The following is a 144,179-nucleotide window of genomic DNA, read 5'->3' on the forward strand; positions in this document are numbered from 1 at the left end:
CCTGGGATGCAAGCATGCCAGGCACTGTTTACTCACTTTGCATGTCAGAGTGCAAAATTGTGGGGCAAAAGATGGGTCCCCAACATCAAAATACATTCAGGAGCAAAATGAGCTCTACTGTAATTTCTTTTTAAAAATTCTTTATTTTTGGTCTGCACAGTTATAACTTATAAACAAACATTTCTGCACTCCTGCTGGGGGCTGTCATATACTCAACATTTTAACACCCCTCCCTTCAAACAAGCTAAATACCCCCTCCCCTCTCCACATCCACTCCCTTCAAATGAGCTCAATCCCCCCTCTGCTTCCCCTCCCATCCCCGGTGGGTGGAACGCCAGCAATAAAAATGACACACCTACATTCTCAGTTGTCTCTGGGAAATCAACATCACCAGAGGGGTTACAACATCACCATGTTAAGGTCCACTGGGCCCATGTGCCTCTTCTCCCAATCGCCTGGTGCTTCACTGGTTTTGGGTCCACCCATTCCGACCATACCATCTTATGCAAAGGCTGGTTATAGCTGTGAACCGCACTTCCTCAGGAACAGAACCCATTCCATTTCCCCTGATGACTGCAACTTGTGGATAGCCCCCTTAATGTTCTCCATCTCAAATAACTCCAGTGCCTTCAGGGCCCAGATTACTTCACTCTGCAACTCTGAGCCTTTCCACTTCATTACCATACACACCCTGGCCGCCAAGAGTAGAAAGTGCGGCATGTGCAGTAGAAGCGCCCATCCTTCCTCTCCCTCTTCTACACCAAACAGCATCAGCAAGGGGTTACCCACTCTATCAATTCCATCTAGGTCCCTAACCCATCCTAATACCTCCTTCCAATACCTCTGTATTCTCGGGCATGTCCTCCACATGTGCCAGTAGTCCTCTCCCTGACCGGAGCCCGTCCAGCACAATGGGTCTACCCCTTCAAACTTCTTTGATAGGCAGTCTGGGGCATATTTCCATCTGTACAAGAGTTTGTGGCAATGCTACTTATACTGACGGGCTATGGTAATTCCGTGTGCATTCCTGCATAGACTCTCCCACTGCTGATCATCTATTTCCCTCTCCAAGTCCCTCTTCCATTTCCTCCTAAAGCCTTCCCCACCTCCTCTCTTTGCCTTCTGCAGAACCTTATACATGCTTGTGATTAGTCCTCTAGATGAAGCGCCACTGCTGAGGATAGCTTCCATCTTTGTCAGGTCTCTCTGCACTCCCCCTTTCTATTTCTTTGATAGTAAAACTCCCTTTAACTTCAGGTAGCGCAAGAACGAAAGCGTCTCCAGATGCAGGTCCATAAGCGTTATGAAGGCCTCTCCCTTAACTGCCTGCCCAACCCTCTGCAACCCAGCCTTGAACCACTTTTGGAATCGTAGTGGCTTCTGAATGTCATATATGTTGGGGGAGGGGTTGCCAAATGTGTCTTGAGGGGGTCGGCCATGTGGTTTTTCCTTTCATCTCAGACTTGGTCCCAATAATCTGTGCTGCAATACCTTACTGGTTATGGCCAATTTGTGAGCCCACAACCATTCGCAAATCAACACCAGCCTTGTCAGATGGTTCTCTATTCTCACCCACTGTTTTTCTTTGTCCTCACTTAGATGCAGCACCAAGACCCTAAAGTGTGCTGCCCTGCAATAGTCATACACATCTGGGAGCCCGACTCTCCCTCTCTCCTTGGGCAATATTAGGGTTACATAAGCTTTTCTTGGGTATTGTTTCTGACACACAAAGCAGACTATCCATCTTTTAAGTTCCGCAAAGTGCTCCCTTGGCATCTCTATTGGGAGCATTTGGTAAAGATAGAGCACCTTAGGGAGTAACGTCACATTAACCGCATTGATGCGGCCCAACCATGACACTGTCAGTCCTGACCAACGGTCCAAGTCTTTGGACATTTGTTTCAGTTTCTTGAGAGTCTTTAGGTGTGGAGTATGCCAGTTGTTAAGGTAAGCACGATGTTTAGATTTACATAGTTTAAGGGCCGCTATTGTATTGATAGCCTTGAGGATTGTGTCATTTTACAAATCTACTAGCGCTGTTGGGTCCAAGTGCATTATGGTAGGGTGAATGATAGGTTGTAGTAATGGTAAGAGTTTCTCGAAGGTTAGATTCATTTATTTCTGGTCATCATGGCAGGTGCTTGGATTTGAGGAGTAGGTAGCGCGGATTCTTTCATAGTGAACGTGGTGGTCGGTCCAGGCAGAAGGTGTATTAGCGAGTATATCAATATTGCAGTTTAAGTCTGCTAACCAATCTAGCGTTCTTCCTTTAATATGAGTGGGTTTGGTTATCCGGTGTGTGTACCCCAGTTCATTAATGGTATCCTTGAGGGCCAAGGCTTTAGGGTCATTAGGATCTTGAAAACCTAGATAGAAGCCTCCCAGGATAATGACATGAGAGTGTGGACCCAGCAGTAATGGCAGAATATGTGGGAAGGCTGGCCATGGAAAATCTCAGGGCAGATGAGATGTTCTTGGTAGAAGCACAAATTACTGATTAGTAGGTGCAAGCTCCTATTAATAGGTCACCCAGCGGCAAGGCTCCAGGAGAAGATGGCTACATGGTCGGCTTCTATAGAAGATTTGCCAGAATGTTTGTCCCTCATTTGGCCCAGGTATATAACCACATATTGAAGACTGGGGTAGCGCTACCCTGTGACCTGCATGTGTTGCATGTGCAGAGACCTGTAAAAGACAATGTCCACCCCTCCCTTCTTAACGGTACTCCACCCCCAGAACACCTGCCCGATCCTCCCCGTGCCGGGCCGCTCCACCAGAGAATGCTTAGTGGGCGAGTTAAGGCCCTTAACATTTAGTGTCCCTATCTTCAGCCTAGACTTCTCCCACATTATCTTCATCTCCTCCACCATCGAGAATCTCTCCGTGCTCCTGTTATTCCCCTCCACCCATCATGCTCCCACACTGTACCCTCTCCTGTTGACCAACACACCTGAAATATGCTGCCTCATCGCCCCAACACCCCACTTCCCTCAAAACAACAAACAACAATAACCTGTTAAGTATGCAAAAGGTTATGAACAGTACCCCCATGGAGACACCGTCCTTGTTCAAGAAGGAAACCTCGGTGTTGGTTGGACCTGATGGGATCTTCAGTCAGGACGCTGCAGTCCGCTGGGTGTGTATGCAGCACAGATGGCTGTACCACAAGTGTTGCTTCAATGTCCGTCACAGACATTTTGTGGATCAGGGGCCATTTAACTTTTTTAACTTCCTTCCCACCGTACCCCTTTGTCACCTTTGGAGTGCTACCGCGGGGCCTAGGTACCAGGGATCTCTGTTGTTGTGTCTGCCATACATGGTTCCCTTACGCAAGCTCTACTCCAAATATCGCACTCATTATGCTCTATTCTTCACTCCCCATTTTGAAAAGCAGAGAAAAGGGGTAGGCCCACCTGTACCGGACCCTCTTGCCCGTCAACCATTGGGTCAGGGGCTGACAGTTTCTTCTGCGCACCAGAGCAGCGTCATCCCTGACAAATATTGACAGAGCTGCAATTTAGAGCCCAAATACTCAACCTCACAAGTCTGTTTTGCCCTAGCCAATACCTCTGTCTTATCCCTGTACTGCAGAAACTTCACAATGGTGGAGTGGGGTCCTGCCTGAATGCCCTTCCGCCTCTGTGAGCTCTCTCAATTTACTTCAGGCTGAAACGGAAGGTGCACAATATCCTGCACTTTTAGTTCCACTTAAGCACAGGTGTCTCTGACTTTCTCCACCAGGCCGAGAATATTAATATTGTTCCTCGGATCTCAATTCTCCAAATCCTACATCTTCAGGGTCACCTCCTCCTCCCACAACTGAATATCTGTCATCCTGACTTCCATCTTCATTTCCATCAAGTCTGTGTTTATTTGGTTATTTTCCAGGCACTCAACCCTCCCCTCTATCTTTTCCACTTTGCCCGGCAGTTCTGAGATGCAGGTCTGGATATCTCCCCTGAGGGCCTTTATCCCAGCCATTTTTATGGTAATGTCCTCCTTGATGGTCGCACCCCCCACCTCAGTGGATTGAGCCATGACCCTCGTCTCCCCCCTGGTCTCAGTTCTCCTGAATTTTTGAAGTGATGTAGCTGCCACTGTATCCTCTTCCCCATGACGTGGAGGCCCTCCTTGCATTCCCCCTTAACTTATATAGATTCCAGTTTGGAACCCAGGTCTGTGCCCCTCATTGCAGGTAGTTCCCTCTCAGCACCTTGTTCGATTCTTGGACCGTCCGGCACCCTACGCTCTCCGGTCACCCTGGCAGTCAGCGCTTCACAAACTGCTCCCCTCACTTTAGCTTCCTCTTGCAAGTATTTGCCCCCACAACCCTGTCCTTTGCGCAACGCTTGGGGGCAGGCTCCTCGGTTCCCTTTCTCACTCCACTCCTTCTATCTTATGTGCGCTCTCTGCCACTGTGCTCCAGGATTCTGCACCATTGCCACTCAGCACTCCTAGTTCTCGTCAGGCAATTCCTCCGCTGAGCCCTGTGCCTCCCACAACTCCTGTTCAGTTGCTCACCTCCTTCCACTACAGCAGCCTACCTTCACTCTCAGTGGGCACCCACTACGAATGAAGCCAGGCCTGTTCGGCCCCACTCAAGTTCTTCCGGGGTCATGCAGTTCTCAGATGGCGGCCTTCCATTTACTGTCTTCAGGCATCCAGCTCCCAAGTATGTGCACAGCCCATTAATGGCACCTCAGCGAATTACCTGCACTTGCCGACTGTCTGTGATGCGGCACTGCTGGCTGGGGCTTGTTGATAATGCTCACACTCTCACAAGTGTGCTTGGTCCTGTTCCACAGCACTCCCCTTGCAGTACTCATCCGCAGCCTTCCTTACCACCTTTGCTGTTGTCTCCGCTCTCCGAAGGGGTATGCGAAGCCCGGTACTAATGCTCACACAGCCCACTTGTGGCGCTCCTCTTGCCATCTGTGACATCTCTCTGCACTTCGCCCAATGTCCTCACTGGCGCTGGCTCCAGCTGGCACTCCTCAGTGTTCCCTCTGAAGCGGCTGATGTGCCGGGTCGGTCACTCCTCTGAGAATGCTCCCCGTTCTGCTGCGGCCGACCTCCTGCTCCTCTCATCGATAGGAGGCTGCTCCCTTTTGTCCTCTGGGACGTGCTGACGTACCACCGCTCGCCCCCCGGCACTCCACCTCACAGATTCCGAGCACAGGAGGCCGCCACTAATCGTCGAGGCCCACATTGGGGTGCCTTGCCGACTTCCGGCTCCAACTTTGCACACAGCCTGCACGGATACTTTCTCTTCGTGTTGGTTTATTCCCTGCTGTCACCATACAGTCCACTCAATATTCTCTCCGTACTTCCAGTGGGGCCGGTATCGACATTCAAGTGACCATTGCAGTAAATCTATCCTGGTGGTCCCTCCACTGTATTTTAAATAAATAAATACAAATATTTTTATTATTATTATTATAGATGTTCTACCTGTGGTAAACTACTTGTCTTCCACATTTGTAGGATTGGCCAACATATTACGCACCCTTTGCTGCGATTCGAGATCCTACGCCTCAGCAATTAGACTACGACATAATTTTTCTTATCATCAAACTAGCCGAAGAAAAACAATGGGCCCCATTACGACCCTGGCGGTGCGGGGTAAACGGCGCTGTAAAAGGTGCCAGCGCCGTTTACCCCGTACCGCCTCATTATGAGGTCCCCTCGCGGGACCCAGGAAGCAACGCCTGGTCAAACCTGGCGTGCTTACCGGGTCCCGCGAGGGGAAGAGGGAGCAAACAACGGGCCAACTCGTAATGGCCCGTTGTTTGCTCCCTCTCCCATTCCCATTCAGCCCTATGGGGACTGAAATGGGAATGGGGAAGGACCGGGTCCGAGTCCTTGGAGGGAGGAATTACCGGGCTTTCCGAACTCGGAATGGCCCAGTAATTCCTCATTCTGAGGACCCGGACGCGATTTCGGCGGCAGCCATGCCGCCAATAGCGGCATGGCTAACGCTGAGGTCATAATGAGGCCCAATCTGTCTCTCTCCACTCTCGCCATTGTGTGATGCTAGTTTGAAATGCACTGCCCATGCATAAGGTTTGGGACATACCCAGAACGTGGGTTTATCCTCTGACCTGGGGAGATCAGACAGATTGCATGGTGATCCATGTTTATATGGTGGGGGTAATTACAAGCCTGCTGGTCCGGATGCAACTGTACCGGCAAGCTTGCTGGTCTTGGTAAGGTCTGACCTGGCACATTGAAAGGCACCCACAAGCACAGCAAACCTGTAGTACCGGCACGGTAATGAACCGTGCCGATGCTTCAGGCATCTCCATTCTCATTGAGCCCTATGGGGCTCGAATGGGAATGGAGTTAGAATTTTTTCTGGTGCTCTGGAATGGGCAATTACCGGGTCCGCTGGGGTTGTAATACCCCGGTAATTGCCCATTCCAGGGTGCTGCAAAAAAATGTATACCAGCGGCAGCCGTGCCTGTATTACAGGCATGTCTACCGCCAGCCTCGTAATGAGGCCCAATGTGTTGTGCTCAAACTTAAATATGCTTGTAAGGGCTTCAATTATATTTCTTTGGCAGTGTTGAGTTTGAAGCACTCGACCCTGAAAAGGTACAACCTTGAAATCTGGATTTGAATCTCGCGCTCCATGCCTTTTTTCAATGGTGTAAAATAGCCAATAATTGCCTACAGTTAAAAGAAGATACTAATAATAACCTGATCAGTTGTATAAAGTATGATTTTCAATTTCTATCATTTGATTTGTTTAGTGCTATATGTTGAACATGGGATGGGTGAAGGATTTACATTCTTTGCACAACATAATAATGTGCCGCCATGCTGTGCTGAATCTTATGTACAATATGCTTGCATGGACTTAGTGATCACATCTTTTGTCGTAGAACTGTTTGAATGCTCAACATAGGGTGGGACCAAGCCTGATTTGCATATGGTCTTTCCCCTTCTGTAATGGCTTGGCAGGCGAAGAACAATGGTCTGGAGGGTTGCCCAGAGCAATGCCAGATGTTATTAATTCTTAACCTTTCAGCCATCCCCCATTTTCTATAGTCACCCGGAGTTGGACGGGTATTCCCAGACGAGGGTCCCGGGCCTGCTGGGCCTAGAGACTCAAGCTACTACTCACTGATGAGGCCGAAACATGTCTGGGGATGCGTGTGGCCTCGTGTAGAAGGGATGTAAACAAGCAGTTTTTTGCTGGACTGCCCCTTTTGGGGTGGGCCCAATCCTGATTTGCATATGGTCTTTCCCCTTTTGTAATGGCGTGGCAGGCAAAGAACGAAAAAATGGGAGGGTTGCCCAGAGCAATGCCAGAGGTTAAAGTTAATTCTAAACCTTCCAGCCATCACCCCTTTTGTTCTCCGATCTGGAAAAGCGAGCAGCTGGCTGAGCTGTGTTTGGGGGAATCCCCTTTTTTTGCTTTATAGACATTTCATTTTGGGCTCAATGTTAATGAAATACTAATTAGGGTGCCCTCTGATAATGAACTCATGCATTAACTTCCAACAAAGTGCCTGGTTTTGCCTCTCACCACTTGTGTTTGCAACTTTTCAGATTTGCAATTTCTGTCTAGCCTTGATGCAAAAGCCAATCAGCCCTACTTATTAGGAAACTAGTATTAGATAGTTGTAGTCAATCTAGTACTTTATTAAATTTTAAAATTGCAAACATTGGAGAACCTTATGCCCCCCTACCCTATTAAAGGGACATTTCCAAAGACTGTATTCATGTTTCATGTTTTGAAACTTGTTAGCTCCTTCGCCTTTCTGTACTCGCCTCTGTTGTGATACTGCAACATATTATCCCTCAGACGACCACCAAGCTGAGGAAGACTTCCAGTACTTGGTGTACCATTAAAGAAATGCAGCATTGACTCATACCACTTGGAATTTCACTCATGTGGATTACTATCTGCTACATTAAGAAAGTGCACTCACGGAAGAGGTTAATCAAGCCTCAGGACAAGTAAGCGCTGTGAGATGTTGTGCAGCTTACTTTAGTGGATGGAGGTGTTGTACTGCACTGCACTCCATATGTGCATGGAAAGAGTAGTGTCTTGCGTGATTGTGTCTTGTTCTCTGTGCTACAATGACATTCCCTGGCTGTACTTTGTGATGCCTGTGTGAGATCCATGGCTCCCTGTAAAGGAGGATGGCAACAAAACTGTCTCTCAACTTCAATCTGTGCTGGCAAGTTAATAAGCAAGTAATTGAGCGTGCTTTGCTAGCAGCGGGTTTGCAACGCTAGACTGCATTGTGAGCCAGACTTTACATATGTCCTGTTGGACTGAGGTGGGGAGGAATATTACTTTGGTTCTGTGTTATACAGTTTGGGGGTGTTTTTTGGGAAGTTGGCAAATCGATTATGCCAGAGCGGGCTGGCCTGAAATAGGTCTATACCCTGAGGAAGTACAACAAATCAATGTTACTTTTTAAGTGTTTATATGTACAGTAACACAGTGTTGTTAGCTTCTAGCGTGTCACCTGTACGGTGGTCAGTCATAATGTAGAATGCAATAATGTCGAAAGTCAAAATGTCGACTTTTTTTTTAGAAAACAATAATGTCGAAAACCAATAATGTCGAATTTTTTCTACATTTTTTCGAATTTTTCGAAAAAAATAAATAAATATATATATAATTAAAATGTGTTGAGTATGAGGGGTGAGAGGGTGGTGGGGGAGTAGGGGGGTGGCCGGGGGAGAGTTGGGTGAGGGGGGTTAGGGGGATCCCCCCAGTAAATGATACTCTTCTTGTTTATGTATTTATTGATAGTGCTAATTGACATTTTTTTCCAACATTTTATTTTCTAAAAATTGACTCTTTTCATTATATTCATAGGTTTTCGACATTATTGTTTTCTACATTTTTTTTTCGACATTTTTGTAAGTCGACATTTTCTTTTCTACATTATGACTATAAACCCACCTGTACTCCACGGAATCAATAAGGGAAAGTGGGTGCTGCACAAAAAGCAGTGGATTAAGACATATAAGGACTTCACTGGCATGTTCTTCATGGATGAAACATCTGCTGCACTTGAAATATTCAAATATGGTATTCCAGAACAGAGTGCAACTTTCTAACCAGACCTGAAACATTCCCTGAAAGTCTATGTTCGGGGAGTCATCTCCAAACATGACCAAGGATTTATAGTCAACTCAAAGGGGAAAATTGACATACCGTTCTTCAAGATTCATATTTTCTGCATCGCACTGAGCCCACATGTGGAAGGCATTATGTCCAGGACACACAGAAATAAATATAGAATAATAATGGACTACAATCTAAAACAACTCTCCGCTCTGTGATTCACACAGAGACAGGACCTTCATTGGGCCAAGACTTCTGCTGAGCTCCTAACCAAAATCTGATTGAAATGGGTAGCTCTATGGCACCACAAACCTTTGGCCAGAGGTACCTTTTAAAAGCAAATGCATCAGGGCAATTGACATGTTAAAAGGTTCGACAAGTGGTAGTTGAATGGGATGTGATAGCAACAAATCTGTGACCCTTTACCAGAAAATATCATTCTTAAGCCATATATTTCCAAAACAATATAGTATTACGTTTTGTTGAGTCCATTGTTAAGTTTATCGAACACTAGGGAAAGCTGTTGCGGGCAATCCTATCAAGAAGCGTGTACCAGGGGGTTCTACAGTTCATTCATTTAGGCAGGATGCCAAAGGGAAGAAAGAGGCACAGGGGAGAGCTCAAGTAAATGATGCGGTATAAAAGCCATATCCCATTCCCAAAGAATATTGATTATATATTGTGGGCAAGAGGCACATCCAAAGGATAAGGGCACTGGTACTCTCGAGGGGTATGATTTTGATATTTGGAATGAAGACCCATGTTTATAAATAAAGTCGCCGAAGTTAAGTGCACCATAAAATAACTCTGTGTGGAAAAACATGTCTGTCATTACATGGGCCTTACACAGTACAATAGATCAGTGACACCGAATGGATCCAGTAAAACCTCCAACCACATGGTTCAGACATAGCAGAGGGAGAGTTGGACAGTGGGGAAACTGGCAGGTCACATGCAGAGGAGCACGTCTTTTCACGGAATGTGTGTTGGTGCTGTGTTGCATGTTGATAAAACATACACCTGTGTTCACTTCTGTCTACTCTATCACGCTCAGCTCACTATGGGCATTCAAACAGACATTTCTCTGGAGGTGTGTGATGGTACAAAGGGGCGTGCTACAGCTGTACTGCATCTTTCCTTGTGCAGTCTTTTGGGCACTGTGAATGGGGAAAATGGGGCTCTAACGGGATATGTGTGCTCTTCTCAGACGATATTTAATATTTTAATAGTGACCTTATTTGATTACTCACATTTCTCACTCTGGACCACACTCTGGGTCGCGAACATACACACAACTTAACTATTTTTTTTTATTTGCACATATTCGCTCAACATGTATCTTGTGATAAATAAATATGTACTTCAATAAAGAAAATCAGTACCCTGATCAAGGGCTGTCCTTGTATGAAAGTTAAATGTTTGGAGGTAGAGACATGGGGACTCATTCCAAGTAGGGCGGTAAGGGATACCGGGCACCAGTAAGGACACCGGTGCCGGTAATCCCTTACTGCATTACTACAAGTTCCTTTAGCGGGTCCCTCCTTTAACGCCTGGTCTGACCAGGCGTTATGGACGGGACCCGTTAAGGGACACCGGTAAGGATGCCAGTGCCGTTAACCCCCTACAGCCTCATTCCGAGGTTCCTTAGCGGGTCCCACTAGGGCTGGCTGGTTTTACCAGGCACCCTTAGCGGTACCCGCTAAGGGACCAGGGATCTAATGATGGGCCCGCTATTTGCAGGCCCGTTATTAGCTCCTTCCCCATTCCCATTGAGCCTTATGGGGGCTCGAATAGGAATGGGGAATGGTTTTAAGAATGGGGACTTACCGGGTCCTCCAAGGTTGGAATGACCCGGTAAGTCCCCATTCCGGCTACCCGGACCCAGACACGGGTTTGGAGGCAGCCATGGTGCTACTAGCACCATGGCTGCCTCCAAACTCGTAATGAGGCCTTTGTGGAGGGCCTCCGCTCATATTTGAAGGTGGTAGGTTGAAGGCATCAAAGGCAGGGGTAGAAATCATGGGTTATTCCTTTTCCGGTTCTTACACATCCAGTGTCCCCTGCATTTAATCTTTCAACTTGACCTGTGCAGATAGAGCCCCTTGATATTGTTCGACAGCGTGGCCTCATAACAAGTTTGCCAGTCTGGAAAAAACGGTGCTGGTAAACCTACCGCCACCGTTGTTTCCGGACCGGCAAACTACGAGTCTGTGGGCGGGTGACATTCCACCCGTCAGGGACAGCCCTAGCCAGCAGAACGACACCCGCTCGCAGAGTTTCATGGAAGCACCGGTACTGTTATTAACAGTGCCGTTGCTTTCCTGGTCCCCATTCCCAACATTTACCAATGCCTGACTTCCCGGAACTCCAGGGTCGAAATCCCCGTTGTTTCTGGCAAGTCAGGCACCGGTAAATAGTACAAGCATGGCGACAACCTGCCGTTAGCACCGGCAGGGTTATCGCCGGACTTGTAATGAGGCCGTTGTGTTTTAGGATGCACAAATACTGCTTCTGCCTGAACAGTTAATGGAAAATCCTGCTGAAATGTTGGACCGGGGATCAGCTCTATAGGTGCTGGGGTCTCTTTTGTTTTGGAGCAAAAAGTCCTTGCAGCTGATGTGTTGGTGCTAAAGGAAACACATATCATGATAATGTCATGGACCCTCACATATGAGAAAAACCCAACACAAATGTGATAGGATGCCGTCTGCAAGGGTATGAAAGCCCTAGCTTTTTATTTTTATTAATTTTAAAAAATGATGCAGGTAATTCCATTTCTGAAACGGAGGGTTGTTATTCAGAACCCCCTTTCATGCCAGTTGCATAGTGCATCCATGTAACTTGGCCCCACCAGTATCCTGACATTTCCAGCTCCTGCTCTCCAGTGGCATATGGCAGGTTCAAAGGTGCAATCCTGTTTAGATGGATTTCTAGTTCTAGTGAACAGGAGAACTCTGAGAGGTTAGCCAAGCCCAATCAAGGCAAGCGTGGAGAGTTGTCAAAGCTGAGTCTCAGGAATGAGTGAATGTGGCAAGGGGTCCACAATGAGTCAACACATTTAAGCACATAATAATTCTGCTTAGACAGGTAATACAAAAACACTATATTTATTATAAGCCCAAAAGACACTGGAAACATGAAACAAGCAGGCAATACTATCACACAACACTCAGTCATCAAACATATATACAATCACATTAGGTTTGTAGAAATGCATACAATTCATGTAAACACCTACAAGGAAGATAAGTAATGATGTAGTAAGGAAAACCAGTTCACAAGAATAATACCCCAACTTTATGAGTCCAATCCCTATGTTGAATGGGACCTTGTGCCCAAAAGTCACAGAAGGTTACAGGGGCCAAAGGTAGGAAAGGTTCTTGGGGTGGTGAAAAATGTTCCTGAAGACTTCTCAAAAATATTACAGGTAAGTAAGATGCCTTTTTTATCTTTTAGGACAGCTTTTAGAACAAACGTTTTAAAAGCAAAGCAATTGAATAAACCAAAGTTTATTCTAAGGTTTATTATGGGGGAGACAGGGCCAGCAGGAATTTTTGCTAACACTCACTCCCCTGCCTCCAATTTTCCCAAGTGACTAGGTGGGTCGACTGGGAGTCGCTGGAGGTAGGGTTTCCCACTGTTGGATCCAGTAGAGCAAGCCCAGGAGCTGCGGTTGCACGGCAGATTCTGGTCGGTTCCAGGAGCTGAGTGCAACCCTTTTCTGATGAAGAAATGCAGCTGGAACCAATGCAGGCTTCTTCGGGACACTCTACCAGACAGAGGAAAGCTGGTTCTGGTGATAGTCACCACTCATATGAGACAGCATGCTTCTCTCCATTTGCGGTCAAAGAAGATCTTCCAGCACAGGATCCCTTGATGCTGGGAAGCTGAAACGTAGCAAGAAGGCAACTTATAGCACAAGCTGGCAACCACTGAAGTTGCAGACAAAATTGTTGAATGGCGATGCTTCCAGCATGGAAGCCCAATTGAGAGCTGGGCAGTCCACCGGGTGGTCCATGGGCAATTCCGGGGCAAAGGACTGCAGGAGCGTGAGAAGACCTTGAGACTGGTTGATCCCAGCATTCCAATGGTTGAAGCACTGCAGAGGGTCTTCTCAGATCAGGTAGTCCAGCAAGGCTTCAGTGGGGCAATTGCATAAAAGGTTCCAAGCCTCTTCTGGGGTCATTGACAGGTCTTCAGTTTGCTGCATGGCTACATAGCATACTTGGTGCCAAAACAGATCTGCTAGAATGGCTGCAGGTGTCCCCCTCTTATCCCAAATCCAGGTTCCTGGCAAAAACCAGCCCAACAATGGTCAGGAGCTGTATCACTCACTCAGCCAGTAGTGGTCCAATCAAAAAATGTCATTCACTAGCCCATGAAAGCAGCAGTTTTCACGGGCAAATGCATGACCATAGTAGGGATTTCCTGAGCTGAGAAGGCAGGAAGAAGGCCATGAAACAATGTGGCCAAAGAACAAGCAAAAAACCTTATGGCATGGGCATTTTAGGGTACTAGCCAAGTTTGGTAGCCAGACGGGCTAAATACAAATGTGCACACTAAAAGTACTACAAAAATGATAACAATGTAACTGCTGCCACAAGCTTGTCTTTAGGCATACATATAAGTAACCAAAACATCCCAGTGCAAAAGGCTAGTTTGATACAAAAGTGCACTTGTAAGACACTTGAAAGTTGCCCTAAAAGAGAAATCTTTCCTACACTCGCCCCCCCCTCCCATTGTTCCCCCAGACTAGGGACTGGGGGATCTAGTCCACCCCTGAATGTGTTTCCTGTTCTAGTCGGTTATACATTCTGGACAGACCATCATCATTGCTATTTTGTGCACGTGGCCTATGCTTAATGGTGACATCAAAGCCTTGAAGATGTATGGACCACCTGTCCAACTTAGTATTCTCTCCCTTCATACTCATCAGCCATTTGAAGGGCTTATGGTCAGTTTGCACAGTGAAGTGGGTCCAACAGATGCAGGGTCCCAGCTTCCAAAGGCTAGCATTTAATAAAACGCATTGGATTTTCCCTGCTTTTGTCAGCTAACTGAGACAGAACAGTACCTATGCCAGTGTCCAAGGCATCTGTTTGTACAATGTAAGGTCTCTGATAATCAGGTTCCCGGACAAAGGGAATGCTTGAAGCCTTGGAAGGCCTCCTCACACTCCTCAGTCCACAAACCTTTTTTAGGTTTCTTTGAAGTAGTGAGGACAAATGCTATGGTGTCATAGGGCCTCATTACATGGTAGGCGGTGAGCCATGGCACTATTAGCGCCATGGCTCATGCCGGTAAAATACCAGCACCGCCTTGGCGGAAAGGGGATTTACCGCCCCATTCCAAGGTTGGAGGGGCGGTAAATCCCCCTTCCACCATTGCCCTTCCCCATTCCCATTTCTGCCGCATAGGGCCCTATGGGAATGGGGAAGGCGCTAATTACGGCACCGCAATTTTGCGGTGCCGTAATTAGCTCCGAGGTCCCTTAGCGGGTTGGATTTTAACGCCTGCAAAAAGCAGGCGTTAAATCCCCCAACCCGCAAAGGGACCTCGTAGTAAGGCGGTAAGGATTTACCGGTACCGGTATTTTACTGGTACCGGTAAATCCTTACCGCCATCTGTGTAATGAGGCCCATAGTCTGCCATAAAGTTTCTGTAATAACCAGTGAGGCCTAGAAAAGCTCTCACTTGGATTCCTTTGGAAAAAAGGAGTAATAGGGAGCAATATTGGCTGCTCCCCCTGCCCGCACCTTTCATACCTAATCAGTTGCTGCTGGCTGACAGCTGCACTGCATGCTCCACAGCCAAAAACAGTCTGGAGCTGCTGCTGTAGGAGCTGTATTTTCCCTAGGGGCCTTTAACTGAGGGGGCTGCAAGGGCCGGCAGGGGAAGAACAGGGAAGCAGAAGCAGGAAGAAAGACGCAGCCTGCGCTGGGTCCAAGCCAGAAGAGCAAGGTGAATCAAAGCTCTGCAGGGACCGCACACATGGGGGAAGAGTTCTAGAACTCCCCCCATGGCAGCTGGATGGAAAAGAGCCCATGGACATCCGTGTGGAGGGCGAGACCCTCATTGTTTCTAAAGTACAGTCAGAGGACCAATCCGAGTCAGTGGGAGGGCTGGGAGGGGAAAAACAGGGAAGCAGGAGCAGGAAGAAAGATGCAGTCTGTGCCAGGCCCAAGCCAGCAGAGCAAGGTGAATCAAAGCTCTGCAGGGACTGCCCACACGGGGGAAGAGGTCCAGAACTCACCCCATGGCAGTCGGATGTCAAAGAGCGGATGGACGGCCGTGTGGAGCGCTAGACCCTTGTTGTTTCTAAAGCATGGTCAAAGGACCAATCGGGGGTTGGTGGGAGTGCTGGGAGGCGGGTGGAAGGGCTGTCAGGGGATGAACAGGGAAGCAGGAGCAGGAAGAAGGGTGCTGCCTGCGTTGGATCCAAGCCGCAGAGCAAGGTGAGTCAAAGCTCTGCAGGGACTGCCCACACGGGGGAAGAGGTCCAGAACTCACCCCATGGCAGTCGGATGTCAAAGAGCGGATGGACGGCCGTGTGGAGCGCTAGACCCTTGTTGTTTCTAAAGCATGGTCAAAGGACCAATCAGGGTCATGGAAGGGCTGGGAGGCGGGTGGAAGGGCAGGGAAGCAGGAGCAGGAAGAAAGATAAAGTCGGTGCCAGGTCCAAGCCAGCAGAGCAAGGTGAATCAATGCTCTGCAGGGTTCTACAGGGTCTGTGCACATCGGGGAAGAGGTCCAAAAATCACCCCATGGCAGCCGGATGGAAATGCTTGGATTGCTGATTCTTCTTCTCTGTTGTGTCCTGTTTATTTTGTGTCCTCGGGTTTTTGGAGAGCTCTAATGCCTACGGGCTTTGGTGCTATACAAACAGATACATAAATAAAATACAGATGAGTCTTAGTCAAGTGACGATGAGAATAGTAGTAAAAGTGTTTTGGAAAGTATGAAGGAAGAACCGCAAATACCAAGGAAGGTCAACCTGGTTATCTCAATGGCATATCTAAGCATCTGGAGACCATGGAAAATGAATGGCTTAGTAAATCGACAGTTAATCAGCAGGCCGAAATCGTTCAGGTGCAGTGTCGGATGGTGAATATTTTAAGTGCATAGGTATCAATATTTCTCTCATATATTCCATAGCGACCAAGTGTAGAGATGGAGCGCAAACTAATCAAGGGAGGTTCGGGGGTTCTTCCCCCACAAACATTTTTAAAATAATGGGTTAAAATAATGCATTTTAGAGCAAGCTTGAGAAAAAAATGGGGTTTAAGGCAGTGTAAGAGGATTCAATTCAACACTACAGCTAAGTCAACGCCTAGTCTATAATACTGAATGAAAACCCTTATTGATATCACTTTATGTCCAGTTCATGCGTTCTGGATGACTACCCCTATATAACACCCCTCTCTTGGAATCCCCCTGACCCCACTGAGCCAAGAAGTAGTTCTGTTTTGCAAGTTTAAAAGGTTTATTTGATAATTTAAACAATAGATATATATATGACACTTTATAATAAATTAATAATTGAATAGCACACTTAATCTGATATGATAAAGATCAACAACGGAGAATCTGGCACTAGCACACTTCTTATAATCACTAATGAGTTGACATGAAATGGATAAGGTAGCACACTGGTAAATAGGAACAAAAGAAGAAGGTGGTACAAAATGCTTTATAGAGTTCAAATGGATGCAAGGTTGAATGAATGAAATGCAGTATAGAAATACTCAATATGATTTCAACAAAACAATGTAATCACTTTTCTCTGGCAATTCCCCCCCCCCCCCTTGATGCAAGGCAAGGAAATGGAAGGAAACACACAGTTCTCAGAAATGCAATCAAATGTGATTCAGTTCAATCCCAGCAAGCTTAGACTACAGAAGTTTGAAAACACAGATAGGAGTTTTGAAAACACAGGCCCAAATGCTTTGATATGTGCTGGCAATGGATGAGAAATATGCTGGAAATGCTTTTTAATTCCCTTTCAGAGGTTCAGGGTGAGTGGTATCTAGTTAATATTAGTCCAGACTCACACTAGCAATGATGCAGGGATAGTTAGCAGGTCAAACGAATTTCTGGCAAATGGAAGGCAAGCAGCAGCAGTTTTTACATGTGAAGAAATTTGCAAATCGCGGCAAAATTCGCGGATGCGCCGAGCGCTATTACAGAGGAACCATCGTTTTGGGGTCCTAGGAAAGCCTAGGATCTCAGCTTCCAAATAAAAGTTACTGCAAGTCTCTAGCACAAACGGTTGCGGAGATATGAGCGATTGAATAGAGGTCGTTTTTCAGATTTGAAATTTTAAAGTTCCAAAAAGACAAGTGCAGCTTGCGACTAGAAAATGACAAGTGACAGTTAGGAGGCAGTTCTACTTAGGTTAAATAGATTGAATTATATTATTTTAACTAAGAGATTGGTTCTGCACAGTTTTCTAGGTACTCACACTATATTCTTGAGTGAAATGGGCCTCATCACGGATCTGGTCAGGGTTTTAGACTGGGCTCTGGTCACTCTCTCTGCTGGTCTGGGTCTCTCTGGTCTGGTCTGTTAGTTCTGGATAGATTGATGAATTTGAAGTCTGGATCTCTGGATGTTGTATGGAGGTAAGTATGGATTTTTCCGGCAGAGCGTCCCGCTGCAGATGGATTTGGAAGAGTCTGTCCTTATGTGTCTGCTTTTATGTGTTTAGAATGTGGGTGTGTTCTAGCATCACTGACCCTACCTCTCTCTCAGCTTCTAATTGGTCAAACCTCCATTTATCATTTGATTGGGGAATGAACTGTGAGTCAGAGTGATGTCATTTTACAGCCTGCAGAAAGTCCACTCCTCCTGTCAACTTACACACAAATCTAGATTTGAAACAAATACATATTTGCAGAGGTACATATTGTTTTAAAATCATATGCACCCATCATGCATTACAGGAGGTATCCCCTGTTCAAACTCTGCTCTTCCTGGGAGCTTGCATTCAGAAATGGCACATATTTCACTTTTTAACTGATTTTGCAATTTCTGACATTGACCCAACTTTACATACATGTGTGCAGGGAGTACGGACATTAACTGATGAAGTTTCAGATTTTTAACATGCATACATTTAGAGTTATATCCACTTTTCCGCTGACACCCCCCTGAACACGCCACCGGGTCGAAAAACCTCTTAAAATGTGGGCAGAAAAATCACAAGAATTATGGTATCATTTATAAAATTTTCACATGTCCGCTCTATGAGTTATTCATCTTTTTAAAGTTATGTTCTGGCTCCAAAGGGGTGTGGTTTCCCAGGTCACATGGTATAGAAACCAGTCTTTCCAGTTTCTGCCAAGCCAGCTTGCTCTCACAGGCAGTGCTCCTCCCAGCTCCTGCCAAGAGGAAGCTACAATTTACGACTGCGGTAATAAAAACCTTTGCCTGAGTGAAGAGGGCTTTGTTCACTCTCTTGCAGAGCACAGATAATTCAATTATCAGATAGATGGCATATCCTTAGTGTGGGCAGCAAAAGGAAGGTTGGCCTGGGAACACAGTGGTGACTCAAATTTCACTCCTGATGGGGGTAGTGGCCAGGCAGAATTAAGTTCCTTAAGCCAGACTTTCAGCTACTGTCATGTTATTTGTTGCTTTTTAAATTAACTTGCAATTTTACACATGCAGCTAGAATGCTGATTCTAAGTGCAAAACTATGACATTTAAACAATTGCAACCTATGTGACATTCAAAAGTAGGTCACTCAGTCAATTTAAACATTTAGATTTTTTTTTAGTGTCTTTCAATCCAGTGCAACTTAAACTGCTGAAATGCACAGCGCAGCCAGTCTTGTTATAAACCTTGTCTTATGATCTTCATTTCCCAGATTTTGTAGGCACACAAAACTCCATTCTGCCAAATGTCTGCTGGTGTTCAGTAAATATTTTGCACATATTGCAATGTTTGAAAATAGGCATTTTGACTTGCCTTCAGGGAAACAGAGTGGTTTTAAAACGCCGGCTTTTGGATAGTGGTGAGTACTGGTACTGCACCCATTTTTGGGATTTAAGAAATGAATTCCCCACAATTCTAGGTTGCATTTGGCAATCAGCATTGCCATTCCCAATGGTTTCAGACTACTGTGCGGGTAGTCCAATGGTGGTTTTAGGCAGCGTCCTTCTGTGCCCATAACATCGGCAGAAATGGGTGGCAGCCTATTCTTCCTGCATTTCCCTGTGCATTTTCTGGGAAGCTCTGGCCATCATGATGTTTTCATGTCAGTACTGCACAGTTTTGAGGTAGGGCTAGGATGCATGGGTAAATACATCCCACAAGCCCCCCTCTTGCGATGGCCATTCGGTTTCACTGATGGGACTCGCAAGATCTGGGATGTTTCCTCATCTTCTTCCAATAGATGGCACAGTTCAGCATCTTTTCCTCCATCCGGTCGGATCGATCGGTTCTCCTCGCCGGTCCTGATGGGAGTGTTGGGCGGTCCACTGGGCCCATTGGATCTTCGTTCCCGGTCTCCGGATCGTCCTTCTTGGTCATTCTTCATGGTTTCATCTCTCCTAGGATGATAAAGGAAGAGCGGCAATATCTACTCATAGACGTTTTTCCACCACTGTTGAGATAGTGGGGCAGCATATGCATTTTATCATCACGAAACATTACATTCTTATTTTGAAAAACAGTATGACTAAGAGACAGTTTCATACAAATCACAGTATGTTAGAGATTAGATGTGGTACGTTTTATGATTGGAACTGAATTAGTCTGATACAGTACCCGCTAGGATTCCAGAGGATTCCTCCAGTTGTTGCAGAGCGTGCCTGGGATGGCAACATTTCAACTGGTTTATGTGGACCCACTTGTCTTCCCCCGCTGCCAAAGGACCTTTGGGGATGTGGATTTTGTAGGCCACAGGGGAGATCTTATCGACGATCTCAAAGGGTCCCTTCCATGTAGGCAAAAATTTGCGCTGCTTGGCCTGGTTCCTTTGGAAGTTGTATAGATAGACCCGGTCTCCCACCTGATATTCCTTCCTGGAAGTTTTCAGGTCATAATGGGTCTTCATGCTATCAGCCGATCTTTCTAGATTCCGCTGAGCATAAGCAAAAGCATGTTGGAGGTGTTTCCTTAAATTCTCTACATACTCATGAGTAGTGGAGGCATTTATCAGTGTCTGCTCTTGGGTCCTGTAGAGCAAATGCTGAGGAAGCACCATCTTGCGCCCAGTCATCAACTCAAATGGTGACATTTTGGTTGCAGATGAAGGGGTAGATCTGATGGCCATTAGGACCAGAGGTAATCGGATATCCCAACTTGGCCCAGAATCTGCCACAAACTTCTTTAATATGCTCACAATTGTCCGGTTATATCTCTCTACTGCCCCAGAAGAAGCTGGTCTATAAGCAATATGCAGCTTTCTCTTGACCCCCAGTATCTCCCACATCTTTGTCATTACTTCACTGGTGAAGTGGCTACCTCTGTCTGACTCAATCCTTTGAGGTAGACCAAAACGGGAAAAGATGTGGTTAATCATCAAGGCAGCTGCAGTTTCCGCCTTGCAATTTGGGGCTGGGAGACATTCCACCCACTTGGTAAATAAGCATGTCACAGTCAACATGTACTTATTCCCCCTAGCCGAGCGAATCACAGGGCCTACAAAGTCGATTTGTAAATCTGACCATGGCAGTGTCATTCCCCTCTTTTGTAAAGGCGCCCGGTGTGTGAGGGATGTCGGCTGAAATTGTGCACACACAAGACAACCCTTCAAATATTGGTTGAGGTCCTGGCCCATGTGTGGCCAGTATGCAACCTCTCTTAAGATTTCCAATGTTGTGTGAAACCCCCTGTGACCGGCAGTGGCCGCATCATGGGCGTGACTTAACATCAGGCTTCGGAATGAGGTAGGAACCACCCACTGATCGTGGCCAGCTTTGGATTTCCTTACCAGCAAACCGTCTTGGATCCGGAACATTTTTGGACATTTCATCAACACTCTTAGGTCCTCTTTCCCAATGTAATCGGTATCCGTCAGGGGAAAGTTCTCAGGGTCCTCAAGGTGCTGGTAAAATTTACCAATAATTGGATCCCCCTTCTGAGCAGTAATCAAATCAGCATCAGGGGTCTCCTTACTCCATTGTGCAATTGAAAGGTCGTTGTGAGCATTTGTCTGGGACCTAGTGATGGCAGTGACCTGGATTTCCCCCAACAGGGACTCAATCTCAATTAGATCCCCTTGGATGGCTCCGGTTTTGGCCAGCTGATCAGCTAAGTCATTTCCAGTTTTGTCTGGTCCCTCTACTTTGGAATGACCCTTGATCTTTTTCCAATAGATGGTCATCTCATTCGAGGTGACCAGATCATCAATGTTTTGGATCAACTTCCCATGTTTCAAGGGTTTGTTGTTAGCACATAACATGCCTCTGGTTTTCCAATTAACCAGGTGCTCCACGAACCCGTTCCGTACATAATCCGAATCTGTGATTATGACCAGTTTGTGGAGTTGATGCTGGACAGCAGTGAGGATGGCCTGATGCACAGCCATCAATTCTGCCACCTGACTACTTCGGGGACCAATTTTGTATCCAGCGGAGGGTTCTGGGGACTCATTCACCCATGCATTCCCTACGCCGGCCACCAGTTCTTTCTCCCCGTTGTTGTCAACATGGTAAGAGCATCCATCCACATAGACAGTGGGCATTCCCTCACACTTGTCCTCTTCAAAGACTTTGTGTGGGGAATTAAGGTATGCCTCCGTGTTGTCCTTTATTTTTAGACTTTCGTCCTCGAGACAGTTTTCTCTGGCACAATCATGCAAGTCAGCCAGACCTTGCGCGAGGGGACTCTTCTTGTTTTGGCCATATCTGACCTCCACAGGAAAGCCTTGCATTGACAGAATCCAGGAAGTAATTCGGGAATTACTCACATTTCCGGCCCGGATTCTGTCACTTTGGAGATATTGCAGAGGCTGGTGTGGAGTCTCCACTATGATGTGTTCCCCCTGGATAAACGGGCGGTAATTCTTCAATGCCCACACCGTTGCCAGGAGTGCCTTCTCACAATCGTTGAATTTTTCCTCCACAGAGGATAAAGTTTTGCTCGCATAGGAGATTACTTTATTGACCTTGTCATGCTTTTGGTATAATACTGCCGTCAAGCACGTATCAGAGAACCCTGTCTCCAGGAAGAACTCCTTGTTTCTGACAGGGTAAGCTAGGCAAGGCGCTTGTGAGAGGCTTCTTTTGAGTTGTTTTACTGCCTCGGCTTGTTCTGGACCCCATTCCCACTTGACCCCCCCCTTCAGGAGATGAATCAGGGGTCTGGTGATCTCTGCGTAGCCCTCAATGAACTTTCTGCTGTAATTAGTCAGTCCAAGGAGGCTCCTTAGTTCCCGCAGAGTTGTGGGGTCTTTCAGTTTCTGAAGTGCTTCCACTTTCTTTTCCTGGGGACAGAGACCCTGAGGAGTAATCTCATGCCCCAAGAAATTAACACGGGTTCTACACCACTGTGCTTTCTGAAAGGAAAGTTTTGCTCCGGCGGCCCTCAACTGGGTCAGAACATAACGGATCTCCGCTATGTGTTCCTCCACAGATGAACTTTTGATGAGGACATCATCTACATAAGCCAGGTTACCCCTTGCACCCAAGTCGGGCATGGCCTTGTGTAGAAAAATGTTGAATTCATTGCCGGAGTTGAGGTATCCGAAGGGAGTCCGGGTCCATGTGTACTGCTGGCCCCCAAAGGTAAAAGCCAGCTTGTATTGGTCCTCCCTACTGACAGGCACGGTCCAGTATCCATTGGTCAGGTCTATTGCAGTGAATACCTGTGACCCCTGGATCTGGGCCAGCCCTTGGTCAATGTAGGGCAGAGGCCATCGGGAAGTATGGACCCGTTTGTTGAGCTCCCTGAGGTCGGCGCAGAGTCTCCACTGGCCGTTCGGCTTCAATATTACCAGCACCGGATTATTGAAGGTGCTGTGGACTGGACGGATTATTCCCCGGGACTCAAGGTTCTTAATTATTTCAGTCAGGGACTCCATTGATGCGAGAGGCAATCGATATTGCTTCACAAACACAGGAGTCATGCCAGGGTCCGTGGGGATTGTTGTTGTATGGATGTCAGTGCGACCACAGTCATATGAGTCTACCGCAAAGAGATCTTGGAAATCTAAGAAAACTTGTTTCAACTTTTGCTTTTGTTCCAGAGTCACACAGGCATCAGCTAGGTTGACTCTCTCTTCCACCATCTGCCTGAAGCCTGGAAAGACTTCTGGTTTGGCTATTTCAGCGGCCTCCTCCAGCTGGGTGGAGAAGTCCCTGGTTAGAGTGCTGATTTGGACCGGAGGCTTCAGGTGGGAAAGGCAGCCCTCATGGACCTGGAAAATCACCTCATCCCTCCTGAAGTCACAAGTCACATCTTCCTTACCATAGGGGCAGGAAGTGTACACCAGGAAGTTCCCCCCATGCCGGGTGAAAATCCTGTCTGGTGTTGTATTGTCCTCACTGTCACTGTCAACACAGTCCTTGGGGATTGGTCCTAACAGTTCATTTCTAAGATCAATGGAGAAATGTCGGTCATCAACCGCCATTCCAATAATGGTGCCTGCGGCTAGAGTAATAGTCTTTAAGTCGCTGTTATCCACCTCTATTGGAATGGTGTCATGTTCTATGTTGACTAATGGTGTTGGGTTTACCCCCAACCCTTGCTGTTGGAGAGAAGCATTTAGATGTATGTAAGCATCAGGGTTTTTCAACTCTTGTCCCCTTTTAACTTTCACTTCCAGGGAGAATTGTCGGGTCCTTTCTGGGATGGTGACTTCCTCTTTTACCTGAATTTCAACTGCATAAGGTAGCAATTGAGCTGACCTAAATGCTTTTTCTGGATCATCAAAGCCCATGGGATTATCCGCTAATCGGGACCAAGCTTTGAAGTTTATTAGGTCCAAACTAATGGCAAAGCGATTGAGAATGTCACTGCCTAAGTAAAAGGCGGCAGGGACGTCTCGCACGACCCAACAATTGTGGACTCTGCTCTTGTTGCCAATGGAGATTTTGAGCATACACCTGCTTGGCAGGAGATGTTTGGAGTTAGGTGCTTCCAGGTCCATTTCCCATTTGTCTATCAGTTTGAAGGTGGGAATGGCTGGATCTTTTGGGAGTTGGCGAAACATGGCTTCGCTGATGAAGCTCTTACCGTTGTTCACACACACTCGAGCGAGAACAGAGTCCTTCCCTTCATTTAACTGAACAGGGATGAACAACTGCTCTCCAATTTGCTGAATATCAGCCAGGCTCTGAGCTGATTTCACATCTTTCTGGACTATAGGAGTGGGAGTTTCAGATTGTGGATTAGTATAGAATTTCAGAGTGTTTCCTTCCAGCGTGGAATACCACTTTAGACTGGAAGGAAGGTTGATTTTCAGAAATAGAGAGGACCCCCCATCACCAGTCTGTTGTCCTACTGCTATTACTGTCACGTCTGGAATCTGGTTGTTCTGGAAGTGAAATTCTACTTGGTCAGATTTTTGTTCAACCATGTGGCAGGTGCCGTTTAAACTAACATGGTTGACACTCTGTTTTAATTTTATTGGTCGGCTAGTCTGGGTCCAGAGGACCTTGTTTACGCAATCTATTAAGGGTGACAACCTCCTCAGGAGGTCATTCCCTAGTAAACAAGGGGTGCCCTCTGGGGTCACAACTATGACCGGGTGTTTCAACTTGTGTCGCCCGATCTTAATGTCCAAGTCTGCAGTCCCCTCAATGGGAATTTCCTTCCCGTCAAAGTTCTGCAGTTGTCCAGGAAGAGAGGTGAGAGGAATTTGGTAATCCTCTCCCCTTCCTGCATTCAGTTCATCAAAGGCCCTTCTGGACAGAAGGGTAGCTTGAGATCCAGTGTCCACCAGTGCCGAGATTGTACCCTGCCCCTGTACTTGTACCGGGGCATAATATCTTCCCTCCTTCTCCTCAAGGGGGCACAGATAGTGTACATTTTTGGACAACTGGTGGGCTAATTTTCTGGTTTTGGACATCGCTAGCGAAGAGATTTGGGCAGAATTCTGTGGAGAGTCTTGGGAATCTGAAAGAAAAATTTGGCAACTGGAGATCGGAGCCATTGTGGGTTCCCCTGGTTCCAGTTCTGGGCCGCCCCCCCCCCTTTTTGGAGGCAGTCCCCAGTATGGGTTTGAACCCGGGGATTTTCTTGCTGTTGGTTCTGGGATGAGATGGTGGGCGGCGGTAGCTCAGTCTCCACATCTCCCCAGTCTGGATTTGCATTCCTAGGGACCCATTTTTCTTTGGGAGGAGTTCCCCCCTCTCTGAAGGAGAAGATCCTTTTCTCAGGATCCTCTGAGGATCCCTCTCCCTCAAATTGGAAGATCTGTACCTCCTCCTCAAACTGAGTCTGTTTGGGTCTTTTGTTTCTCCTACCCCCCCTCTGCTCCTTAGGAGGCAGACTTTCAGGGGCAAGAGATTTTGTTTCCGGTTCCTGGGTTTCCAGGGGCTGTTTACAAGTGAGGAAGGAAGCTTCCTCCAAGGCTTTACACCCCCCTTCCCTTTGTGCCTCCTCCCTGGGAACCGGTGAGTTATCGGGGTGCTGCCCCCGTCATTGTTCTGGAGCGCCAGGTCCAGAGTTGGGTGCGTTCTGCGCCGGCACGCCCATCTGAGGGTTCTGCTGAGCCCTCAGTATGTGACCCAGATCCCGCGCCATGTTTTGAACCTGGCGCTCTAACTGGGAAACCCGCTCAGGCTGATACGGGGCCCTGTTTTCTCCCCTGGGCTGATCCCGGGAAGGGTAGCTGTCCCTTCTTTGGTAGTACCCCTGGTTGGGAAGATTTGGGTACCCCTCCACCCTTGGCCTCCCCTCTCCCGGATTCAGTGGTCTGGGCTCAGGGAATTGGGGAAAGAAGGATGGATGATTTTGGGGTTGGAAGTCGGGTGGATATCTGGGGGAAAAGTTCTGCCCAGGGTTTGGTAAATTTCTGCCCTCCTGTGGGAAGTTTGGAGGGAAGTTCCCTGGGTTAGGTGCTTGGCTGGATCCCCCCCCTGGGCTGGAGGAGTCCACACATAACCCAGGATGGGTCGATTTCCCTTGTAGCGAGGACTTACATAGTCAGGAGAGCGAGGGACCCCATTTGTGGGGCTGCCTCCCTGGCTCCCTGTCTGTGACTGGCCCGAGGACCTTCTGGGCCTAGCATTATTAGGTGCAGGTAGGTTTTTAGGCCCCCCCATCTCCAAATCCAAAACGGGGGTGACCTTTACCTCTGCCACCTTGGCAGCAGCAGGGGTGCTGTTGGCTTTGGGGTTTTTCTGGGCATTGCTTTTATTTTCTATGGGCTTCTGCACCTCATAGATCCGGGTAGCCTGTTCAATGACCCAGTCTAAGGATCTTTTCTCGTGAAAATCCCTCACGAGCTGGGTCATGATATATTTGGGCAAGGCATGGAAAAACGTATTAATAAACTCTCTACTATCTGTGCGCACCCTTCTTGTGGTCTGTGCAAAAGCACGCTTTAACTCCTGCACAAATTCTTGTGGGGCCTGATCCTCCCCACATTGCAAATTGTAGGCTGCCTTGCGAGCCTCTTGAGGATTTCTGTGAACAGAAAAATGTTTCAGGATGGCCGCCTTATAGGTGGACCATCTTAAATGATTTTGGTCCTCCAGCCCCGCAAAGAAACTGGAGTATTCCGGGGAGAAGGTCCACTTTACATATTGAATGCAGCTTTGGCTGTCCTTCAAATGGAAAGTCTCCATCATTTGTTCAAACAACTCTAAGTGCTCCCAAACAGAATACTTAGCGTTCTTATGGTAAGGCGTGATGACACTCCTGATCGCCTTAATCTGCTTTAAGGGGTCCTTAAGCAAGGCCCGTTTTGCCTTATTGGCCTTTTTGGTTCGGGTAACCCTTGTCCATTCTTCCTCGGACTCAGAGGCACTGCTCCCAGAGGTTCCCGTCTGTTCTTCCAGGTTTTCCCGGATTCTGCGAGCCTGGGAATGGCTGGCAGAATGTGGGGACCTGGTCTCCTGTGTCCTGCGCAGTTCAGAGGAGTCTTCAGATTCCTCCTTGCTGCCAGGATTTGATGGGTACCCCCTCCACTGACCTAACTGGGCAGAGGTTTTCAGGATGCCCTTAATGGGCCTACTCTCCCGGGGTTCCCCATTGAACTGTACTGTACTTGGGTGCCCATACCCGGATGCCCACCCCTCCATTCCTGAGTGGTACTGGCCTATGAGCCCCATACTCTTAGCTGGATAGTAATCTGCCATCCCTGTGGCCCTGTGCTCATGTGCGCCAGGGGACATGGGGGTGGCAGAGTCCAGGGACTGAGAGGTATGAGGGCCTCTGGTACTAGGGCTCCTGAGGTTATGCTCCGGAGTTTCCATTTCCCAGCGAACCTCATCTCTATCCGCCCCTGCTCCCTGTTGCAATGCAAGAGCCTGCATTTGTGCCTTCAGTTCCTCAGTTAAGGCCTTACTAGACTCTATCAGTCTCTCCTGCATCGCTACCTGTTGTTGGAGCCTATCATTGTGTTGACAGAGGGCCTCATTTTCCCTCTGTGCTTCCTGGTTGGTCCTGGAGAACTGGGCCAGTCTTTGCTGCAGGAGGTTTACCTCCTGGGCAATGTCCCTATTGGCCTGCTCCTTTCTTGCTAGAGCATCTTCCACCCTTCTGGTGTGCTCTACCAAGTTCTGGTTTTCTTTTTGGAGATCACCCAGCCCCTGGAGGGCCAGGTGATTTTCTTCAATTTCCTTTTTTAAGTGGCAGACTTCCTGGCCTATGGCGTCTCTTTCCTGACTAAGAGCCTGCATTTGTGCCGCCAGGTCGTCCCTTTGCCGTTGAAGGGCACCAGCTTTTTGGCGCTCCTCATCAAACTCTGCCTGGGTATCCAGGTCTTTCAGAATCAGTTTATTGCTCTCCTCTTTCTCTCTGTCTAGTTGGATTTGCAGGGTGGCTACCTGCTCTGTGCATGCCCTGTTGAAATTGATCTGTTGCTCCAGCTTTTTCTGGTTCTGCAGTAAGGAGTCCAAACTGTCTTGGTGCTCCTTCTGCAGGGCCAGAAATCGGGTATCCTGGTCTGTCTTTTCCTGTTGTAGGATGCCCATATCCTCTTTTATTTTAATGATATATTGCCTACTATCATTTTCTGCCTCCTGGCTCCTCTGCAGCCTCTGCTCAGAAGAGTCCAGATCAGATTGGGCCTTCTGTAATGCCATCTGTTGCCTATTTGCCAGATTTTGGCTTTCAGCACATCTATCCTGCATGTCTCCCATATATAGGTACAGGTATGCCGCTATCCTAACAATCTTGTCGTGTTCATCTTTGGCCTTAGGGGCCATGTATAGTTCACTCAGGGCCACATGTAATGGACCCTGATCTCTATATATATCTGACCCTGTTTCAGTGACCTGTTGCGTGATGGCCTGCAACCAGACTGTTTGGTCCTGGTGAGTCCACTCACCTCTCACAAATAACTTATGTAAGAAGTGCTCTCTGGCTATTTTCATGTCTACTAAGGTCGTCATTCTAGAGATTGGTCTCTGTCCTGACTTACAGAAGTTTGTATTTTATTTTTGCAGAACAGAACTTTTCTTGGAGTGTCCCTTTTGAGGAATGCTTCACAGCGTAATGCAGCGTGGTGATCCGACCGGATGTATGTATCCCGTCAGTTAGCACCCTGTATTAAGCTGCACAAGTGGTAAATCTAACCCAACGTCTCGGCTCGAGCCCCCAATTTGTAAGAGGATTCAATTCAACACTACAGCTAAGTCAACGCCTAGTCTATAATACTGAATGAAAACCCTTATTGATATCACTTTATGTCCAGTTCATGCGTTCTGGATGACTACCCCTATATAACACCCCTCTCTTGGAATCCCCCTGACCCCACTGAGCCAAGAAGTAGTTCTGTTTTGCAAGTTTAAAAGGTTTATTTGATAATTTAAACAATAGATATATATATGACACTTTATAATAAATTAATAATTGAATAGCACACTTAATCTGATATGATAAAGATCAACAACGGAGAATCTGGCACTAGCACACTTCTTATAATCACTAATGAGTTGACATGAAATGGATAAGGTAGCACACTGGTAAATAGGAACAAAAGAAGAAGGTGGTACAAAATGCTTTATAGAGTTCAAATGGATGCAAGGTTGAATGAATGAAATGCAGTATAGAAATACTCAATATGATTTCAACAAAACAATGTAATCACTTTTCTCTGGCAATTCCCCCCCCCCCCTTGATGCAAGGCAAGGAAATGGAAGGAAACACACAGTTCTCAGAAATGCAATCAAATGTGATTCAGTTCAATCCCAGCAAGCTTAGACTACAGAAGTTTGAAAACACAGATAGGAGTTTTGAAAACACAGGCCCAAATGCTTTGATATGTGCTGGCAATGGATGAGAAATATGCTGGAAATGCTTTTTAATTCCCTTTCAGAGGTTCAGGGTGAGTGGTATCTAGTTAATATTAGTCCAGACTCACACTAGCAATGATGCAGGGATAGTTAGCAGGTCAAACGAATTTCTGGCAAATGGAAGGCAAGCAGCAGCAGTTTTTACATGTGAAGAAATTTGCAAATCGCGGCAAAATTCGCGGATGCGCCGAGCGCTATTACAGAGGAACCATCGTTTTGGGGTCCTAGGAAAGCCTAGGATCTCAGCTTCCAAATAAAAGTTACTGCAAGTCTCTAGCACAAACGGTTGCGGAGATATGAGCGATTGAATAGAGGTCGTTTTTCAGATTTGAAATTTTAAAGTTCCAAAAAGACAAGTGCAGCTTGCGACTAGAAAATGACAAGTGACAGTTAGGAGGCAGTTCTACTTAGGTTAAATAGATTGAATTATATTATTTTAACTAAGAGATTGGTTCTGCACAGTTTTCTAGGTACTCACACTATATTCTTGAGTGAAATGGGCCTCATCACGGATCTGGTCAGGGTTTTAGACTGGGCTCTGGTCACTCTCTCTGCTGGTCTGGGTCTCTCTGGTCTGGTCTGTTAGTTCTGGATAGATTGATGAATTTGAAGTCTGGATCTCTGGATGTTGTATGGAGGTAAGTATGGATTTTTCCGGCAGAGCGTCCCGCTGCAGATGGATTTGGAAGAGTCCCTATCTGTCCTTATGTGTCTGCTTTTATGTGTTTAGAATGTGGGTGTGTTCTAGCATCACTGACCCTACCTCTCTCTCAGCTTCTAATTGGTCAAACTTCCATTTATCATTTGATTGGGGAATGAACTGTGAGTCAGAGTGATGTCATTTTACAGCCTGCAGAAAGTCCACTCCTCCTGTCAACTTACACACAAATCTAGATTTGAAACAAATACATATTTGCAGAGGTACATATTGTTTTAAAATCATATGCACCCATCATGCATTACAGGAGGTATCCCCTGTTCAAACTCTGCTCTTCCTGGGAGCTTGCATTCAGAAATGGCACATATTTCACTTTTTAACTGATTTTGCAATTTCTGACATTGACCCAACTTTACATACATGTGTGCAGGGAGTACGGACATTAACTGATGAAGTTTCAGATTTTTAACATGCATACATTTAGAGTTATATCCACTTTTCCGCTGACACCCCCCTGAACACGCCACCGGGTCGAAAAACCTCTTAAAATGTGGGCAGAAAAATCACAAGAATTATGGTATCATTTATAAAATTTTCACATGTCCGCTCTATGAGTTATTCATCTTTTTAAAGTTATGTTCTGGCTCCAAAGGGGTGTGGTTTCCCAGGTCACATGGTATAGAAACCAGTCTTTCCAGTTTCTGCCAAGCCAGCTTGCTCTCACAGGCAGTGCTCCTCCCAGCTCCTGCCAAGAGGAAGCTACAATTTACGACTGCGGTAATAAAAACCTTTGCCTGAGTGAAGAGGGCTTTGTTCACTCTCTTGCAGAGCACAGATAATTCAATTATCAGATAGATGGCATATCCTTAGTGTGGGCAGCAAAAGGAAGGTTGGCCTGGGAACACAGTGGTGACTCAAATTTCACTCCTGATGGGGGTAGTGGCCAGGCAGAATTAAGTTCCTTAAGCCAGACTTTCAGCTACTGTCATGTTATTTGTTGCTTTTTAAATTAACTTGCAATTTTACACATGCAGCTAGAATGCTGATTCTAAGTGCAAAACTATGACATTTAAACAATTGCAACCTATGTGACATTCAAAAGTAGGTCACTCAGTCAATTTAAACATTTAGATTTTTTTTTAGTGTCTTTCAATCCAGTGCAACTTAAACTGCTGAAATCCACAGCGCAGCCAGTCTTGTTATAAACCTTGTCTTATGATCTTCATTTCCCAGATTTTGTAGACACACAAAACTCCATTCTGCCAAATGTCTGCTGGTGTTCAGTAAATATTTTGCACATATTGCAATGTTTGAAAATAGGCATTTTGACTTGCCTTCAGGGAAACAGAGTGGTTTTAAAACGCCGGCTTTTGGATAGTGGTGAGTACTGGTACTGCACCCATTTTTGGGATTTAAGAAATGAATTCCCCACAATTCTAGGTTGCATTTGGCAATCAGCATTGCCATTCCCAATGGTTTCAGACTACTGTGCGGGTAGTCCAATGGTGGTTTTAGGCAGCGTCCTTCTGTGCCCATAACATCGGCAGAAATGGGTGGCAGCCTATTCTTCCTGCATTTCCCTGTGCATTTTCTGGGAAGCTCTGGCCATCATGATGTTTTCATGTCAGTACTGCACAGTTTTGAGGTAGGGCTAGGATGCATGGGTAAATACATCCCACAAGCCCCCCTCTTGCGATGGCCATTCGGTTTCACTGATGGGACTCGCAAGATCTGGGATGTTTCCTCATCTTCTTCCAATAGATGGCACAGTTCAGAATCTTTTCCTCCATCCGGTCGGATCGATCGGTTCTCCTCGCCGGTCCTGATGGGAGTGTTGGGCGGTCCACTGGGCCCATTGGATCTTCGTTCCCGGTCTCCGGATCGTCCTTCTTGGTCATTCTTCATGGTTTCATCTCTCCTAGGATGATAAAGGAAGAGCGGCAATATCTACTCATAGACGTTTTTCCACCACTGTTGAGATAGTGGGGCAGCATATGCATTTTATCATCACGAAACATTACATTCTTATTTTGAAAAACAGTATGACTAAGAGACAGTTTCATACAAATCACAATATGTTAGAGATTAGATGTGGTACGTTTTATGATTGGAACTGAATTAGTCTGATACAGTACCCGCTAGGATTCCAGAGGATTCCTCCAGTTGTTGCAGAGCGTGCCTGGGATGGCAACATTTCAACTGGTTTATGTGGACCCACTTGTCTTCCCCCGCTGCCAAAGGACCTTTGGGGATGTGGATTTTGTAGGCCACAGGGGAGATCTTATCGACGATCTCAAAGGGTCCCTTCCATGTAGGCAAAAATTTGCGCTGCTTGGCCTGGTTCCTTTGGAAGTTGTATAGATAGACCCGGTCTCCCACCTGATATTCCTTCCTGGAAGTTTTCAGGTCATAATGGGTCTTCATGCTATCAGCCGATCTTTCTAGATTCCGCTGAGCATAAGCAAAAGCATGTTGGAGGTGTTTCCTTAAATTCTCTACATACTCATGAGTAGTGGAGGCATTTATCAGTGTCTGCTCTTGGGTCCTGTAGAGCAAATGCTGAGGAAGCACCATCTTGCGCCCAGTCATCAACTCAAATGGTGACATTTTGGTTGCAGATGAAGGGGTAGATCTGATGGCCATTAGGACCAGAGGTAATCGGATATCCCAACTTGGCCCAGAATCTGCCACAAACTTCTTTAATATGCTCACAATTGTCCGGTTATATCTCTCTACTGCCCCAGAAGAAGCTGGTCTATAAGCAATATGCAGCTTTCTCTTGACCCCCAGTATCTCCCACATCTTTGTCATTACTTCACTGGTGAAGTGGCTACCTCTGTCTGAGTCAATCCTTTGAGGTAGACCAAAACGGGAAAAGATGTGGTTAATCATCAAGGCAGCTGCAGTTTCCGCCTTGCAATTTGGGGCTGGGAGACATTCCACCCACTTGGTAAATAAGCATGTCACAGTCAACATGTACTTATTCCCCCTAGCCGAGCGAATCACAGGGCCTACAAAGTCGATTTGTAAATCTGACCATGGCAGTGTCATTCCCCTCTTTTGTAAAGGCGCCCGGTGTGTGAGGGATGTCGGCTGAAATTGTGCACACACAAGACAACCCTTCAAATATTGGTTGAGGTCCTGGCCCATGTGTGGCCAGTATGCAACCTCTCTTAAGATTTCCAATGTTGTGTGAAACCCCCTGTGACCGGCAGTGGCCGCATCATGGGCGTGACTTAACATCAGGCTTCGGAATGAGGTAGGAACCACCCACTGATCGTGGCCAGCTTTGGATTTCCTTACCAGCAAACCGTCTTGGATCCGGAACATTTTTGGACATTTCATCAACACTCTTAGGTCCTCTTTCCCAATGTAATCGGTATCCGTCAGGGGAAAGTTCTCAGGGTCCTCAAGGTGCTGGTAAAATTTACCAATAATTGGATCCCCCTTCTGAGCAGTAATCAAATCAGCATCAGGGGTCTCCTTACTCCATTGTGCAATTGAAAGGTCGTTGTGAGCATTTGTCTGGGACCTAGTGATGGCAGTGACCTGGATTTCCCCCAACAGGGACTCAATCTCAATTAGATCCCCTTGGATGGCTCCGGTTTTGGCCAGCTGATCAGCTAAGTCATTTCCAGTTTTGTCTGGTCCCTCTACTTTGGAATGACCCTTGATCTTTTTCCAATAGATGGTCATCTCATTCGAGGTGACCAGATCATCAATGTTTTGGATCAACTTCCCATGTTTCAAGGGTTTGTTGTTAGCACATAACATGCCTCTGGTTTTCCAATTAACCAGGTGCTCCACGAACCCGTTCCGTACATAATCCGAATCTGTGATTATGACCAGTTTGTGGAGTTGATGCTGGACAGCAGTGAGGATGGCCTGATGCACAGCCATCAATTCTGCCACCTGACTACTTCGGGGACCAATTTTGTATCCAGCGGAGGGTTCTGGGGACTCATTCACCCATGCATTCCCTACGCCGGCCACCAGTTCTTTCTCCCCGTTGTTGTCAACATGGTAAGAGCATCCATCCACATAGACAGTGGGCATTCCCTCACACTTGTCCTCTTCAAAGACTTTGTGTGGGGAATTAAGGTATGCCTCCGTGTTGTCCTTTATTTTTAGACTTTCGTCCTCGAGACAGTTTTCTCTGGCACAATCATGCAAGTCAGCCAGACCTTGCGCGAGGGGACTCTTCTTGTTTTGGCCATATCTGACCTCCACAGGAAAGCCTTGCATTGACAGAATCCAGGAAGTAATTCGGGAATTACTCACATTTCCGGCCCGGATTCTGTCACTTTGGAGATATTGCAGAGGCTGGTGTGGAGTCTCCACTATGATGTGTTCCCCCTGGATAAACGGGCGGTAATTCTTCAATGCCCACACCGTTGCCAGGAGTGCCTTCTCACAATCGTTGAATTTTTCCTCCACAGAGGATAAAGTTTTGCTCGCATAGGAGATTACTTTATTGACCTTGTCATGCTTTTGGTATAATACTGCCGTCAAGCACGTATCAGAGAACCCTGTCTCCAGGAAGAACTCCTTGTTTCTGACAGGGTAAGCTAGGCAAGGCGCTTGTGAGAGGCTTCTTTTGAGTTGTTTTACTGCCTCGGCTTGTTCTGGACCCCATTCCCACTTGACCCCCCCCTTCAGGAGATGAATCAGGGGTCTGGTGATCTCTGCGTAGCCCTCAATGAACTTTCTGCTGTAATTAGTCAGTCCAAGGAGGCTCCTTAGTTCCCGCAGAGTTGTGGGGTCTTTCAGTTTCTGAAGTGCTTCCACTTTCTTTTCCTGGGGACAGAGACCCTGAGGAGTAATCTCATGCCCCAAGAAATTAACACGGGTTCTACACCACTGTGCTTTCTGAAAGGAAAGTTTTGCTCCGGCGGCCCTCAACTGGGTCAGAACATAACGGATCTCCGCTATGTGTTCCTCCACAGATGAACTTTTGATGAGGACATCATCTACATAAGCCAGGTTACCCCTTGCACCCAAGTCGGGCATGGCCTTGTGTAGAAAAATGTTGAATTCATTGCCGGAGTTGAGGTATCCGAAGGGAGTCCGGGTCCATGTGTACTGCTGGCCCCCAAAGGTAAAAGCCAGCTTGTATTGGTCCTCCCTACTGACAGGCACGGTCCAGTATCCATTGGTCAGGTCTATTGCAGTGAATACCTGTGACCCCTGGATCTGGGCCAGCCCTTGGTCAATGTAGGGCAGAGGCCATCGGGAAGTATGGACCCGTTTGTTGAGCTCCCTGAGGTCGGCGCAGAGTCTCCACTGGCCGTTCGGCTTCAATATTCCCAGCACCGGATTATTGAAGGTGCTGTGGACTGGACGGATTATTCCCCGGGACTCAAGGTTCTTAATTATTTCAGTCAGGGACTCCATTGATGCGAGAGGCAATCGATATTGCTTCACAAACACAGGAGTCATGCCAGGGTCCGTGGGGATTGTTGTTGTATGGATGTCAGTGCGACCACAGTCATATGAGTCTACCGCAAAGAGATCTTGGAAATCCAAGAAAACTTGTTTCAACTTTTGCTTTTGTTCCAGAGTCACACAGGCATCAGCTAGGTTGACTCTCTCTTCCACCATCTGCCTGAAGCCTGGAAAGACTTCTGGTTTGGCTATTTCAGCGGCCTCCTCCAGCTGGGTGGAGAAGTCCCTGGTTAGAGTGCTGATTTGGACCGGAGGCTTCAGGTGGGAAAGGCAGCCCTCATGGACCTGGAAAATCACCTCATCCCTCCTGAAGTCACAAGTCACATCTTCCTTACCATAGGGGCAGGAAGTGTACACCAGGAAGTTCCCCCCATGCCGGGTGAAAATCCTGTCTGGTGTTGTATTGTCCTCACTGTCACTGTCAACACAGTCCTTGGGGATTGGTCCTAACAGTTCATTTCTAAGATCAATGGAGAAATGTCGGTCATCAACCGCCATTCCAATAATGGTGCCTGCGGCTAGAGTAATAGTCTTTAAGTCGCTGTTATCCACCTCTATTGGAATGGTGTCATGTTCTATGTTGACTAATGGTGTTGGGTTTACCCCCAACCCTTGCTGTTGGAGAGAAGCATTTAGATGTATGTAAGCATCAGGGTTTTTCAACTCTTGTCCCCTTTTAACTTTCACTTCCAGGGAGAATTGTCGGGTCCTTTCTGGGATGGTGACTTCCTCTTTTACCTGAATTTCAACTGCATAAGGTAGCAATTGAGCTGACCTAAATGCTTTTTCTGGATCATCAAAGCCCATGGGATTATCCGCTAATCGGGACCAAGCTTTGAAGTTTATTAGGTCCAAACTAATGGCAAAGCGATTGAGAATGTCACTGCCTAAGTAAAAGGCGGCAGGGACGTCTCGCACGACCCAACAATTGTGGACTATGCTCTTGTTGCCAATGGAGATTTTGAGCATACACCTGCTTGGCAGGAGATGTTTGGAGTTAGGTGCTTCCAGGTCCATTTCCCATTTGTCTATCAGTTTGAAGGTGGGAATGGCTGGATCTTTTGGGAGTTGGCGAAACATGGCTTCGCTGATGAAGCTCTTACCGTTGTTCACACACACTCGAGCGAGAACAGAGTCCTTCCCATCATTTAACTGAACAGGGATGAACAACTGCTCTCAAATTTGCTGAATATCAGCCAGGCTCTGAGCTGATTTCACATCTTTCTGGACTATAGGAGTGGGAGTTTCAGATTGTGGATTAGTATAGAATTTCAGAGTGTTTCCTTCCAGCGTGGAATACCACTTTAGACTGGAAGGAAGGTTGATTTTCAGAAATAGAGAGGACCCCCCATCACCAGTCTGTTGTCCTACTGCTATTACTGTCACGTCTGGAATCTGGTTGTTCTGGAAGTGAAATTCTACTTGGTCAGATTTTTGTTCAACCATGTGGCAGGTGCCGTTTAAACTAACATGGTTGACACTCTGTTTTAATTTTATTGGTCGGCTAGTCTGGGTCCAGAGGACCTTGTTTACGCAATCTATTAAGGGTGACAACCTCCTCAGGAGGTCATTCCCTAGTAAACAAGGGGTGCCCTCTGGGGTCACAACTATGACCGGGTGTTTCAACTTGTGTCGCCCGATCTTAATGTCCAAGTCTGCAGTCCCCTCAATGGGAATTTCCTTCCCGTCAAAGTTCTGCAGTTGTCCAGGAAGAGAGGTGAGAGGAATTTGGTAATCCTCTCCCCTTCCTGCATTCAGTTCATCAAAGGCCCTTCTGGACAGAAGGGTAGCTTGAGATCCAGTGTCCACCAGTGCCGAGATTGTACCCTGCCCCTGTACTTGTACCGGGGCATAATATCTTCCCTCCTTCTCCTCAAGGGGGCACAGATAGTGTACATTTTTGGACAACTGGTGGGCTAATTTTCTGGTTTTGGACATCGCTAGCGAAGAGATTTGGGCAGAATTCTGTGGAGAGTCTTGGGAATCTGAAAGAAAAATTTGGCAACTGGAGATCGGAGCCATTGTGGGTTCCCCTGGTTCCAGTTCTGGGCCGCCCCCCCCCCTTTTTGGAGGCAGTCCCCAGTATGGGTTTGAACCCGGGGATTTTCTTGCTGTTGGTTCTGGGATGAGATGGTGGGCGGCGGTAGCTCAGTCTCCACATCTCCCCAGTCTGGATTTGCATTCCTAGGGACCCATTTTTCTTTGGGAGGAGTTCCCCCCTCTCTGAAGGAGAAGATCCTTTTCTCAGGATCCTCTGAGGATCCCTCTCCCTCAAATTGGAAGATCTGTACCTCCTCCTCAAACTGAGTCTGTTTGGGTCTTTTGTTTCTCCTACCCCCCCTCTGCTCCTTAGGAGGCAGACTTTCAGGGGCAAGAGATTTTGTTTCCGGTTCCTGGGTTTCCAGGGGCTGTTTACAAGTGAGGAAGGAAGCTTCCTCCAAGGCTTTACACCCCCCTTCCCTTTGTGCCTCCTCCCTGGGAACCGGTGAGTTATCGGGGTGCTGCCCCCATCATTGTTCTGGAGCGCCAGGTCCAGAGTTGGGTGCGTTCTGCGCCGGCACGCCCATCTGAGGGTTCTGCTGAGCCCTCAGTATGTGACCCAGATCCCGCGCCATGTTTTGAACCTGGCGCTCTAACTGGGAAACCCGCTCAGGCTGATACGGGGCCCTGTTTTCTCCCCTGGGCTGATCCCGGGAAGGGTAGCTGTCCCTTCTTTGGTAGTACCCCTGGTTGGGAAGATTTGGGTACCCCTCCACCCTTGGCCTCCCCTCTCCCGGATTCAGTGGTCTGGGCTCAGGGAATTGGGGAAAGAAGGATGGATGATTTTGGGGTTGGAAGTCGGGTGGATATCTGGGGAAAAAGTTCTGCCCAGGGTTTGGTAAATTTCTGCCCTCCTGTGGGAAGTTTGGAGGGAAGTTCCCTGGGTTAGGTGCTTGGCTGGATCCCCCCCCCTGGGCTGGAGGAGTCCACACATAACCCAGGATGGGTCGATTTCCCTTGTAGCGAGGACTTACATAGTCAGGAGAGCGAGGGACCCCATTTGTGGGGCTGCCTCCCTGGCTCCCTGTCTGTGACTGGCCCGAGGACCTTCTGGGCCTAGCATTATTAGGTGCAGGTAGGTTTTTAGGCCCCCCCATCTCCAAATCCAAAACGGGGGTGACCTTTACCTCTGCCACCTTGGCAGCAGCAGGGGTGCTGTTGGCTTTGGGGTTTTTCTGGGCATTGCTTTTATTTTCTATGGGCTTCTGCACCTCATAGATCCGGGTAGCCTGTTCAATGACCCAGTCTAAGGATCTTTTCTCGTGAAAATCCCTCACGAGCTGGGTCATGATATATTTGGGCAAGGCATGGAAAAACGTATTAATAAACTCTCTACTATCTGTGCGCACCCTTCTTGTGGTCTGTGCAAAAGCACGCTTTAACTCCTGCACAAATTCTTGTGGGGCCTGATCCTCCCCACATTGCAAATTGTAGGCTGCCTTGCGAGCCTCTTGAGGATTTCTGTGAACAGAAAAATGTTTCAGGATGGCCGCCTTATAGGTGGACCATCTTAAATGATTTTGGTCCTCCAGCCCCGCAAAGAAACTGGAGTATTCCGGGGAGAAGGTCCACTTTACATATTGAATGCAGCTTTGGCTGTCCTTCAAATGGAAAGTCTCCATCATTTGTTCAAACAACTCTAAGTGCTCCCAAACAGAATACTTAGCGTTCTTATGGTAAGGCGTGATGACGCTCCTGATCGCCTTAATCTGCCTTAAGGGGTCCTTAAGCAAGGACCTTTTTGCCTTATTGGCCTTTTTGGTTCGGGTAACCCTTGTCCATTCTTCCTCGGACTCAGAGGCACTGCTCCCAGAGGTTCCCGTCTGTTCTTCCAGGTTTTCCCGGATTCTGCGAGCCTGGGAATGGCTGGCAGAATGTGGGGACCTGGTCTCCTGTGTCCTGCGCAGTTCAGAGGAGTCTTCAGATTCCTCCTTGCTGCCAGGATTTGATGGGTACCCCCTCCACTGACCTAACTGGGCAGAGGTTTTCAGGATGCCCTTAATGGGCCTACTCTCCCGGGGTTCCCCATTGAACTGTACTGTACTTGGGTGCCCATACCCGGATGCCCACCCCTCCATTCCTGAGTGGTACTGGCCTATGAGCCCCATACTCTTAGCTGGATAGTAATCTGCCATCCCTGTGGCCCTGTGCTCATGTGCGCCAGGGGACATGGGGGTGGCAGAGTCCAGGGACTGAGAGGTATGAGGGCCTCTGGTACTAGGGCTCCTGAGGTTATGCTCCGGAGTTTCCATTTCCCAGCGAACCTCATCTCTATCCGCCCCTGCTCCCTGTTGCAATGCAAGAGCCTGCATTTGTGCCTTCAGTTCCTCAGTTAAGGCCTTACTAGACTCTATCAGTCTCTCCTGCATCGCTACCTGTTGTTGGAGCCTATCATTGTGTTGACAGAGGGCCTCATTTTCCCTCTGTGCTTCCTGGTTGGTCCTGGAGAACTGGGCCAGTCTTTGCTGCAGGAGGTTTACCTCCTGGGCAATGTCCCTATTGGCCTGCTCCTTTCTTGCTAGAGCATCTTCCACCCTTCTGGTGTGCTCTACCAAGTTCTGGTTTTCTTTTTGGAGATCACCCAGCCCCTGGAGGGCCAGGTGATTTTCTTCAATTTCCTTTTTTAAGTGGCAGACTTCCTGGCCTATGGCGTCTCTTTCCTGACTAAGAGCCTGCATTTGTGCCGCCAGGTCGTCCCTTTGCCGTTGAAGGGCACCAGCTTTTTGGCGCTCCTCATCAAACTCTGCCTGGGTATCCAGGTCTTTCAGAATCAGTTTATTGCTCTCCTCTTTCTCTCTGTCTAGTTGGATTTGCAGGGTGGCTACCTGCTCTGTGCATGCCCTGTTGAAATTGATCTGTTGCTCCAGCTTTTTCTGGTTCTGCAGTAAGGAGTCCAAACTGTCTTGGTGCTCCTTCTGCAGGGCCAGAAATCGGGTATCCTGGTCTGTCTTTTCCTGTTGTAGGATGCCCATATCCTCTTTTATTTTAATGATATATTGCCTACTATCATTTTCTGCCTCCTGGCTCCTCTGCAGCCTCTGCTCAGAAGAGTCCAGATCAGATTGGGCCTTCTGTAATGCCATCTGTTGCCTATTTGCCAGATTTTGGCTTTCAGCACATCTATCCTGCATGTCTCCCATATATAGGTACAGGTATGCCGCTATCCTAACAATCTTGTCGTGTTCATCTTTGGCCTTAGGGGCCATGTATAGTTCACTCAGGGCCACATGTAATGGACCCTGATCTCTATATATATCTGACCCTGTTTCAGTGACCTGTTGCGTGATGGCCTGCAACCAGACTGTTTGGTCCTGGTGAGTCCACTCACCTCTCACAAATAACTTATGTAAGAAGTGCTCTCTGGCTATTTTCATGTCTACTAAGGTCGTCATTCTAGAGATTGGTCTCTGTCCTGACTTACAGAAGTTTGTATTTTATTTTTGCAGAACAGAACTTTTCTTGGAGTGTCCCTTTTGAGGAATGCTTCACAGCGTAATGCAGCGTGGTGATCCGACCGGATGTATGTATCCCGTCAGTTAGCACCCTGTATTAAGCTGCACAAGTGGTAAATCTAACCCAACGTCTCGGCTCGAGCCCCCAATTTGTAAGAGGATTCAATTCAACACTACAGCTAAGTCAACGCCTAGTCTATAATACTGAATGAAAACCCTTATTGATATCACTTTATGTCCAGTTCATGCGTTCTGGATGACTACCCCTATATAACACCCCTCTCTTGGAATCCCCCTGACCCCACTGAGCCAAGAAGTAGTTCTGTTTTGCAAGTTTAAAAGGTTTATTTGATAATTTAAACAATAGATATATATATGACACTTTATAATAAATTAATAATTGAATAGCACACTTAATCTGATATGATAAAGATCAACAACGGAGAATCTGGCACTAGCACACTTCTTATAATCACTAATGAGTTGACATGAAATGGATAAGGTAGCACACTGGTAAATAGGAACAAAAGAAGAAGGTGGTACAAAATGCTTTATAGAGTTCAAATGGATGCAAGGTTGAATGAATGAAATGCAGTATAGAAATACTCAATATGATTTCAACAAAACAATGTAATCACTTTTCTCTGGCAATTCCCTCCCCCCCCCTTGATGCAAGGCAAGGAAATGGAAGGAAACACACAGTTCTCAGAAATGCAATCAAATGTGATTCAGTTCAATCCCAGCAAGCTTAGACTACAGAAGTTTGAAAACACAGATAGGAGTTTTGAAAACACAGGCCCAAATGCTTTGATATGTGCTGGCAATGGATGAGAAATATGCTGGAAATGCTTTTTAATTCCCTTTCAGAGGTTCAGGGTGAGTGGTATCTAGTTAATATTAGTCCAGGCTCACACTAGCAATGATGCAGGGATAGTTAGCAGGTCAAACGAATTTCTGGCAAATGGAAGGCAAGCAGCAGCAGTTTTTACATGTGAAGAAATTTGCAAATCGCGGCAAAATTCGCGGATGCGCCGAGCGCTATTACAGAGGAACCATCGTTTTGGGGTCCTAGGAAAGCCTAGGATCTCAGCTTCCAAATAAAAGTTACTGCAAGTCTCTAGCACAAACGGTTGCGGAGATATGAGCGATTGAATAGAGGTCGTTTTTCAGATTTGAAATTTTAAAGTTCCAAAAAGACAAGTGCAGCTTGCGACTAGAAAATGACAAGTGACAGTTAGGAGGCAGTTCTACTTAGGTTAAATAGATTGAATTATATTATTTTAACTAAGAGATTGGTTCTGCACAGTTTTCTAGGTACTCACACTATATTCTTGAGTGAAATGGGCCTCATCACGGATCTGGTCAGGGTTTTAGACTGGGCTCTGGTCACTCTCTCTGCTGGTCTGGGTCTCTCTGGTCTGGTCTGTTAGTTCTGGATAGATTGATGAATTTGAAGTCTGGATCTCTGGATGTTGTATGGAGGTAAGTATGGATTTTTCCGGCAGAGCGTCCCGCTGCAGATGGATTTGGAAGAGTCCCTATCTGTCCTTATGTGTCTGCTTTTATGTGTTTAGAATGTGGGTGTGTTCTAGCATCACTGACCCTACCTCTCTCTCAGCTTCTAATTGGTCAAACTTCCATTTATCATTTGATTGGGGAATGAACTGTGAGTCAGAGTGATGTCATTTTACAGCCTGCAGAAAGTCCACTCCTCCTGTCAACTTACACACAAATCTAGATTTGAAACAAATACATATTTGCAGAGGTACATATTGTTTTAAAATCATATGCACCCATCATGCATTACAGGAGGTATCCCCTGTTCAAACTCTGCTCTTCCTGGGAGCTTGCATTCAGAAATGGCACATATTTCACTTTTTAACTGATTTTGCAATTTCTGACATTGACCCAACTTTACATACATGTGTGCAGGGAGTACGGACATTAACTGATGAAGTTTCAGATTTTTAACATGCATACATTTAGAGTTATATCCACTTTTCCGCTGACACCCCCCTGAACACGCCACCGGGTCGAAAAACCTCTTAAAATGTGGGCAGAAAAATCACAAGAATTATGGTATCATTTATAAAATTTTCACATGTCCGCTCTATGAGTTATTCATCTTTTTAAAGTTATGTTCTGGCTCCAAAGGGGTGTGGTTTCCCAGGTCACATGGTATAGAAACCAGTCTTTCCAGTTTCTGCCAAGCCAGCTTGCTCTCACAGGCAGTGCTCCTCCCAGCTCCTGCCAAGAGGAAGCTACAATTTACGACTGCGGTAATAAAAACCTTTGCCTGAGTGAAGAGGGCTTTGTTCACTCTCTTGCAGAGCACAGATAATTCAATTATCAGATAGATGGCATATCCTTAGTGTGGGCAGCAAAAGGAAGGTTGGCCTGGGAACACAGTGGTGACTCAAATTTCACTCCTGATGGGGGTAGTGGCCAGGCAGAATTAAGTTCCTTAAGCCAGACTTTCAGCTACTGTCATGTTATTTGTTGCTTTTTAAATTAACTTGCAATTTTACACATGCAGCTAGAATGCTGATTCTAAGTGCAAAACTATGACATTTAAACAATTGCAACCTATGTGACACTCAAAAGTAGGTCACTCAGTCAATTTAAACATTTAGATTTTTTTTTAGTGTCTTTCAATCCAGTGCAACTTAAACTGCTGAAATCCACAGCGCAGCCAGTCTTGTTATAAACCTTGTCTTATGATCTTCATTTCCCAGATTTTGTAGGCACACAAAACTCCATTCTGCCAAATGTCTGCTGGTGTTCAGTAAATATTTTGCACATATTGCAATGTTTGAAAATAGGCATTTTGACTTGCCTTCAGGGAAACAGAGTGGTTTTAAAACGCCGGCTTTTGGATAGTGGTGAGTACTGGTACTGCACCCATTTTTGGGATTTAAGAAATGAATTCCCCACAATTCTAGGTTGCATTTGGCAATCAGCATTGCCATTCCCAATGGTTTCAGACTACTGTGCGGGTAGTCCAATGGTGGTTTTAGGCAGCGTCCTTCTGTGCCCATAACATCGGCAGAAATGGGTGGCAGCCTATTCTTCCTGCATTTCCCTGTGCATTTTCTGGGAAGCTCTGGCCATCATGATGTTTTCATGTCAGTACTGCACAGTTTTGAGGTAGGGCTAGGATGCATGGGTAAATACATCCCACAGCAGTTTAAAAAAAAAAATCCAATAGATGCACGTCACCAAAAGTGCGCAGGAGCATTTCTCCAACAAATTTTGATGATGCCTTTGCCCACAGTATATGCCAGTATAAAACATTTTCACACTGGCTGTGCCCATACATTTACATGCTGACTGCACCAGTATACCCTAATATTACCATAAAAGAACATACTCATGTTTGCTTTGGGCATAATGCCAGTAAGGATAATATAAGAAAACATGTCCATGTTTGTTCAGACAACATATGGCAGTAAGCCGACTCCATCTGGATTTACCATTAAAAATGCATGCCACAGTATGAAAACATATCCAAACTGGCTGCACCAAAATGCCAGTCCAGTTACATAATAATACTTAACATGCTTGCTTTATCAAAAGTGCCCAATAAAAAATGTCATACTACAAAAAGAAATGGCTAGAATAGCTGCATGAAAATGCCAATGTAGCTACATAATAACACCTATCGTGCTTGTTTTATCGAAAATGTCCATACAAAATGTCATGCCACATTAAGAATAATACCACTGATGAGGCTTGCTTCACCAAAGATGCCCAATACAAACTGCCATGCCATAATAAGAAATGGCTAGACCGGTTGCATACAAATGACAATCTTGCTTCATAATAACAGTAATCATGCTTGCTTTATCATCCACATTGTGATTGTGTCTAAGTGTGAGGCGCTGGAGGGTTTAAGGGGCAGATGTGTGTAGATACACAATAAAAACTGCTATGTCCGCCCCCATGGAACCCGATCACCTCGCAGGCACACAATCAATTGTGTGTGTGTGTGAGGTGCTGGGGCTGGGGGATCCAGGCATGGCATTTTTTACTGGGCATCTATCATAGATGCCCATAGATGCCCATTAATAAATGGCATGCTTGCCGCCTGCACTCTCCAGCACCTCACATGCATGATCAATTATGTTTACATGCAAGGTGCTGGAGGGCTTTTGGGTCAGGCATAACATTGCATGTGAGGCATTAGGAATCTCAGCAGACTGGTCTGGTATTCTTTACTGGGCATAGCCAGTAAAAAAAGCAATGTCTACCCCCTGGACCCCAGTGCTTCACACACACATGATGAATGTGATTGTGGGTATGTGAGGTGCTGGGGGCAAAGGGGACAGGCATGGTATCTCTTACTGGACATCTATCATATATTCCCAGTAAAAAAAGAATGCCATGCCTGCTCCCTGGGTCCCCAGATCCTCACACAGGCACACAATCAATGTGGTTATGTGTGTAAGCCAAGGGTTGGAGTCCAGGGGCCAGGCAAGGAAGTTTTTACTGGACTTCTATAGTAGATGTCCAGTAAAAAAATACCAATCCTGTCCCCTGGGCCCCACTTTGCTTAACCCATGCACACATTCAATGCAATTATGTGTGTATGTAAGGCTTGGGCGGCAGGGGGCAAGCATGGTACTTTTTACTAGACATATATCATAGATGTCCACTACAAAATACCATACCTGTCCCCTGGGCTCCACAGTGCCTCACAGATATACACAATCAACGTGATTATGTGTATATGGGAGGAGCTGGGGGGCCCAGGGCAAAAGCAAGGTATTTTGTACTGGACATCTATGAAAGAGGTCCAGTAAAAAAATGCCACCCCTGCCCCTGGGCTGAACAGCACCTCAGAAGGAGAGCTGATTTTGTGTCGTGGGGAGGCGTATGGTGCAACAAGGACATTTTTAAAATGCCTTGTTGTACAACCCTCACTCGCCAAAATCAGCTCCATGGGCAAGCACAAACACAGACACATTCACATACCATTCGCACAGCAAGCACTCATTCACACAAGCACTTATAATACATTCACTCATAATACAAGCATACAAGCATCCATACACATATTTAAATAAAAAATAAATGAACATACAAACACACGCACACACGTCATGCACCTGCTCATTCACATGAGCACCCATCATCATACACTAACTCATAACAGCACAAGCATCATTATTATTATAAGTGCTCTTTTATAACATGCTTAATACCAGCAAGTGGTTTCTAAGCGCAGGATTGGGATTCAAAACTTTGTTGTGCTGCTTTGTCTTGCTTCCAAGACAAACGCGTTGCCCCTGAGCTATCCTTCCTCCCATGCATGCATACACGCATCCATACACATATTTGAATAATAAATGAACATACAAACACACACACACACATTCATACAAAATTCACACAGCAAGAAGCACATGCTCATTCACACAAGCACCCTCACCAAACACTCACTTACAGCAACACAAGCATACACGCAACCATACACATATTTAAATAATAAATAAACAAACATAATCTTACCTTCTGACCCAGTCCTGAAGTTTCCTCCCAAGGGCTCCAGCTACTGCAGCATGAACAGCCATCTGGAAGCAATAGCTTTTTGGTTCCTGCACATGCGTGCAGGGGCCTGAGGTTGAGTGATGAAACACCCCTCTCCAGCCTGCACTGTATGTGCGGGGTGGCGAAGGAGCTGAAATCAACTGGCAGTTGGATTTCACAGTTGGCGATGTTGAAAGGATAATCAAGCACGGCAGTAGTTCAAGGATGTTTGGCCCAAACCAGCTGTCGAATAACATTTTTAAAGAGCCCCCTGAAATGTGGGCGAGTATTCTATATATACTTTTCTATGATATCCTTACAAAACAAACAACCCTGAGGAAGAATTTTGTAATACCCATCATTAAAAAGGACAATCAAAGTATGCCAATACGTTATTACCCGATAACTTTGCTCGATGCAGATAGTAAGATCTTTGCCGCTATTGTTGTAGAAAAACTGGAGGTCTGGGCAAAAGAGCAGGATATTCTAAGTAACTTTCAAACTGGTTTTAGAAGGAACATGGGGGTAGATTGTAATGGGTTTTTATTTTACTGTATTCAGAAATTGGCTTGAGGTTACAATATGATACCGACATATGCTCTTTCCCTACATCTTACTACAGGAATTGACCAAGTAGATCAAAACCAGCTATGGTCAAATTAAACAAGTGGATATTGACTCATGGGCTCCTTGACATTCTGATTTTTATTTTGTATAAGAGGACTTCTATACAAGTCAGACTGAATAATGAAGGTTTGTTGTCTAGGAAAATTGAGACCAGCTCGGGTCTACAGCAGGAGTGCATTTTCGCTCACTGCCTTTTTAATTTATATGTGGCAAATATTGCTGAGACTTTGGAAAGTGTAGCCTTTGTCTCCCCAAGTGTGGAGGCGTTAAAGGTGTCATGGCTCGCCTATCCCGATGATTTTATTGTTTTTGACAAACACCAATTGTTTTGCAGTGCCCCGTAAGGACATTTGAAAAGTAAATGAGTACTAACAGGTTGAAAGTTAACCCCCTAAAGACCAAAGTACTTCAGCCTCCTGATGGCACTCTTGTTCAGAGGAGAATTGCCTAGCATTTGGATCCTGGATTGCCCTTGTGGGTGGGACCAGGCTGATATGCAAATGGTTATCTCGCCTCTGTGAAGGGTGCTATTAGCTAAAACGTGATTGTAGACCCTCTTGAGTGAAATAATTCCATATAACAGGACAGTTGACCCATGTTTATTCTCAAAGGAGGGGCTCCCACACTCCTTTTTAATTGTGTAAAACTTGTGGTTTCACCCCAAGCAACCATGGGGAATCGAGACGTGGACCCCTTGTTCGCTTTGCCTTAGAGAGGCTTAACCTCACAATCCTCAAAGGAAGCGCTTAAAGGGTGAAACCCGTGCCTAGGGTTGCTGATGGTACTCTTGTCCAGAGGAGAATTGCCTAGCATTTCAGTGATGCACTGCCCTTGTTGGTGATGTCAGACTGATATGCAAATGGTTATTTCTCCTCTGCGAAGGGTGCAGTGAGAAAAAACGTGGTTGTAGGCCCTCCTGGGTGGAATAAATTCCATAGAACAGGGTATTTGACCCAATTCTGTTCTCCAGACGCTGATCCCTTACTCTCTGTGCCTTAGAGAGGCTCATCTTCTCCTCAATGAGGAGGCCTAACAAGGCCAACACACGTGTTTGATGTTGCTGATGGCATGCTTGTTCAGAGGAGAATTGCCTAGAATTTCAGTGCTGGACTGCCCTTTTGGGTGGGACCAGACTGATATGCAAATGGTTATTTCTCTGTAAAGGATGCAGGAAGCTAAAACATGTTTGCAGACACTCCTGCTTGGAATACATTCCATAGACTAGGATACTTGGCCCATGTTTGTTCGCAGTAGAGGGGCTCCCACACTCCTTTGTATTAACATAAGTATATGTTTACACAGTGGCATACCTATGGTGTTAGCTTTCTGTAGCCAATGTAATAATTTGGAAGCAATTGAAAATCGGAAACACCTATTATTATTTTGTCCTGTTGTACAGTTACAACGAATACAATTCTTTTGGAAATATGCCCATAATCTGGCATGGATTGATGTGGAGTCCCTTTGGCTAAATAGGTTTGCAGGGGGATCTGATGCCCTGAAACCTGTAGTCATTAGATTTTTAAAATGTTGCAAACTATGTTAGGATTGGGGATTGTCGTCAATGTTAACCCTTTTGTAACATTTTAGATCTGTATTGTATTTTAGGACTATCCCTTTCTTGCCATTGTTACCTATTGCCTTTTTTTTCTTTTGAGGTTGTCGAGTGTTACATTGTAAAGGTTTGTTTTAAAACCATATGCAATAAAGATGCATACATAAACCTATGTTGCCTGAAGTCAGATGTCGTTTGCCTTTGAAACAGTTAGATTCCCTTTGGAGTTTGTAGTAAAAGCATCCAGGTCCATTCGTTTCATTTGGTACTTTTAGGTTACAATTCGCAGAGCTTCTTTGTGACTGGAAATGTAGTTGCAGCCTAAAAAACGCACAAATAGTGTCTGGTGAATAGCAGAGCAATGAAAAAGACGACTTTTAACCAGTCACTATGTGAGCACATGCACCTGTCCCCCATTAACTTCTAACTTGTCATGTGCAAAATCGGTGAGTCTGCAGGAGTGCCCTGTAAAGTATTCAGATTGACAAAAAAATAAAGTCACATGATCATTTGCAATTGCAGGGAGGACAAAAGTGTAAGGAATTGCAATTTTTTTTCGGTCCCCCTAATTGCAACTGAAAGTGTTTAGAAAAAAACTGCTGTATGTATTTGCAATTTATGAGTAGTCGCTGCTGCACTTTGCACAGTTGCATTTTGCGTATTCAAATGGATGCCTTTAAATATCCAGTGAAGAGCCAAACGAATATCCTGATTGATATTTTATTGTGTGAAGCCTTGTAAATTCTTCTTCATAGTTTGATTGACTCTCTCATTACCCTGGTTTTATTTGGGTTTCATTTTAAATCTAATCATGCCGCTGATTCTGAGTTCTCCTCTTCTCCTAGCGATCAGTTCTCTACCCGGAGCTTCGCTTCAAATAGAGCTTGGGCCGCTACTACACGCCTCTCCAGGTAAGAGCTGTATTGTGCAGCCTCTTCCCGCCCGCCCGCCTGCTGTACACGGGATATCTGTTAGCCACCTCTCCCTGACCACTGATTAGCTGCTCCACAACTCTATGCTACCCCTGCGTCACTTCAAACAGCACATCCGCTGCTCCTGCAATACTCTGGCCACTCCCGCACAAGCCTTGTTGTATGCTCCTGACACATGCTGACATTCCCACCTACCACTCCCATCTTTCATCTTACCCCCTAGCAGCTTCAAGGACTCTCTCATCTTGCTCCATCCATTGAATACCCTCCTTGTCTTGACCTCCACGCAAAATACCACTTTTAAAGTCTCACTTGGACACCCAACCCCAACCCCACCCGGATTCTCCCTATCATCTGCCACCCGCCCCAGTCCTCCATACTTCTCCACTGATTACACTACATTTTATTGTCTCCCAGGCTTGTGTAGGTGTAGAATCCCTCCAAAGACTACACAACAGATATCAGTCCACACTCACGGCTCTGCAAGGACTCACTTATCCCTTGGCATCAGCCAGAAATGCTAGGGTCCCCATCAACACTCGTCCCCCACCTATACCCGCCTCCGCCAGTGCCCTCACCGCCCACGTCACCCCCACCATCTAACCCCTCTCTCAATGATTCCTTTCTTAAATGTTTAAATGTGCACTGATTAATGCATACTCTCTTAGTGCCCACGCTATTGACATCAATGACCTCATTACTGAGCAAGATCTGTACATACTAGCTGTCACTGAATCATGGCTTTATCCCTCCTTTGGGCCCTTACTATCTACTGCCATCCCGTTCAACTACTCTATATTCAGGACTGACTGCAGGTGGGGCAGCACTCATCACCAAATCCCCCCTCCTCTTCATAAGCATTGATTCCTCTCAGGTGCCTGGATATGAATCACTCCACTTGAAACTGTTCATTTATCCACAGATGACCTACAATCTCCTCCTCCTGTACCAACAACCTAACACTACAACTCGACCAAAAGCTCATATCCCTCTTATGATTACACTGCTAGTCAAACCTTCCACCAAATTCATCATCCTAGGTGACAGCAATCAGAGTTATAATAGCTCAAATTACATTAAACCTTCCTTGCTCACCAAAGCCTTGCAAGGAATGAAACTTCACACAAAAAGTCCACTCACCCACTCAGTGTAAGGGACGAACACTAGACTGGATCCTCACCAACAACATCACACTTTAAATCTCCATTTCCCCGGTAGCCTGGTCAAACCATTTCCTTATTAACTTTGTCATGATGCACGCCATCCCTACAGCTACCACCACACCCTCTTTGATCCTGGTCTTTAGCACTCGTAAACTAATACATGAACTGCTTATTCCCACTTTCTCCTCCCTTCTCCTGTCAACACCTCCTGCCAACAATATCACCAACCACTATCACCAGAGCTTCTACCTCATGATGTATCTACAGACTCCCCTCAAATCCAAAACTCCCAAACCACACAAACGCGCCAACCTCTGGTTCTCTGATGAACTTGTCTTGCTCCACAGAAAGAAACAAAAGAGCCCTCTAGCACATTACCATAAAAAACCCTCCCATGCGAAAGATTATAACCTCTCAATAGCTGCTAAAGACTAAATGTTTGCTGTCTTCAGCCATAAGGCGAATTCTTACAACACCAGAATCTCCAATGCCTCCTCTAATTCCAAATAACTGTTTTCCATCCTTTGCAAGATGGAAATCACTATCAGCCCAGACACTCACACCAGGGTCGACAAAGAATGGTGCACCATTATTCAGGATGCCCTTGCCAACAATATCCATTTACAACAAAACAAAATCTCTATAAAAAAACATCTAGCCCCAATGCACCCACCCTTACACCCCACCATACTGCCTCACACTCTACTGTCACTGGGAAAACCCTCTTTTCTTTCTCTCCAACCTCTGTAGAGCATGTCCACTCCACCACACATTCTCAAGCTCTGTGCACCCACACTAACTCTTACCATCACTGACTTTGTGAACACCTCTTTCAGCACATGCACTGTTCCCAACAACATCAAATCTGCCTGGGTCACTCCCCTCCTCAAAAAACTATCTCTTGATCTTTCTCTACCCACCAACTACTATCCTATCACCACTGTCCCCTTTACACTTAGGATTCTTGACCGCATTGCCTACTCTTAAGTCCAACATTTCCTAGAATCACAGCAACTCCTAGGTGCTAGACAATCAGGTTTCACACCGAAGCACAGTACTGAAACAGCTCTCCTGGACCTAAAAATGCAGCTAGACAGAATCTGGGACTCAGGTAACCTGGCTATCCTTCTCCTCCTTGACCTTTGGCTTGGTCGACCATGACACGATTTGCCAACACCTCAGCTCTCACTTACCCTTCTCATCAGAGGCTATTCCCCGGGTCAAATCCTCACTGGGGGATCACACTTCAAGAATCTGCACTGGGAATTCTGCAGTTGACCCTATCCCATCACCTCTGGGTATTCTTCAAGGCTCCTGTCTGTCCCCCACCTTTTACAACACTTATACTAAGACTCTCTTTGACATCCTTGACTCTCTTGATATCAAATACAGTAACTTTGCTGATGATACACAGATCCTTATCCCCATCACTGGTGCCCACTCCAAGGAATCAATCATCATCTACAAGATCTACTCCACCATCCAAAACTGGATGGCCACACACAATCTGTGCTTAAATGATGATAAAACTAAACTACTGATGGTGGGTTTCCATTTTGGCATCAGTTAGATGGCCCCTGCCTACTCCACCTCCATCCCTGCCCTTAACCAAGTCAAAAGTCCTGGAGTTTATTTGTATGCTGAATTGAACATGACTAAGCACATCAACGCCCTTGCATCCCCCACAGTGTACACATGATTGATCACCCTAAGCAGGCAATTCTTGTCTCCTACCAACTGCCTGATGCTTGCTAGAATGATTATCATCAGTAAGCTTTACTATTGCCACTTTCTCTTCATGGCTACCTCGGCCGCCAACTCAGCCAAGCTTCAACTCCCCCAAAACAAAGCTCTTTGTGCAGCCTTGGACCTATGCCAGTCCAACCACATCTCTGTTCCAGGTGTGAAGTCCACTTGCTAAATATACTTGCTTGCATAGTGCTCAACACTCTGACACTGGCTCATTGATGCATCCACAAGCTCGCCCCAGGGTACCTAACCAACAGCATCTCTCAAGAACACCACTTGCATGCTTCCCGCTCAGCCAACAGCACCTCTCTTGCCATTGTGCGATTCAAAAAGGTTAGAGCAGGAGGAGTAAGCTTCACTATCACTGCCCTATTCCACAGTCTCGTTCCGCTTACTTCAGAGATGAACCCTCCTGCCCTACCTTCAAGAAACTAGTCAAAACCTGGCTCTTCAATAAATATGATTAATTACATTCTCTTCCTTTATCTGCAATCCCCTGTCGCACCTGCCTGGTTTGCTTGTTCTAAACCTAGCTTTTTGAACAAACTGTGTGATACCCCTGGGTTTAGGCATTACATAAATGTTATAAATAAATAAAATAAATAAATACACATTTTTTCACCTGAATGTCTGCATATAAACAGTTCATTGATGTTCTTATTTTGCTCTATCGGTTTTTGAACTTTACTAAAAGAGTGTTTTTGTGATGTGGCTGACATGCAAATTGGACTCTGAACATAAAATGATTATTTTGATTTGTCATATGCATTACTGTCTATTTTTTCAGATCCTATTTATCTTTTAAATTCTTTTAGGATGTCTCAGGAGTTCAACGTCATCATACAAATGAATAAGGTTGTGCTTATGTGACAGTCTTTTTTTTTTTTTTTTTTAAAAAAGTTTATTGATTTTTCAACACAAACAACAATACAAACCAAACCGTAGTGCAATTAACAATATTACAATAAAGCATTTAATCATTAGTGCGCACTACCTCCCTGATCCCTCCCCCCTCGCGAGCCAGTTTCCATGTCACATTCCGTATCTGCCGCACATGAGCGGGCCTCGTTGTCATCCGACCCTCCCGAAGCCATCCCTGTCCCAAATATGCAAGATATCAAAGTCCTCCATGCCATCAAAGAGGCCAGTTCCTCCTCCCAAGACATACAACTCGCCTCCTGCCACACTGCTGTCTCGGCCTCCGCCCATTTCTGTAGGTCATTCCACCACACCTCAACCCGTGGCTTGCTACATTTTTTCCAGCCCATGGCTATTCTCCGTTTGGCCAGCACATACGCCAAGTCTTTCAGTTTACACACATGTTTCTGCTTCCTAGGTCTGGAAAACCCACCCAGCAGGCATGCCCAGGCGGTGTCTATGGCAAGCGTGACCCCTTTCTCTCCTAGCTTGCGCGCCACCTCCCTCCAGAACCCCTCGATCACTGGGCATGCCCAGAACATATGCGTCATGTCCGCATTTTCTTCGTCGCATTTAGGGCACGCCTGTCTGCCCGCATTCCGGAATTTGGATATCCGCAGTGGGGTCATATACGCTCTGTGCGTGACATATAGCTGTACCTGCTGCAGTCTGGCATTTCGAGATACTTTCCTGTGGTATCTTAGAGCCCGTTCCCACATCCCATCTCCCATCTGGGTCCCCACCTCGCACTCCCATTCCGATCGTAGGCCTGTCAATTCCTTCCCAACCTTCAACATCACCATCTCATACAACCTAGAGATCTCATGTCCCCCTTCCGTCGTGTCGTATATCCCTTCCAGCGTAACCTCCGATTCGTCTGCCAAGGTAAATTCAGGCCATAGTTCCCGAATTTTCCTCCCCAATCTGTGGTATGTTACATATTGGCCTCCATGTAATCCAACCTCCCCGCTAAGTTCCTCAAACGCTCTGATGGCACCCTCCTGCCACACATCACCCAATGTCACCAACCCCACAGATTCCCAATAGGTCCTAATAATCCCCCTCAGCTGTCCGTCTACCCCCGCCAGGGCAACTAGTGGAATCTGCGGAGAACACGGGAGTGGGTCTCCCATCAGTTTGCATGCTCGTCTCCACATCTTCCATCCCAGCCTCACCATCGCCGGGTACTTTCTCGTAACAGTTTCTGGCAACCAAATGACCTCCTTCAGGAAAAATGGGGCACAATCATGCCCGAATAATCTAAGTTCTGGGGTCTCTTCGTCGGAAAGCCATTTGGATACAAACTGTAGTTGGCTCGCTATGTAATAAGCCTCAAAGTTTGGGAGTCTAACTCCCCCTTTTTCATGAGAGTTCTGCAACTTCCAGAGTGCTACCCTGTTTCGAGTGCCATGCCACAGGAACTCTCTGCAAACCCCATTTATTTTAGCAAAAAAACCCTTAGGGATCATATATGGGATGTTACTAAAGTAGTGTAGCAGCCTAGGCAGAACCACCATTTTAATCATTGCTCCACGCCCCATCATCGCCAGGGGCAACTTCTGCCAGAAACTCATGCATGCGCGTATCTTCTCAACAGCCATCTCAGTGTTACACTTATGTTCTTTCTCTACCGTGTGGTAGACATCTATTCCCAGGTAACGAAACGTGTTAACTGCCCAGGGCACCTGTAGCACCGGCAGCCTCTCTATGGGGACACCCGTATAGCAGCCCAATGGGAAAATGTTCGACTTCTGGGGGTTGACCGCTATGCCTGACAACCTCGCATATCTCCCCATCACGTCCAGGATATACTGTAAATTCTCCTCCGGATGACTCAGGTACAATAACAAGTCGTCCGCATACAGGGATATCAGATGCTTTTCCCTCCCAATCTCAATACCCACAATGTCGTACTGCTGCCGCAGGTACAGTGCCAGGGGTTCCAGGGCCAGGATATACAGCATCGGGGACCAAGGACACCCCTGTCTAGTGCCTCTGCTGAGTTGCCATCTCTCGGATATGATTGCCCCCGTCCGGACCCTGGCCAGTGGAGCACTATACAGCAGCTCCGCCCATCTAACGTATCTTGGACCCAGTCCGTATTCTCTCAAGGCCGTCAGCAGCCACCCCCAATTAACCGAATCGAAGGCCTTTACAGCATCCAACGACACTATCGCCATTTCCCCGTCGCTAATGGATCCCATCTCTATCACCCGGTGGAGGCGTCTGTGGTTTTGGGTAATATTCCTCCCCGGGACATACCCTGTTTGGTCCGGGTGTACCAGTTTGCCTATCACCCTCCGCAGTCTGTTTGCCAGGACAGCCGTTAGTATCTTGCTGTCCTGATTCAGCATAGATACTGGCCTGTACGACCCACAACTATGCCTGGGTTTATTGGGCTTAGGGAGCGGTACAATGACCGCCTCTCTGAGCGATTCCGGCAACCTCCCCGTCTCGAACGCCTCATTGAGCATATCAAGCATCGGGGGGAGCACTTCCGCTCCAAAGGTTTTGTAAAATTCGCTGGGCAGGCCGTCCGTCCCTGGGGTCTTACTAGTGGGTAGTTGCCGGACAACCGCCTCCAACTCCTCCAATGTTATCGGGGCATCTAATTCCTCTCTTTCTTCCGTGCTTATCCTGGGCAGCCCAATATCTTGCAGGGTCTCCAGCATATCCTCCCGGTCACCGCCACCCGGATCCCCGTACAATTCCCTATAGTAATTCACAAATTGTTCGTTTATGCCCTCTTGGGTATCTATCTGCTTCCCATCCTCTCTAGTAATCGTCCTAATCGGGGGTCTCGGGGTTTCTTTCTTATATAGCCATGCCAGGAGACGGCCCGTTTTGTCTCCTCCCGCGTGTTGTCTCTCAATATATTTTTTATAGTTTAGGTTACAGAGCCTCCCCCAATGTTCCGTACACTGCTGTTGCAGTTTAAGCACCAGCTCGTTGTCTATGGGCTCGCTCTTCAACGCCCGTTCCAACTGGCTTTCTGCCCTCTGTAAATCAACCAGGACCCCATTCTGCAAGCCTTTCGATTTGGCAATCGCCACCCCTCGCATCACAACCTTAAAAGCCTCCCACAGAGTTCCCGCCGAATCAACGCTGCCAGTATTGGTATCGAAATAACTAGCTATTTCCTCCCGCATATCTTCCCTGAAAACCTGGTCTTTAAGCGCCTCTGCGCGCAGACGCCACGTCGGGATCCGCGCTCTGGGGCGGCCATATTGCCAACCCACCACCAATGGCGAGTGGTCCGATAGGACCCTCGCTTTATATTCCGCCCTGGACACCTCTGTCAAGACATCCGATGTGGCAAAGATATAATCAAGCCTGGTGTGCAACTGCTGCGGGGCCGAGTAGTGTGAGTACTGTCTCACATTGGGGTGCTTAGTCCTCCACACATCCTCGAGCTCGAAGTCTCGCAGCAGCGTCCGCAGCGCCCGGGCTGCCGGGGCGGGCCTAGTCACTTTATCGTCGGATCTATCCATCCCCGGCTCCAACACACAGTTAAAATCCCCTCCCCAGAACACCGCACTCCCAACACACCAGCTCAGGCTGGCACTCATAGTCCGATAGTACTCTGCCGTGCCCTGGTTCGGGGCATACGTGTTCACTACACACATCTCTTTATTCTCGATTGCCCCTCTTACCATAGCCAGGCGCCCCTCAGTATCCAAGATTTCCTGCCTCAGTTGAAACGGGACATGTGGCGCCACCCAGATCAGTACACCTCTGGCATAAGCCGAGTACGTGGATCCCACCACCGTTCCACCCCACTTTTTCTTTACCAGCTCCAGTTTATCTCGGGTCAAATGCGTTTCTTGCAACAATGCGATGTCTATCTTTTGCCTTCTCAAGTATAGCATGACTTTATTCCGTTTTAGATAGCTATTGAGACCCCTGACGTTCCATGTTAGCAATTTTAGCTCCCCCATAATTCACTGGTATCCTGCCCACTCCCCCCCAACCCACCCCGCTCATCCGTGCCGTCCAGATATCTCATCCAAAATGTACTCCCAGGGCTCGCGGTCAAACTTAAACTCCCCAACGCTATGTACACCCCAACTTTCCCCGCACCCCCCATTCCCCCCACCCGTCCCCCCAACACCCTCCCCAACTGTTGCCCAGCTCCACCTCGGGAACTCAGGCCCCCCCACATCTAGTTCTGGCTGTTACACACAGAGCCCAGTAGGGTAAAGTCGCCCTAACGGCCACTTAACTAAAAAACACTAAATGGGGGTGAATGGACTAGCCCCGAAAGGCTCCTTCGTATAACCACAGGTACGGTGCAAACAGTGCATTGATCATTCAGTTCCAGGCCCGACCTCCCCCGGCCATAACAGTAACTATATTCAAGTCCCATAGTCTTCTGGCTGCACTCTTTATCGTCGTAGCGCACTTAACTCTTATTGCCACCTTCATCAGCCTGGACCTCCGGCTCCTGGGGGCTGCCCTGCATGTCCAACCAACCCATGGCTTCCTCAGGCGACTCGAAAAACAAGGATCTGTTGTTGTGGATCACCTTCAATTTGGCCGGGTAGAGGAGCATATACTTCTTCCCCGCCTCTCTAAGTCTCCTTTTGACCGCTGCAAAGTTCATCCGACTCCTCTGCACCATCATGGTGTAGTCTGGGTAGGCCGTTATGGTGGCCTCCCCCCTCTTGATGGTTCCTCCTTTGCGAAAATGCTCCAAAATCCTCTCTCTGTCTCGGTAGTTAAGGATTTTGGCTATCATTGGCCTGGGCGGACCGCCCGGCGGAGGCCTCCTGGCCAATGCTCTATGCGCTCGCTCCACCGCAAAACCCTGCGACAGCACTCCCCCAGTGATCTCTTGGAGCAACATATTCTCAATGAAGTCCGTGGGGTTGTGACCCTCCAATCCTTCCGGGATGCCCACTACACGGATATTATTCCTCCGGGCGCGCCCTTCTGCTTCTTCGGCCCTGTTCTCCAGGTTGCGCACTTTCTGTTCCAAGACATGCAGGTCGGCCTTGTGTGAGGCGCAATCTGCCGTGTTGGCGCTCCCCTCCTTTTCCAGGCTCTCCGTGCGCTCCGACAGAGTCCTCACATCTTGTCGAAGTAGGTTCACCTCCTCCCGAACTTCTCCCACTTTGAGGTCAAGCACTGTTTTCAGGTCCGCCACCACCATTTCGAGCTTGGCTTCCCAAGCGGTTTTCAAATCCGCTTTCAATTCTGCGAGCGCAACTAACACGTCCTGATTTGGGCTAGCGGCGGCCATGCCGCCTGCAGATGGCTTCTCCTTGCTCCGAGCACTTTCTGGGCCTGGTGGTGTCTTGGTAAACTCATCCAATGTGGGTTGTTTCACTTTCTGTCTGACGGATTTATTCGCCATTCCACCACCACTGTATGTCGCGGGCCCGTACACTCCCGCCTCACCCCCACCCCGGGAGAGAGGAGCCCACCTTCCGCTCGCAATGGAGCGAGTCGCTTCTCCCGCACCAAGTGTACCTCCGCAGTCACTCCTTCCGCCACTCGACTGGGTCCCTACCAGCGAGTTCCTACACAATGTGGGCCCTCCGTCCCAAGGCTGCCGCTTGACCAGCACGCGATGCTCCGGCACCCAAGGCGGGTGGTCAGCTCGGGTGGGTCCTAGTGCCGACCACTGACCGTCACTGTCCAAAGCCCGTGATAAGTAATCGGTGCCCACCGAGACTCGCCGGTTCTCTCCCAGAGGCCATTCTCACACTTCACAGCTTACTTTGCCACCGATCACTACGAGAATGCCTCTTCATCGCCCCGCATGTATCTCCTCCGTTGTCCGGCATGGCCGCCATCTTCCCTCCGTCCGGGCCGTGACTCCCGGATCTTCGATCGCAATTTTTCTGTTGTTGCCGGGCTTACGAAGGATTCAGCTCCTCAATATTTATGCAGCATACATTCATGGACGGGTTCCTTCGTTCCTGACTCGCGAAAGTTAGTCTCAATGCACTTTTACACAGGATAAATGCAGGATCTTCAGGAGCTCTTCCAAGAGCGCGTCCTCTCACATGGCTTCCAAGCCACGCCCCCCATGTGACAGTCTTATCCCCAGGTGGCTTTCAATAGCACTGTTGTACACTGCCTGTGTTCATTTAGTTTTGTTATCTGGAATTTAATTGATACGTATTGCCTTGGTATAGACATTTTTCTTTTTTGTTCAATTTTTGTGATCAATAAATAGGATTTTATCACACTTAGACTACTTATAATTTAGGTGGTAATGGAAAAAACAGATACCTTCTATTTTGTAGTACACCTTATCATTGGCCAACACATATTGACCTCAGATGGTATTTCATGGCTATATAATGGGGCCACTATTACATGATTATAGCATGACATAACTGCAGAGATGAAAATATTTTACCCCCATCCGAAAGGTATTTGCCCTTTAATTAAAGGCATCACTAATGCATCCCTTCAAGTTAAGGGTCAAACCTCAATCGAGGCACAGTCAATGGGTGTGATAATGTGATCCTAGCATCCAACATTTTAAAACCACTGGCACTAATTGCGATATTAATCAACAGGGCAGGCTGACAGTGCAGTGTGGCTCTTGTTAAGGGCTCTTGCTTTATTCAGGCAAGCGGTCTGTTATCAGAAGGGTCGAGTGTTATTAACCATGTATTGTGCTTTGCCTGGCTTGGCACGAATAGGCGATTCCAGTTGCAGGCCAGGAATCTTAATCGTTCCTTTTACAACTACATTGGATTCAGTCATGCGCCATCGGTATCAGCGCGTCTGGTATAGCTGGTGCTTTAGACGTCATTGAGGTTCCCACCACGCATTTTCCTACATTGCGGGCAGCAGTTTAGTTTCTTTCCAATATGGCCACCGCCAGGACAATATCTTCTTTCCATCCCCGGTCGGCGGCGTGTTGCAACCTCACTGCTTCCTGCGTCTTTGGGTTGGTACGCTTTTCATTTTCCCTGCTACTGGTGCATACCGCACTGCTTTCTGTCTCTCTCCCTCCTGCCGCCCTTGGTTGGCTTTCGCTCAGTGTTTCTTTGCTTCTCAGCCTCCTCCTACTCTCTCTTGTGGTGGCAGCCCGCTTCCCTTCTTCCCCCGCCTCATCCGGGGTTTCCCTTTTTCTCTTTCTGTCTCTTTGCCTGCTGTTTGTTTTGTCACGGTCAGTCCTGTCTTGTACCTCTCTATGGCTGGCTTCCCAGCCAGAATCTCTGACCTCATATTACCCTGCCATCAGTCCATTACCTCATCATTTGGACTTGCCCTTACTAGTACCTCCGGTCTCCTCATTCATACTTACACTCCAGGAGTCTTCATCGATTCACTCTACTGCACCGCTGCCTCCTGACAACCTGAGACTTATCGGCTTCCTGAACTTTGTACCATCTAAGGGGTTTTTTGTGCCTTTTGTCTTTTTCCCGTTCCTAGGCTTGTCCCGGGAACAGAGCCATCGGATACACACTTCTAAACGTATCACGATGGCTTCCTCTTGAGACCGGCCATATCTTCACAAAAAAAAGGAGAGACAGCCTTTGGGCCAAGAAGAAGAAGGACAAGAAGGAAGACGAAGCTGAACCGTGTGATAGATTCAGATGGATGGGTCAGTCTCATATGGCATATAGTAATTAATGCCTTCAAGAAAACTGTTTTGTATATCCAAATATATATTCTAAAGAGTTGAGGTTTGTAAAATCCATACACTAAGGGGCGCATAGGCATAAGGTAATAATCATATTGTGTATAACGGGATAAGCGCTTAATGTAATTCTCCTATCAGTATAATTCTGAAAAATTACTTTATAGTTCTCATTTTTATTTCCCGGATATTGAGTTTCCTGTCATTAGCGGATATGATAGCTGTTGTTAGCCTGACGTGGACTTGGAGAAAGACATGCACGCACTGGGACACACTCTCATTTTTCATCCTTTGTCCCCTCTCTCCATGTGTCTACCTACACCACATCATTGTTCTTCCTATCTGGCCTCGCTTTAGTATTAATATTGCATTAGTTATGAACTGGGGGTCTTCTTCCCATCCCATCAAGCATCTGGCATCTATGAATACTTCTTTGAGAGAGACAAAAGAAAATCAGATGCCTGGGAGTTTTGCAGCAGTCTTTAATGGCTCTGGTTACAAGACACGTTCTGGACACACTCAAAGACATTTTGCCTTCAACCTGCTTATACAGGCTATTTGGATGATGATTCATCCTTATGCAAATGACTACCTTGGTCAGATTAAGCTTCTGAAATGTCCTCTTCCTTCAATATCATTATTACCCACATTAGCACAGCTGGCATCCACATTTTTCTCTGACGCACAAAACGGTTAAGCTTATTTTAGATTTGGTTAGACATGACTATGACAGTTCTTAACTTCTGCCAAGAACACCTTCATCACATCAGTGTCTACACTTTAGCTGATTTTTAAGGTCCTGCCAAGTTAGTGCCTTTTACTGTGGAGAAATAGATATGCTCTAGTATATGGTTCCAAAATAATATAGCTGGTCTCTCAGAACGGTCTGCATGGCACACATTGTGCCCTTCTTCATTAGGAACATAGATACATGTATCCAAGTTTCCCTTGCTTTATCTGGTTTCATCATCATCTTGTCTGCTTTTCCTGCCAAATTAAATTTTTAACCTAACAAACCCAATTACCTCACTGCGAGATGCTGCCAAAGACTATCTCCAATGTTTCAGCCTCTGTTGCTTGTCTGAAAACTCTTGGCATAAGTCATAATTTTTCAACACTTGGCTTAGGACTGGACATCATTTTGTACTTCAGTTATCCATTTTGAAATACCTTTTTGTCTGACACTGTATTAATTCTTCAGAGGGCTATTATGTATTTATTTAAGCATCTATCACTTTGTATCCCTTAGTCATAATATATCTTTATACACTTATGGTATTTATATGATATTTAAAGCACCCTTCCTTTCCTGGGTCATTCTTAACCAAATATGCCCAGTGCCTTGTGCACCTTTTACCTTAAAGGCACTATAATCCATATTTCTGGAATAATAGAACCATTTGATCTGCCTATTATGTTATCTATACTCAGTTGAGGGGGGAGGGGTTGGCACCCCCTATACAGTTGTCAATGCACTTTCTTAATACTTGAGAAATTAGTATTGACTGTTATGAAAGTTCTGTTTGTAATTTTCTTTAACAAAAATCATTAAACAAACAATGGGCCTCATTATGGCATCGGCTGTAACCATGCCTGTAATACAGGCATGGCTGCCGCCGGTGTCATTTTTGATCCGGCACCTGCAAATGGCCAGTTACTGGGTCATTACGGCCCTGCCGGACCCGGTAATTTTCCATTTGCGGGTGCCAGAAGAAAGATGCTCCCCATTCCCATTCGGCCTCCAGAGGGCTGAATGGGAATTGGGAGGTCGGATGCACCGGTCCCATTTATAACAGTTCCTGTGCATCTGACATGCTGTGATGCGGGTGCCACTCTGCCCGCCAGGTCCGACTTGGCAGGCAGAAAGGCACCTGCGAGCACAACTCGTAGTTTGCCTGTCCGGGAACTACGGTACCGGCAATCGCTTACCGGTACCGTAGTTATGATGAGGCCCAATGATTAGAAATTTAGACTTGAACATGTTGTCTGCTCTTTTCGTTCAATTATCTCTTCATATTCAACTTGAAGGCGACACAGATTGCACTCTCCACTAGCCACTGGCTAGTGATGAGGAACTCTTGGTGAGTGAGAAAGTCTGTGCTGCATATATGTGGAGATCTGAAGGGGCAAGTGACTTTGTATGTCTGGCTAATATCAAATCAATCAATTATTGCATTTGAAATGGAAAATTCCTACCCCTGTCTCTGTCCAAAGCCCCCACTACCTCAACGCTCTGCTCTTGACATCTGGCATGTTCACTTTGAGCCTAGCATTGTTATTTAACACTATCCCAGTCTTTCCCACCTTCACAAATACCCCCTTATCCACACCTCTACCTCCATCGTAAGCTTCCTTGCCCACAGATCGGCCTCGTACCTGCCCCACACCACACTATGCAAATCTCACCCCAAGTCCCAATGACCAAATTGTGTACTCCTTAGCAAATAACCTTACCTCACACACCCTTGTTTAATGTATACTTCATGCTGAAATTGGGAGAACCTGAAAGTGCTTCAGATGGGACTACATAAATTACTAATAATACCTCAGTCACGATTGGTTCAATAGACTATAGTGTTGCTCTATAATTAGCATACAATATGAATACAGTGCGAGTGAGTGGTTGTGTCTATGTTCACATTCTTATGCACAACTGAGGAACCTGGTACTCAGCCTTGACTTCTCAGGATACCCATACTGGTGATGTTATAGTTAAGCCCTATAAACATAAGATAATTAGATGCCATCTTTAAGATTTGGGGTAGATCTAATTCTGAAGTAGTGTGTGACTTGTATTTCATTGAAATTTGTATTGCACAATTGTGGCATTTTTATGACTGATACAAAATCTAGTCCGTTTGGATGTCAATAATGAGCATTCCTAGGTACTGGTTTTAAAATGTTTTTAAATGACGAAATGTTTGTATATCAACAAAATGTAAATTGAGATTCAATAATAAAATGTGATTGTGTATGCACTCAGTTGATTCAATCAAGTTATGGTTAGAATTTATTTATTGTTAAATAATTTTGACAAAAGACCTCTGAGCCCCTCTACCAAGAATGAGCATGTCCAATTAACCTGTTCCATGGGAAGGTACCCACTCGTGAGGATCTATAACCATGTTTTATCTCACTGTACCTTTCACAAAGGAAAAATATCCATTTACATATAAGTCTGGTCCCACCCACTTAGGTAGTCCATCACCAAAATACTAGGTAGTTCTAATCTGAACAAGAGTACCAACAGCAACCCCAGACATGTGTTTTGGCATTTAGGGCCTCGCCAATGAGGTGAAGCTGTGCCTCTGTGAGCACAGTGAACATGGGTCTCGATCAATTTTCGAGATGCCTCCCCAGACATTTGTCTTCAAATGGTGCTTTGCACAAGGTTTTCTGGAGTAATTGTCTTTTCTCCTGAGTGCCATTTGGTTAAATCCTCCAAGTGCAAGGCCAGTCTTCTCTGCAAAAAAGGACTTCCTCAAAGCCTTCCCGGGGCTCCAGCTCATCTGGCACATCCTGTGGATGAAGAACAAGCAGTGGCATGTTTGATGAATTCAGTCCCACCTGAAGATGAGTGGTGGTCCATTTCAACATAATGGTTGGGGCCAGGGCTCGACTGGCCCATCGGGACACCGGGACTTTCCCCGGTAGGCCTCGGGGCATTGGACCTCTTTGGGTGTTAGCAGAACGAACTGCGGAAGGATACATATTATGTGAGAAGAATGAAGAGCCAGTCAGCCTGGGTAGTTGGCATGAAATTGGCTGTGCATTTCTTTTCTTCCCGGCCGTAGCCGACGATGGGCCGGGCTCGCGGCTGCGCATTTTGAGGCCGGGTCACTGCCTCCCGTGCCACGCTGCAGCCCTGGTGAGTGTGCTCGCTCGCATCATGTCACATCACATGATGCATTGCACACATTGCGCAGGTGCAGGGCTGTGTACAGTAGCGGGCGGCACAGTGCATTGCTCTGAGTGGTCTACTGAGGGCCTCATTACACGGATGGCGGTGAACCATGGCGCTATTTGCGCCATGGTTCATGCTGGTAAAATACTGGCACCGCCTTGGTGGAAAGGGGAATTACCGCCCTATTCCAAGGTTGGCGGGGCGGTAATTCCCCCTTCCACCATTGCCCATCCCCATTCCCATTTTTGCCCCATAGGGCTCTATGGGAATGGGGAAGGCGCTAATTACGGTACTGCAAATTGCAGTACCGTAATTAGCTCCCTGGTCTCTTTGCGGGTTGGTTTTTACCGCCTGCAAAAAGCAGGCATTAAATTCCCCAACCCGCAAAGGGACCTCGTAGTAAGGCGGTAAGGATTTACCAGTACCGGTAAAATACCGGTACCGGTAAACCGTTACCGCCATCCGTGTAATGAGGCCCTGAATCTGACGATGATGAGTGGCGACGGACGAGGCGAGCAGAGCAGGGCTGCATTTTCACTCAGGTGTGAGATTGAAATAGAAGATTGCTTGGTGGTGCGGTGGGCAGTGGTGTTGGCTGAAGGAGCTTGTAGCCGGCTAGGTAATCGAAACGAGGGGCACCTCTGTTTGGGGATGAATGCTTGGAAATATTTTCCACAGAGCTAAAGGCACTGATTGTTTTCGTAGTTATACTGTGATGTGCTGCGTACATGAGCCGAGCAGGCCCATACACACAAGTTAACAAGTGTGATCACTATTCACAAAACATGTTTTGAATGGAAAGCATCTCTCGCAGTGCTGATGGCCAATAAGGGAGCGCTACTTTGGCTCTGCGATTCCCTTCAGTCAGTCGGCTAAATGCCACCTGTTGTTTGGTCTAAAAGAAACTACGGCGAACCGAGCACCCAGACTGGGAAATCGTATGGGGACTGGAGAGTAATGTAACAGGCAGGTAACGCTGGTCTCCTGCTGCCAATGCAGAGCAGAAAAAGCTATGCCCCATGCAACTGGGAAACAGGCGAGCCAGGAAAACGGATGTGCCTTGTCCTGGCTGGACGTGGACTGTAGGAGCTCAGAGAGGCATCCTCTCCGAGCTCGAGGCACTGCCATGCATTTTTAAGAGGAGTTTCAGCTTCAATTTTTTCTTTTTAAAAAGCTAACTTGCTACTAACCTAGCTATTGTGCTAATAGTTTAATTCTGGCTTGGCATTGTTCAGGTCCACATTGGGACGGGGCGGCAGGCAGTAGGCGGTCACCAGGTGGCGGTGCCCTGCCTTCCAACAGTGCATAATTGTAACATCATGTGCAGGTCATGGGGGCAAAAAACCATATTGCCGTTGCCCTTGAGGCAGCTACAGTTACTTCAAACCAGAGCTCTACACATACTATGGGCTGCAGGCCCATCAAGCATTGAGGCTAGTGGAGTTGCCCCACCAACAACATCTAGCCAGCTACCTGGCCTAAGGTGTAGCCAGAGCCTGTATTAGGAGTTAATGCATAACGCCCCAACCATACATCGATTAATAAGTGATGGGGTGCAAACGAACTTGAAATGGATAGTGGAATAAGAGAAAACCAAGAAGCGGGAGGGTGAGGTGGATAGAAAAATGCCATTGCGACAACATGGGCAAAAATATTTTATACTGCTGCATGTACAGTTACATTTACATGACAATTTACATAGGAAAATGAGAAATCGTTTTCTCTGCCACTTTTTACCTGATACATACAAAAGATTCACATTTGGCAAGCAATCGAGCTGCCCACGTCTGCACAAGCATAGCAAATGTGGTGCCGTATTATGAATGGTTTAATGCTCAAACAATGATTTTAAAAAAATATTGTTTGCAATGGTTTGCCATAGACCAGCAGACACTAGGACACATCTATTCCTTGCCCTGATCTGCTTCTCTATGCAACGATTTTGGAAACTTAAAAATTCATCGGTATTGCATACGTCAGGAGTCACCCCAATCCATGCGTTCCAGATAAGGAAAGTCCACACAAGCACACACCATCACTACAATAACCTGCACGAAACAAATATATTCACCCACCATGCAGCCCAACACTTTCAACCACACTAGGCGGGAAGAACAAATGCTTAATGAAGGCTTAGGCATACAATCTTCACACAATAACAGAGAGTACAATAGCCACAGACAACAAGCATGAACCCTACGCGCTGCATGGTTTTGTGCTAATTTCCAAAGAAACAGACAGTAAGCATACATGTCTGCACGCACCCCACAGGTAGGCAACACTGACAACATGCCATTGTCACATAGATTACTCTTAGAATGAACGAAAGCACAGAATAGGCAATATGCAACTAGCATCCATGCACACACAAAACACAATGCATGCAGACATTACGCTCAAAATGAATAAACAAAAATGAAGGACATCAGTCTTTTAAATGGATTATTGATCTATATTATTTAATATTCCTTTAAAGCACAAACCAGGTACAAATACATAAGAGCGCTTTGCAGATTCTAAGCGTTTATAACAAATTCATAAACACACAGAATCCACAATAAAAACTTTACAAATGTGATGAAATGTGCAATTAAGAAAGATTACTCAATAGAACCATTTAAACAACAGATTTCCATTGGCAGGCTTACAAAGTTTTTCTAAACCTCAACTAACCAAGGCTTAAACGAAGGTCAGTGGGCAAAGAATTCCAAGCTGAGTCTGCTGCCCCTTAAAAGGACCATTTCAAAGAGGAGGACAGCTTGACTCGACAGACTTCGAGGCGAAGAAACGCCCGGCTTACAAGGCCTCTCAAACCCCCAAAATCTTGAGTTTCTCAACCAAATAAGAGGCGGTTTGCCAATGGGCAGCCTTTTAGGTGATGCATAATAACTTAAAAGTAATCCTGAGGTCCTGGGCAAGCCAGTGCAGTGAAACTAGGATCGGTGATGTGTGCTCAAATGTCTGCGCTCCATAATCATGGGGCAAAAATTCAACCTGCAAGCGGCTAGCAACCATGAAAATGTCACTTGCCACCTCAATACTATACATACACACAGCACACCGTTTCTTACTCGCCAAGAGTTCAAATATCACTAGCCAGTGGCGAGTGCACACTTTGCACAGTGAAGTAATAGTTAATGTTAGTTCATGTGAAAAGCTGGCATCTAGAAATGTTGGGGATGCCAACATGAATGTACAAAGCCTCAGTCCAAATGAAATATTTTCCCGATACCACAAAGTACATCAGACTACACATGAAACTGCACATCACACTTCAGCACTACTTCAGAGCTTCTTGATGTCAGGGGGTAGGAAGTTCAGGTGGAGAGGGTCGAGGAGGGAACATGAGTGCAAGAGGGTGTGCAGTGTGTGCATGGCATGGAAATGGTGTGGGGGATTTGGATTAGAAGATAGTTGGAGGAGAGTGGAGGGAGATCAGAGGAGACAAGAGGTGTGGGGTAGATCCCTCAATACATTTAAGTACTGGTAGCATACATGGGCATTGGCTGTGCTTAGAAAGCCAACGTTCAGAAGGGTGGGAATCAGATGTTTGTGATATTTTATAAAGTAGAAGAAAATTACAAAAGCTAACATTTTAGACATTATAGAAGTGGCTGCTGAAGATCATGAAGGGATGCTACTGATGACTCAAAGCATTAAAGGGCCATTCAGACAGTTCAAGATTGCATAATTAATGCAAATATTTGAAATAAATGCTTCACTTCCTCCAGATGGCTTGAGAAAAAGTGTATTCAGAGGTGGACTGACCTATAGTGAACTCTGGAGATTTCCCAGTACACCTCTGCACCCCGGGAATCTTTTGTGTGGTATTTCCACATCTTCCCATTGGAAAAAGGTTGGGCTTGCTGAAAATGTGTAATAAGGGGCCACTTTGACATGTCTTTTCCAGGGCCCCTTTTGGTTTCCAGTCCGCCCCTGGTTGGGGCCCCCTGCTTAGAGTGATAACAGTCTGAGGCACCCATGGGATGCATACATTACAATGGCAACAAAGAGAAGGTTAATAGTCGCTGATTATCATGAGACAGCCAGCATGGTGTTTGAACCCTAAATGCCCACTGAAGAGCTCTAAACCCTTCTTTGTCAGCAAAAGGCTGATGTGGAGGAGCCAGTGTTGTAAGGCATGGGGTGATAAGACATCTGTATGTCCTGTGGGAACAGTAAACAGAGCTTGTAATGCCAGTGCTGCAAAGTACACATTTTAAGCCCAGAACAAACATAGAGAAATGAATATATTGCCATGTTACAGGACTGCTGACTGGCAACATAGGAGCAGTTGCTGGGGGTCCCCTTGAGGCTCGAGGCCCCTTTCATTTGAGAAGAAAGAAAGCCCTGACTCCGTTCCTGGATGAATTTAACAGGAACCTTCAACTTGAACAACAATCTGTAAGCCTATATTTGGCAGAGCCTACATGTCCTGATATGTACTGCATTAATAGCACAAAACTCAGTGTGACCAAAGCCTTCTGCCCTGTAGGAGTACAGGGATGAGTAGTAGCTAAACCACCTACTTAGCCCTCATACCTCTACAAACAGTGAACCCAATGCTAGAGGTAAAATAGGTGCAGCTAAGAGATATACCTCCGTCCCCTTTTCTGGTAATGTGTGCCTGAGGGAAGGCTATACTCATAGAAGGGGTGTGAGTGTGACATAATAGAAATGCAAACAACAGTCCAAAAAATAGAACGTCCAATCAAGATTTTATAAAAAAAAGAAATAAGCTTTAATTAAGCACACAAATATGCATACATAAAACTGTACTAGAAAACACTAAGAAATACCCACCCATGCAAAGGGAAGAAAACAGAGAAATGCAGACAATAAAGTTGCAAGCACTCTGGATGTTTAGCAGGGAGGAAGAAGGAAATAAATCCTCACAGTGTTCAAAATGATATGTTTCCTGATGGAAAAGTTACACCTTTCTACAAAAAGCAGCTTAATCAGTCATTAGGGTCCCAGCGAATATCAACGGGTGGATGGGGCCTTCCAACAGTACCTTAATCAGTTCCTGTCAGTTTGACAGCTCGGGAACAGGCATCTTATCTGTGTGGGAGTGGTTTGAATCAGCTTCAAATGCAGAGAGTTGTGCTGGTCCAGACGGGGAGCAGGCATCGAGTTGGATTCAAAGTGGAGCTGGTAGCAATTCGATGAGGCGTTATAATCGAGGAGGTCGATGAGGCCACTAGAGTCAGTTTAATAATCAATCACCGGTCAAAGACGAAGACGAAGATGCTGGTGGCTCAACATGCTTGGTTGTGTTGCAGTGGTTCAAATTCCTCTGCAATGGTGAGCTTCTGGGCAAGCCAAGGAAAACATTTGCTCAGTTGGCATGTTGCTGTGGCAAACTAGTTCGAAGGTGCAGCAACTGTGGTTGGAATAGTTTGAAGAAGTGCCAAAAGCCGCACCACAGGTTCCGTTGGTTTGAATACAGTCAAACACAGTCAATGATGGTTTGATGCCGTTTGACATGGTAGAAATACAGGTGTCCTTCGCCTCCAATGAGATTGTGAGTACCAATGTAGCTAGAGGAGAGGCAGGGCTTGCTCCAGCAGCTGTTCACTCCGAATGTGCTCTGGGAGAGGTTAGGGAGCAAGGCTTACCCATGCCTCTGGTCACTCCATCTTCACCTTAATGGCTCAGCACTTTGGAAAAGTCAACTATCCCAAAGTGCTTCAAATGAATTATTCTTGCATTCCAAGAATGAGGAGTGGGAGATTTCCTCTTTTATAGGCAAAGTTCCCCACAAGCTGGATAAATGCAAGCCTGCGTTAAGGGGCCCATCCCTGTACTTGTGAAAAATGGCCTTTGCATTATTGCATCATACCCAAACTGCTTTGCGCTAAAGGAAATGTATGAGACAGAAAGGAAGGAACAATAAACAGAAAAGCAAGATGTTGAATCCTCAGCTATGCTGAGCTCACTCTGGGTACCCAAGCCCCTAGCACCAAACTCCATTTGATATGTAACACCTTGATGCGAGGCTAGTCCTTTTTTTAGGGTGTGCTCTCTGAATCTTTCTTCACAGGATGCTCCTTCTTGGAGCTTCCTGAGCTGGAGAGTAGTGCCGCCCACCCTCACAAGAGATCAACGAGAGGCAGTTCCCACGGGCTATTGTCCTACTTGTTTCAGCAGAGGCATCCAGTGTTGACATGTGTATTTTGCATATTAGTTTCCCGGAATCACTCTTAGCAATTCTAGTCCACCTCTATACCGACACTATGATCAGAGTCGGGCTGAATATGAAAGATTCAGTCTCTAAGGAAATTCCTGCTGCCAGGGGTCTCAGTCAGGGTAGCATTTTGTCCGTCTACCTTTTTGATTTATATGTGTCTGATTTGGGTGAATTTGTAAACCCTGTTGCGTTTGTACCACCCAAAATAAATAACAAAAAAAGTCCCTTGGCTCAGTTATGCTGATGATGTTCTTTTATTGTGGAAGAAAGGTTATACAGTTGCACACCTGATTGTTTGTATGAAGGTAGCTAGTTTAAGGTAAATAGTGAGGTGCAGGGGCGTGTAAAGTAACCCCGACACTAGGTTGCATCAGTCAAAAACAGAAAGGGATAGTGTCCACGGTCTGTGGAACACTTGCATCCCCCGCACACTCAGGGTTTTGTCTACTGACAAACAATAGTTAGATATAGATTCATCAGGACCGATGTCCGTGGATTGCGTGGTTTTATAAAAGTGGAATGTCCACTTTTAAAATTTGTGATAAAGTCATTTTATGAAGTCATTTATAGATGTTCTTAAACAAATTGTATTCATAAATCTCATAAAAAAATAATAATCAAATTTTGACAAAATGTTATACAATATTCAATTCATATTGTGTATTACACGTATATCAATGTCTTTCATTTTTCACACATCTGACAATGAGCTCTATGTATTTCGGGAATGGTATTCCCTTCGCCAGGAGCAATATCTCAATTAATGTTCAATTTTTTTTCTTCAAAACATTTTTTTTCTTATTCAGTCCGGTAATTCCTTCTGCAGATTCTGTATAACAAGGTGAGAAAAGACACGATATGAAGTGTATATTAGCTATATCTAATTTATATGGTCAGATTTAATTTACAGTTATCGCCATGTCTATACCAGTCCCTACCTCTCATGGGTGCCCTTTCGAAGAATCCTGTGTGGGTGCTGGGGAAGAGTTTCCAAGTTATTCACAGGAGGGGCTTTTCCTTCTATGCGTCTTGGCCTGGGGAAGTGCAAGTGTAATGATATGATTGCCAAAATAATTGTAAACAGTGAGCTCCTTATTATACACTCAGAAAAATAAAAAGGAAACGTTATTATTGGGACTGGATGCAAACTTGTGATAAAAGTGGTTCTTACACATTAGTTTAGAGAATAAACAGCGGGGATTAGTTTCATTATATATTATGCAATGCCTTGATGAGCTTACTGAAAGGGGGGGTCTGTGTAGCAGACCACCCTTTCGGAGATGGGATTGAACTCTTAACTAACAGAAATCAAAAAAGCAAGGGTGTCTACTCCCTTGCCAGGTGGCAATTCCTCATAAGGTGCATATCTTTCAGAGATTACACTTTTCCTTTATGCCCTGAACTAGAGACAGACAAACCATGCATTCTGTTCTCTGTATTTACATGAACTTTAACCTTGCAAAACAACTCACTGTAAGTGCATATCTGGCAGAGACTACATGTCCAAGCATGCACTGCATTAAGAGCACAAAACACACTACACTCACTCCATGTTCCCTGAACCAGAGACAGCCCGCCCATGCATACTGTTCTCTACATTAAAAGAAACCACAACCTTGTTTTTTTTCCCTTTCCACCCCAATGCCCGATGTGCATTGTATATTACGCCTGTGGTTAGCTTAATCCTGTGCTCCTGCAATAAGATTACCTCGAGCTGCATAACTCTCTTCTCATCATCTTCTTGAAGGAACTGCTCAATTACTTTGCAAAGACACCTTAAGGGAAGTGGAGAAAATAAAATGAATGCCATATGTACATATGTACATATACTACATCAAGGACTGCAGCTCCCATTTTGACAAGGGTGTAGGAGCCATGGCTTTTTACATTTTTATTAATTGAATATAATGATGCAGGCAATTCCATCTCAGAAAGGGACATCTGCTGATCAGATTCATCTTTCATAAGATCTGTTCCAAAAGCATAGTCTGTACTTGTTCCCTGATGCACCAGTAGCCTTATCTGCAGCAACATCTCTACCAGTGCACAGTGCAGTGTCAGAGGTCACAGGTGCCCATTTGACAGCTGCAGCAACAGCCACGTCTCTACAGTGCAGTGGCTGCATTTAAAATATGCACCTCTGTTCCAAAACCCTATAATTATGTGTCTACATCTTGGTGGCAAATTCATCTTTAAAAATCAACCATACCTGGGTTATGGTATGGGGGATGGTAGTCTCAGAATTATTACAGCCACATCAATTTGATATCACGCTTGTGTCAGCCCTGTGAGCCCATGCTCAGCTGTGGAAGGAATATGTGAATTATACGCAGACAGGCTGGACATTGCCACGGGCAGGACGGTAGCCTTGGGGTATTGTCTCTCTTTATTCCTTTGTAAGTGTATGCAAGACAGTCACTCCACAGGAAGCTGCCCTGGGAGCAGGAGTCAAAGGGCACACCAATTCACAAAAGGCCTGACCTCACACCAAGGTGCTGCACTTCAAAGGGCCTTTGATGCTATTGAGGAGCAAAGGGGGCGGTGTTCGTGAAGAGAGGGAATCTCTGTACAGATAAAGGACGATTCTGCCATCTTGTTTCTCGCTCCCTCTATCTCTCCTTACTGTTCCCTACATTTCCTCTAGCACAAAGCACTTTGGGTGTTATGAGAGAAGGGCAAATTATACTTATTTCAAAAGCAGGGATTAGACTGCTGAAGCAGGCTAGCTTTAGTCCAATCCCCTGTGGACTTTTTCCTTTAAAAGAAGTGATCTCACAGGACATCTTTGATTCACTCTGGAACAACACCTGACAAGAATTAATTGGACCTCTTTTGGGAGAGTTGCACTTTCCAAAACATTCAATCACTGAGTCCAAGGCAGAGGAAAGCTCTGCTCCCCGCCCACTCCCAGATAACATTTTGGAGTGACTCTTGTTGTGGACCAGGAACTGCCATTCTGCTCCAGAATCTCCCAAGGCTGGGAGAGCGTACCCTGAAAGGACTCATCTGTTGCTTAGAGTCCCTGGTGTGAGTCTCACATCATTGGAAGGACTAGATCAGCTAATGCTCCCTGTTCTGCTGCACTGAACTGGTGCAATTATTTTCGAATTGCATTTGCCGCTCATCGAACCAGAGGGATCCCACGAGTGCTACTCTTGCACTGCTCTGACCATTCGAACTGCATTGCCTGCTTCTCAAACTTGCATTGTGCCCTTGCTATATTCATCACCTGCTAGGATTGAATCAACCACTCATCACTGCGACCCGACTCAAGCCACTAGAGAGTCACTTGCCGACTGGAACCATGGGTTTCAACATGACTCGATCCGACTAGACTTCGAACTGCTGCTTTGACGAACCTCCAACTTGAACTCCTGGAACGCCACTCGTCAATCCTTCTCAGCGGTTATAACCTGAGTTAACCCTGCTCGACTTGGAACAGATCCTAGATAGTGCCCAATCTGCTTCGCTGAATGCTGCATCTGAACTGTGCAGAACTACTGCATTCAAAACTGCTCACACCCACCCATTTGCTACTTAGGCACACATGATTCAAAAACCCAAACTGGCCTTGATATGCTTGCATCCCTGCTCAAAGTCGGTTTCGACCTTGTAGAACTGCTAATAACTGCAAAAAGGTACTTTTGATCACTAACTACACTCTGCGTCCAGTTCTGGGCCTTAGAGATGGTTGTGTAACTAATTCTATTTTTGCATCCAAGAAACATATCCTAACAAGGTGGCCTCCAAAAGAGTTGTATTATACGGAGGAGGGGAAACCAGGTGCATGAGAATGAATCGGTTGTACCATTGCTTGATCAAGCACAATATAAAGATCATCCACATACACGTGGTTCCACTATTTAATGCCACATTAAAAGGTAATCCTGTCTCCATGGGTTTGAGGGAGCTACAGTGACTGTTTATCACTCTCCCACATTCTGAACCCTAAGTATCCAAAACTGAAGTGAATTAAATAGAATCCACCAAAGTGAGCTATTACAACTTCTTCATGCTTCACTGAATAAGCCCAGAGAGGTGTCCTTGGAAGTGTATCTGGCTGTAAGGCACTCTATCTGCCTAAGGGGAAAGCCCCTGTGTCAAAGAAAATAAGCTGGCACTTTACAAAACATACAACAACATTGCTTCTTCCTGTATACATGTTACTTTGTTAACAAAACACTTACAGCCTCCAATAAATACAATAATTTAATTGTAGGGTCAATTTGAACAATATATGTTTAATATGTTTCATATAGAACAATCATAGAAAGACATATATTATTTAATATCATCTAACACAAACAATTAGTTAAAGGAGCAAGCCACCCAAAGTGGAAGTTCATAAAGCAGCGAATCAGATGTGTCCAAACCATGTAATGCTAATTAATAAATGCAGGTAAATAATCAGTGTGTATTAAACAATGAATGTATTTCTAAAATAGCCTGATTTGAACTTCCAATTACTTAATCAGCGGTTGAAATACTATGGTCAACGTATTAGATGTGTCTGTGCTTCCCAAGATTGTATTACGCCTTCATCAGGACTGGTGATCTCTGTATTAAAAGTTCTGGTGCATTGCCAAATTGTCAAGTACCTATAGCTGAATCCTTTTCTTTCTACATGTTCCTAATTGAATAATGATGCAATCATTATTCACAGTGTATTCATGTTGCAAAGCCTAATTTGTTGCTTAAAGAAAGTAAAACAAGAAATGACTATAATTTTCCTTATATAAGTGCAATAAGGGCAAGGTGTTCCAAAGTTTTAGGCCCTCATTATGAGAGTGCCGTTCTAGGACAAATGCTGGTAAAACTGCCAGTAATACTGGATCTGGCATTTTTCCTGGACCGGCACACTCTGAGTTTGCCGGTAACACCAGGATATCAGGCGCTGGTAATGGTAAGGCGAGTTTGCTGGTAATCCGCCGGTAGCACAGGTAGGTTACCAGCAAACTTGTGATGAGGGCCTAATGTTGTTGCTTACTGGCTCTGTACAATAGTTGCAGAGGTCTCTTTACTACAGTTTTGGATGTTTCTTCTACAAGAGAAAAAACTCATAAGACCTACAACTTGTGTCAAGCAAGGGTTAAATCAATAGAATCCACTCTTACATGCATGCTTAAGGTAACCAAATGTCAATTACATACCTAGTGTTCCGCCATTCATACGAAAATGAGATGCAGGTATAATGTTCCTTATATAAGGGCGAGGGGTTACAAAGTCTTAGGCCCTCATTATGAGAGTGCCGGTCTGGGAAAAATGCTGGTAATACCGGATCCGGCATTTTTCCTTCCCCGGCTCGCTCCGAATTTGCCAGTAGGGGCAGTGAACTACCGGCAGGCCTGACCTGCCAGGAGTTCAAGCCCCTACCAGAAAAGCATTTCCCCTATCACCAGCACCGTTACTACCGGTCACAGTGATAGGAAAAAGCCCATTCCATGTAGTTGTAAGGGACTCCATGGAATGGGAACGTACTGTGGTTGCCGGCACCTTTAATAGGTTTGGATCTATTTGACCTAAAACATCTGACCTAATCAAATTTGATCTAATTCATTTGACTTTTTTTCTGTCAAAAATGTGGGGGGAGATCCCCTGCAACGCCCTCCACTTCCCCTCAAAATATAATAATATTTGACTGAAAGAAAGGTATAAAAAGTTCAATCAAATGTTTTAGGTGAAATGGTTTAAGGTCAATGATGCTAATACTCCTATAATATCCTGGTAACACCGGGATATCAGGCGCCAGTAATGGTAAGGCGAGTTTGCTGCTAATCCGCCGGCAGCACGGGTAGGTTAGCAGCAAACTTGTAATGCGGGCCTAATGTTGTTGCTTACTGGCTGTGTACAATAGTTGCAGAGGTCTCTTTACTACAGTTTTGGATGTTTCTTCTACAAGAGAAAACACTCATAAGACCTAGAACTTGTCTCAAGTAAAAGTTAAACCAGTAGAGTCCACTCTTACATACATGCTTAAGGTGACCAAATGTCAATTACATATCTAGTGTTCCACCCTGCATATGAAAATGAGATTGAGGTAATCAAGGTGGAGCCCAAAAAATAGCATTTGGTCCAAATGCCGAAATATAGGACTGCATTTTAACCTACTAACATTTGAAACTCTCAGGGCGAATCATTCTTTCATTCTTATGACAAACTGCACAAAAGCTCCAACTTCTGATAGAAAGTCCCCAATGCACCCTCGTATGGACAGGTCTGTGTGGCCCAAAGTGATTGTTAAAATGAAAAGAGTTATATACTGTATATCTATACTGTATACTGGAAGGAGAGAAAGAGCTGTGACCACTACCCTATAGGACAGTGTGTGTACTAAAGCACACATGCACAGCATAACACATGCATCACCTGTTACGGATGAAAAAAGGTGTCCTATATTGTCTGTCGTTCAGCGTCACTAATAAATGCCTAATGTATCTTGGCCTCTTCATGTGCCACACTGTGGAGAAGGTGGAGAGGTGCATACATCTTTGTCATAGACCTATCAGCACTAAGAAAAAAAATAAAAACCAACCAGAGGTCACTTGACGATTCGAAGGGTCTCCTTCAGTTTGAAGGTGGCCTAAAAATATTGGCAGGGAATTGCAAATCTCAACTGCTCCATCTGTAAGTCAGGATCTCCTCAGTAATCACTATAACTTGGGTCCACCACACTGCTAATGTAACATGTGTGGTCACTGAATTGGTTTGTTTGCTCCTTGAGGATGAGAGTGCTGGACCCCAACCACCCTCAAGTTAGTGCAAACCGTAATTCGTGAATAGAGTACTTAGCGATTAATACGTAAGGCCTGTGGTGGAAGGGCATGGGTGTTTGCAGCCGCTGGGACATTGCTGTTGCGCCGTGCCTCCTGACTCTTGCAGCACCGTCCAGCATGTAAAATCCACCCACCAGACCCTTACCATTGAAGCCCATGGTGGAAGGGCGCGGGTGTTTGCAGCCGCTGGGTCATTTGCTGCTGTGCTGTGCCTCCTGACTCTTTCAGTGCCATCGAGCCTATAAGATCCACCCACCGGTCCATTAGTGGTGAAGCCTGTGGTGGAAGGGCGTGGGTGCTTGCAGCCGCCGGGTCATTGCTGCTGCACTGTGCCTCCTGACTCTTTCAGAACTCTCCAGCCTATGATATCCAGCCACCAGACCTGTAGCGGTTGAAGGGCGTGGGTGTTTGCAGCCGCTGGGTGAAGGCTGGGAAAAAGCTGAATGGCTGCTCAAGCACTTGGAGTACCTTGTCAAGGCTGGAACAGCCCACGGATTGCATTTGTCCTGCCGACCTGCCGTGATAGACCAAGGAACTGAAAGGAATTTGAGGTTTGCACGCCGGCTTGATTTGGCTGTTTGTATGTGCTTTGCGTCCCGAAGCGCCCAATCTATTTGCCTGTTATCCTGACACTTGATTGTTGGTGTTGGCATTGTTGCGGTTAACCCGCGACATCATATGACATTGTACTACAACCGCAGTACTAGGATACACGCAGGAAACACTTGAGCCACATTTAGTAATGCAGTGCATGGCTGGTATTAGCATCGACACCCAAGTTGGATACTAAATTGGAACTAATTTTGTACGCGGGCCTCGAACTGGATTTAGCTTCTGGAGTATAAATCACTGCCTCTTATGAAGGCATTTAGTGCTACGTAGTGGAATGTGAGGAGGGAGTCAGTCTAAGGGTGCCACTTAAACCAGTCGGAAATTCTCTATTCCTGGTAATTTATAAGATGCAAACGTTAGAGGACCAAAGGATTTAAGCACTTAAGACTGATGGGCCTCATTACGACCCAGGCGGTAAGTTACCGCCTGGGTCGTACCCTTACCACCATGGCGGATTTACCGCCCCATTCCAAGGTGAGTGGGGTGGTAAATCCCCATTTCCCATTTTACCCTTCCCCATTCCCATTTTTGCCCCATAGCGCATAATGGGAGTGGGGAAGGCGCTAATTACGCCACCGTAAATTACGGTGGCGTAGTTAGCACCAAGGTCCCTTAGCGCCATGGATTTTAATGCCTGCAAAAAGCAGGCGTTAAACTCACCATGGCGCTAAGGGACCTCGGAATCAGGCGTTAAGGGTCGGCGCCGTTTACGGTGCCGTTAACCCCTTAACGCCTGATTCGTAATCTAAATCTGGAGTCCATATTGGTTCAAACACTTGGGGCCTCATTACGACCCAGGCGTTAAGGGTTAACGCCGTCGTTAACCCTTAACGCCTATTCTGATTTTAACGGCTGCTCTTAGCAGCCGTTAAAATCCATGGCGCTAACCTGCCATGATGCTAATTACGCCACCGTAATTTACGGTGGCGTAATTAGCGCCTTCCCCACTCCCATTATGCCCTATGGCGCAAAAATGGGAATGGGGAAGGGAAAATGGGAAATGGGGATTTACCGCCCCACTCACCTTGGAATGGGGCGGTAAATCCGCCATCCACCATGGTGTAAACATAGTTTACACCATGGTGGTAAAGTTGGCGCAATTAGCGCCTGGGTTGTAATGATCTTATGCTGCATTTCACAGCCACTGGAGGTCTGTTTTAAAACTTAATAAATTCTTCTGTGTACTCGTTTTTTGGCGTTTGCCTTGTCACTGTACTGTTTTGGTATTCCATAAACAATGTGGAAAAGGAAAGCAACCACTTCTATTTCCCCGGAAGATAGACATAAGAAAATCGCTAGAATATTTAAACCCATTAGGGATATTAATATATTAATTTCAGAAATTGAAGGGCTTTTGTGTAATATTGACATTATTGGCACTCCAATGCCCAACTCTTTAACCTTCAAAAACAAGCATAGTGGGACAACCAGGGCAGATTTGGTAAAAGGGGTCAGTGCCTCTAACTGTGCTGGTAACGAGGAGAAAAATAAGATCTGTATCATGCAATTGAAAAAGCACCCGGCAATAGCCACAGACCATGCTTGAGACGCAGGTGTGTACACGACCCGCAACTGAACATAGACCTGGGCAAGAGGGGAGGGAGGGGGAATTATGTTCTCCATGTGAGTAAGGTTCACCTTGTGGAAGCGGGCCTCGTGGCAAGTGCAGTGGAAATCCATCTCCTGGGGAATCTTCAAAAGTGCACACCAGTGTGGGTGGGGAAATGGATGTGGGGGCCCTGGAGTCATCCCACTTATCAAATCTCAACAATGATAATGCCTATGCTGGACATCAAAGCTGGAGTTTGTAGGGGGGTTGGTAATTCCCCACCCCTCTATAAAAACATCTAATAGATTTTCAGTGCTCTCCGACCTTAGCCCCCCGGAATGCGAAATGGTCGGGATGGAACAGGGCATTGTAATCGATGATCTAATATGCAGGGAAAAATCATTGAACAAAATGGATGGTATATGCAACCAAGGGCCTCATTACGAGGCATGCCGGTAGCCATGCCGCTATTTGCGGCATGGCTGCCGGCAAAACCGCATCCGTGTCCTCGGAATAAGGATTTACCGGACCATTCCGAGTTCGGATGGCCCGGTAATTCCTCACTCGAGGACACGGACACGGTTCATCCCCATTCCCATTTCAGCCCCCATAGGGCTGAATGGGAATGGGAGAGGGAGTAAACAACGGGCCATAACGAGATGGCCCGTTGTTTGCTCCCTCTTCCCCTCGCGGGACCCGGTATGCACGCCTGGTTTTCCCAGGCGTGCATAACGTGTCCCGCGAGGGGACCTCGTAATGTGGCGGAACGGGTTGAACAGCGCCGCAGCCTTTTACGGCGCCGTTTAACCCGTTCCGCCAGGGTCGTAATGAGGCCCCAAGTATCGAATGTCCGGGAGATAAACTTGATAGATCTTGTGTCCTATCCTACTCCTACCTCTTGGTGGGTTTTCCGTTCCAAATACAAGAGCTCAGGAAACGCACCTCAAAATCAAGGACTTGGCCGTTTATATGTTTGCTAAGTTTCATGGAGGGGCTGTTAACAGAAGTTGTATCCCTGAAAGAACAAGTTGCATAGGTTGCTGTGCAGATATCACAGCATTCAAGGCAGCAGGGAAACAAGCCCCCCGCTCCAGTTACCATACCCAAAGCACTATTACCCTCCCAACCTCAGAAGAGGGTAGAGACAATAAGATCTATCCCTCAAGTAGGCCCAGTATGTCGTGCTAAAAGTCACCCTGAGGCTTTGATCATACTGGAGAACTCTACACCCAAAGTAGGCCAATAAACATCTGGTATCCTCCACTTTCGGGGTCTAACGTAATCCTGGTCACTACTCAATATTGTCCTATGGGTGATCCAAATATAGAAATACAGGGTAGGCAGTTCAAGCAAGGTGTGCAGAAAAATTACTATCCATTAGTTGTTTTGGCCAATACCCCCCAACTAACACAGAATGTACACGAGGACCAATACTCACTAAAAGGACAAGTGTATTCATTGCTTCAGGCATGCAACAGGGTGTTTGTCCATCATTAGGGAAGATATTATTCGAGGGCCCAATCCCGAATACTCCTGTGCATTATATCCAAATATCTCTGAGATTAGAAGCGCTTGCCACTGGAATACTGTCCATTGGCACCCGGATTTAACCTCCAAAATATTTGGGTATCGTGGTTAGATCCACAGGAACGCTTTTCGATCAACCAGGCAGTGGTGCAAGCTGAAGTTTCAACAAAGTCCCGGCTATGCTGGATGGGGGCGTATATGTTGGCTGGGCAATGCTGAAAGTGGAGTTTCAGAATTACTAGAGGAGGTGGATTGACTGTACCAAGTCTCAACCACCACTATTGATAAACAGAAACATAGACTCCTCTCATGGAACATCGGGCCTTAAGCGTCATTTGGACGCTGCTTATTGGGCTGTCTTAGTTATAGCCTGCCATGTTATCATTTTTCAGGAAACGTGGGCTTTAGAAAACACACTCATACAGGGATACTGTTCTTTTCACATTCCTGCCAAACGTGGCCCCCAGAGAAGGCCCAGTGTGCGGCTACTGATATGGCTCCACCCTAAATTGTGATGTCACATCCAACAGGCTTGGACAATTTACAGTTCCTGAATATTAAATTGGGTAGTGATGACTGTATCTCTCTCTTCAATGTATACAACAGACCCTCCGAAGGGAGAGGTTTAGCAGTGGTGGATAAAATACAAGATCTAATTTCCAGTCAAACTCGAAAAGAGGTTCTGTGTTGTTTTATTGTGATAGCTTGGGACAAGAATGTGCGGCTGCAGCCAATTAGGGAGATAGAGGATCTGTGGGAAGACCAGGATATTGCTTGAGATATCTTCCTGTTGAATGATGCTTACCCGAGCAGAGCCCACCTGCGATCAATGGATGCAGCACAAATATTTCATAATGTGGGTCTTAGGGCATGCAATGGCTGTTTAAAAAATGACCATCCCGCAAAACCAACTTTTATGGGAGGCAATTGTGTCTCTATTATTGATTATATCTTGAGTGCTGGGTGGGAATGGGGAAGGTTGATTAATTTTGAGATATTGGATAGATGTGACAGTGATCACAAGCCGTTCACAGGGAATATTGATGCCATTGTAGGTACTAATCTTTCAAAAGAAACCCATCCGGTTATAACAATGGGATATGCCTATCAAAAGCATATCAAATAGCCTGAATTTGGGGGGAAACGTATCAAAGAGGCCCTGTATGGGTCAATCTTGAATAATTTGGCCACAATCGGCCATGAAGGGTCAACAGCATTCAAAATGATGTTAGAATTTAGTGAGTTACTGGCAAATTTGATTCCCTTCATTGCTTACTGGGCTGCTCAAATTAAGGAAAAAACAATTAACAAGATTGGCTGATATGACACTGCCTGTAGGGATGTTAAATGTGAGATGATAACATATGTAAGAGCAAGACGGAGCATTGATAATACCCACCTTAGACTTTCAAGACATCATTATAAATCACTGCTAATGAGTAAAAAGAAAGACTTTAGCTGCAATTGCTGGAAATCTTTTCTGCAGGCCCACCAGGAAGGTGAAAACGCCACTTATTGGAAATTGATCTCTGATAAAGAGCTCAATGGGGATAATACAATTCATTGCAATATTTCAGCCGATGTATGGCTGGGTCACTTTTCAGGCCTATATAGTGCAAACAGAGAAATGATTACCCTCAAAGTGACAATAAATTGAAGCGAGATTAGACGGGTGGGTGATTTGCATTTGAATGTGGAGGAGCTTCAAGTGGCTCTGTGTTCTCAAAAAAGGGGAAGGGTCCCGGGTCCTGACCAATTCTCTGTATACTTATTTGAAGACAAAGTGAAGATATGGAGGCCAACCGTATGTAAAGTGTAGACACAGGCCTGATAACAGCAACATGGTGAAATGGGGTTATAGTACTGATATTCAAGAAAGGAGGCAGAGAGTCCTCCGCCAACTACTGCCCAATTTCCCCGTGTGGGATATTGTTGGGTATATCTTTGGCAAGGTGATGTTTGTCGAACTCCAAGAGTGGACCAATAACCGCAGCGTTATTAGCAATCTGCAGGCCGGGTTTCAGCCAAATAAGAGTACCATCAACCAAAGCTTTACATTGTTCCTTCTGATCCAAAAACACACCGTACTAATAGTACTAATAGAATCTACGTTGTACACTGTGTTTCTGGATCTCAGGATGGCTTTTGATGGTATCTCAAGGGATATTTTGTGGAAGATCATGACGAGGAGAAAAATTCCACCATGTCTATTGAATATAATTCGTTCCTGCTACATTGGGAACACTGCCGTGGTACACTATGGGCCTCATTACGACTCAGGCGGTAAGGGTTTTACGACGGCGTTAACAGCGCCGACCCTTACCGCCCGAGTACGAGGTCCCTTAGCGCCATGGCGGATTTAACACCTGCTTTTAGCAGGTGTTAAAATCCATGGCGCTAAGGGACCATGGAGTTAATTACGCCACCGTAATTTACGGTGGCGTAATTAACGCCTTCCCCACTCCCATTATGCCCTATGGGGCAAAAATGGGAATGGGGAAGGGTAAATGGGGATTGGGGACTTACCGCCCCGCCAAGGTCGGAATGGGGCGGTAAGTCCGTCAACCACCATGGCGTAAACGTAGTTTACGCCATGGTGGTAAAGTCACGGCCCAGGCGGTAACTTACCGCCTGGGTCGTAATGAGGCCCTATGGCTTAGGGGGGCGAGGTTACACAGCCTTCCAAGGTAGACAGGGGTGTTAGGCTGGTGTGCCCCCCTCCTCTTTAACCTGTACATCCAGGAGGTTATTGATGCCCTTTTTTTACGATGTCAGGATTGCCCCAAAATGGGCTTAGATAAATAACCAGCTCTGTTTTGAGCGGATGATGCTGTGATACTTGCCACTTCCCCACAGGGTCTAAAGATTACATTACATTTTTTCTTGACAAATGTAAGGAATTAGAGCTAAGCCTGAACATCGGGAAGACAAAGGTAATTGTTTATAATCCACCTTAATTCACCTTTTAATAAATGCCTATAGATGTTGATGGGGTGCGACTAGAACAGGTACATTTTTTTATTACCTGTGAACTCGGTTCCACGAATATGGTGGATGGTTAGCCCAGAAAGATAAATGCAAAACCAGTCTGTGAAAATACTGTGGTGCAACCAAATCGTTTTTTGAAAGGCATAGTAGTGGGTCCCTGAGCCCCGCATTGGAGTTATTTATTGGAGTTATGTAACAAGCAGTTTATCCAAGCATCTATACACAGAGCAGAAATCTGGGGTTATGACAAGGTCAAAAGTTTACCAATTGTAGAAAATTATTTCTCAAGCAACTGTTATTACTTCCCCAGGGTGCACCATTGGCTCTATTACACATAGAACTGGGTGTCCAAGAGCTGGGGAACCTGCTCGCTATTAAACCTGTTTTCTCCTGGTTAAGACTGTGGTCCACCAAGGGACTCGAAAAATATTGAGATGCTCTGAAGTACATTCTGTCTCTTGAAGATGGCAATAGACTGTCATGGAAAGGATGACTGTGGGCCAGAGGTTGGCAGTGGGGGATGTAAAAGGACTGTTAGTAGCGATCCTCAGGGAAGCTGCTGATGACATATGAAAAAGGGAAGGGTTTCCCAGAGTGACCACCCAGAACATGGCGCACAATGGTTTGCTGTTTGGAAATTGTAGAGCTACCATATGGCAAGCCCTAAGAACACAATACCCTGACACGTCAGACACTGGTGCAATCATATCTTGTTAAACTGAGATAGATGAAGACCCCTTATACTAGATACAGGCGATCCAAAATCTTTGACGCCTTGAAACTCGAGAACCGTGGGACAAAACGGTAGCAGTATTTTATCACATATCATGCCAGGGGTTACCAGAACCTGTTCAGAAGCAGCTAAGGAGGATGCTAGGCATGGAAGCAAAATCTTGGCCAGAAATATAGCTTACGATAGTTCATCATTGTAGGCTGTTGCAAAAGAAACTAAAGAAGAAAGCGGAAGAAAGAAAGTTAGTGGAAGCAAAAGTAGTGCATAAAAAAACGATTGAAGTACGCCATGGAAGGGGCAGTGCTGACCAGCGCAAGCGCACAGGGAGCACAGCTGCAGCAGTACACACCGCTGCCCACGGGAGGAGTATTCATGGGGTGGGGGAACATGTAGCAAGGGTTCCGAAGAAGAGGAGGGCCATCGAGAGGACATGGGTATGAGCCACAGATACATCACAACCAAGGGGTTTCCCAGGAGGGTTTCTGGGATATGGGCCGCAGGTGCAACAGGGCCCAGAGGATTATGCAGGGGATTTCCAGGGGCAAGGGCGAGAGCCACCACAGTGCTGGTTGTGTGGGCAGATGCAGCACATTTCGAGAGCTTGCAGAAACAGAGGGATCCAGCAGTAGAATTATGGAGCGCAATACTAGCAGACATATCAGGGGGACCAGGATGACTATTACACACAGGACCAACCACAGCAACAACAAGGACAGGCACAAAGTGTACAGCAACAGGCACACCAGCCCATGACACAGCTAGCACAGATGCAAGCACCCGAACCACAGTATTTGCAAGTACTGCAGGTTCGAGGCAGCACACAGCAGGTGCCACAGATACAGAACAGCGCACAGTCAAATGACAACACAGTATCATGCATAGACTCCCTGGCAATGACCCCCCATATACCCTCAATAGGATAGCCCAAATGTGTCCATCCTGTCGATCACACCCAACCCTGCAGAGGAGCCTCGCATTGGGCTGGCGATAGGTGACAAAAACTTTTAATTTCTTGTAGACACAGAGACGACTAGGTCTTGCATTTGAGAAGGAACATTTAGATTGTCAGGTGATGCCATTAATACTCAAGGATCCTCTGGGGCTCGGGAAGTGGTTCCTTTTACAGAAAATATCTCCCTTTCTATAGGGGAACAAAATGTATTCTTGCCTTCACTCTACTCTCGACAGATACCTGTGAATATACTGGGATGAGACATTATGAGCAGGCTAAACATGACAATCTCATTCACAAACAAGGGATAGTGTGCTCGAAACCAGGAATACACATGCTAAATGTGAAAGCGATCATACAAGCCTACAGTGGACAAAAGGTACAGGGGGGTGCTGCCAATAGACGAGGAGCTGTTCCAGTACGGGACTGAGACTGCAATTGCATGGCTCCCAGGGATTCAGGAGAAGATGTGGCGTGTCCCTAACAAGTAATTTTTCAGACCAGAGATACCATTGGATGAGGCAGAAGGGACAATAGTGCCAATAGAAATCGAGACAGTGGTTGTGAGGGACGAATGGATAGCAGTACATGGGATGACGACACAGGACGATCATGGCGAGCAGTGATCGCAGTGGCAGAAGGGTGCAGGCTACCCAGAGTGACAGACAAAGAATTGTTTAAAGACGAGCGATCAGAGCATGAGATGGTACTCGAAATGAGCATGACATATTGGTTAAGGATACACTACAGAGAGGTACCACAGAGGATGGCGATGGCACTGGAAGCATCACCATCCTTCTGCAAGGAGGATCTGGCCAAGGTGCCCATCATTCTGTGGTCCACAAGTCCCTATCATGTAGGGCTTCTGAATAGGAGGGGTCAAGATAAAGCTGAAACCAGGAGCAATTTTACCCAGAGTCAAACAGTATCAACTCTCAAAAGAGGGAGATGAGAGCATTTATGAAACGATTGCAGCACTAGTGGAGTGAGACATTCTGGTACCATCAGAAGCCCCATGCAACACGACGATGTGCCCAGTTAAGAACGCAAAAGGGGGGGTCATGGTATTTTATCCAGGACCCGTGCCCCCAAATCACATTGAAGAAGCAGAATATCTTCTGTTTCCAAATACAGTGACAATTTTGTGCAGTATTCCGGCAGAAGCTGCCTGATTCACGGTCATAGACTTGAAAAATGCATTCTTCTCAGTACCACTACACCCAGACTTACAAGACTTGACTTCCTTTATGTATAGAAACCAGAAGTGGAAACATACAAGACTTCCCAAAGGGTATTGTGAGTCACCCTCATATTCAACCATATTCGATAGGGCCCTCCAGGTGAACATAGGCAATGTACAAATGGAAAGCACAGTCTTGCAGTGCGTAGATGACATTTTGATTGATTTGCAGCCCTACAGAGGACAAGTGTAGAAATGACTCAGTGCACATGCTGACAAGGTGGACAAAGCCAAACTACAGTACTGTCAGAAAGAAGTGCTATACATTGGGCAGACAATTTCCCAAAATGGGCAACAGAACACACCAGAAAGGGCGGAGACAATACGCAAGACAGCCAAACCAACGACAGTGAGAGAAATGCAGGAATTGTTGGCATTGTGCAATTAATGCAGAGCGTTGATTTTTTACTATAGCAAATGCACCAGGCCTTTATTGGCCGCTCTGAAGGAAGCACAAAGGGGACACAAGACAATAAACTGGACCACAGAGATGACTGAGGCATTTGGTGAGCTGAAAGAAGCAATATGCACAGCTCCAGTGTTAGGGATCCGAGAAAATAAAAAAGGAATTCTTCCTGTTCTCACACACTGATGGAGTAGTAATGAAGGCAGCACTGACACAGGAAACAAGATTAGGACACAAGCCAATAGCATACTACTGTGGAAAGCTGATCCAGGGATGAGAGGACACTACCAGTGCGAACACGCTTTGGCTGCTGCCGCACTTCACAGTGGAAAAATCAGCAGGGACTTCTATGTGGTATAACACAACTCTTTACGTGGAGCATGCACTCTTTGCGATACTGCAGAAGCCAAACATCACACTGACAACACAGAAAGCATCAGGGTACGAGATGCTACTATCAAACCCATCACTCAAGTTGGTGAGGAGTAGTCTTGTTAACCCAGCAATCTTTCTCGCAGATGTCGTATGGGAAGGTGACTACGCACACGGCTGTGCAGAAAACATACAGGAATACAGTGACACCCGCAAAGGACCTGAGAATGTGCTTGAGCGGGGAGATGCGTTGTACATTGACTGATCTTCGACAATTGACCAGACTGATGGGGTTAAGCATACAGGAACTGCAGTGGTGAGGTTGAGGGAAGATGGAACTAGTGAGGTAGTGGCCAGTGTGTGATTGGCATCATATTATTCACCACAAGCAGTGGCTCTAATACTAGCCTTGGAGCACAGCAAAGGAAAGGAAGTGACAGTGTACTCAGACTCTGAGTATGTGACGTCAACGGTACACTCAGGACTGGCATGATGGATGAGGAGAGATTTCAGGAGAGCAGACTGGTCACCAGCAGAGCATGCACTCTTATTGGGCAGGATAATAGAAGTTATTCAGTGCCCCTACGCAGATAGCCATAGTGAAGTGCCAGGCACACACACAAGGGGAAGATCCTTTCTCAAGAGGAAATGCAGCAGCAGACTCAGAAGGAAAATGTGCAGCATCTTTTGGAGGGCCACTAGAAATGGAGACAGCATCACATGCCCGAGATTATACAAGAACAAGAAGAATGGTGCTGAAGGAAGGGTACAATGCATTACCAGTAAGACAGATAATGGAATTGCAGGGAGCTGCACCCAGGGACGTCAAGGAGTTATGGACTAGAAGGGGATGCACAGTATCTCTGACAGACGCCCTATGACGGCAGAACAACACAGGAAAAGTGGTGATGCCACTAGCATTATTGAACAATGCACTGACACAGTTACATTATCCAATACATTATCCAAAACACACAGGAAAGGAGTTCATTGCTGCCCATATTGGAGAAACATGGTTCTGTCCTAATTTGGTGGAACACGTGGCTGAATTTATAAGCAACTGTTTGACATGCACGCTGTTCACTGCAGGACATACATTGAGAGTTGTGAGAGGAGCCATACCTCACCCAACTGGTCCGTTTCTGCATCTCCATGTCAACTACGTGACATGATCCAAGTTTGGCAAGGATACTGCTACATAATAGTGGTTGTATGGCCATTCTTTCAGTGGATTGAGGCAGGTCCCTGTTGCCATCCTGATGCCCTCAGGGCAGCGAAGTTCTTGGTCCGGGAAGTATTTCCGCGGCGATGGGGCATGTGTGAGGTCCTGCGGTCTGACAATGGCCCTCACTTCGCCAATGAGATGTTCAAACAAATCACTACATTTCTGGGAATTCAACATAAGTTCTCTTGTGCTTATCACCCGCAAGCAAATCTGGTGTGTGAACGCCTGAATGGCCTTTTGAAGTAGATGAACGCAAAGACCAAACAGAGCACAAAGAAAAACTGGCTCCATTTCCTACCCATTGCACTCTGCATTGTGCAATAAGTCCGGGTCCAACCACCATTTAACACCCCATGAGGTGGTGACAGGATGGTGCATGCAACTCCCACTGGCTCCTCTCACTAGGGCACTGAAGGATGCTGAAAGTAGTGCAGAAGTGTTAGGCCATGAAAAGTATCACTACATTACTTCCTTGATTGCTAGCACCTCTTTTATCTCTCGCCAGATACAATGTCACAAGGGAGGCACAAAAAAGTAGAGAAAGTGACAGTGACAACGAATTAAAAGGCATGTCAGCATCAGTGGAACTATGTTACTGAGGAATTTTGTGAGAAGGTCAGACACTCCCAGGTTCATGGGGGCCCACATCGTTTAAGCAGAAGCAGATAAAGCTGTCAGGTTGCAGGTAAAATGGTTTAGAACCATGTGGCAGACATCAAGCCCCACTAAGCAGCGGCCTCACCTGGCAACCAGATTAACAAGGCCAATTATCAACAGCAAGAGTAGCAAAATTATAATTCTGAACTTACACTGCCGAGCAGAGGACACCCAATGGTTACTAGCTCAAGGGCAGCAGAGCTAGAGAACGAACTGCCTACACATCTAGAGTGAGGATACACTGTCTGTTTGTTATTTTATTCTCTACACACATTCTTTGAGAAAGCCGACTATAATATTGGATGTTTGCTTATGTTGCCCATTGACTTCGACCCTGATACTTTTTCAAGCCAATTTGTCTACAACGCTAGAAGACCCAGCCAGTTTTCTAGCATAATTGCCCAGAGTGTATTATCTTGCTTTCTGGGAATATCTGGCACAAGCTCACCCACAACTCAAACAAGGAAACCCTTCTGTTCTCACCATACTGAGTGACACAGGAATTAGAGACCTGTGGGAACAGTTGTTCATATTCACCATCAATGATTATATGGTTGATGGGGCTTAAGGATTAACATAATACTAGCACAGCAATGCTCATTTTTGACCATTTCAGGTGGGCAACTATATAGCCACGCTGCACAAGGATCCAGCAGCACAGGCAATGATGGGTATTGATATTGATATTTTATGTGTATCATGCTCGTACACAAGTGAAAAAACAAAAAATGTGCTTATATTGTCATGTCTTTTTATTCCAAGTGGAGTATTTGTATTCATATTTTGGAGAATTTTGCTTGTTGCTAGAGAATCCGCGGTATCCTCTACTAACATTGCCTCGACCCCAGCAGGCTGAACGACCATGTTAGGTGGAAAGGAGAACACTTCAAGCACGGTAAGGAGAGGTAAGCATAGTGTTGACACAGAAATGAAGGGGTAGATCTCTATCTCACTGATACTGCTCGAGTGTCTAATAACATGTGTTATAAGCACATGACAAAAGTAGGTAAGGAAACCACTGGGGAGAGCTGTTATGTCTGCTCATTAAACCCCTATGCCATAGGTGCCTCCAGATCGTTTATACCAACTGAAATACCAGCACCACAAGCCCAATGCCTGAGGTACTTGTCAATGGTAACAACTCAAGGAAGATTTCAAGGGAAAACAGCATCATTGAGATCAATGTCTCAAGCAATTTTCCCGGTTGAAGACAGCTACATAAAGATTATCGACATGATGAAAAATTATTGGCAGTTAGACAAAGCAATACAATATATAACTGATGGGCCTCAGAAAGCTGACACAAAGACTATAATGCTGTGAAAACCACAGATGCTTGTGTATGGTCAAGTGTACACAGAGGATGGATGGAAGGATGGAGTAGCAGGAAGCAAAGTGCTTACCCTAGCACAATCACCAGTGAACAAAGTCCAAGAATAAAATGACAAATGCCTGAAGGAGTGGGATACAAGTGCAAAGTTGCTCACTTGGATGGAAAATGAAGCTGGACCAATGCCTATAATACCCCTGAAAACACCAGCACTTTGTGATCAGAATGACGGAGAGGAAAAAGTCAGAGAGAATACAAGATGCTGTAGCATAGAAAAACATGCAGTGATGAAATCGGGCACCGCAGTACTGAAGGATTACTACTGGGCATGCAGATTCAAGGCAGACGAGAAGCTGCCACCCAACTGGGGAGGAGTTTGCTCATTGGTACACATCAATATGCCATCATTGGTCATGCCACGGAAGGATATAAAGCTTGATGACTTCCCAAAGATGGACGCTAACAAAAAGAAGAAAAGGTCAGTGGAAGAAGTACAAACAAGAAAACAAAAAAGGCCGGCGGAAATAAGTAGTGTGAAAAGAAGCAACTATTTCTCAGAAAAATCAGAAGCAGCTCTAGATGAAGTGCCACCATTAAATTGTTTATTTAGCAGAATGCACTTTTTTTGCATTTGTAGTTTTGCACTTTTTTTGCATTTGTAGTTCTAGCTCTTTAGACTTATACACATTCAAAGTGGCTGCATATTACCTGGTGGGAGCTGATGATGACAAAACATTCTACAGTGAATGGGGTCAATGCAATAAAGGATGAGCTCCAAGCAGTAAGGTTGATGGCGCTCCAGAATATGTATGTTCTGGATCTGCTCACAGCAATGGAAGGAGGAGTGTGCGCAAAAACTAGGAGTTTCTGTTCAACATTCTTACCTGCCAAGGACGAAGATAACAGCACGCTGACCGAAGCGGTAACCCAGCTATCTAAGATGCATACCAACATGGAGGAAGAAGTCGAGGGGACTGCAAAGGACCAGAGCTGGATAGCATACCTCTGGTCATGGATGCCATCATGGCTATCAGACGGGCTGAAGGTAATCTTAGGAGCACTGATATTGGCACTATTGATACAATGCGTGGTGAAGATCTGTATCGCCCAGTGCTGAAAGACAGCAGAGAAAATTATTGGCATAAAGGTGCTAATGGATGTGAACATAGGTGGGACGAAGGACAAAATAGTGGAGGAACAAGACAAGTTGATAGACGCAATAGCAAACTGTCCGCTATTCCTACTTGAGGCAATGACGTAAAAGAATCCACGTAATGCTACAATCTATGAAGGAAAATGGGTATGGTGCAACCCAGAAGGAGTATGCAGCTATATGGACTGGACTTTGGAAGATTGTGTAAATTATTATGGACTCCTTGGAGTTATAACAAAGATATGGCAACCAAGAGCGACAGGTGTAAAATATGAGGATGTGGTCAACAGGTCGACCAGAGGGGAGATTAAAGAAAGGCCCCCGAAGATGCCACTCCTCACCCCCAGAATCATGTTGAGGCGAAGAGACAGAAATGCTTGCAGCCACCCATCTTATAGCGAACGAATCCCGAGTGCACCAATGATTGGCAAGTACACTGAAAGGTATCCTCTCAGTCAGCCATACAGACCGAATACAATGCAAGTCTTTACATGTATAGGAGAAGAACCACCGATCAAGGACAGAGACGCCTATAGGGACAACCTCGACTAAGCACCAAGAAGCCACAGTGCTGACGTCATTAGTGACACCACAACGTAGCAGCATTAGACATGAAGCACACTCACAGTCCAGCACCGCATCACACAAACACACATTTTAATACACAAAGGACATGCTTACACAGTTCTATAGCTAGAGGACAGATACATTTACATACTGTCAAAGCTTTTATTATTTTTTCATTACCCAAATGCAGTGATGCAGAATCACAAGGCACAAAAGATCATGAGCAAGCTTGCAAATGCTTAACACAAACAACCCTGTGGGACCACAGCGATATATATGGAACCTGATAGGACCAAGTGTGACTAACACAGAGAGTGGTTAGAATAACATGAACATGTAAAATGTATATTATACATCTAAGGAAAATTACAGAAGGCGCAAAAGCCACGAAGCCGAAATGAGGAGAGCTAATTCAGGTGGCACAGAGCGTGAAGCAGGCTCACAGCTAAGGTGAGAGATATGCGGACACATTCCAATCTCCAGACGACAAAGGGACCAGCTGCAGAGAAACAGAATAAATCCCCATAAATGTGAGCTTAGAGCTCAGTTCTGTGGTCCCTGAACACGTGGTACAGCCAAACAAGAAACCGTGGTGGGAAAGCGGAGTCAATCCCAGCAAGTCAGACGCAGATGGCAACACGTGTTGCAACATGAGGAGTACATTCTCATAGGCAAAGGTGGTACACCCAGTTACACTACAGACACATTAATTGTTCACATCACCTTGAAGAGCTGCACAGAGGGCTGAGAACTTAATCGAGTCCCAAACCTGAGGAGATCAGCTCTAACCAATCAAAGCTTAGAAAACCACGGTTGGATGGCAAAGGGTACCAACCAATGGTAAACCCCTTACTCTGCATCAATGTAATAGTTTCTTTGGGATGGGACAGGCCAGCTACTTGACATGAAAGGACCAGTAGAATAAACTTTATAGGGTTCTCCTATAGGTAATAGCACTTTCGATACCCAATCCCTTGCAATGATAGGTTTTTTGGGGAAGGGCACAGGTGATGATGACTAACTATGCCGCATGCCATGGACAGCTGAGATGTACTGGAGAATTCCTGTTTTCTAGTATTGATCCCTGTTGGTTTTATTTGCAATAAACTGCAGTATTACTGCCATTGGCTCAGTCCTCCATTTATTCTGGGGAAGGTGTTGGGCCCTTGAAGTCAGGCGGACCTCCAGCAATCCTATGGCATACCTGGGGGACTCCCCCCACAACACCTGGGATAAATCCATGTACAAAGATCAGTGCTAAGCCTCACATACGTTCTAAGTGTCAAATTGAATAAATAAATAAATAAATATTCACCTTCTGCAACAAACCTAGAGTGATACATTGCCATCCCTAGTTATTTCAAGTGCGAAAAAGGTTCCCCCTTTCATGTCCACTTGTTCTGGCAAGGCCCACCCTCATGTGCTTTAGAGTTACATAAAGTGCCAACGACGGATCAGATGTACCTGATTGTCCTCCTCCAGGTTGGGTTGCTCCAATAGCTTTTCCTGCGGTATGCTTAAGTGCAATGCATTGCCCACACTCCGTGCCCAAATGAGTGCAATACCTGGCTCACTCTCAGGATTCTTCTCATGTGCAATTTACTGGAATACCTTCTTCAGTCCTCCATAAGGGGATGACGGGTCCAGAGGTGGCAGAGCTAAGAAGATGAAAGAGAGATGAGGCAGGTAGCTGAGAGAAGGACAGTTGTGCGGGGGCTGACTGCTCGAAGGACCTTGTGTGTGAGTGGGCACAGGGAAGGGGGAGAAGATGGTGTGGGAGGGAACAGCCAGGTTTTGAGGGTTTTCCTAAAGGCCAAGTGATCCTCTATGAGACAGAGTGTGAGGGGGAGTGATTTCCAGAAGTTGGGTGTGAGGATGGAGAACCAGGCACTTCCTAGTCTGGAGAACTTGAAAGGGGGGTCTACCAGAAGATGTGCAGAATCTGATCTGAGGATTTGGGTGGGGTGGTAGGGTGTGAGCTTGTTTTGGAGGGATTCAGGGCCGTTTTGGTGGATGTCACGGTGGGTAATGCACATGGCTTTGAAAGAGGCCTGATAGCTGATGGGCAGCTAATGAAGTATCCTGAGTGCAGGGAAGATGTGTTCTATGAGGGAGAGTGCAAGGAGAAGCCTTGCTGTGGAGTTCTTCATCCATTGGAGCTTTCTGAGTTTATAACCAGGTGCGCCTAGGTAGAGGGAGTTAGAGTAGCCTAGACACGAGAGGATGATGGCCATGATTGCAGAGACTCTATGGTGGTAGGAGAGATATGGAAATATTTTTTTGACTGAGGGGACTGCAGTGGGCGCAGGTCCTAATGAAGACAGCCAAGGGATAGGTTGGGAAAAGAGAACTGTCTTGCTGCAGATTAGGATTTTTGTTCGTCATGCAGTGGTCAATGTCTGAGAAACAAGATGCCACATCTAGGTGGGGCAGAGAGGTGAAGTTGGGAATCTTAAGAATGATCTGACTGTCATCTGCATACTTGTAACAGGTGAGATTATGGGAGCTGAAGAGCGAGGGGAGGGATAAAAGGTAGAGGGAGGCTCCCTGAGGGACTCCATCAGGGACTGGGCAGGGGACAAAGGAGAAAGGATGGAGAAAGGTGATTTGGGAGTGTTCGGAGAGGAAAGAGGAGATCCATCTGAGTACGAAGTTCCTGATGTGTAGGCCAAAGAGTCTGTTCATGAGGATGGAGTGGTTGATCATGTGAAAGGCTGCCGAGAGGTTGAGGAGGATGAGTGTGGCCTAGCCCTCAGAGTCTGATTTTCTTTTCAGGTCAGACGAGAATGAGACAAGGGAGGATTCAGTTCCATGGAGGGGTTTGAAGCCAGACTGGAAGGGTCAAGAAGGCCCTGGGATTCGGCAAAGAGACTGAGCTGAGAGTGGGCTGTGTGATCTGGTAATTTGGCTTTGAAATGATTGTTAGAGATGGGGCAGTAATTGGAGAGGAGGGGAGCAAGACATGCTTTTTAGTAGTGGTCTGACGTGAGTGGTTTTGTATGCTGTTTGGAAGATCCCTGCTGTTAGTAAATGGTTGATTATAGATCTGTCAAGGTTGCCTGCACCGGTAGAGGAGAGAATGGTTTTGACAAGGACTGGGGGCAAGGGTCTTCCAGGGATCCTGAGGGGTGTTTATTAGAGAGAAGCCTTGAGAACTCAGTTTGGGAGATTGCAGAGAAAGAGCTGAAGAGGGTGTGTGTCAGGGCACGGCAGTGGCGGTCAGTGACGGGGAAGAGGGTGATAGTTGAAGTAATGGTCAGTAAGGTAGTTGCACAGTGCTGGGGAAACAGGGGACAGAGAGGAAGGAGACAGAGGACAGGGTACAGAGACTCAGTGAGGATCTTGTGGAGTTATTTCCCAGGGTTGTTTGCATTGGTGATGCGGGAGGTGTAGAAGGCACATTTGTCTTTCCTGAAATCAAATCTGTAGGCTCTCGCCTGTCTAGCAAGAGTGGATTTGTTTTGGACAGAAGGGTTGGTCCACCAATGGCATTCCAGGCAATGGTTGAGGCATTTGAGGGAAGGGTTGAACCATCTAGGGGAAGGACCTGTGCAGTGAGAGGGGGGTTTTGTGTGGATTAAGGGGGGATAGTGCATGGAAGAGCCATTGGTCGGAATGGTCTGGGGAGGGGGTTCCTCCTTGGAGGGGGATAATAGGAAAGGAACACAGTAGGGAGGAGGATACATCTGGGAAGATAGTTACCTTTTTCCAGAGCAGGATCCTGGGGGAGTCGGCAGGGGGCAGTGGGTGGGATGGGATGTGGGACGGGAGTCAGAACTGAGAAAAAGATTACAGAGTGATCAGTCCAGATGATGGGGTGGATGAGAGGGTATGATATCAGGTTGGATGAGTTGAACCCTACATCTAAGGTGTGACCAGCAATGTGTGTGGGCCTTATATGAGTTGGGTCATAGTGAAAGCTTCCAGGTTGTCAAGGAAATGATGAGTCATGGGGCTGGAAGGGGATGTTTATATGACCAAGAAGGGTAAGCGTGTGATGACAAATCATGATGGCTGCTACAGAGTCACTCAGAGTGTCTGTGAAGGTTCTGTTATAGCCTGGGGGTCTGAAAATGAGGGGTAAACTGAGGGAGAAAGAGGGAAACAGTTGGAATTTGACTAGCAGCAATTTGCAGTCATCACTGCATGGTTGTTTCTCAATGTGTAAGAGTGTGAGGTGAGGTTTGTGCAAGATGGCTATTCCACCTGCTCCACTGGCTCTGTTGTGTGTGACCAGGCATCAAAACCAAAGATCTCTGGAAGAAGACCGATCTCTTGAGACAAGAGAGCAGCATAAGCCGGGCTGCGGCAGGAAAGACATTGAAACACAACGCGCAGAACTGAGAGGAAGCCTGCCACTCAGCTCCCCAATGGACCCTGATAGAAAGATATACCTACCATAATATTATACAAGCTCAAGAGTAACTATACAATAAATAGTGCTGCAACAATACATCAGTCTCCAGCGTGTTATTTGAGGTGTGCAGCCGTAACACCATGGTTTGGGCAGGGATGAAGGGATGGGTGGAAATGCCCAGAGGTCTTAGTACAGAAATGGGTGTTTGTCAGGTAGGCACACAACAGAAGGACACCCGCAGGCTATGCCCCTCCTAATATACCAATGTTATCTGCTGTGCAGCACTTGAATGTCTATAATTAATTTTGCCACGTAAGTGGTGTTAAACAGCGACCCACTAGCCGAAACCTGAAAAAAGCTATTTATAAAATTCTCATTAAATGATCAAATTTGTGTATTCTATGAACCTAAAAACAAAACCTTGCCTGTCACACAGACCCATTCATAATGCAGCCAATTTTAGAAAAGATGTGGGAGCCCCTCTACTTGGAATGAACATGGCAAATAACCTATTTTATGGGTAGGTGCCCACTCAGGAGGGTCACAACCATGTGTAACTCACTGTATCCTTCACAGAGCAGACATATCATTTGCATATCAGTCTGGTCCTCCCATCTGGGCAGTCCAGCACAGAAATGCTAGCCAAATATCCTGTGAAGAAAAGTAGCAACAGCTACCCCAAACAATGGTTTCAGCATTGTTAGGCACATCAGTGAGATGAGGCTGTGCCTCTCTAAGCACAATGAACAAGCGGTCCACGTCTGGATTCCCCAGGAAAACAGGGTGAAACCCCAAGTTTGATGAAATAAGAATATTTGTGGGAGCCCCTCTACTAAGAATGAACATGGCCAAATAACCTGTGCCATAGGTAGGTTCTCACTCATGATCGTCTAAAACCAGGTTTTAGCTCACTGTATCTTTCGCAAAGGAGAAATATCTATTTGTATATTATTCTGTCCCCAACCTGGGCAGTCCAGTGGAAGAAATTCAATAGATCACGGCATTTGAAGTATGTTTGTTCTCAGCAGAGGGGCTACCACACTCTTGTTAATTTTGTAAAACTTGGGGCTTCACCCTAAATTACCGAGGATAATCTGGACATGGACCCCTTGCTCACTGTTCCTTGGAGAGGCTTAGCGTCACCCAACTGAGGAGGCCCAACAAGGCCGAAACACATGTCTGAGATTGCTGACGGTACTCTTGTTCAGGGGATGATTGCCTAGCGTTTCAGTGCTGGACAACCCGTGTGGAAGGGACCAGACCAATATGTAAACAGATGTTACACCTCTGTGAAGGGTGTAGTGATCTAAAACTGATTGAAGACCATCCTGAGTGTAAGGAAGTACATAGAACAGGTTATTTGAGCTATGTTTGTTATCAGCAGTGGGGCTCCCACACTCTTGTTAGTTAGTTTTGTAATCCAGACATGGACCCCTTGCTCACTAGGCCTTATGGGGTTACAGGTTCACCCCACTGGGGAGTCCCAACAAGGCTGAAAGAAGTATCTGGGGTTGCTGATTGTACTCTTGTTCAGAGGAGAATTGCTTGGCATTTCAGTGCTGGACAACCCTCGCTGGTGGGACCGTACTAATATGCAAATGGGGGGGGGGTGCAGAGAGCTAAAACGTGGATGTAGATCCCCCTGAGAAGAAGACATTTCATAGAACAGGTTGTTTGAATCATGTTCATGCTCAACATAAGGAATTACACACTTGTTAATAATACAGCCAGTTGTATTTATTCCATCCCCCATTCTTGCATCATACATCATCAGGAGCTAAAAGAATTAGGCATGTATTTTTGCAGTTTTTCAATACCCGTGGACAAATAACATTATGGTGGTAATTCATAGAATTTAGCGCACAAGTGGCTCATGCGGCTGGCGCACAGTGTGCGCGTGCGAATCTCTGCGCCAGCCGCGTGCGCTAAAATCCATTTCCGCGCACAGCGTATTCATGGATTTTAACTACCAAAACCAGCCGTGGCGCACAGTGGCGCAGCGACCCTGCAGCAGCACCAGTTACGCCCCCAAGAACGCCCCTCGCGCAGGGACAAGCCATCAAAAACCCCAATCCAGCGCAAAAGGCTGCGCTAACCCTGTACAAGTATACATGGCCGCCACACAGCACACGGCAAGCGGGAAATGTGTATTACTGGGGTGCGCGGGAACTTTCACACGCGATTGGCCCTGAGCGAGTAGGGTACGTGTATTAAAGGGGTGCGCGGGTAGTTGTACACGTGATTGGCCCTGTGCGAGTTGGGTACGTGTATTACAGGGGTTTGCAGGAAGTTTCACACGCGATAGACCCTGTGCAAGTGGGGTACGTGTATTACTGGGGTTTGCGGGAAGTTTCACACGCGAAAGGGCCTGTGCGAGCGGGGTACGTGTATTACTAGGGTTCGCAGGAAGTTTCACACGCGACAGGCCCTGTGCGAGTGGGGTACGTGTATTACTGGGGTGCGCGGGAAGTTTCACACGCGATTGGCCCTGTGCGAGTGGGGTACATGTATTACTGGGGTTCGTGGGAAGTTTCACACATGAAAGGGCCTGTGCGAGTAGGGTATGTGTATTACTGGGGTGCACGGGAAGTTTCACACGCGATTGTCCCTGTGCGAGTGGGGTACTTGTATTACTGGGGCTCGTGGGAAGTTTCACACGCGAAAGGGCCAGTGCGTGTGGGGTACATGTATTACTGGGGTGCGCGGAAAGTATCACACGTGATTGGCCCTGTGCGAGTGGGGCATTTGTATTACTGGGGTTTGCGGGAAGTTTCACACGCGATAGGCCCTGTGCGAGTGGGCTCCGTGTATTACTGGGGTTTGCGGGAAGTTTCACACGCGATTGGCCCTGTGCGAGTGGGGTACGTGTATTACTGGGGTTCGCGGGAAGTTTCACAAGCGATAGGCCCTGTGCGAGTGTGGCACATGTATTACTGGGGTTCACGGGAAGTTTCACATGCGATTGGCCCTGTGCGAGTGGGGTACGAGTATTACTGGGGTTCGCAGGAGGTTTCACACGCGATAGGCCCTGTGCGAGTGGGGTACGTGTATTAATGGGGTTTGCGGGAAGTTTCACACGCGATTGGCCCTGTGCGAGTGGGGTACGTATATTACTGGGGTTTGCAGGAAGTTTCACACGCGACTTCGCTGTCAGAGCGGGAAAGTGTATCTAGCGGGGTGCACGGGGAGTCCCACACGTGAATTGGCAGTGTGGGTCCTCCCAGGTGTGCCCTCCACCCCATCCACGGCCCCTGCAGAACACCCACAACACAGTGGACTACCCTGCACCCCTGGGCATGCCCCCCAGCCAGCACACATGTCACCTTCCACTAGTGATCACCAACTCATGTCCCCCAGCACCCCCACCCCCCAGCAGTGACAGGCATCTGCCAGCAGGCCCCCACTCATGTCCCACTCATGTTCCCCCTGCACCCCCACCCCCCAGCAGTGAGGGGCACCTGCCAGCAGGCCCCCACTCATGTCCCCCTGCACCCCCACCCCCCAGCAGTGAGGGGCACCTACCAGCAGGCCCCACTCATGTCCCACTCATGCCCCCTGCACTCCCACCCCCCAGCAGTGAGAGGCACGTGCCAGCAGGCCCCCACTCATGTCCCACTCATGTCCCCCTGCACCCCCACCCCCTAGCAGTGAGGGGCACCTGCCAGCATGCCCCCACTCATGTCCCCCTGCACCCCTGCCCCCCAGCAGTGAGGGGCACCTGCCAGCAGGCCCCACTCATGTCCCCCTGCACCCCCACCCCCCAGCAGTGACAGGCACCTGCCAGCAGGCCCCCACTCATGTCCCCCTGCACCCCCACCCCCCAGCAGTGAGGAGCACCTGCCAGCAGGCCCCTACTCATGTCCCACTCATGTCCCCCTGCATCCCCACACCCCAGCAGTGAGGGGCACCTGCCAGCAGGACACCACTCATGTCCCCCCTATACAAAATAAAGAAGCAAAATCATGGGCCACTTCTACACCAAAAGACCACATCACACCACCCCATTCTTGAGACGCAATGATTTCCCAATCCACCCCACACTGACATGCTTATCTCAAGACACAAACCAAAAGTCAACTATGTACATCAAAACATGTCCGTCACACAGATACAGTGGTTGGCATTGATTGTGTACACACACATTTTCACATGCATCAACCCAATGAATGAATCCCACACATGGAAATAAAATATGAATATGTATTATGTACAAAAATAAATAAATAAAATGAAATCATACAAAAATAGCAAACATGAAATGAAAACCATGTGCAAAAGATGAGTGAATGAAAATTATAACCAATCCAAAAAAATTTGAAAGAAAAACAGTCCAAACCCTCCCTCCACCAACGCAAATCCAAAGGAAAGGTAAAAAAAAATCCATTGCTTCATGTTCATAATGAAAAAAAAAATACAAATTATTCCATAGTCCAACTATTTACAATACATTGTCCCAAAAAAAAATCCATTACTCCATGTCCATAATGAAAAAAAATATTCTAATTAGTCCATGATCAAACTATTCACAATCCATTTTCCAAAAGAAAAATCCATGAATCCATGTGCAAAATCCCAAAAATAAATCAAATCAATCCATTGTCCAACTATGCAAAGGGTCTATGAGCCCAACCAAACAAATGAAACCTACCTAAGAAACTACATAAAAATAAAACCATATACAAATGTGTGTGGCATTGTCCATTGACCACAAATTAAAGGAAAAGGAAAAGGAAACCTAACTCTAAAAACTATTTACAATGGCAGCGGGCTAGTCCGACGGCTCACTTCCTGATTTCCCAGGCCAGAGCATCATCAAACTCCTGCTCGATGCCCCGTAGGCGGTCCTCTTCCATGGCCCCGAGGGTTCGCAGGGACGATGACATGTGGACCTCCAGGTCCCTGCGAATTGCCTGGAGGCACTCGGCCCGCCTCAGAGCCCTACGCATGGAGTTCTCCGCCCTGACCATTGTGAGCCGTGCCTCTTCTGCCCTCTGCCGCTCTGCATCTATAGCATGGCCTAACCGCTGCCACACGGAAGGCACTTCCAGTCCTGGGTCCTGCTGCCCTCTGGCCGATGCCTGCCTCTCCGATGTTGAAGGCCTCATGGCTGCCACCTTGTTGCTGCTGCTGCTGTGCCTCTGCCTGTGCCCTGGCTCTTGCTGCCTGCACATCCTCCTCTGGCTGGGGTGATGTTGTTGAGGTGGCTACCCCTGCTGGACGTCCGACTCCCGACTGTGGCAGGGATGTGTCCTCCACCAGCCTGGTCGCAGGGTCAGAGGCAGCTCCACAGGGTACCCAGGTGATACATGGGTGGGAAGATGGCATGAAGGACGACTGGCGCATAGGGGGTTCAGGTGATGAAGGGGTCGGAACAAGGTCCAGCAAATGGAGAAATCCGGCCCTGGTGACCTGTCCCAGTAGGTCAACGCGGTCAACGAGCCATTGGAGATGACGTGCAGTCTCCTCATGAAAAGACTGCAGGTCACCTCGCATGGCCCGTTGATGCAACGTCTCCCCACCCAGGACAGGGTCAACCCGGTCCCGGATAGCCACGTCTGCAGGGAGAGGAAGGCCAGTTGTTGTAAGCGGATCCCATCCCTGAAAACGGGTCTGGACGCAGGCATCCCTGCTGGTGCAGGATGATGCAGTCACGGGATCAGGGACAGGATTACACACAGGCACCTCCACGGTGGCCTGTGCTGCCTCCTGTCCCTGCCCCTGCACTGCACCACTAGCACCAGTGAAATGTCTGTCCTTGCACAGCCTCCTCCTCCACCAAACCCCCCACCAACCTGGATGACTCCATGCCATCTTCCTCCGTCGAACCCTGTGGGGTCTCAGCTGCCCCTTCTGCTGCCGAGGAGTCCAACTCCGACCTCTGCCTCTTGGACCTACCCTCGGCAGCTGCGGCCTGGGATGTGGCACCGGACTCCTCACTCCCTGACGAGATGACAACCGGGGAGGGGAGCCGGGCCTTGCGTCTCCAGCTGGCGGTGCGATCCCTGCCGCTGTGCTCCACAGCACCCTCTCCGCCCTCTTCATCAGTTGACGCTGCAGACAGGTAGAGATAGGACACAGGCATCAGGGCACTGTACAATGGACTGATACACACATGACAGTTGCACATGAGTGGCAGTGTCAAACTTCAGACATAGCATCACAATCCCCAACACACATGTCATTTCAACTCACACACATGAGCAATTCCACAGCCATATCACAACAGCCAGCACCATCCATACACATACAACAGCATGAGCATCCAAAGGTGAGCCAGACAGCACATGAAACACAGGGAGTGCATTAGAAATGCACACACGCCACCACACTTACATGGATGTCTACATCTCCTCCAACGGTTGCAGTGATGAGATTGCCATACATGTCAGATCTGCCATTCTGCCTTCTACATATCAGTGTCACATGCATCCATGTTGCATCACAGTTGCACACTTGTCAAATACACACACATGCACATGTACACAGTGCAGATACATGCATTAGGAACCACCATCCATGCAACAACCATGCCAATGTACATACACAGAAATTCAAACATGTGTGCTCCCACGCCTGCATTTTTCCAGCATGCTTACCAACACATACACCATCAATGTGTCTCACACCTGAGAGGACACACATGTGGCAGCCTCATGCCCATGTTCATACACATCCCTACATGGCCCTACAAAAACACATGTCTAACCTGCACACTACTGGCACACCACGACACGCACAGCATCCAATCACCCTGCATGTACACTTACCGCTCGACTCCAGACGGGTCTGCCTCTCAAGAATCTGGACGTAGAGCGCTGGGCATAAGCGTTCCAGGACCCTCATTTGGTGGTCCGACAGCTGGCCCCGGTGCCCCTCGCCATCCGCTGCCTTCGCGAGGTGCCGGGCCTTGTTGAGGGTCCTGGACCTGAAGTCCTCCCAGCGCTTCTTGACATGATGTAAGTCGCGGACTGCCACCCCCTTCACGTTGATGGCAGTCATGATGTCCATTCAGATCCTGGTCCGTCCTTCATTGTCAGCGCACAAACTTCCAAAAAGGGCATCATACTGCCCCAGGACCTGCTCCACCAGGACACCAACTTCCCTGGCACTGAAGCTGGTGGCCCTCTGCCTCTCTGGCTGGGGGTTGCCAGTGCTGCCAGATGGTGTTGTGCTGGACATGGCAACCCCAGAGGCAGGAGTGGGTGGGCAACTGGGTCCTGGGGCCGGGCTGTGGAGCGATGGAATCCCAGTCGGGAGTCTTCGGTTCCAGCAGGGGTGGTCACAGCAACTGCACCCTTGGCTGATGTGCAGGCAGCAAATGGCAGTCAGGCAGCAGCAGATTGCAGGTGGGAGCGTGCTTGGGGCTCTGGGGGGCAGTAATTCGGCCTTCTGGGCAGGAGCGTGGTCTTCCATGTGTTTTTGCGTGGTCAGCTTGATACAGAGTGATTTGGCATGTGAAAAAATTGCACGTCAGCGTGTAATTGGAGGAAAGGCCCTTAGCGCATAAGCGCGTCAGCACACGAATGCATTTTCATTGGACCAAAGGCCCTTAGCGCATAAGCGCTTCTCTGACATTACGCGCGCGGGTGTTTCCCTAGTGACGTGGGCATAGTGGTTCAGCACGCGTGAAAAAACTGCACGTCCGTGTGTGAATGCGTGTAATCCGAGGAAATGGCCTACGCGTGTAAGTGACGTGACGTGCGTGGGTGTTTCCCTCAGCACGGGTTAAAGGGGAGCCGGGCCAGCAGTTCGCTGAACATGCATTTCGTGGAGACCGACGTGTGTAGCTACTTCGTGTTGTTTCGCACCCCAACACATCTTCACAACGATCAAGGACGTATCTCTTCTTTTGGCGGGGATATTGGCTACGCGTGTTTTTCATTATCACGCTAGTCAGACGGTGAGTCGGGCACACTATTTTTCCCTCTGCGGGTGCCCCGTGTATCGCACCCGTTTTCGAGGTCATAGTAACCTGCGTGTCCCACGTGTTTTTGTGTTACTGGGTGCCACCGCGTACTGCGGGAGGTTGATTCCACGCACGTAGGCTGCAGGGTTGTGTGCACGGTTTTAATGCAGTTTTGGGGTTCCTGAGCGTAGCGTGACCTGTCACTACATCACCGGGGTCACATACAGCCTTGCAGGTGCAGGGGGGCTGTTAACATCTTGTATCCCACCCCCTTCACCCCAATTTCCCAGGTCAATTGTGGTGTACAACTCCCATTGGCACTACTCCATCTGTGCCGGCACTACTCCATCTGTGCCATGGTTGGGAGGCCACCAAAGGTGAGGGGCGCCTCAGCTGGGCACGCTCCTCGTGGTGGGCGTGGTCAGGGACGTGGCCAGGGTGACCAGTGAGTTGGGGGACTCCACGGTGGCCAGGGTGGCCGCAGAGGGGGAAGACGCAGGGGTGCGCCACTTGAGCACGATGTTGTGCCATGTGTCGGTGCAGTCATGCCACCACCCCCTGTGGTTCCGGGAGATGCAGCTTCTGCATCTGGGACTGGCGCCCGTGTGACCCAGCAGTCCGTTTCATTGACTGCCACAGGCCCAAGGGTAGTGGTAGCTGCAGGTGCAGCTGTGGACACCACCACCCAGGCTCAGGGTCTGCCAGCGCAGGCTGTGTTGGCAATTGAAGAGCCCTTGGAAGATTTCCAACAGGACCGGAGGGAAACCGTAGGGGCACGCGGGCTGCCCTCACCAAGACACGTGTCCCTGGGGCAGTAATGTCATCTGCTGCCCCGAACAGCCGGGTGTTGGCAAGTGCAGGGGCAGATGCAGCCAACAACACCCCGGTTGTGAGTCTGCCAACCAGGACAGTTGCGGTCAATGACCCTGCCACAGCGGATGTTGATGCGCAGGGTCCATTAGAGGGCACCCAGCTGCCACTGACACAAGTCAGCCCTTTGGTCGTCCCTCCACCTGCCACTCCATTGGCTCAATCCACCAGTCCCACTGGCCATACTGATCAGGGCGGCATCAGCCAGCCAGGGTCTGCGCCACAATCTAAGAGGAGGAAGGTTGCACCTGCAGCACAGGCTGGGACCCCACACACAGCCACAACCTCCTGCACATCGAGGAATCGAGGAACAAGCCTTTCTGCAACCAGGAACTGGACTTCATCGTGGGTTATGTGCGGAAACACAGCCGTGACATGCTAGTGGGTGCTAATTGTCAGACTACGGCTGCCCACCGTGATACCCACTGGAAGCAAGTTGCAGAACATGTGAGGGCATTCGGCCATGAGGTGCGCACGGCGCAAGAGTACAAAAAGTGTTGGCATGACCTCAAACGCAGCGCTAAGGCTAAGCGTGCCTCAAATTACAACTTGACTCTGGTGACTGGCGGTGTGCCTGCACCGGGGGAGGAAGACCTCACTCCGCATGAGTCACTCGTTGCGTAGTTCATACCATCTGAATTAGTCGAAGGAGTGGGCGAGATGCCGGACTTTGATGCCCAGTCCGGTGAGTGTTGATGCGTGTTTGTCGAGGACGTGTGTGTTTTACTTGTGTGATGTGTTGTGCATGACTGCCACTACATGTCACGTGTACATGGTTATGATGTGTGAGTAATGCAATGCTTCCCTGATGCATGTCTACTCTGCTGGATGGTGGACATGTGGAGAAGACGGGGACTGTCCACATCACCACTTTTGCACCGTAGTCACATGCTGGTTACCAGTATGCCCCTCCGGTCCATGTTTCAGCTCACTGGCACTTCTGCATGTAGCGTGGGGTGAGCTTCCTCTCAGCCCAGGAACTATGCATAGCATGACTGGCGTGCATGTGTCATCTGCCTGCAAGGGGGTTGCCAATGTAGGCATACTCCCTTGCCCCTCAACCCCCTGCACTGCACCCCAATTCCATCTTAGCACTGGTCTGCTACAATATTGCCGTTGGTTACATCCCTGGTCATGCCTCCTGTGTACATTCTAACATCCAGCGGCCAATCTGCCAGACATATCCATTGTAGTACATCCTTAGTACTTGATGCAGGGTGTCTCACTTGGACTGTGCAGAGGTCAGATACCCCACAGGGACATGAGTGCCCATTCATGCTCCATGTGTATTCCACTCATGCCCATATTTGTCCATGACTGGATGATCACTGTTACATAAGTCCATGATGACCCAAACTGTGGCTCAGTACTGCATTGCACACATGTTTAGGGTCTGACAATCTCAGCCTGTTTAATGGCTTACTGTCCCATCATCATTCCCAGTGTTGTCACTTGACTCACATGAAGCTGTTGATGCTAGTCAACACTGTCTGTCAGTACACAGGTCTATGGTCAGCCTTTTGATACCATGCTAGGCATCCCTGCTTTTGCACTTGGGTGGAGGGGTGCTTTGCTTGTAGATATGCTACCCATTGAATGCACATTGCACGTGACGCCTGAAGTTGACCTTGCACTGCCTTCACATTTTCTGACACACACCATGGAGTCCTTATACATGCATGTAGTGAGTAACATACATATTTGCTGCACTGCATAGACCCACTTCAATGCAGACCGCCACCTTTTAACAGGTCTGATCACAGAAGCAATTCCAAGTTGAGCCAGCATGCATGCCAGGTTCTATTTTGTGTGTCACATGTCTGCTTGATGTGTTTGTTGTCGGTGTGTGTGTGTGTGTTGTGTGCTTCTAACATGTGTAGTGACCTTTTTTTCTCTCTATTTTTCAGATGAGGATGCAATGAAGCTGGAGGATGGTGTTGTCATGTCAGGCACAGGGTTGTTATCACTACATCAACCCAGCACAAGTGGGGGTAGTGGGGTGGTAGGCCACGAAAACCCCCAAGTGCTACAGTCCATCTTGTCTCTGGCTGCCTATGAGTCCAGCCCTGAAGAACACTCTGACGACCATGTCGAGTTGGATGAGCATCAGGTCCATATGTCAGGGGTGAGGGATTCTGATGTGGACACTCCTCTGTCCGTGACACCTGCACTGAGGGGTCAGACAGTCTTGGAACCTCTGCACGTGGTGGATTGGGTCGCAAGGTCACCCTCCACACCAGTCACTGATGTGCCTGGGACATCACGTTGACGGGGGCATGTAGTCGTGCAGCCGCGGGCGGTGCCAACACAACAATGACACACGGTCCTTGGATCCCGCAGGGGTCAAGCCCAGCAATGCGGTCGCCACGCGCAACCACAGTATACTGAGTGGGAGCAACACATGACTGCCAATTCTGAACGGCAGGGGACAGCAATGGAGAACATCGCTGAGAGCATGGAGCGTGTGGCCCAATCTGTACTCCCCCCTACTAGGCAGGGGCTTCTCCAGCAGCAGGCGGCACGGTCCACGGCCCGCTCGCTCAGGCTGGGCATGGCTGCCCCAGACAGGGCACGCCAGGCTGAAATGTCATCTCTGCGTCAAGCAATTGCTGCTCACGCAGAGGCACACATGAAGGCTCTGAGGGAGGAGCATGCTTCCCTCAGATCCACTCTGGGTGTCCTTCTGATGTCCCAGAGGGAGCGGGCAGAGGAGAGGTTTGCACAGCTTGAGCGTACCATCTCGGCTGAGCCACATGCTTGCCGGGAGGTGCAGCGGTTGTCCAGCCAGGCCTTGCAGGAGGAACTCTGTGCTACATGTGCTACCTTGCAAGAGGAAGCACGTGTATCACTGGAGGTACTGCATGCATACCTACATGTCATCGCCACACAGAACCAGGCTCACCCGTCTGGCAGACCTGCTGCCGACAAGGGGCAAGCTGCAGCTAGGCGTGATCATGCTCCTGTGCCACGTCCTCCTTTCCAGGAAGAGCCAGACTCGGGCGACAATCTATCTCCCACATAGGTCGGGCTGTGCAGGCGTTGAGCCCATTGAGTTTTTTTTTTTCCTCAGCATCATCGCATGTGGGTGCTGAGCAGCACCCTGTACCTCCCCCCTCCTGGGTGCCCCCCCCCCCGGGTCATATGTGGCAATTTTTGATTTTTCTTTTAGTTTAGTTAGTTAAGTTTCTGTTTGATAGTTAGTTTAAATAGGTAAAGTAGGTTTTTCATAGTTAGTGTATTTAGTTAACATAGTTTAAATTGCTAGTCTATTGTGCTTTCATGTGACAGTGTGGTGCTTTGTGGCTTTTGAAAGCATCCACTGTCTGTTCCAGCTGGGCCCTTCAAGCTTGTCTTGTGTATGTGTTTGCTGCTTGGGGTCCTTGACTCACATATGCCACTCCTGCTTCCCTTATCCATGGGCTCGCAAGGATGGTTCGGTGTAACAGCCTATTACACAAGGGCAATGGACTGTCACATCTGTGGCATGTCTGCTCCTGTGGAACTTGTGTTAACACCCCTAGTGGGGATGATTGGGGTATAATTGACCACTGTTCTTCTTTTGCTAGATGGGGTGTTTAATGATTCATGTGTACATTCATTGCTATGCATTGTGCAGTATGTTTCTTATCTTTAATGAACATGTGCTTGTTGAAAATCATGCTCTAGATAGTGTGTTCCACACTGTTGCTGTGAAAGACGGAGTAATGGTGTGGTTTCTGATGGACGTCTCTGACATGGTCCACTCATGTAATGCCTGAAGAGACACACACAGATGAATATTAAGCATTAATCATGTGTTTCATGGACTTTCTTCAGGGGGATGAGCCTCAAGACCACCTTTGCCAGCAGACATGGGCCATTGGACGTCTGGAATCTGGGCACGTTTGGTGGTGCCGACATGTGCATGTGTGCGCAAGCAGAGGCACAGGGATTGCGATCATACATCCAATAAACGATGACATGTTTCAAGGGACTCCAGGCAAGTTGAGCAGCACAGGGGGGTCCCAACACAGCAAACCTTCCTCCTGGCCAGTTGAACATGCATGCTTAGTAGCAGCACTGATGGTGAGCTTGGACAAATATTGGTGTTGAAGCACACAATACAGCTCAGATGTGTTGGTGGACTGATGGCTAGTTGATGGGAAAGTTGTCTGGGGCACCTGCATGGGCAGTGGCACATACCCTCCGTTCCACCATGGTCCATTGAGGCACTTGTATTAGCCATGTAGCGTTGCAAGACATGGAATGAAGCAGCTCACAGGGACAGACAGCAAGGGACAGACTCGGGTGCAGTGCATTTCATTTCCAAGTAGAATTTGATACATGCACTGGCTACTTTATTTTGGTCATGGTGGTACAGGACTTGTTCTGAAGTCAGACCTTGCTATATGCATCTGTCTGCTTACCCAGGGAACATTGCATGTTGTGTGAATCGTGACACATTGGTGTTCCATTTGCCACCCACCCACCGGTGCCTGACTTAATGCATTGACTGTGTATGAACCATCACAGGGGTAATGTTACGTATGGGTATGAAGCATCCAAACAAGATTGTCTGTTTGTAGAGTATTTTGTTACTTTGGGGCACATGTGGTGGTGTGTTTGTGTGTTTTGGGCACACTCATATTATTAACTGTGGCTCTCTTTGCAGCATTGAACTGCTCCTGTTACTGGACCGGAGAGTGCGCAGGCAGGAGGCCAGCCCTCACCCCAGAGATACGTTTCTCTTTGACTTCCATTTGAGTAATTTGCTGCTATGTGCATGTGAACAAGTCTGGTCTATTTTTGTATGTGTTAATGTGTGTACTACATTTTGGTGCATTCCCTACTTTCCTGTGTCAATCCTACTCCCCTCTCCTGCCCCTCATTCCGGTTATCCAGTATCCCAATGCCTGTGCCAACTGCATATCCATGACCCTCCTTCCCCACCAGGGTCTCAGAGGCCTGTGTGAGTTAGACCTTGCAGGCACCCAGACCACGGTGGGGGTGGTTGTTTTGTGCCACTCCTGCGCCTGTACACGGGAGCTGTGACAGTAGACATCCATTTGTGTTGCATCATTCTATGTTATGTACCACACATGGTTCAGATCGTGTTGTGACATTGTTTTACTGTGCTACCTTGGTTGTTAACATCATTGTGGTAGTACTTGGCCTTTGTGGCGTACTGCTTCTTGCAGTCATCTACTGGAGGTTGTTCTGGTTTGTTTAACTGCCTGCAGGATATTTGCTTGGCTTCTGTGTTGTCCTGCTTTTAGTTCGCTTGGATTTTGTGCTTTTGCAAATCTAGGTGGACTCTGAGGGTGCTGGCAACTTTTTACACACAAGGTGGGAGATGGTGACAAAGGGGGAGGGTGATCCTGTGGCCAGGTGGAATTCAAGGATGTTGGATGAATAACCCAGATGCAGTTGTTCAGTGGGTTGTGGTGATTTGTGAGGGAGGGGGGGTGTTTTGTTGTTGAAAGTTGCCTTGCCCTGCAGTGTGATGGGCACCCTAACATTGTAATTGTGCTTTACTATGTACATTATGTATTCGGCTCATCAATGCCTCTTCATGTGTTGTGTTTACCTTTCAGGTGTGAGGGGATAGTTGTGGTTTGACATGCTGGGCTATACACATGGTGAATGTTCACATGTGATGTGTAAAGGACAGTGATGGTCACTTGATTTCACATGCATATGTTGAGTTCATGTCCCTACTGACCCACACACTCGCACTATGATCCACTACATGTACAACCACCCTTACATGTCCACGTGTACACTCTGTTTGCCTTCTGGTGCCCACTGTGTCCCTGCAGCGAATGTTCTATGACCATTTGTGGATGCTGTACATGCCTAATTTTGTTATTTTATGTAGTTTGTCGCTTAGATGTGATGCTCAGGGTGTGCATCACACACAATGGCTGTTCACTGTGCTGTGCGCTGAGCAGTGTGTTGCAGGAGGTGGACATGACACACAGTAGCTGCAGTGTTGATTATGTAATGCACATTGTGCATGTGGACAGGCATACATTGTTATGTTTCAAATACGACTTTTGGAATGCATTTGGGTATGACTTATTTTGGGTGGGCGGTTGTTGGTCAGTCATTTCATCTGATTCCATGTCAGGCATCATTATCTGATACCCATTTACATTTTTCACATGGCAATGTGTACCTTATTGGTAATGTGTTGGTGTATGGCTATTGCTTGCCATGTCATGTTGTGGTTTGGGAGTGTTTGAGTGACATACCAGTGATAGTCATGGCCTGTTTTGCAGGTCTGTGTGATTCACACCTTGCATGTGTGCCTTTTGGTCACACAGGATTGCTTGTGTTTAAGTAGCTAGGGATGCTCACAACGTGGCAATTCCATGGCAACAATCTCAGGGTGGTAAGGTTGTGACAGTTGACTGTCTCTTTGTCATCATCGATTGTCTCCTGGTATGTGCCAGGCCTGTGTGCACTCCGCAGGGTTGGGAGTTTAGGTGAAAAATCTGGCCACAAGCTGGGACCGGGCTTCCTCGCCACGTGCCCTATCCCCTCCCATGGGCAGCGCCTGTGCCTGTGGTTGGGGATGTGGGGGCACCACCATGTCCACCAGTACGCCCTGCGTGTTGCAACATTGTGCAGGACACATGCTGCCACAATGATCCTGCACACTACTGGGGTGCAAAGAGTAGCTGCCCGCCAGAGCGGTCAAGGGAGCGGAAGCATGACTTGAGCACTCCGAATGTGCGCTCCACTATGGCCCTGGTTGCAATATGGGCCGCGTTGTATCTTACCTGGGGTGGTGTGGTGGGGTTCCGGATTGGCTTCATCATGTGGTTGCTCAGAGGGTAGGCACTGTCCCTTGGAGAGGTGATAATGGTGGTGATTATTGGGGTTTGTGTATTTGTGTGTGTGTGTGACTGCATGCATGTGCACGGGTATTTGTACTCACCTAGGAGCCATGTGTCGCCATGCTGCCCAGCTTCCAGGGCCTGGCTCAGGGCGGACATTCTGTATATGAAACTGTCATGGGTCGAGCCAGGGTAGTTTGCATAGACAGAGGTGATGATTCCCTTTGCATCGCATACCACCTGTCCGTTGATGGAATGCCAGTGCTTGCGGTTTTGGTAGATGGGCTCAGTGGCCCTAGGTGGACGTAGGGCCACATGGGTGCAATCTATGGCACTGTGAACTTTGGGGAAGTGTGCCACCCTGTAAAAGTCCTGGACAATGGCCTGCCTTTCTGTGGGTGTTCTGGGCATGTATGTGTGCCTGCGGACTGAGGGACGCGCTGTCATGATTTCCAATACCTGGTGTAGGCAGCGTGACTGCGTGGCCTATGAAACCCCACCCACTATGGCAGTAGTCTGCTGAAAAGACCCAGTGGCCAAAAAATGCAGGACATTGAGCACCTTCTCCAAGGGGCTCAATGCTTGGGAGCAGAGGGTCGGGGATGTTAGGTAATCTTCCCACTTCCTGACCTGGTCTAGGATGATATGGGGTGAAAACCTATACCTGCCATAGACCTGGTCGTCAGGCATCCCAAAAAGGCTTGTCTGTGGTGAAAAAATGCGTGCCCTGGCTATTCTCCTCCTCCTGCGGTGTCCCACGATCAGTGCTGCGACAAATGGGCATTCATCGGAGCTGTATATACGTGTTTGTTGTTTGCACGCACTTTTATGCTGTGCGCGAGGAGGCTTCCGTCTGCCTTCGTGTGGCCGACGTGTTGACGCCTGTGTGCGTCTTTTGCCGTGCGCGGGTTTCCTGTATTCAAATCCATGAATATGGGTTGTTCGCGTGCGTGTGGGCGTTCCGTGTAGTTCCCTTCAGTACTTCCCCAGTTACGCCTTCTTTTTCACGCGTTGTTCCCCATTCCACGTGTTACGCCCACTGTTCCGCCCACTTTTCTTGTGTGCGCTGCGCTATGTGCGCTTTTGCTGTCCGCAAAGCGCTAGCCGTTTGATGACGTTTGTGCCCACGTGCGCCATGCACGGATGTGAAATACCATGCACTGTTGCAAGTGCAATTAGCACTAGGTCAATAATTGTCCTAGTGCAAAAGCATATTCTTTCCATGCATTTTATTTCCCAGGGCAATGCTTTCCTATTTCCAGTCCTTTGCCCAGTGTAAACAATTCATTGAAAGAACACATTTTCTTCAACTGGGAATTTTTTTCTAAAGTGTACGTAATGCTGCCCTACTATTTTCCAGTTGGAAATAAAGGTTTCAATAGGCACTATACAGTCTTGCCTAATAACATGATGGTACACTTCTAGTAGCTGTGGTTGTCGTGTTTACATGCTTCACTTTTTCTTATCCACTTTTCTGGAGCAATATTTGTCCTTCACTGAGACTAAGGGAGAGGATGCTGCTGACCCATTAACTGTAAACCAGAGGTCTGAGCGATGTTTGACATCATTGGCTGGTTCTAACCAGTTCTAGGTATATCTCGGCAGCAGGGCTACACCCCATATTGGCCTTATAAATTGCAAATGTGTGGGGGTGGAGGTGGGGCGGGGGGATGCCAAGAAGCATTGTCTGCATCTGCTAAAAGAATAAGCTTTGCAGCTGCTATTCTCTGAAGAACATTAGTGAATAGGTTCAGTTGAGAGATTTTCTACGCTTCTATCAATATGTGCATGCTATTTGAGTTAGTGAAGTGTGAGTGTGTAACTAATGTTTTTCTTTCTTTGAGGTCGCACGCTTAAAGAGCAATATGAAACCAGAGCAAGTTTGTCATTTCCTGTGGGATCTGGATTACTTCACTTTTGATGATGGTGACAAGACCCAGCTGACCAGAACCTTTGAGGGATTGCGTTACGCCAGTCTTGTCATTGCAGTGATCACATGTATCCTGGGTCTTGTGGGAAACTCTCTTGTCATTTTGGTGTCTGGTTTTAAGATGAAAAAAGTGAAAACCATGACGTGGTTCTTGAACCTGGCAGTGGCAGACTTGATCTTCCTGATCTGTTTGCCGATGAGTGCCATCGCATTGTTTAAGGACCAATGGTATTTTGAGGAGTTCTTCTGCAAGGTTTACCATTTTCTTTCGAACCTGAACATGTACGCCAGCATCTTCATCCTCACTGCCCTCAGCATTGACCGTTGTCTCAGTGTGGCACAACCACTCTGGCACCGCCATTTTGTGTCCCACAACTTGGTCCATTGGGTCTGTTTGATGCTTTGGCTCTTCACTATAACAATTAGCATTCCTGGATTTGTATTTTCTCATGTGCAGACCATTCATAACAAAAGATATTGTTCCCTGGGTTTCTACAGAAGCAACCAATTTGATGCCAGCAAAATCTTCATAAATTCCTCTGCTTGTGAGAAAACCTACATTCCTCGCACTAACAAACAGTCATATATTCAAGAGATTTGGCTACTTTTAAAATATGGAAATATGACGTATGTACCAAAAGACTTTCCACTTCATCGTGAAGAATGCCAACACAATTTCAGTCAATTCTTTGAGACCTGCATTGATAAGGTCCAACTTGACCACTGGAATACAATGGTATCAGACGCCTATCTTCTTATCACCCCGCTGCTAATCGGTGGCTTTCTCATTCCACTAGTCATCATCATATTAGCCAACATCATCATAGCCTTTCAGGCCAAGCGTAGCAAATCTAAGGTGTCTCCCAAGCTGTACAAGCTCATTGTAGCAATGGTAGCCCTCTTTTTCTGTTCCTGGACTCCACTTGCAGTGGTGGAGACGTTGTTTTTGAAAGCAATCCGTAACATGGACTTTCACTTGCTGTACAGCATCGACACCGTTTTACCCCTGGTTTCCAGTATAGCTTCCTTCCACAGCTGCCTGAACCCCATTCTGTATGTGCTACTAAGCAAAAGAGTGAAGAAGAAACTAACTGAGTCATTCGGCAACGTATGGATTGGTGTCAACACACGGCCCACTAGTACAACCCAGTGCACTCGGTAAACATCTACAATGTACAATCCTTTGCAAACACCTTCTCTGTAAAAAATACAATTTCTCCGTTCACTCTACCTGTTCTGGTTTGCCAACCCTGTGGAAGTATACATGATGCATCTGGAATGAAATATTGTGATCTACATTTTTATAAATTATACAATACTACGGCTCTGTTAAATTATGGAACATGTGTGGTATCCTTTTCAAAACTGTGTTGATGCAACAAACAAAAAAATGATCATGCATATCTATGTGATGAGTAATTGGCACACTCTGGCGATTGCTACCTCAGACTCCAGAGACATGTTTCAAAAATAGCTTGCTTGCTGCTTCTGTTCTGGATTATACCCGGATCCCTCCATCTTGCTCATCATGGCTTATCTCCTTTGGTTTCTTAACATAACTCTTTATTATTGTGTCCGGTAAGTAGAACGTTGAGTTTGGCTAAAACCGATCAAAGATTTGTAAAATAAAAAAGAAATGCATGAAATCATCTTCAAACTTTGCAATCTTCTATCATCTAGGGTTCTGCTGACCAAAACAGCAATTTCGGCAAAGCATGATTCAAAATGGCTACTATTTGTACAGAACTGCCATGAGCTAGCAGACAGTCGGCCAATGTGTCAAGAAAAGAAGCAAGGACAGTATTCCTTGGAAGGACATTATATTGTAGAGATAGTATTATTAAAAGTGTGCTTGCAGAACATAAGGGTGAAATCGCAATAGGATGCATGCTACCCTTATTTAGTCTTTTCTTAAAAATGCTTGGTTTGTTAGGCATTATCAACACCATGGAAACAATATGGACGCTGCAAAGAGGCCTGCGCTCTATAGTTTACCACAGCATTACTAAAACAACCATTAGAGAGTTAGACTGAAAACGTGCACTGCTAGTAAGTCTGTATATTGCTTCGAGCATATACACCCCACTGTGTTGATAATCACTTGATTAAAGGTCAAGTTCATAAACATCCTCTGTGAATGTCTTTGTCTCCAACTTGGGAGCCCTGATGTTGGTGAAGACCCAGACCTACTTCATTAAGTATTCCTAGACATGTTTAAACTTTTTTATTTAAAAGAACTGGCAAAACAGCAGTGGGGCTCAGTCCTACTAATTACCACATACTATGCAAACAACAAAAAGAAAAAAGTAGTAACACAAACTCCCACAGACTAACATAATCAACACGACCTATTATGACAAACGTCTGCAAACTACTACACGCCACCCTAGTAATTATCACAAGGAACCACAAACAGAAATAGAAACAGCCCTGCTAATTAACTCAAACGTCCGCAGACAACTTAAAACGAATGCACACCTTCAGAGAGAAGCACAAGCTAACAGAAACAACCTTACTAATTACCATAAACTACCACTGACAAACCATTACTAACCTAAAGAAATGTGAGTTATGACGAACCATCACTAAGTATCACAAAGTACAGAAAGTTAAGGAAACAACATGGCTAAAGAGCACAGACTACGGATATTGGCAAATCAGCATACACTAAAAATATTGAATGAAGAGATGAGATGCAAGCTCATGGTTCGATCCGCTTTTGTTAACCACGAAATGGTTGTCTCAATCCATGACTCGGCAAGTTTCACAAAATAATACTATTTTCTAGAAAAAACATTTGCCATCTAACCAACATGCACTCTCTCCAGACAATGGACCTTGCTTCATCTATGGAATAATAGCCAAGCCCCAGGCTTATTTCTTTTTCGTTTTTTTCCATTTGAAACTGCTTGCAACACAAGGGCATGCTTGAATCTCTTTTTTTCTCTTTACTTGAACTGTACTGAATTGTATATAGCAAACACATATTCCAGACATCTGAACCATACAACCAATGTAGCCAAACTTGACGCCTCCCTCTCAATTTGCCCTCAACTTCTAGTAACGACTCCCCCGCAACCCCCTACGTTTTTCCCTTTTCCATTAGACAGGGACTGTTCAACATAACTCTCAGCAATTTCTTTTCGATTTTCCCCTCAACAAAGCCCCTCTTCCTACGTGCACCCCATTTTCGACAACGGTCATGGATTTCTGTGACCCATAGTTCAGGGACAGTGGGCCTCATTACACGGAAGGCGGTAATGGTTAACGGCCACCGTTAATGGTAACGGTGACCGTTAACCATTACCGCCTTACTACGAGGTCCCTTAGCGGGTTGGTGCTTTAACGCCTGCTTTTTGCAGGCGTTAAAAACCAACCCGCTAAGGGACCTCGGAGCTAATTACGGCACCGCAAAATTGCGATGCCGTAATTAGCGCCTTCCCCATTCCCATAAAGCCCTATGGGGCAGAAATGGGAATGGGGAAGGGCAATGGCGGAAGGGGGATTTACCGCCCCACCAACCTTGGAATGGGGCGGTAAATCCCCTTTCCGCCAAGGCGGTGCCGGTAATTTACCGGCATGGTCCAGGGTGCTAATAGCACCCTGGATCACCGCCTTCCGTGTAATGAGGCCCAGTGTGTTTGTCTTGGAAGCAAGACAATGCAGAGCAACAGAGGTTTGAATCCTGGTACTGCGCTTAAAAATGGCCCCAGTATTAAGTGTGTTGTTAAAAAAATATACAATTAGGGTTCTACAACGAAATTGTCTTACCATCTCTTGAATATGTTTAGTCATACTTCCTGTCAATCATTTCTGGTCCATCTCATTCTCTTTTGTCCACAAATATTGACATTCCTCTTATATATTTCTTGGGTGATCATGTGTCCAGTGTGCAATCTGTCCCATTTGATATAGTTCTTTTACTTTTTAGCCACTCGCTCTGAGAGGGTAGTCTCTCTCTCTCTCTCTCTCCCCCTCCCTCACCCACCTGGCAATCATCATGCTTGACCTCTTTGACATGGCATAACTGCCTTGCTCATTAGTCGATCATTGTATATACAAGTACTATAATTCTGATTTTGTTTGTAGTTTTCAAACAATGGGCCTCATTACAAGTTTGATTGTATTTTGGTGGTAAATCCACTGACATACCACCAAACAGAATTACCATGGCCACCTCTTGGTCCAGCAAAGTTACCGCTAGATTAGAGTGGTGGTAGGCACTGTTAGTCCCCACACGACTTCATGGGGATTTCTGTGGAATTACAGATGGCAACAATTCTGCCAACAGTCATTTTGACAATTTTGCCATTTTTGAGGGGAAAGGTGGCAGACATACTCCCAGGTCTTAGCTGGAGATGATTCTGCCTCCTCTCTGACAAAGGCGTAGTTGAGCGGTGCTGTAATGGCGAGGTATCAGAATTGGAGCCACAGTTTTACCACACCGTCCAATTTGTAGTGAGGACCAGTGTCAGGTAGATTTTGAGCCTTCCATCCAGTCATCAACTTAATGAGGTAATTCTTAGGTCCACAGTTGTTGGTCCATGTTTGTGAAAGACATGGCTGTGTTTTCTGGGATACATGTTTCTTTTTCTGTCAAGACAAAACCACAACTTAGTTCTACAAGAAAACAAGCTTTGTTCCCTAGAATAAAAAACAAGCATGCAATTTACAAAACAAATCCTTCACAAGGAACTAAACAACAAAATATTGAAGATGATGTTGACCCTCAGCGTGTTTTATGAAAAGAAATGTGTAAAGCGGGTCATTATGAGAAAGGCAATCCTCCAAACATGATTCTCAATTCAGAACAACAAATAGAAGATCCAAAGATATTTTTGAGAACATGCTGTATTTGCCTCAGCGATTATTGGAACCTTTATCCTTGTTGTTTGGTTTGTTACATTAAGAGCCTACAAGAATTCTACAGCTGTACAGGGGGATACCTATACTTCTTGGTCCTTTTTACTTGCATTGAGATGGAAATTATAAAACATACCAGGACTTTTTTGCCGACGTGATATCAAAGAAAAATGTGTCTAACCTGTCAATTGAGTGAAACATGAACACACCCATTGCTATCAGGTCGAATGAAGAACATTCTTTATTGAAGGAAAATGAATCCTGTTTGCCTGGACCTGTGAATTTATTTTGTACAAGATATATATTTTTTAAAAGTTAAGAACTATCTACAAGAAACTGGACAACATTGAAAGACAGAACATGTGTGGGTGATGAACGATTTTATGAGATGGTGCATTGGCTCTGTGTCCTGATGAATATTCCTTTGAAGAGAAGAAAATAGACCTGAAATTGCACTTTGGGTGGAAAAAATGAAACGTCTGTGTTTACTATATTGCAACTAAACTTGTGACCACACTGAAAAAGAGTCATGGATCCTGAAAAAGACCGACATCACTTCCCCAGAGCTGGATCAAAAACCATTTTGAAGCTATGAATGCCCTCATTAAGTTGTCAACTGGACTGAAGGATCAAACATATCTGACCTTGCTTGCAAAATCTACAAAAAATAGTGGCGCTCCAGTGCATGAACTTACAGTGCTTAACAAGAGTGCAAGGGGTATAAACAAGGTAGTTGTGGGTGATTAGCTTTATTAATGAGTACTTCACATCTATGAGGTGAGAGAAACAGCTGCAGATTTTGGCACCAGTAGGTTAACGCCTGCCTAGAAAATTCGCAGAATTAAGCAATGTGTGCCATAATATATGCGCTTGTTCCAAAATATTATTGTTTGTTACATAGTGACACCATTATCATCAGAAAGAAACACTATTTGTTATTCTATACATTTTTGTTGTTATATGTTGTGTATCTATTTTGATGAACAGATCCTGGATTATTACAATTGACGGTTGCTACACTTTGCCAACACGTGTTTTGACCAACATGGTCTTTTTCAAGGCAGAAATCCTAAATTAACAACCTTAATCTTGATATAAATCAAATTTATAAACATAAACATTGTAAGTGCACAAAAAGCCATTATTAAATGCATGGCAATGACCGAACACAAAATCATTGTTGTCCAGTTGTGTCCCAAGTAAAGGAGAGGAGACAAAACTTGGAGGGAGGAGAGAAGGAAAAATTAGATCAATCAGTAATGAGTAATTACAGAAGAAAAATTTAAAACAGTTACTCGAAAAGAACCCCTGCATGGGTTACTTGGTCTAGATAAATTGCTAAACAGAAAACAACGATCATCATTAGATATAATAATTTGTCATTACAATGTATTCATTAAAGAGTGCCCTGTTGGGTTGTCTCACCTATACATCAATTATGAGACTGAGACCATCAATCGTCATTTCATGTCTTAATCCAATTTTCAAAGCATTCATTAAATATTGCCTTCCAGTGTTTTGCTACCTAGTAAACCATGTGTTATTCTCATAACTCTGCATCTCCTACTTGCTCCACTTAATTCATTATTGCCTACTATTCCACTCATTCTTCCAGCCCAAATGCCATATTATCTGAAAGCAGGATGCAAACTACATCTGTGGGTTTATGACTAACCAATTTAAGAGACTAAACTCTTAAGTAAGAAACATCCCCATCTCTGTCTTATTTCTTCTGCCACTAACATCCCTCTTCAGTGATAAGCTCGCCATGTTACTAGGTCAATATCCATAGAAGTACTCACCCTATTTTAGTGTTGGAAATGTCACTTAGAAGCAAATAGTTAATTAGCAGGCTATCTCTCAGTCCGTCGACTCCTTGTCCCTGCGATTAGTTCTGCTCACTCAGTATTGTTCCCAATTTATATTCACTGCAATACATATATAACAAATTGCAAAAATAAGGCAACCTGTTCTTTTATATACTGGTCAGGTGATTTATTTTCCCACTTATAAGGTCAATATTGTTTGTCTGTTTCTTTTGTAGTTAAAATCATCTTAGTTGTGCTTAACGCTATACAGTATTCTCCCCACAGTCCTGCAGGGTTCCTTCTGTTGATGGACCCAGCCTCCGTCTGGCATCTGTGTGCTTTTGCTCACAGGTGCCATTTTAACTATTGTTTATAAATGGATGATGACGTCTTGCGCATGTAACGTGCGTCGTGATGGAGGAGGTGATTGTAAGTAAACAAACACAGACCTGTCTCCTTCTTCATAAGGTGCTGCATTGTATAAATTGGGCAAATTAGTGTGACTGTTAATATGCCTATTGTGTGATTATTTAATGGTTATAATTGTTGTTTGCATGGTAATAGAGAGAACACTCACTCATTAAGTGCGTCACGGCATTGAGTATGAATGTAAATGATCAGTCAATGGCCTTTCTTTTAGTTTCAAAGTTCCAGTGCTACATGATTGTTGATACACCTGTGTTGGTGAAATTGCAATTTTGTTATACCGCAGTTGTGATGAATCCTGCTTTCAGGTAGCAGAGCTAATCAGGTTGGCTTTTCTTGTGGTAACGTTGCGTTACAAACAAGGCAATTCCCGTTTGCCAAAGTACTTATATATTGACTGTCTCAATAGCTATCAACATCATAAATAGCTTTTGTTCAAGAGGAAAATCAAAGAATCTACTGCAAGATATTAATTGACATTTTGTTAGGATTAGGGAAATGTCCCTTCAGACTGCTGTTCCTGCACAGTAAAATTAATTCTATTAGTTTGGTATGGATATATTAAAGGTACTAGTGTTCAACAAGTATGAATAATTGACAATATATATAGTTTTTCATTTACAGTATTTCAATCACAAGAATACATTCATTCCATGCTCCTTGTTCATGCCTTGCATTGTACATCGGAGTCTGCAGATTATCTTGGATTCCATTTGCCTCAAACGGTGCCATAGATTACCACCCCTTTTGTTCCAATATGCTTTTTGAATGTCAATGAATTGTATCTCTGCCTTGTTCCCCATCTAATGCTCTTCTTGCCAATGGTTAGCTAATGGCAGTTTCAAATACAAATGATCGCATACACTATGTATTTAGATCTGCAATTGATAAAATCTTTGATTTCAATTACCATCCCTCTATGGCTTGTAAATGTTGAGGTGTCTTGATATGCATATCTGCAGACGCTACATGACCCACGTTTATGGAAAAATTTATCTACGAACCTTAACCAGTCACTGCTGCTCACCTTGTCAGTGTCTGCTTTAAGGAAGGATGGGCATAGTTTATTTTTGATTGTTGGTGCCCGAGTAAAAACAAACCTTGGTTTTGCCTCTATGTAATTGGTAAGATCAGCATCTAGTGATAGCATGTGCCAATTTTTCATTACCATTCCAAACATAACAATTACTGTCTTTAGAATATTTTGTGACAAATTTGTCTCCCATTGCTCAGGAATCTGAACTCTTTGTTGTTGGTAGCAACATGTCCTCGCTTCATACAGATTGAGTCTTGTCACATGCTTTTAACACACAGCCCTGTGAGTACCCTTGTTCTTGAAACCTTTGAGCTAGCAAATCACACTCGTGTTCATAAATGGCATTGGTGCTGCAGTTCCTTCTAGCTCAATAAAAATCTCATACAGGAATATTGGCAATTTTTATTTTTTTAACATTTTCTTTGCATTTTTTTTTTAAATGCTCACACAGCCAGGGGGCATCAAGGCGCTGTTACAGGCGTATGTCTTAGTTGCGTATTTATAACACGCTTAATACCCACAGGTTTCTAAGCACGGACCCGGGGTTTGAACCTGTGTTTCTTTGTGTCATCTGGCTTCTAAGGCGAGCACGTTGCTTGTGAGCTATCCTCCTCGGCAATGGTTGACATCTTATGACAACTACTGGGAAATAACGTAGAGTTAACTTCTGTGGCCTTCCTGGACATCCTAGTTTCCAATTAACCTTTATATATGAATATTTTAAGATCAAGGAAATCAATAGACTTGGCATCAATAATTCCTGTGAATTCATCATTCAAGTAACTGATAAATCTTTCAAACCTATCCTTAGTACCATTCCACATTAAAGGCACATCATCAATATATCTCTTCCAAAGTTTAATCTCACCAATGTATTTGTTGACATTATAGATGAAAGTGTTTTCAAAATGCCCCATAAACAGATTAGCTAGCAGTGGTGCATATATCACCCCCATCGCCACACATTTACTCTGCGCATAATAGCACTCATTAAATAAAAAGTAATTGTGTTCCAACATAAATTGCAAAAAGGACTTAATCATGTCCACATGTTCCCTATTGGATGCAGAGAAGTTTTGGTAAACAAAGTCTAGGGTTTGAATTGCTAATTTGTGCTCAATCGAAGCATATAAAGCCTTCACATCCAAGGTTGTCAATAGAAACTGTGGTTCCCATTCCAGATCCTGTTAAATTTGTAGAGTTTGAGTTGAATCCCTCAGATAGGGTGTCAGGGAAGGGACTATTTCCTTGATAGCTTTATCTATGTTTTCTGAGAGGCCCTCAGTCACCCACCCTATGCCAATCATAATCAGGTACATTTCTGGCAATTTGTCAAACTTCTTATGTACTTTAGGAAGAAAGTACATAGTAGGCATGACAGGATGGATGACAGGATGCATCCTCACAAGAAAAGACCTCTTGTCATCAGTTAAGACAACTTCCTATGCCATTCTAGAACTAACAGTGAAAAATTCTCTGACTGTCTGCTCTGTAGGATTACCCAATAACCTGGTGCAACACCCCGGTGTCAATAATTGTATCTCTTCCATTTTATTATAATCCTCTGTTCAGAATGACTACATTGTCACCATTATCTGCTTCATTGATGACACTAGTGTTGTCATTGGCTAACATTTTCAGAGATTGTCTTTCTGCTCAATTTAGGTTCTGATTTTTACTTTCATATCCACTCTTGACTTTGTCCATGTAATTATGAATGTCTAATGTCACATCTTTGTAAAAGGTTTCAATGACGCTTTCTGATGGCGATTGTGGAGTGAATTTAGATCTGCTCTTAAGTTCTTGTATTCTAAATTTCTAGGATGTATTCTCAATTCTTCACACATTTCTTTATTAATTTTAGAGGTATCAGTAGTGAGTGATAACAGTAAATGAGTATTCTCTACATCTGCTATTGTTAGGTTACTCTCAGGCTGGCGTGTTTCTTTTGGGTCAAACACCTGTACTTTGTGTTGAAAATATTTTTTGAGTTTAAGTTTCCTCACAAATGTATCGAGATCTATTTGAGATTCAATCATGTCTGTCCCACAGTAGGTGCAAATGACAATCCATTATTCAATACTGACCTTTCATTGTCAGTGAGAACCCTGTCAGATAGATTAATGACTAAACATGAATTAGTTCTTTGCTTGTTGAGTCCTTGTGCTTGATCTGGTGAGTCTTTTGATAAGAGTGTGGCCTCTGCCTGCCCCTAAGTCTGCCTCATCTTCGTCCTCTGAAGAAGTTCTCTGTTTTGGCATATTTTGCCCTAAAGGTTCTTGAAATCTTAAATGCTTGACCATTGTCTGCTGATTCTGTTGATTAGCCCTTTTGTATCTCCTAATGTCTTCTAAGAACCCTCTGACACTGTTTGCTCCTTGAGGTGCAGTTGAAACATCGGATCCTGTCGTCATAATCCCTTCTCCTTCTGATTCCACATTAGAGCTACCTGGTGTAGTCATTGGTGTATTATTTGCTGCAAGTGATTTCTACCTTGAAAAAGACCATGTTGGTCGAAACACGTGCTGGCAAAGTGTAGCAACTATCTAACAATCCAGGATCTGTTCATCAAAATAGACATAATTAATATACCAACAAAAATTAGTAGATCAACAAATAGTGTTTCTTTCTGATGATAATAGTGTCACTATGTAACAAACAATAATATTTTGGAACAAGCGCATAGATGATGGCACACATTGCTTAATTCCATAAATTTACACTGATGGATTAAAGGACAAGGAAATTGTGCCATTTTAAAAGAGTCGCAGGTAGTGCAGGATGGGAAAGCAATGGAAAAAAAGAAAAAAGCTCATGAGAAATTTAGAAAGGCTCTGTTCCAAATGTGACTACAGGAATTCCATAGCTGAAGCTAGGCCTATTGTCTAGCAAACTGGATGCATTGATGTGCCGTATTTTCTAAAATAATTAATCCAGAAACAAGGATTAATCAAATAATTCCCTGATTTATAAAAGGAGACCTAACCATGAGCGTGCACTGCATCTCTTATGATATCTTTAAGTAGCACTTTGAATTGCGTATTGCCCTCATTTTAGCCAATGCCAGAACTCTGGGAATGCACCAATCAACTGCTGACATTGACTGCCTTCCGCACATTCTCACTTCAGAATCAGACAGGGAAATAACAGAAATAATTTCTGTCTGTTTTCGCAGTACAATGTCCTTCAACAAGTCACCCCCCTCTCGGAGGACTTTTTTTCATATCACAAACACGAAAAATGCTTTACCTGTAGATACGCAACTTACCATTTACATTACGCCTAGTGCATACTTATGTTAAAACCTTATCAGTTCAACAAAGTTAACAAATAAAATGCTTAAATTAGAAAGAAAACGGTATTATTTAAATACTACAAAATAAAAGCACATCTAATTACTCATACGTTTTTTCTATTTACTTTACTGTTCATAAAAACGAAGTTTGTTTATTTCACCACTTCAAATCCAAAAACTATATTGCTGTTACCACTATGAGTTAAACTCTTGAAGAAGTCAGGAAGAGTCATTATTATTCACCAACGTATGGCCCTAGTCTTTGCCTCGGCTACTCGATAATAATGACCCCATCCTCGGTCCTTAAGGCTTAAAATGATCCAGGCTGTAAGGTATTTGCTAAGATTAGTCAGGTGTGTTAATTGGTCAGATTGTTTCTGTTACTTTATGGATATTGTGATCCTTAGTCACTTTGCTTCTGTTAGTTTGCAGTTGTTTCTGCTAGTTTGGTGTTGTTGGTAGGAGTCTGTTGTAAGTTCTGGCACTACTTTGTATTGCAGTCGTTTGTAATTATGTGCGTTTTTTGCAGTAATTAGCTAGTCCCATGTTTGGGGGTAACCTTTCAAGCCGCTGTTTTGCCAATTCCAGCCCTGAATTGGAGCAAGCAAAGCAAGTAACCGCACCTGCCGCTTGACCTTTACCTTTTTGGGGGAGTTATGCCTCAAAGAGAATGATTTATTTATTTATTTATTTTGCATTTATTTCAGCGGACAAAACCCTTGGGTATCTAGGCGCTAGTTACAGAAAGTGCAGTGTAGAGATTAAAGTGCAGAGGACACGTATGAGATTTACAGAGTGATTGCACACAGTAGAGGACCCTCGCCTCATGGTACGGAGGATACCTCAGATGGTCAGGCAGATAAGCAATAAAGTCAGTGGATGTGCATCATCTGGTAAAACCACGCCCTCATGGTACGGGGCTACCTCGGTGAGCAGACAAGCAGTAGACAAAGTCAGTAGGTGTGCATCATCTGGTAAAGCCACGCCTCATGGTACGGGGCCTACCTCGGTGAGCAGACAAGCAATAGACAAAGTCAATGGGTGTGAATTATCTGGTAAAGCCGCGCCCTCATGGTACAGGGCTGCCTCAGGTAAGCAGACAAGCAGTAGACAAAGTCAGTATGTGTGCATTATCTGGTAAAGCCACGCTTCATGGTACGGGGCTACCTCGGTGAGCAGACAAGCAGTAGACAAAGTCAGTGGGTGTGCATTATCTGGTAAAGCCACGCCCCATGGCACGGGGCCTACCTCAGGTGAGCAGACAAATAATAGACAAAGTCAATGGGTGTGAATTATCTGGTAAAGCCACGCCCTCATGGTACAGGGCTGCCTCAGGTAAGCAGACAAGCAGTATACAAAGTCAGTGGGTGTGCATCATCTGGTAAAGCCACGCCTCATGGTACGGGGCTACCTAAGGTGAGCAGACAAGCAATAGACAAAGTCAGTGGGTGTGCATCATCTGGTAAAACCCTGCCCTCATGGTACAGGGCTACCTCGGTGAGCAGACAAGCAGTAGACAAAGTCAGTGGGTGTGCATCATCTGGTAAAACCACGCCCTCATTGTACGGGGCTACCTCGGTGAGCAGACAAGCAGTAGACAAAGTCAGTGGGTGTGCATCATCTGGTAAAACCACGCCTCATGGCACGGGGCCTACCTCAGGTGAGCAGACAAACAATAGACAAAGTCAATGGGTGTGAATTATCTGGTAAAGCCACGCCCTCATGGTACAGGGCTGCCTCAGGTAAGCAGACAAGCAGTAGACAAAGTCAGTGGGTGTGCATCATCTGGTAAAGCCACACCCTCATGGTACGGGGGCTACCTCAGGTGAGCAGACAAGCAATAGACAAAGTCAGTGGGTGTGCATCATCTGGTAAAGCCACGCCTCACGGTACAGAGCGGCTACAACAGCTGTGCAAGAATGATTTAGCGAGATAAGTCGGTATCTCTCTGCTAGGGTTACCAATACAACATAGAAGCCTGCATGCAGAACAGCCAGGCAACAGGGAAGAGTAGGTGCTAGTTGTGATTGGAGGCGAGGTTACAACCGCAGGGAGAGACTAGTAAGTGCATGTACAATGCAAATGACAGCGCAAGGTTGGTGGCAATTGTTAGAAGCAGTTGCAATGTGAGGCAGGTAAAGCAAATCAAAATGACAAGTTACAGTGCGAGGTATGTGGAGCATATAGGATGAATATACTGCAGGAGGCTTAGAACCACGGGTGGTTGCAGGCCCAAATTAGATGCACTTATAATGCAAGGCTGTTAAAGATATGTAAAGATGCTGTTACAATACGCAGATAAATGGGCTTGAGATATGCAAATACATTGCAAGGCTTCAGGAAATGGGGAAAAACAGGGATACGTCAGGGGTGAGAGTGGACGATTATTGAGGTCATTTCACAGTTTGGTAGTTGAGGGTGGCTAGCGATCATGCCGAACGGGAAGGATGTACCATTAGAGCCTGTATTGGAATGGTGCAGCAAGGATGGTAAAGTGTACATGAATGTGGTGGCAGTAACGGCAGAGGGAAAAGGCAGAGCATGTGTTTAGACCCAGGCAAAAGAGTTTCATGGGCAGCTAAAATGAGTAATTTTCAGAACGGCGGAAGTGGAGACAGAGTCCGGTGGTAACTGAGGCAGTAAAACCACTTGGTTATTGCCGGACTCGTATTACCATTCCGCCTCCGTGACTCCCGGAAATACCAGGGCATTATGACCCTGGTGTCCCGGGAATTCCGGAGGCGGAATTCGGTAAATCCCCATTCCCATTGATGGGAATGGGGAAGTGGAAACACCGGCACCATCTCGTGATGGTGCTGGTGTTTCCACGTCCGCCTACAGGAGTCGGGATCGGGTGGTCCAGAATTAACAGTGGCGGCGGGTTTACCGCCACTGTTATTTCCGGACCGCCCGACCTGTAATGAGGCCCAAAGAACGGTGTTGCCGACACTGTAGCTGAACAAAAGTCTTGGTGCACTGGAGAAAGTCAAGTGGGTGTACATCAAAGAAACTCCGTAGGCAGAAAGAGCGGAATTGAAGTCGGATATTGTCACGAAGTTCAGCAAAGGAATGCGAGACAAACAAGCATTGGCAATGCCAATAGTTTGGGCGTTTACTACTGTTCTCTGCATTGTGCATTTACAGGCACCAGGGTGCAGGGATGAGAGTGCAAAGTTTTAAAGGAAGAGGCGATAAGGTGTGCAATGGAATGCGAAGGGGACTAGAGCAAGGGAGATAGCCATTGATCGAGGGTGCCGATGATGAGGAAGAGGAAATATGAGCGAGAAAGGGTGAAAATGAGCTGGTAAGAAAATAAGGCAAGAGTGTGAGAGGAAGGATGAGAGGGGGTAGAGAGAGGAGGAAAGGTGGGTGAATAAAGGGTTTAGGTTGGGTGGGGCTAGAGAGCTAGACGGGGCTGGCGTGCATGGGTGGGGGTAGGATGTTGGTGGTAGAGAGAAGGGGTAAGGTGGAAGGAGATGTTGAGAGGGGGTAGGATGGCTGGTGGTAGAGAGAGGGGGTAAGGTGGAAGGAGATGTGGAGTGGGGGTAGGATGGCTGGTGGTAGAGAGAGGGGGTAAGGTGGAAGGAGATGTTGAGAGGGGGTAGGATGGTTGGTGGTAGAGAGAGGGGGTAAGGTGGAAGGAGATGTTGAGAGGGGGTAGGATGGTTGGTGGTAGAGAGAGGGGGTAAGGTGGAAGGAGATGTGGAGAGGGGGTAGGATGGCTGGTGGTATAGAGAGGGGGTAAGGTGGAAGGAGATGTGGGGTGGGGGTAGGATGGTTGGTGGTAGAGAGAGGCGGTAAGGTGGAAGGAGATGTTGAGAGGGGGTAGAGTGGGTGGTGGTAGAGAGAGGAGGTGGGGGTAGAGAGAGTGAGGCTAGGGTGGGTTGGTGTGGGCTAGAGAGTGGGGGTAGTGTGGTTAGGGGTACAGTTCCCGTGACTCTGGCAGCTCTGAAGCCAGGCTGATGGTTGAGGCTGTGTGGCAAACACCAGAGCCATCCGGGCTCAGCACGACGGCCCCTTTTAGAGCTAAGACTGTAGTTGAGGTGGACCCGACGTGCAGCACTGACTGCTCTGCCTATGGTTACATAAAGCGTCCCGCCCCAAACACACAGAGGCCCCCAGAGAGACCCCAGACAAAAACACAGGTGTGCGCATTGTCTGAGGAAAGTTGGAGCGGGGGTGGGGGCAGGAGATAGAAACATAACCAACAACTGGAAGGAAACACGTTCTATCAGGCTGAGTCTTATGGAAGCCCGAGTGCCTACTCTTTAGGCCTTGCCGGTTTCCTGGACCCTTAAACTGAGAGTACAAGTATGTGGGCGACGGCGGGAGGCATTCTACCCAGGAATGAGATTTGGTGGCACTGAGAGGGGTCCCCCAGTCTCTGATAGAAAGCGCTGGATCCCCTAACCCGAACAACCTCCCCCACCTTGGAATATGAGGATGGGGGATGGGGGCATTAAGGAGCAAACCTATGCGTGCAGGCTGAAGGTTGGTGCCCCTAGGCCATTCCTGTGGGATGTGACAGGAAATGGGGTGTAGTTTCCCCACTTCTGCCAGTGGGGACAGGTGTGCATAGCAGAGGATCACAGAATGCGTCGGCTCTTCCCCGAGTGCGCCTGGCCACTATCAGCCACTTTAGCAGTGCTACTAAAGGGGGGACGCATCCAGCAAACCTGCAGGCCAAGCCACAGAAAGGCACCAGAACAATGGGAGGTGTTGACGACAAGGGATAACCCTCTGGAGCAGTTCACTGGAAGCAGCGCTGGGTGTTGGGCTTTCATTGGTAGGTGGGCTCGGGGTGGAGAAGAAAAGTAAAGTTTGTGGAACATGGGGCTGTTGGCGGGAATCTCTGCACGTTATTCTTTCGGTTACTGTTCGTCTCCTAGCAGATATTGCGTGGGGCATGGTGGCGTGGCTGCAGGCCCGGGCAGCAGAAGGCACGCGGTAGGGTGCAGGGGACATTGGGGCCATTTTCGCCCCCACCTAAAGCGCCGCTGCTCTGCCCTGACTCCCGAGGCTCGAGGGGATCCTAAGCGTTTCAAGTGGGGATTTGGAAAAAAGGAAGATCATCAAGTTCAGAGTGGGGTCGGTGCCAGCAGAGGCCAGGGGCTGGGTGAAAGCAGAGGAGCGGGGTCAAATGCCACGTGGGAAAAAAACCGGCCCATAATTCATAACAGAAGCCCCCCACGCCAGAGATGCACATGAGAGCCGAGAAGCAGTGGTCAAAGGCCACCCTGAAACTAGAGAGGCATTAAAAGCATGTGTGTAGGTGAGGGTGCACCTCCATTACCCCACCCCCCCCACCTCCCAGTGATATCGAAAAGGGCTGAGCTGGAGTGATTGCAGCCCAGGTGCTGGGTGGTGTTAAATTGAATTGAATTGATATTTTATTTATATTGCGCTCAAACACAAGTGTTTCAGAGCGCGACGAGGCAAGGGAGGGGAAACAGGGGAGAACCAAAAAAATAAATTAGTAAAAACAACGATCTTACTAGGCCCAGTGACATTGAGAACGTGCAAGTTCATGGGAGAGAGGGAGGGGAAAGTGCATGGAAGAGGGGAGAAGTGGAAAGTGTGGAGCAAAGGAGAAAGGGGGTAAGAGCCCATTTTGAACCTAGAGAGACATTGCAATGTGTGCGTGGGTGAGGGTGAACCTCCATTTATGAGCCACCGCCCCTGAGGGCCTGATTCTGAGCTTAGTGTAAAATAGGAAAAGTGCCGTTCATTGATCGAAAGACACTTTTCTTGTTTGCATCATATTCTGTGTGTATATTTACAAAGGCACAGAATATGGATCAAAATAGAAAAGTGTCTTTTCATCATGGAATGACACTTTTCTTATTTTACACAGAAATCAGAATCGGGCCCTCAGAGAGGAAAGTGTTAAACGAATCTTCACGAGATCGTGAGTTACCACTGCTTCCTGTAGACCGTGGAGTTGAGGTTGCCAGTATGTCGATGTATGATGGCCGATGAATGGGTAACGCGAGAAATTAGTCCAATCCCCTCCTGGTGAGTTAACACAGGACGGCACTGAACCAACTCCCAACGCCACGGGTGGCACTTCTCAGAATTTGCGTGACGTCGGGACAGTGTTTCCACTGGCTGAGAAGGCTTGATGAAATCACCGAAGATAACAGGATAGAACTCAGGAACTCCCAGCAGGCAGCAAGGCACAGGTACCGGCAGGACACAAGACAGGCAAAGGGAGGTAACCTGAAGAGGGCAGAACTGACAGGAATTTCCCCACTACTACTAGGAACCCAGAGATAACCTACTCTACCAAAAACCAGGGAAGGACAAGGTATCGGAATGAAGGAGCAGAAAGAGTAGGAGGACCAGGAAGCTAGACCGGAATAAGGAAATGAGGCAGGATTGGGCAGAAAAGGATAGAACAGGAAACTGGGGAACTGGACAACAAGAACCAGGACTCCAGCAGCGCATACACAGTAACAACCGCGTTGAGACGCGTCGTCCCTGTGTATGCGGTGCCCTTTTATGGCTCAGGGTCAAAGCGAGGCTTGGAACGCATGTTCCGACACTGCGCATGCGCGGGACGTCTAAACACTGACGATCCGCGCATGCGCAGATCCTCGCAAGATGGCGGCGTCCACGGCGCCCATCCGAACCGCGGGTCGGCGTGAGGAGAGACGCCACCGCGGGTAAAGTCTCCATGAAGGAGGAGACCGCTGCGGCCGTGGACCAGGGACCCCAGGACAAGTAAGTGGCGCCCGCGAGCGAGCGCGCGGTGTGGCACCATACCCCCTCCCGGACAACCCCGGAGCACCGGGTTTCCAAGGGTAGCGGAGATAGAAGTCCCGAACCAGGCGCGGTGCATGCACGAAGGAGCGCGGTTCCCAAGTACGGTCACAAGCAGGATAACCCTTCCAGCTGACCAGAAGCTGCAGAGCACCTCGCCAAATCCGTGAATCACATATCTCATGTACCTCGAATTCAGGGACCCCCCGAACCAAGACCGGGGCAGGACGGGAACAGGAACGACCCATAACATCGGGCACGTAGGGCTTCAAAAGGGAAACATGAAAGACAGGATGGATCCTCCAAGAGCGGGGCAAAGATAAACGAAAGGCAACAGGTGAAATACGCCCCGTGATGCGAAAGGGACCAAAAAAGCGGGGGGCTAGTTTCACAGGTAAGTTGCGTACTGGTAGATTCTTGGAGGATAGCCAAACCATGTCCCCAACATGAAGAACAGGCTCTGGGCTCCGTCTCCTGTCAGCCTGCTCCTTCATACGTGCTTGTGCCGCTGCCAAGGTACCGGCCGCCAGACGATGTTGATCGCAAATCAGGGACACCAGGGCATCTGCAGATGGAACGGCGCTGGAAGATGTTGGATGACTAGGCAGCAGTCGAGGATGAAGACCGGTAGAGCAATAAAAAGGGCTGAGTCCTGTGGCGGAATGAACCGCGTTGTTGTAAGCTGCTTCCGCGGTGTCCAACCACTCCGACCAGTTGTCTTGGGTAGCATTGGCATAACAACGTAGGTATTGCTCAAGGGTCTGATTGGTACGTTCCGTCTGTCCATTAGTCTGCGGATGATAACCGGAACTCAGGGCTCGCTGGATGTCCAAATGCCGACACAGTTGGCCCCAAAAGGAAGAGATGTATTGAGAACCTTGGTCAGACAATATCTTCTCCGGAAGACCATGAAGGCGATACACCTCGTGTAGGAAACATCGTGCCATCTGGGATGCAGTGGGCAGCTTAGGAAAGGGCAAGAAATGAGCTGTTTTGGTGAAACAATCCACCACCACCATTATACACGTGAAGCCACCAGACAGGGGCAGGTCAACGATGAAATCCGTGGCGATGGTATGCCAAGGGAATGGAGGCGTTGGCGTGGGTTTTAGAAGACCAATGGGTCTCTTGCGAGGAATCTTGGTCTGGGCACATACCGGGCAAGAGTCCAAGTATTGCTTTACCATTGTAGCCCATCCAGGCCACCAGTACTGTCGTGCAACCAGTTCTTGTGTTGTACGGACTCCACGGTGACCGCAAACGACGGAATCATGAGAATTCTGTAAAACGATTTTCTGGAGTTCCAAGGTGGGAACGTACAGACGATCCTTGAAGAATAATAAGCCATCACGTTCCCTGATGTCAGCACGTTGTAGTATCTGTGTTCTTGAGGGATCCGTTCGTGTGGCCTCAGTCAACTGTTGGAGCTGGGGAGTCACCATCGATAGGAAATGTTTGGACGCTATCAAAGGTTCCGGTTCCTTGACACTTTCAACGTTGTTTTCCAGAGACCGAGACAAGGCATCAGCCTTAGTGTTCTGGGAACAAGGAATGTACGTGACGGTGAAATCGAACTGTGAAAAGAAGAAGGCCCAACAAGCATGACGGGAGGTTCGGCATTGTAAAGAGCGCAAGAACTGTAGATTACGATGATCCGTGCGAACCACCACCGGATACCTCCCACCCAGCAAGTGATGTCGCCATTCCTCGAAGGCAGCCTTTATCGCCAGTAATTCTTTTTCTATCACTGCGTAGTTTCTCTCACTCACTGACAACTTCCTTGAGTAATACGCCACCGGGTGCTCTATTCCCGTGACTGTATCTTGCTGTAGTAGGACCGCCCCAATTGCGTAGTCCGAGGCGTCTGTTTCAACCACAAACGGTTTTACATCATCTGGATGTCTAAGAACAGGAGCCGACATGAATGATCTTTTTAATTCCTGGAATGCCTCCTCGGCCTGCGTGTCCCAGAGAAACGGCACCTTGGTACTGGTCAGGTGGGTCAGACTGTTGGCCAGTTGAGAGAAGCGTGGAATGAAACGCCGATAAAAGTTGGCAAAGCCCAAGAACCTTTGAAGTGACTTCACGCCATGTGGCGATTTCCATTCTTGAATAGCTTGCAGTTTTGCGGGATCCATCTGTACTCCTGTGTTGCTGATCACGTAACCCAGAAACTCCATGCTCTCCCTATGGAATTGACACTTCTCGATTTTGGCATACAGACCGTTGTGTATCAATCTACGGAGGACTTCCTGTACATGCGTCACGTGTGCTGTATGAGTGTCAGAAAAAACCAGAATATCGTCAAGGTAAACCCAGACAGATATTCCGATAAGGTCAGAAAAGACATCGTCCATGAACCGTTGGAAGACTGCCGGGGCGTTGCAGACGCCAAACGGCATCACCCTGTATTCGAAGTGACCAATAGGTGTTTTGAAGGCCGTCTTCCACTCATCTCCCTTCTTAATTCGCACCAAGTGATAGGCCCCTCTTAGATCCAGCTTGGTGAAGATCTGTGCTGATTTCAGGGATTCGATGATGTCCCGGATGAGCGGTAATGGGTACCTGTCCTTCCTCGTAATCTCGTTTAGTTGACGGTAGTCGATGCAAGGACGCAAAGTGCCCTCTTTCTTCTTGACGAAGAACAACGGGAATCCTGCAGGGGATTTGGACGGCACTATATAGCCCTTGTTGAGGCAATCCGTAATATACTCCTGTAGTATGCCCTTCTCGAAGTGAGTCAACGAATAGATCTTGCCGTGGGGAATGATCGCACCAGGCAGGACGTCAATGGAACAATCAAAGTGCCGATGGGGTGGTAGTGGTATGTCCTCCGGCTTAGAGAACGCCTTGTGGTATCCGGCATATTCATGAGGAACCGATTGAGTGGCACATAAACGAGCGGATACATCAGCAGGATTGAGGGACTCCAAAATTGCAGGAAAGGTTTCGTGAATTACACAGTCACTAGGACAACGTGTCGAAGAGAACACCAAGGAGCGAGCGGTCCAGTCAACCTGGGGATTGTGATACAACAGCCATGGTAAACCCAACACCACCGGAAATGAAGGAGACTTGATGACGTCCAATGAGATACGTTCGAGATGCCCTTCCACCGAGAGCCACAAGGAATCGGAGTGTTGGCAAACCGGACCAGAAGTCAAAGTAGAGCCATCGATTACCTCAACCACCGTTGGTCGTTCCTTGTTGTGTAAACGGATTCCATTGGTAATTGCGAACGAAGCATCGATGTAGTTGCCAGATGCTCCACAGTCCAAAAGGGCCCAGGTCTTCACACACTTTCCAAGCCAGGCAACACCGACTTTCAGGATCAACAAGGGTACTGAGTTCATGGGGGGAAGGACGGATTCAGAAGGGCGGCCTGCTGCTGCCTTCGCCTGAAACAACGGGCCTGTTAGTTTTCCTGTTTCTTCAGAGGACGTAATGGACAGGTACCTAGAAAGTGGCCAGAACCACTGCAATACATGCACAAGTTCTTCTGTCGTCTTCTTTTCTTTTCAGTCTCGGATAACGGACCTCTGACGGCACCCAACTGAATGGGTTCTGGAGCTCCATCGATAGAAACAGCCGGTCCAGGGTTCTGTGCTGGAGGAATTGGTTGATACCTGTCAGATCTGCGGCGTTCACTCCGTCGTTCGGTTAACCTGTGGTCAATGCGTAAGACTTGTTCCACTAAAGCTGGCAGCGTTTCTGGCTCCGGAATGTGCAGCAATTCGTCTTTGTACTCCTCTCGTAGTCCCCGACGAAACAAGGTTTTTTGAGTGACTTCGGGCCATTGTGAATCAGTTGCTAGTTGTCGAAACCGACTGATGTAGTGGATTATGTCACCTGACCCTTGCTTGATCTCCATTAATTGATTCTGGGCCATGGCTGCCAAATTGGGCGGTTTGAAGACATCCAAAAAGGCTTTCTCGAAGGCAGCGAAATCGGACAATAGAGGACTGTTGGTAGAGACCAAAGGTGCGGCCCAGGCGAGTGCATTGCCAGTTAGATTTCCAAGGATATACCCGATCTTAGCTTTGTCTTGAGAAAAATGTGTAGACCTGAATTGGAAATGGATCCGACAGTGAGTACAGAACTCAGCCACTCGACGCGGATCACCATCATACTTCATCGGAGTGGTGTAAGCCATGGAGTTCTCAGGCGGTGTGACAGGTTGTGCGGGATTAGCCAAACACCGATCCAATGCTTGTCTGAGAGTGTTGTTTTCCTGGCGAAGAGTGGTCATTTCCAGGCGCATGGCACGCATTTCTTCACGTAGTTCCTGCATGTCGTCCATGTCAAGACTGAGGGATAGGCGTCTCAATCTGTTAAACGAATCTTCACGAGATCGTGAGTTACCTCTGCTTCCTGTAGACCGTGGAGTTGAGGTTGCCAGTATGTCGATGTATGATGGCCGATGAATGGGTAACGCGAGAAATTAGTCCAATCCCCTCCTGGTGAGTTAACACAGGACGGCACTGAACCAACTCCCAACGCCACGGGTGGCACTTCTCAGAATTTGCGTGACGTCGGGACAGTGTTTCCACTGGCTGAGAAGGCTTGATGAAATCACCGAAGATAACAGGATAGAACTCAGGAACTCCCAGCAGGCAGCAAGGCACAGGTACCGGCAGGACACAAGACAGGCAAAGGGAGGTAACCTGAAGAGGGCAGAACTGACAGGAATTTCCCCACTACTACTAGGAACCCAGAGATAACCTACTCTACCAAAAACCAGGGAAGGACAAGGTATCGGAATGAAGGAGCAGAAAGAGTAGGAGGACCAGGAAGCTAGACCGGAATAAGGAAATGAGGCAGGATTGGGCAGAAAAGGATAGAACAGGAAACTGGGGAACTGGACAACAAGAACCAGGACTCCAGCAGCGCATACACAGTAACAACCGCGTTGAGACGCGTCGTCCCTGTGTATGCGGTGCCCTTTTATGGCTCAGGGTCAAAGCGAGGCTTGGAACGCATGTTCCGACACTGCGCATGCGCGGGACGTCTAAACACTGACGATCCGCGCATGCGCAGATCCTCGCAAGATGGCGGCGTCCACGGCGCCCATCCGAACCGCGGGTCGGCGTGAGGAGAGACGCCACCGCGGGTAAAGTCTCCATGAAGGAGGAGACCGCTGCGGCCGTGGACCAGGGACCCCAGGACAAGTAAGTGGCGCCCGCGAGCGAGCGCGCGGTGTGACAGAAAGCTGGGGCGCAAGTGTTCAATAAAACAACACCCCTTTGCTGGCGCGCTGACAGCTACCATGAGGAAACCAGAGCGAAAGTGAATTACACCAGGAGCGCTCTTCGATACGGGGTTACCTTACTCTAGAAAGAGACCCATATTCATATTCACTAAGGTCTGAAAGATTGCAGAAAAGCTGCCCCTTCAATGAGAGGTGTGGGAACCTCCATCTTCTGGGAGGTCCATTGGGGACCAGTGAGGGCACACATTGAGACACAGTGGGACACGGGGACCAGTGGGGGCACACATTGAGACACAGTGGGACACGGGGACCAGTGGGGGCACACATTGGGACACAGTGGGACATGGGGACCAGTGGGAGCACACATTGGGACATGGGGACCAGTGGGGCACACAATGGTACACAGTGGGACACAGTGGGACACAGGGACCAGTGCGGACACACATTGTGACATGGGGACCAGTGGGGGCACACATTGTGACACGGGGACCAGTGGGGGCACACATTGGGACAGCGTGGGACACGGGGACCAGTGGGGGCACACATTAGGACACAGGGACCAATGGGGGCACACAGTGTGAAAAGGGGACCAGTGAAAACACACACTCTCATACTTTCATGCTGACACAAACACACACTCAGTACACGCACACGAGAGCAATCATGCATAGTACGGCTCCGACAGGGAAAACACAAACGAAAGGGTCAAGGACTTAGAAGAACAAAACATAATAAAATAAACATGGCACCTACCTTCTTTTTGATGAATTGGTGCACCGTGCACACAAACAAATCCGAGCTGCAAAGAAATGTTTCTGCCGTCTCGAGCACAGGATACAGCCAGCAGCAAAGGTGGGCAGCCATCAGGAAAGGTGCCTTTTTATGCCCTCACCCCAAGTGTCCCGAAAGTCAAGGGAGGGGGTGGGCTGGGAGCCTGCTCTGACTTCCGTAATGTCATGTAGTACATGTGTACTACGTGACATTACAGTCAGAAGAGGCAGCGCCAGCACCGGCTCCGGCACTGCCGAACTCAGCCAGGTTGTGTTTACATCAGGGAGACACTAGACACACCACCCACAAATTAGTATATGGAGAATTTGAAAGCCATTTTACCAAACACGTATCTTTAACAAAACATCTTTATTTTTACAACCAAATACATCAAAAGGTGTAACATAACTTAAAAGATACTGTAAATATTTTTTAAAGTACCAGTCAAGTCAAATTACTTTTTTATAACATTAAAACATGGTGGTCACGATTTTGGAAGTAAAAATGGCCGACAAATCCGCCACACAGTAGAAATTTAGGCAAAGAGTGCAAAAGAGGCGAGTCTTGGGTGTAGATAGGTGGGAAGCGCCAGAAAATCCCATCCATTTCACTTAGCACGGGCGTTAAATGGGTGGAACAAATAGTCAAACTACCATGTATCCATCCTCATATGCCAACCGGCATTGAAAAGCATTACAACAAACCTGCATCCAAAGCCCCTGTTTCAAGCTCTCATGTTAAAGCTCTTATTTTAATGACAATAGTTTCGGCTTCATAGATAACGCTTTCAGCGGCACCTAATAGCCAAAACTAAAAAGCACCTTGGTAGAATGAGGTGCCTCTTTTGCCCGGCCAGGTCCAGACAGGCAGCAGGCAGCAGTACGATATTTCAATCACACTAAAGAGTCACAGGAATGAAATTGTGTATTTATTTCGTAGTTTTGGGAAGACATTGGATAACAACCAACAGGCTTAACAGGCAACTGCCTAAAGGTGATCACATGAGCTACTGCAGTACTTCAGTTACCATGTCTGCAGCACTACAGTGCAAGGGAGCACATCTCTGCCTAAAATCATCTCTAAACCCATTTGAAAATTGTGTGCAGGATGAAAACGCTGGATGCACAGTTGACCAATGTTTGTGCCACACCACTGCATCAGTACCTAATACAGTGTGCCAATACAGCAATGGCAAACATGGCAATCTAAATTCATATGTCAACAATTGGAAACAATATGCGAGGAGGTATAATTGAATGAGTTTGACAAACATGCGCTGGACAAACATTTGCACACTATGCTGGACTGGTTTGACTCCTTTTTACAGGATAGAACACAGCGGGTAACTGGGAGCATTTCTCTCAGAACTAATACAACTGAGGTGTGCAGTGCCTCAGGGGTCAGCACTCTCTCCCCTGATCTTTAATTTGTATATTCGACCACTATTTGATATCTGGAGGAGACACGGCTTACGATTTCACTCATAAGCTGATGACACACAGATTTATGTGGAGACAGACAATCTGTCAGACGCATTTGAGATGATAGACCGTTGCATGCAAGATGTAAAAAAGTGGATGGCCTGCAATCAATTACAACCTAATGCAGGCAAAACAGAAATAATTCTGTTTAGATCAGAAAAGAAAATAGGAAGATACAAACTACACCCCGCAAATCCTGGGAGTAAGCATTCCATTCTCAAGGAAAGTGAAACATCTTGGGTGCACCTGGCAAGAAAATCTGGCCTGTGAAGCCCAGACAGGGGCACTAGTAAAATCAGTGTACTATTCCCTGCGATTGCTCAGAAATGTGCTCCCTTTCTTAACATCTCAAGATCTTCCAGTAGTGGTGGGATCTCTGGTTAACTCCCACCTTGACTACTGTAACAGTCTTCCGACAGGGATCCCGAGGAAACAAATGCTAAGATTGCAGAGGGCCCAGAATGCGGCCGTTATGCTAATAGCTCACCTGGGCAAAAGAGATCATGTGTCCTCAGTCAGGAAATCGTTGCACTGGCTGATGGTGGAAGATCGTATTAAATTTAAAGTGGCATGCCTGGTGTACAAGTGCTATCACAAACTTGCACCCCGGTATTTGAACACCAGAATTCAATACTATTACCCAACCAGAGTCCTCCGCTCAGAAGATAAACTTTTGGTATGTGTTCCGAGGGCAAAATGCATCTCAAAAGGTGACAGAAGGTTTTCTGTATTTAGGCCTAAGCTTTGGAACCAGCTGCCTCTTGGCATCCGTTCATGCACCACCCTGGAAAGATTTAGAAAGGAACTTAAAACCTTCCTTTTTAAATGATCCTACTCCCTCAGGGTCGTCCTTACTTTAGACTTGTCACAGTGATATGTTTCAACCCTTTAGTTAACATCTGCGCCCGAATGCAGTCATCTGCCTGGTGCGCGTAAGAAATGACTCAAACTCAAAGTCAAACTCAATGCAATTTCTGTTGCAGTGATAATGCCTGATTTTATTAAGGTCCATCACTACAATACAGAACAAGAGACCACACTACTTGTATACATCCGTGCATCTTGATGAGCATCCAATATATTTGGCCTCTGATTTGTCAAGTGGTCTCTCAATTTCCCCCTTAAATCCAGCATATGCCTGGCATTGTGACCATGTAGAAAGGTATAAACCAACGTGTCCAGCTACTGTCATCAAACGCCACATGGATCCTCAAACGCCCCAATGACATACTACTTAAAACCTCCACATAGATAGACATATACGTGAATCCTCACACAGGGAATTTGAGTAAGTTGTGCATCACACTTGTGTATTTTCCTTAGCAATTCGACTGTTGCATATCAGTAGCATGAATGTAACCTACTAAGACACTTCCCAATCTACCTTTAATTCCTCCTTTTTGAGAAAAAACTATATATTTTACTCTGGAGGGCCAAAGGAAGACATATATCTTTCTATCTAGTACCAACTTGTTAGCTAAAGTTTGTTCCAGGCTAGAGGGTTATTTGTGCATTCTTCACAAGCTCTTTACTTTTATAATTGGGGGTTCAAGCATCGGGTTGGTTTAGTAGACTTTTTAGAAACAGGTTATAGCTTTCTGGTAACTGTTATTATTAATGGTATCCATAGAAAAAAAAAACGAATGAAAAAAATTGATTTAGAAAAGATCAAGTTTTCACGGACATTATTAATATGGAACTAAGGCATCTTTTTTGATATAAGAGTCACACATTTCCCTCTCTGATTCCCTATTGGCTGTCTTGAGGCAAGCCATGTCTTCGTCGCACCATCTGTTTGCAAGTTTCAAAGGATCAATTGGTTTTTGGTGAGACTTATAATTTCCATGGGGCATTCTTGTTCAATGTTGAGATCTCAAAGTTAACATAATAGAGCATGCGGTGGAAATTGTGGGTATGTTGTCTGTATTTACAGATTCCCTGGATGTTTGTATATGTTTATTTCTGCGGTATTGATGTTTCTCAAGGTCCTCCAGATAGCCGGTTTTGTGGGATTGTCCAAGGACTGCCATTCCTCTTACTGAAGACTAGCACATTTTGGGTCAAGGTTTTGATAGAGATATTCCAAAAGAAGAGAACATTACTCACATGGCAACTTTTTTTGGTTGGCTTTCAGCGTATGCTGCTCAAAACATTGAGCAGACATATTGGTAATGCAATCTTGGCCAACTTTCTTCTGTACTCAGTGCAGCCCGATATTTAAATCTCTGATCACCATAGAAGGTTAAGTGGAGTTTGGAAGGCTACTGGTCAGTTCCCACTAATTGTCCAAGAAGATAAGTCAGCTACCAGAATGTGGGTGGGGGGATATGATGTCAAAACCACCATCAAGGAGTTAGTGTCCAATAAATACTTCACTGTTAGGACCTGAAAAAAATGGTGATGCTTATGTGGAAGGACTGAGCATCAGCGAATATGAGGGCAAGTTCCCGCCTCAGTCTATTGTATTGGTTATGTACTAGAATAATAAAACCATCTGTCAGCAAGGTGTCAATGAAAGTTAGTAGTTATTGTTGGACCTTTTATCTGTGACTCTAGTGAAGTCCAAATTATGTTCCATTATAAGGTTATTAATATTTCTGTATCTGGAATTGATGGACCCTACTCCAATTTTATTTTTTCAGGAGTAGTTTGCTTAGGTGTAATTTTATCTTGATTATGTAGGTGAAGGAGGTTAGTTGTCAACTTCTGTTGCAATGATGGTTTACTAGGTTTGACATTCGTGTAGACACTGCCATAGTAAAGAAGAGGGGAGAAAATATCTGAGACGTACTATCGGATTCTAGAGAAGATGGCTCATCTGATTGCAATGAATGGTCTCCATTCTTCGTAATGGGGCCTTTGAAGGATTTCCATCTGGCAAAGTTGTAGAAGCCATGGCTTTTTTATTTTTATTAATAATAACATGATCAGGTAATTCTGTCTCAGAAATGGGGGCCAGCTAATTAGGCCCTCCTTTTAGCAAATTCATTGCTAAAAATATATTATACATACATGCCTCGATGAATCAGTATCCTCACCTTTACGATCTGCTTCCCGGTGGCACAGAGCAGGTTTAGGTCAGCTGCAGTGACAGCCAGGTCACTGCAGAACACTGGCTATGTTTGAAATATGCACCTCTTTTCCCAAACTACATAACTCTGAGAGTTACTATCCTGCAGCAGTTGTAAACTTTAAATGTAAGCAATAGCTGAGTTTTGGGATGGTGGCTAAGCTTTCTCATACTTACTACAGTCACGTTCTTTTGATATCATACAGGTGTCAGCACT

At 46.6% G+C, this 144,179-nt stretch overlaps 1 protein-coding gene across 1 annotated transcript; it reads left to right on the forward strand.

Moving 5' to 3' along the window:
- Positions 1–61,011: 61,011 nt before the first annotated feature.
- On the forward strand, positions 61,012–117,368 carry LOC138581221 (chemerin-like receptor 1). The gene is made up of 2 exons (XM_069652400.1): positions 61,012–61,143; positions 115,156–117,368. Exon 2 carries the CDS (start codon positions 115,177–115,179, stop codon positions 116,401–116,403), a length of 1,227 nt encoding a protein of 408 aa, XP_069508501.1. The 5' UTR covers positions 61,012–61,143; positions 115,156–115,176; the 3' UTR covers positions 116,404–117,368.
- The last annotated feature ends 26,811 nt before the right edge of the window (positions 117,369–144,179 follow it).

Source organism: Ambystoma mexicanum, chromosome 3p (assembly GCF_040938575.1).
Source record: "Ambystoma mexicanum isolate Mex_15411 chromosome 3p, UKY_AmexF1_1, whole genome shotgun sequence".
Lineage (NCBI taxonomy): Eukaryota > Metazoa > Chordata > Amphibia > Caudata > Ambystomatidae > Ambystoma > Ambystoma mexicanum.

Coding starts and splice junctions, on each gene's coding strand:
- LOC138581221 (XM_069652400.1), top strand. CDS start 115,177: ATGAAACCAGAGCAAGTTTGTCATTTCCTGTGGGATCTGGATTACTTC.